Source organism: Loxodonta africana, chromosome 11 (assembly GCF_030014295.1).
Source record: "Loxodonta africana isolate mLoxAfr1 chromosome 11, mLoxAfr1.hap2, whole genome shotgun sequence".
NCBI classification, from domain to species: Eukaryota; Metazoa; Chordata; class Mammalia; order Proboscidea; family Elephantidae; genus Loxodonta; species Loxodonta africana.
In genome coordinates, this window is record NC_087352.1 from 52312849 (window position 1) to 52434744 (window position 121896).

Genomic DNA, 121896 nt, shown 5'->3' on the forward strand with positions numbered 1-121896 from the left:
TAAAGAGCTGGAAACCCTGGTGGCGTAGTGGTTAAGAGCCATGGCTGCTAACCGAAAGGTCGGCGGTTCGAATCCACCGGGTGCTCCTTGGAAACCCTATGGGGCAGTTCTACTCTGTTGTATAGGGTCACTATGAGTCAGAATCAACATGATGGGAACGGGTTTGGTTTTTTTGTTTTTTGTTTTTTTTAAAGAGCTGATAGGCCACCTGTGACTCTCACTCACCATAACTCATATGTATGCACTTAACTTTTACTGCCAGAAAGTCTTCTTGAATATGCACTGTTCAAATATAGGTGAGGTCGTAAAACTGTTCAAAGAATTAGGTATTAAAACTTTTTAGGGAGAAAACTATGGTAAATAGATAGATATTTTTAATGTTTAAGGAGCCCTGGTAGCACAGTGGTTAAGTGCTCAGCTGCTAACTGAGAGATTGACGATTTGAACCCACCAGCAGCTCCAAGGGAGAAAGATGTGGCAGTCTGTTTCCATGAAGATTTATAGTCTTGGAAACCCTATGGGGCAGTTCTACTCTGTCCTATATGGTCCATATGACTTGGAATGGACTCGACAGCAATAAGTTTTTTCATATACAATGTTTTATAACTTTTTCTCTGATATAGACAAAGTTGATCATTTGAGAAAATGAGGAAAGTAAATAGAAAAAAAGAAAAATCATCAAAAAGACTATTTTTTTAAGTAACCACTAATATTTTGGGGTACTTCTTTCTAGTCTTTTTCATACAGATTAGTTTATAAATATGTATTTCATGAACAAATGTGTTACACCTGTTAAAAGCCTGGGATTACTAACATAATAAAATGAACATTTTCTCATGGTACTAAATACTTTTCACAAATTGAATCAATTTATGTGTAGATTAAATTAATGCCTAAAACAAAACCAATTTATATTTCTACTGAAAGTATTAAAGAACACTCATTACTTTTCAAACTACAGGCAGTAAATATTTCATTTCATTTCATTTTAAACAGATAAACTTGGTATCTCTTTAATTAAATAAAATTCTGTAATTATTAGAGCTTTAAAAATTTTTATGTGCATATTGGTCAATTACATAGTATTATCTTTTGTGAATGACCAGGTCCTGCCCTTTGTGCAGTTGCAGGGAGGTGTGGAAAGTGTTACCTTTTTTCTTAATAGTTTGTAAGACCTCTTTCTGTAAGAAGAATAAGAAACCTTTGTCACTTACTGCAAATATTTTTCTCGCTTTGGTGATTGGCTTTCTCATGGTCATTATTGCTCCCAGAATTTTACTTTTTTTATGTGTTCTAATCTCAGAGACATGAAAAGACCTACAAATGTAAATGCATAAGCGAATAAATGTTTCTAATCAGGAAATTCCCAAAATAGTTTGGGCCTGGGAGTGCATCTGTTTGTGTGTGCAGGTGGCTGCTGGGCTGCGGCTAACATACCTATGCTTTCCCTGGCCTCACTCCGGCCATGGCCCTCTAACCGAGGGCCCAGCATGAAAAATGCATTTGTTCCAATCACCTTCAGGTAAAGTATGAGGCCAGTTAGGCGCTCCTCTTGCTACTCAGACATGGATAACCTGGTACATGACCCAGTCAGGGGGTGAGCTGCTTAAAAGAAAATAGAGGAAGACTTTGAAGAGACGGAACACCTGTGATAAACTCTTTTTCTGTGTGAGCACCAACAGAGGTGCCTCTCTGGGTTGGCTGAGCAGCATTTCTATAAGCAGTCAAAAATTCATTTCATTTCATTATCGGAACTGTTCAAGCACCCCAGTTTGGATCAAGGAACAGCTTCTTAAACCTGCAGGAAGCTCATTTACCCCTGCTGAGGCTCTGCCTCCCTTTCTTTTGGGAAGGTAGAGAAGGCTCGCTTTGTAATTCCTGGCAGATACGGAGAGATATATAGACGGGATTTGTATGGGAGGGAACACGAACGTCTCCCAGGGTCCTCCATCTACCCCAGACTTAATATTATCTTCCTCTGTTTTATTTAGATCTGTTTCAAGGCTACTTTACCAATCTCTCATCCATTAAAGATCTTGCTCCCAGGGCTGAAGGAAAAGAGAGGTGCCTCCAGTGTGGCGCTCAGGGAACAAAGAACAGAGCACCAGTTCTCTCAACAGGCAACCAAGAGACACATTGGGGTATTTTTCAAACAACAAACACTAATTGAGAAAACTTTAAAGAATCCCGGGCTGCTGTCTTGGTCATCTAGTTTTGCCATAACAGAAATACCACAAGTGGGTGACTTTAACAAAGAGAAATGTATTCTCTCACAGCCTGGTAGATTACAAGTCCAAATTGAGGGTGTTCGCTCCAGAGGAAGGCCTTCCCTCTATGTTGGCTCTGGAGGAAAGTCCTTGTCCTCAATCTTCCCCTGGTTGAGGAGCTTCTCAGGCGCAGGGACCCTGGGTCCAAAGGATGTGCTCTGCTCCTGGTGCTGCTTTCTTGGTGGTATGAAGTCCCCAACTCTCTGCTTGCTTCCCTTTCCTTGTATCTCTTGAGAGATAAAAGGTGGTACAGGCTACACCCCAGGGAAACTTCTTTTACCTTGGATCAGGGAGGTGACCTGACTAAAGGTGGTGTTACAATCCCACCCTAACCCTCTCAATATAAAATTACAATCAAAATAGAGGACAACCACACAATACTGGGAATTGTGGCCTAACCAAGTTGACACATATTTGGGGAGGGGGGAAGGGGGACAGTTCAATCCATGACCATGGCAGTTGCAGATTCAGAACTCGATTAATGGAGAAAAAAATAATTCGTAACGTTTAAGTCTTTAAATGAAAGTCATAAGACTTTCCTTGACTGTGACACCCCTGAGCCCAAAAGCCGCAACTGCAACCACATTCCTGGATCCTTCATATCAGAGAAGAAGCCGAGAAGCGAGTAGGCATCTGGAAGAAACAGAGCAAGTGATGCTGGGACACAGGGAGCAGGCACACTATTTGTGGACGCGAGTGGTGACTGTAGAGTCAGGTAACTAGAGATGAAGCCATGTAGGGCAATGTGGTATCCAGAGAGGAGACTGGTAGGAGTGGGTGACAGCCTAGACAGCTGTGCTTACGAGATGTCCCAGAAATCCGGACCAGGGACTGGTTAGAAATCCAGGCAACTGGGCCCCTGGTCAGGGTGAGGGAGTTTAATAAGTAAGTAACCCCCGAGAGAGGGACTCAGAGCTTGCCACTATCCCAAGATCACTGTCAGGATTAAGGTGTGGCTCTTCTCTTGCAAGGAACTCGGGTCAGGTGACCATGCAGGGGCCCAGACCCAGGCAAACAAGTCAGGTTCTACCAGAGACAGCTCCCAGAAGAGCAGAAGCCCACACTGAGTCCTTGGCAGCTCTACAGAGAGGCCCTTGAGGCTGGGGCCTCTGCATCTCGTGAAGTCTGGCTCCTTATGTTTACCCCACTTATACAGGATTGGTCTAAGGCCCCCAGGGATGCTAAGTCTACAGAAAAGAGCCAGGGGCCCACCTGGGCAAAGAACAAATCCTTATAATCATGATGTGGTAGGGGCATTATAGTTGAATTCCACAGTGTTTAGGAAGTTAACATGGAAAATACCGAATTAATAAAATTTTATTAATTTTCAGTACCTATTTTTTTTTTTTTTTAGCAGAGTGTATATTTTTTAAACTGAACTTTCATACAAGCTTACTAAATGTTTGCAATGGAAAAGACCAAACTGGGAATTTATAGGCAGTGTGAAGGTAAGAAGTGGAGCGGTGGGAATCAGAAGCCCAATGGGTACTGGAAGAATTTTATCTTTAGATTTTAAGGTTTGAAAGGCTGTATTTTGCTGACTTTGCACCCCAGTCCATTCACTTCCTCCACAGGGTCTGCCCATCCTGGCATTGTGCACACAGTGGGAGCTGTATTAATGAACATTGCCTGGATTACAGACTTCTCAGGAAAACCAAAGGAACTGACGTTGTGGATTAACCATTAGAACTAGTGCTGATCAAGGGAGAAGCTAAGCTCTGCTTTGTGGGTTAAATGGCTGGGTCAGGGACAATGGAGTAGAACAGCAACAACAACAAAATGCAGCAGGTGGCACGTGGCGAGCTTTTACTACCGACCACTCATGCGAGGAGTCCTGGTGGTGCGATGGTTAAGTACTCAGCTGCTAACCAAAAGGCTGGTGGTTCAAACTCACCCAACAGCTTTGCTGGGGAAAGACCTGGTGGTCTGCTCCTGCAAAGATTACAGCTAAGAAGACCCTCTGGGGCAGTTCTACTCTGTCACATGGGATCACTATTAGTTGGAATTGACTGGATGACACCCAACAACAACAACACTCATTATGCAAAATGTTTCACATTTATTGTTTCACTACAGAAGCCCTAGTAGATGGAACTCCCTGGGTGATGCAAAGGTTAGTGCACCAGCTGCTAACCAAAAGGTTGGAAGTTCTAGTTCACCCAGACGTGCCTTGGAAGAAAGGTCCTGAGATCTACTTCTAAAAAAAATCAACCATTGAAAACCCTATAGAACGCAGTCTGCTCTGACACACAGAGGGTCACCATGAGTCAGAAGAGTCAATGGCAACAGTTGTTGTTGTTTGAGATGGGTACCATTACTATCAGACCCATGTGCAGATGAAGGCATTAAGCCTCAGTGTGAATAGGAAACACCTCCAAGGTCACAGAGATAAGTCATAGAGCTAGGACTTGCTCACAGATCTCACACTTCAAAGTATGTAGTACTATAGACTGTATATTGTCTTTTTTTAATCTGGTAATATTTGTTATATGTAATATCATGATCAAACTGATGAATTCACTGCTGTATTGAAAGCCTAGGATCACATATCTTGCCAACATAGTTAGGATATTTAGTTGAATTCTCGACCTTCAACTGCTTCATCCTTTGCCTGTGTGGAAATGAGAACGATGACTACATTAACATTTCTTTTAATGCTCTTTTTAAAGAGTACATTTTTAAGCACGGAAATAATGCATTTAAATGTGCTCTATAAACTATGCATTTGTTTATAATAGACCAAGAAAACTGCAAATGCAAAAGTACAAATTGTTTTAGACCCGAGCAATTTTTGTACTTATAGTACTTCTAACAGCCTACAATACACATTTTAGTGTATATATGCTACGAAATGTGTTTTAAATGTTGACTCGTAATGTAAACGTATCAAAAAAAATTCTCATTAATTGCAAATACATACTAGTTAGTACCTATTCCTTGAATTAGAATATCTACCTCATTTTAATGACTAATATAGAGCCATTCACACATACTTAATTTATGAGTAGGAAGCGAGATGGAAAATAAACGTAAAATGGTAAGTCTGTCACCTCAGAAGACAAACATCTCTATGTCGTGTATCTGAGCAACTGTATTTGTTTGATTTGAGCAGTAAGGACAGAGATGGGGAGAACGATAAAGGGAATGGTAAAATAACAGGAAGGAAACAGAATAGTAGGAGTTTGGGGGAGGGTAATTTTGGTTTATCCACGTAACAAATAAAACGGAATGATTTTTTGGCAGAAACATTTCATTAAGGTAGGAGTGTGTCTTTTTTTGCTGCTTTATATTGTGCTTAAATCCCAGAAAAATGTTATTATTTTGCCTACTCTCATTTATCAAAATCTTTAAAAATGTTTCCAGACCTCCATCTGTCATTATCAGGATATAAGCTAATTTTCCTCTTTCTTTTTTTTTTTTTTTTTCCAAATATGCTAAAAGAAATGAGATCAACTAATATAATGCAATGTATTATGTATTTTCACCACTATGTAAGAATACACATACTTACTAGAAAAACTTTGAAATGTAGAAAAATAGGAAAAGGAGAGAGAAAAAGATCTGTAGTCCCACCACCCCAAAGAACACAATTCTTAATGTTCTAGCAAATTTCCTTTTTTTGCCGTCTTTTTTTTTCCCCCGTAAGTATTTATGGACTTAAACCAGCATTTTTGAAAATGGTTAAGATGTTCAAAGTCCAAGAATTATCAGGTGGATCATTATTATTTCCCCCTGGATTGAAAAGTAGAAACAAAATGCTTCAGGAGTTCTTAGTTCATGTACCTTGCTCTGCATCCAATAGAAAATGCTGCTTTAGTTGAAACTGAGTTAATTTCAAGCTCGCACCCCTCACTGCTTTTGATGTACCCCACCATATGTGCAACAGAGCAGAGCTTCCATGCGCAGTTTCTGAGTCTCGCTCCCAAGTGCCGCGTAATGATGATGGAACCATGAAAGCAGCATCAATGAAGAAATTGTACAATTCAGAGTGTCAGAGCCGAATAAATCGAACGAACTTAATGTCTCAGTAGGTATCCATTGGTTCCGAAATTAGAACATAATAAATACGTGGTAAGAATTTTCTTCCCTGGAGACGAAAGGCAGTAATATGTCTGTTTTGATTCCACTGGCTTAAAGTGTAGGTTGCTCCCTGCCCTACTTAGTCTTTTACTAAAGATTACGGGAAAATCATCTACATAGTGGGAGGGAAAAGATTTATCGTTCTATGGGAAAGTCATGTTCTTTGGAAGCAGCCTTTACATCTCAATGTGCAACTCCATGCTTCCCTCCACAGAGTTTGGGCTCTGTGATTGACTGAATGAATACTGAGTGGATCTCCCAAGGGTCTCTTGCAGTCAAGTCATTCAACAACCTCACCCTTATACTATCTTCTCCATCTGAGACGTGAGAAGTTATTCCACATTTGAGAATAGAGATGTTGTACTGAGTATAACTGATGTGGTTTGCAGATTAAGTGCTATAGAATTACACAAAATACGCTTATTTAGATGTTTTGGAGTACCTAGGAGATGCAAACTGTTAATGCTCAACTGCTAACTAAAAGGTCCACCCACAGGCACCTTGGAAGAAAAGCCTGGTGAGCTACTTCCAAAAACTCAGCCACTAAAATCACTATGGAGCACAGTGGTACTCTGACACACGTGGGTCTCCATGAGCCGGAGTTGACTTGATGGGAACTCGTATTTAGAGGTTGGCTTTTGGTGCTTTCGTATATGGGAGGCCAATCCTACGCAGAAGAAAATGATGGCAGGTTTTGTAGCTTTGGCAACTTTACCCCACACGGAGTCAGCATTTTCTTCCTTAGGAAAGTAGTTCTGGCCTGATATTTTTTATGACTTTCTGTCTTGGGAAAGTGCTATTGCCTTGGTCTTCACACAAACTATGTAACCCAGCACAGAACATTATCCAATCGTTAGCTTTGGGTAGGCTGGATGTTCTGGTTTATCATCATATTATTTCCCAAGAGTTTGACATCTCCTTTTAACTAATCATACCCAGTAAACCCAGTATCATAGAACTAGATTTTGCCTGCTTCTCTAGGTTCTATTTTTTTCTGCCTTAGTCATCTTGTACGTAACGTCAATATTTTTGGTATGCAAACACATGCACACATTTTTAAGGACCGTTTACAATTCTTAATTGTTTACAATGCTTAATTCTTGCAAGTATCTTAGCATTGCCTTGGAACATAGACCTTTACAGCATGAAGATGGCATTCCTTGTATTCCTTAGTTGATAATATGAAACTTTATGTTTACTTGCTCTTCCTTATCTTTTCCTTTCAGTGGGATCCCTCCTTTTAGCCTCAAGTAAACCAACTACTATTTAATTGTTGATGGTGTTCTGCTTATGAAATCACTTGCTTCCACAGTGGTTACTACTACTGTTTTGCTTGCTCATTTGTACATCAGAGTTAATTTCTCATGCAACCTCTTCTTTTAGTATTTCTCTGAGTATTGTATTCCCCTTAGTTCTCAGATGTTCTTCCCTGGTTCCTTGTGTTCTATTTATGCTCTGCAGCAGAGTTGGCAAACTTCTTCTGTAGAGGGCCAGATAGATAATACTTTAGGTTTTGCAGGCCATATTCTGTCCCAGCTTCTTAACTCTGCCATTATAGTGCAAAAGCAGCCAAAAACATTGTATAAACAAATGGATGTGACTGTGTTGTAATAGCATTTTATTTAAAAAATAGGTCGTGGATGGACTTTGGCTTGTGGGCCGCAGTTCGCAGACCCCTATTCTGGACTATACGTCAAAAGATGCATCCCATTGGGCAAATCAGCTGCAAGAGATCTCTTTAAAGTATTAAAAGGCAAAGACGTCACCTTGAGGACTAAGGTGCACCTGACCCAAGCCATGGTGTTTTCAATCTCCTCATATGCTTGTGAAAGCTGGACAATGAATAAGGAAGAATGAAGATGAATTGGAGCCTTTGAATTGTGGTGTTGGTGAAGAATATTGGATATACCATGGACTGCCAAAAGAACAAACGAATCTATCTTGGAAGAAGTACAACCAGAATGCTTCTTAGAAGCAAGGACCACGACACTACATCTCATATGCTTTGGACATGTTATCAGGAGGGATCAGTCCCTGGAGAAGGACATCATGCTTGGTAGGGGGTCAGTGAAATAGAGAAAGACCCTCAATGAGATAGATTGACACAGTGACTGCAACGATGGGCTCAAGGGCAACAATTGTGAGTATGGCACAGGATGGGGCAGTGTTTCCTTGTGTTGTGCATGGGTCACTATGAGTTGGAATCAACTCAACAGCACCTAACAACAGCAACAACATTCTGGACTATTGGAGTCCCCAGGTGGTACAAATGGAAAACATCCTCAGTTGCTAACCAGAAGGTTGGAGTTCACCCAGAGGTATCTTGAAAGAAAGATCCGGAGATCTACTTATGAAAAATCAGCCATCAAAAACGCTGTGGAGCAAAGTTCTACTGTGACGCACATGGAGTCTCCTTGAGTTGGAATTGACTTGATGGCAACTGTTTGTTTGTTTTAATTATTATTCTGGACTATTGCCTTCCAGTTCAAACTTGCTGTCATCCCATAACATTTTTGGCACGGTAAGAATTCATAAATACTTACATGCTCAGTTATATTCATTATATCCATAAGTAAAAGCTAATAATAATAGATAACATTTCTTGAACACTTAATATAGTCCAGATATTGGGCTAAGCATGGTTTATGAATTATCTTGTTTAATCTCCTCAACTGCCTTTTAAGGTAGATTCTAAAATTAGTCTTATTTTACAGATGAGGAAACTGAAGCACAGAAAGTTTATTTTGCCCAAGATCAGCAATTAAAAGGAATTCAGGTGATCTACCTCCGGAGCCCACTCTATAACCACTGTTAGGTCCTGCCTCCTGAATACTGGAACATGTGACTTCAAGGGAGAGGACTATATTCCCAAAGGTGCCACAGTCAAAATGGCCATTGGAGTTTGTTCCGATTAGTTACAACCCAAGAAGTGAAAATGTTGCTGCTGGTGATTACCCGTTCCTCAATGATATTAAAATTTAAGTATTACTACCTCAGAAATCGCTACAAAAGCTTGTTAACCCAGTTGCTTCCTCTTCTTTTTCTTGCTGCTTTTTGATAATCCGCAGAGAGTTCAAGGGGAGATTTAGCCCTTAGTTGAGAACTAGCTGAAGTTTTTCTGTGGAGCACTGAACTAATTGCTTAGGTCTCTACCCTCATGATTAATCTAGGTAGTAAACTGGACAACTCTAGCTTTTTGAGCTGAAGTACCATGTGCTAAAGAGTTTCCTCTGATGCAGACCTGTCAATAGGTGTTCTTTGCATTGTGGAATGCAGATACAAGATGAGCGAGCAGGTGTCCATAGTAAATCTAGTGCCCCATCTGTTTCTGCGGTAAATGAGTGTATCTTTAAGAAATATCTCACTCTGAGCAAGAAAAATTTCTCTTAAGTGAAATGACTCATGAGGAGCCTGGTTATGGAAATTCCCTTAGAATGCATGAGAGAATGCTTTTATAAAAAAATGAATTAATGGACAAATGTTCTCTGAATGCCTATTATTCATATAAAAAACACTGAATTGTTAATTACTATGTAACCTAAAAACTATTTGCCATTGAGTCAATCTCAACTCATGGAGACCCACGTGTGTCAGGGTAGGACTATGCTCCAGAGGGTTTTCGAGGGCTGATTTTTTGGAATTAGGTTGCCAAGCCTTTCTTCCGGGGTACCTCTGAGTGGAGAGCACATTAACTGTTTATATCACTCAGTAACAGGCACTGTTAAATGGGAGATAAACAGGATGTCTATCATATAATTTTTTAAAAATCCAACAGTCTTCTAAAGACCTTGATTTAAAAAATATATATATGTTCATTGTAGAAAATCTGAAGAAGATAAAAAATTAAGGAAAAAAAAATCTTTAATCCACCATCCAAAGAACCATAGTTATCAATTTGTTGTATTTCATATTGATGTTTTCCCTATACATACACTATATGCAGAACATCATTGGGGCGATACAGGATATAGTTTTATATCCTGCCTTTGTCATTCAATATTATAGCGTGAGCATTTTACCATTTAATTGTAACATCATTTAAATTGTACATTAAATTCTAACTCCAGCCCGCCAGATATCAGAACTTCCTTCTCATCACTTGGAATCCTCCTCATAATGTTTTCTTTAAGAAATGAGGGAATTGAGACGCTGTCATTCAAATGGTTATCATACATAATTAGTGGGTTTTAATTTTGGTCCTCTGGAAAATTCACTTATGCAGAACTTAGACTGGTCAGCAAATGAGCTGTTAATAAGTACAGATCTTGTTTAGTTCAAAAACATCCATTTATATGACAGAGTGGAACCACTAGTCCCTTAGAGCAAACGAAGAGGTAGAAACTGTGGTGACAATAAGGCTACATTTTTTAATAAAATCCTGAAGGACAGAGGTACATAATCAAGGTCAAATACGTAAACTGATTACTTGGTGAAATAAAATAATCACCATAATTCAGATTTTCAAGAAATTTTATTTCAAATTAACATTCTTAATCTGCCACTCCTTCAAAATACCCACTCACACAATGCATACATCGCACACACACACACTCACCCACTCACTAACACTCACACACACAATCACATGCATGCGTGCACACACATACACACCACACACGCACTCGTGGACGTATCCCACACTCGTGGGGTTAGTGAATCAATTCTCTATTTTGCTACAGAGTCTAATCCTAAAATTTAGTGGCAGACACTTTTCATATCTAACTTCTAGAATCACATACATATGGTGTATTTTGGTTCAGAATCATGACCAGATTTCTTTTAAAGCACCAATCAAAACATTTTGATCTTTCATTTAATATAAGCAATAAAACCTCTCACTTTAACTTCTTTGGTAACTTTGTGAAACAAGTGATTTTGGGGAGGAGGGGGGCTTCACTGCATCAAACAACATTTTGACTCTCTCTGGTTTCTCGCCCCCCACCCCAAAGTTTCTTCAGCTTGAAATTCAGCTCAAATTCTAACTGAAATGTAATTTCATCATTAATCCCATAAGGGGTTACAATAGCTGCTACACATCTGGGTGGACTCAAAAATCTACAAATTTTTACTTTTAATAATGTTTTCCCTGTCTCTAATTTTCTGCATAAGAAAACATTCTCTTGGACAATTACCCCCGTAATGGGCTTGCCAGAATCAATTTCAACTTTAGCTGTCTCGGAGAATTCAGTAGCAGCCTGAGGTTTTTTCCCACAGTTTTCATTTTGCTGCAAAATGGAGACTTGTTAGGCAGTGTTTCTTTTTTTCATTGCTATCCCAAATGCTTTCCCATATTGTTAAATACACACAGGACACATGTATCAGCATTATGTATTAATATAATATTTAGACTGTCTCCAACTGACAAATGAGTTAAGTTCTGAAAATCCATTTATCGCTTAGTCTTTTGAAGCACGTCACACATTTGCCCAAGGAAATAGTAGTAACATTAAAAGGTAGATCCCAAGAAAAACAAAATAAAAAAGATAGGGCATCAATATAAAGCACTTTAAGCAATGTTCTAATGGCGCCTAGGCACTGGGTGGCACGAATGGTCAAGTGCTTGGCTACTGACTGAAATTTGGGAGGTTCAAACCCACCCAGAGGTGCCTTGGAAGAAAGGCTTGGCAATCTGATTCCAAAGGATCACAGCCTTGAAAGCTCTATGGAACAGTTCTATTCTGTACACATAGGGTTACTGTGAATTGAAATCGACTGGATGACAACTTCTTTGGATTTTTTTTAGCCTTCAGTGATATGGAGAAATTCATCCTGAATTCCAGTAACAGGCACTGGAAACACATTTAGTGGCTTCTCTGGAGGGGACATCAGGAATGGCATGTAAGCCTAGGGTGGGAGGGGTGGCAAAATAACCCCTACTGTCAGTATCTTTTTAATACTCTGCAGCTTCAAAAGGAAATGCCAATCACACCCCAGGGGTTCCAACCTGAGAAATAAATGATAATTTTATTCAGAAGAAATGGGAGCTCTAGTCTTCAATACATTCATAGGCCTAGTGTTTGTGTGAGGAGCTGCGGTGGTGCAGTGGTTAAGTGCCTGGCTGTTAACCAAAAATTTGGCAGTTCAAACCCACAGCTGCTCTGTGGAATAGAGGTGTGGCAGTCTGCTTCCGTAAAGTTTACAGCCTTGGAAATCCTATGGGGCCATTCTCCTCTGTCCTATAAGGTCACTAGGAGTTGAAAGTGACTTGACAGCAGTGGATTTGTTTTGGAGTGCTTCAGTATCAGTCTTTTTTTTTTGGTTTTGGTTTTTGTAAGCAACTTTTTAATAACTTACAGGAAATGTAATTAAATTCAACTTGTCCAACATTGGGGGCTCAGAAACTACTCTCATAAATCACTGCGGCATTTGTGAGGATTTCTTAAGCAGGAGGGACCAGCAAGCTGTCCGCAAGGAGAAGGCTGAGAACATCTCTTACTTTATTGAGTACATCACCACTGAGGGACAAAATGGCAACTTCTACACCAGCACCACAGGTGTGCCTCTGACTACTCCTGTGTGAGAGACTCACGAACAATAAGCTACAACAAGGTCCCTGGAACAAGCTGCATCTACTATCCTTTCCTCACCTCCCAAGGGGAGATGAAAACAATGAGAATTTTAAGGAGTCTTCTAAACACTCAGGGCCTGATTCCAGCTCAGGCATCAAGTGGCTGTATGAACTTGGGCAAGTCCCATCTCAGCAAGTCTCGATTTCCCCAGCAGTAGAAATGAAAAGATGATACAGCATGATCTCAAAGGTCCCATTCAATTCTCTGCAGATACATTCATTTCCAGGCCTTAGTGGGTTTTAAATCTGGTAGGCATATGGGATCAACCATCCTGAAAAAACATCATGGGTTACTAGACAAAATATAATTAAGCAACAGTTATGTGGTACAGATTCAGGGTACTCTCAGAATTGGTGTACAATCATTGCTGAGGTTGGGAGAAACAAGTCAAAGCTTCATGGGGGAAGCGCTGGCTTTCGCTGGGACTTCAGCTTGACTTAGCAACTTTGTAATTCCAAAATCCATTGGGGCAGTGGCTAATTTTCAGGACGTTAACTGTGTCTTCCTAATCGTAGCACTTTTTTATTCCAGAGCTCCTTGTCTACACCATTGGATTTAGCTCCAGATCCAGTCTATCTTGTCTAACCCAAGACTGTAGACTCGTGCGCATTAGTCCAACTACATTGCAAGTTCTTTGAGACGTTAAGACCTTAGCATTACCTTTCTGTATCCAAACTCGTCCTTCTCTGCTACAACACCAGGGTGTTATCATACTCTTTATGGCACAGCCCTTTCTAATCTCTTAATGGAATTGAAATAAACTTAATGTGTATAATAAGGGAAAGTTTCAAAGTATTAAAGAGAAACCTGGGGAGATTAGAGACAGGAAGAAGGTGAAGAGGTGCTCATCATAGCAGAAGCGGGGATATAGAGAGGTCGAGGGCCACCTGCCAGAATAGAAGCCTCGAGTTTGGCTTGGTTGCTGTTTTATTTTGTTTGTGTTCAGCCAAAGGCTCTACCATCTTCTACCTGCTGTTTTTGAAGAGCCTTCCTCAACTCTTTGTAATCTGAATATCCCACGCTCTGATCATTAGAACATGGTAGTGTCATGATAACTGTGTCTGCATCTTTCCCCCAGCCTCCAGCATGCATCTGTCACAGGGTGATGATTTAGAAAATACCTGTTTCTTCCTCTATTTATTGACCCCATAAAATTCTTTTTCCATAAGCAATTGGAATGCTGTTTATTTTATTAAATTATGATAATGTCAAGTTTCAGGGTATGGTTAGTTCTGATGTAGCAATTGGCTGGGGCTAGAACCCTCACTGGACCTATATACCTGAAGAGCGTCGAATTTTGGGACAAGCTTAAGGGTTTCTGGCTTGGAGCTTGAGCATGGATCACTGTTGAGGCCCATGCAGAGAATGGAGGAGGAAGGATGTGGCCATTTGTATTAATGGTCCCAATTCTTCATCCCTTCCAGAACGTGCATCCTTTGCCATGTGATTTTGCAGCTTCTCTCAGTAAATAATTGAGCTCTGTCTCCCTTTCCCTTGAATCTAGTTGGACCTTATGACTTGCTTTGACCAACTGAATCCTGCAGAAGTAACTGTGTGCCCGTCCCAGGCCTCGGCCTCGCTAGGCCTGCATGATTCCACTGCTCTGCACTTGCTCTGCTGCCATGGCCCTGAGAACATGCCCGATGAGCCTGCTAGGAGCTGAGACAGAGGAACCGAACTGATTTACCCCAACCAAGGCCAAAAGAAACATTGGCTTCCAAATGTGTGGGTACCCAGCTAAGAACAGCTGGACTCAGCCCACATCACCTGAACTCTGCAAACATGTGAGCCAAAGAAATGCTTATTGTTGTACGCCACTAAAGCTCTGAGGTTGTTTGCTGTACTGCGTTATTGTAGTGACAGAAACTGATATAGAGGGCTTCACTGTAGCCATGGAAAGTGGCTGACTCCTGAGACCAGCATTCAGCTGCAGCTTTCGTGGCCGCCTCTGACACACTAATGCTGGGTGAATTGACAAACTTCCTGTTCCTCAGACTTGGTGATCCTCTCCACCTGATACTCTCAGCTATATAAAGAGCTGGCCTCTTTTATGTGAGGGGCACAAAAGTCCTCAAAATGGAGAATATTGCACTTTTTTTCCTGCTAAAAACGGGAGGGTGCTTGTTAGGACTCAAAAAATAAAAGAGGTATGGGCATGTTTTGTAAGTAGACCATGCCAGTTACACTGTATTTTTAGGTAACTGGGTGGAGACAGAAAACCTTGAATGGCGTAATGGTTAAGAGCTATAGCTGCTAACGGAAAGGTCGGCAGTTCAAATCCACCAAGCAGTCCCTGGAAACCATATAGGGCAGTTTGGCTCTATAAGGTCGCTATGAGTTGGAATTGATTTGATGGCAAGGGGTTTGTTTTTTTTTTCTGGTTTTGGGTGGAGATGAAATAAATACAAAACAATACAATTCCTATTTGAGCAATAGTGATATTTGAATCTGTTCAAATTTCCTGATTAGCTGGGCCAATCCATTCCTTCATGCAAAAAAAAAAAAAAAAAACGTATCGAGCAGATATTACATGCCAGACACTATTCTAGGTATTGGAAATACATCAGTGAACAAAACAGATAAAACTTTCCTCTCCTGTTCTAGTGGGTGGAGAGAGATAATATCCAATAAACATAAGAGATAAATCATATAATATGTTGAAAGGTTCTAGACACTATGGAAAGAGAATAAATAGAGGAAGGTAAGGGGGATTGGGAGTGCCCCAGGGGAGGGTTGGGAGTGGTTACAATGTAAATGATGTGGGAAGGATGACTCTTTGGTAAAGACTTTGATGTGAGAAGATGAGGTTTGTGGAGATTGGAGGAAGATGGGTGTGGAGAGGCAGCTGCTAGAGCAAAGTTTCCGAGGTGGGATCTTGCCTCATGTTTAAAGAACAGCAAAGAGGCCCGTGTGGCTGAAGATCGAGCTGGGGAGCAGGGGAGCGATAAGAAAAGAAGTCACAGAGGTGAACAAAGAAACCAACCCACTGCGGCAGAGTCGATTCTGATTCATAATGACCCCTATAGGACAGAGTAGAACTGCCCAATAAGGCTTCCAAGGCTGTAAATCTTTACAGAAGCAGACTGCCATATCTTCCTCCTGTGGAGGGGGCTGGTGGGTTCGAAACACTGACATTTTGGTTAGCAGTGGAGCACTTAACCACTGCGCTACCAGGGCTCCTGTCAGAGATATAACAGGGGGCACATTGTGCAAAGCCTTGGCAGCCATTATGAGAACTTTATACTTTCAGAGAAAATGGTATTGCTTGGAGGGTTTTGAGCAACAGAGTTGTGTTAGCTGCCTGCTGCGTAAGAACAGACTGCTGTGGGGTAAGGGTGGAAATGGGGAGACCAGTTAGGAGGTTCCTGCAGTAATCTGGTAACAAGGGGTGGCTTGGGATGTAGAGCCAAAAGGAGTCATCAACGCATACGATGTGGGACACAAGAGAAAGAGAGGAGTTGGGACAGCCTGAGAAACGACAAGAATGGAGTTGCCTTTAACTGAGATGGGGAAAACTGTGAGGTTTAAAGGGAAGACTAGCAGTTCAGTTTCGGGCATGTTAAAGTTGAGATGCTTGTTAGATATTCAATTACAGTTATCGTATAGTAAGTCATACCAGAATCTAGCATTCTGAATTCAGTGAGAAAACTAGATTCTCCTTTTGTAATCATACAAGCATAACCAGAAATCTACAAATTTCTGATTTTTAGAAGGGTGGTGACTATTAATGTCTCTTTGCTTTAGTTTGCCTTTTAAATTACATCTCCATTTTATTGGTACATTCTTTTTTTTTTTTTTTTTTGCATACACACCACCAAACCCCCAAAAACACCACCAGGATAGACCCAAGTATTTATTTCCAAATTATGAATTTTATTTGGGGCTGTAAATTACCAATCAATACCACAAAGTCTCTCAGTGTATTCCCTACATCATGTCACCCGTTGCCATCAAGTCGATTCCAACTCATAGAGACCCTACAGGACAGAGTAGAACTGCCCAGTAGGGTTTCCAAGGAACGGCTACTGGATTTGAACCGCTAACCTTTTGGTTAGCAGCCAAACGCTTAACCACTATGCCGCCAGGGCTACTACATCATCTCAAGTGCAATAGAGTTGGGGAGACAGAAACACCAGTAAATTATATGTTTAGGGTTTTAATTTTAGACATACCTATTTTTATTTTGAGTCCCCAGGTGGTGCAATGGCTAAGGTGCTCAGCTGGTAGCCTAAAGATTGGAGATTTGAGTCTACTCAGAGGAACCCCAAGAAAGGCCTGTTGATCTACCCCTGAAAAATCAGCCATTGGAAACCTTAGGGAGCACAGTTCTACCCTGACACATATGGGGTTTCCATGACTCGGAATCAACTCGATGGCAACCTTTTAAAAAATATTATTTATTTTATTCATTGAATATATTTCATGAGCTTGACATACTGGGAAATCAGATTTTTTTGTTGTTGTTCTTTTTTGCATTTTTTGGAAGCCTGTGTGGCAGCAGTGGTGGAGTGATGGGAGGTAAGTAGTCACCAAGAGCCTGAAATAGTCATGATAACACAACCTAGTGCTGTAAATAAAGGTTAGAACAAATTGCTGGGGAGCTCCGGAGGGACGCACTACCTCTCTTTCCTTAGTTCCACGTGCAAATTTCATCTTCAAGTTCACAGACACTTTCCCTGATTCACTAGTTCTTAGATTCAACCCTCCCCCTCTGCTACCCTAGCCATCAGCGGGTCCTGCTCAGAAACAACAGGTGGGAATGAGTTAATTAGTTAAAATTATCATAGCTTCCGTGTCACCCTCCCAGGTTGAATTAGAGCAATGAGGGGGTGGTTGATCAGGCGGGGGTGGGGCGGGACTGAGCCTCTCAGACGCCCCGCCAGAGTAGCTAACCTTCATTCCAACGCAGGGACATGCTGGTTTGGTCCTCTTGCTTTCCTTCTTGGAAGCCTAGAACCTCTTCCAAGTATCATACATTCACTAAAGAGTCACCTCGACAAATTCCATGTTTTTAAAAATGAGGTGCAGTCCACAATCTTTTGCACATGATAAACCGAGAGTGTTAAACGTCTGTTCTGCTGAGGACATGGGCTCTGACGGCAGCGGCCTGCTTGCCAACCTCAGCCCCAGAGCTCGGGGGTGAGTGATGGAGTTGTCCTATACCTTGGTTTCTTAATCTGTGAAGCGAGGGTTACTATTAGACTTATAGTGTTGCTGTGAGGATCATATGAGATAATCCGGGTAGAGCAGTTAATCCACTGCTTGACAAAGAGTGCTCAATAAACGTTAGGAATTTCCATCTTCTGACTTTGATCCTTGATTTTACAATTCAAATTTTGATAATTTTAGCCTAGCCTATGGACTCGACGGCACTGGGTTTGTTTTGTTTTTTTTGGTTAGGCTACTCTGTGTGAAAAAGAGAGCAGAACAGGACAGTTTCTCAGAATCCTCCAAAGTTCCATGTTATGATTTTAAACTTACATGGAATTGCACCAGGAAACTCATGTCTAGCCATTTTGCGAAGTGTCCACTAGGTGGCGACCTGTTGTCATATTTACTGGAGTCGCTGTCTAAATTTGTTAACCTCTCCTGATACCGAAGAATCCTTTTATCACAAACAAAAATGGGCTGGCTACAGTCATTACTTGAAAAAAAAAAAAAGAGAAAGCTCCAATTCGTGGCTTCTTGGTTAAACAATACCATATGTCATACTTACATGTTTGAATTCTCCTTGTATCTTAGGAGCAATGCAATATTAAATACTACACTCCAGGCTTTGTCTACTTCCTATTCCTAAACTCTTCTTTATTTGATTTTTAAATGTTTAATTTTAACTTTTGGAAAAACACGGTATGTGTCGGTTACTCGAAAGAGGATGAAGAACCTAGGAGATGTTCATTCCCACAATTCACAAACTTGTGCACTGTTTATTGCGCACTCACTTTTTGCATGCCCTTCTGTTCCTTGGCAAGATATCAGCCACCTGGGGGCAAAGGATAAGGAAAGGTTTTCTTCTTATGGGCATTAAGTTCTTAGATCAAAGTATTGATGCAGTCCCCCCAAAAATCAACAATAGCATATAGGATTGTGTGATAAAACAAGGGTGGGATTTCTCACCAACATCGAAGAAATCTGCCTAGAGTGAACACCTATTTTACTTCTCTTGCCATTCCTTTATGGTGCGTTTGTTTTGAAAGGCATAGAAAAAAAACGAGGGTGGAATAAGTTGAGGAATCAGATGTAAAAGGAAGCTTTGGGGCATGGCATCGATGAGAGAGAGGGGAGAGAACAAAAATAAGAGTTCGTGGGTTAGGGAGAGGGGCGGACAGAAAATGCTGCCAGTGGTGTGAATTAGCATTTAAGAACTCCATCCTGCAGCAGGGTTTACATTTATATGTGAAACACTATCATACAATAAATCCATTACGAAGAGATGATTTGGGAAATATTCACATGGTGGAATTTTAAGCTGCTTTATTGGGTTTTTTTTTTGTTTTTATATTTGAGTAATTATTGAGAGCGCTTTGTGAGTACTATGACACGTTGTATCATTGTTCATTTATTCTTACTGAAAGCGCAAAGTGGAGGGAGATAGAGCTGATTTCCAGAGCAGGTGCTGTCTATGGGTAGATACTGCTTCTGAAACCCCACTGCCTATGACAAAACAAAACTATATTCCAGATGAATATACATGTTAGTTCTTTACATTAAAAAAAAAAAAAAAAACAAGCATTAATGATCCGCTATTGCCTGGAGCAAATCCCTGGGCAGTGCAAACGGTTAAGAGCTTGGCTGCTAATCATATGGCAGTACTAGTCTACCTCAGAAGAAAGTCCTGGCAATCTACTTCCCAAAAATCAGCCATTGAAAACTCCACGGAACACAGTTCTACTCTGACGCACACGTAGGCACCATGTGTTGAAGTTGACTTGGCAGCAACTGGTACTGGTTATTGCCTGGAAAGTAGCCCCCAAACTCATTTAAAAAAAGAATTATTGTACTTTAGGTGGAAGTTTACAGCACAAATTAATGTCTCATTCAAAAATTTACACGCAAATTGTTTTGTGACATTGACCATGTTTTTGTGACATTAGTTGCAATCCCCACAATGTGTCAGGACTCTCCCCCTTTCCCTTCACACCTCTGGTTCCCCGTGTCCGTTCCTTCAGCTTTCCTGTCTTCCCGCTTTTGCCTTTGGATAGGTGTTGCCCATTTGGTCTCTAGTACTTGATTGAACCAAGAAGCATGTTCCTCACGTGGGTTATTGTTTGTTTTATAGGCCTGTCTAATCTTTGGCTGAAAGGTAGACTTTAAGAGTAGCTTCAGTTCTGTGTTAGCAGGGTATCTGGGGGCCATAGTCTTGGGGGTTCCTCCAGTGTCTGTCAGACCAGTAAGTCTTGTTTTTTTGTGAATTTGAATTTTGTACTACATTTTTCTCCTGTTTTGTCTGCGACCCTCTATTGTGATCCCTGTCAGAGCTGTTGGTAGTGGTAGCTGAACACCCTCTAGTTCTTCTGGGCTCAAGCTGGTGGAGGCTTAGGTTCATGTGGTCCGTTAGTCCTTTGCACTAATATTTTCCTTATGTCTTTGATTTTCTTCATTCTCCTTTGCTCCAGACAGGATGGGACCAATAGACGTATCTTAGATGCCCACTCACAAGCTTTTAAGACCCCAGACACTACTCACCAAAGTAGGATGTAGAACTTTTTCTTTATGAACTATGTTATGCCAATTGACCAAGATGCTCCCCAAGACCATGGTTCCCAGCCCCAGTAACTCATTCCTTCAAGGTGTTTGGATGTGTCTAGGAAGCTTCTATCGCTTTGCCTTGGTCAAGTTGCTTTGACTTTCCCTGTATTGTGTGTTGTCTTCCCCTTTCACCAAAGTTAACACTTACCTACTATCTAGTCCAAATTCATATTTTTAAGAACTGTTTTAAAATTGTTTTGTTATTACTGTGGGGGGTAGGCATCGTGGAAAAGAAAGTGTACTGATTACAATACATATTATTGAAGAAGAGTCATCCAAAATATAAATCTCCGATTATTACACCCTGGGGTAATACATAAATATTTGCAAATGTTGTGTGGTGAAGTTTTATTCATTTGTTTTTTTTGCAAAACACAAGACTACGGCCCTCGGACACCCGTCTAACTCAGAACTGAAGCCACTCCTGAAGCCCACCTTTCAGCCAAAGATTGGACAGACCTATAAAACAAACAATAACACGGCGGGGCGGGGGGGGACATGCTTCTTGAGCAATCAAGCATACAGCACCAAATGGGCAACACTTGCCCAGAAGTGAAGACAGAAAGCAGGAAGGGAGAGGAAAACTGGAAGAATGTTAGTGGAAAATCTGGTGTAGAAAGGGAGAGAGTGTGACCAATGCTACAAAACAATCCGTGTATGAATTTTGGATGAGCAACTACTTTGCTCTGTAAACTTTCACCTAAAGCATAATAAAATAAAAATAAATAACAATGAAAAAAAATATTAACTGGTCTCTAGCCAGCAGCATTAGCACCGCCTGGGAATTTGTTGGAAATGCAAATTCTCAGCAGGGGTTTGAACCAGAACTAATAGCTTGGAAGCCCAACCCTCCCCGCCCTGCCTCCCCGCCCCCTCCCCCCCAAAAAACACTGTCAGTATATGGATGGTTTAGAAGTGTTTAAAGTTGTAGTTGGTGAGAGCTAGAAACTTGACCTCAGCAAGGACAAACAAATATTTATTGACTTCCTGATATGGTGATCCAAATAGACAGAACGAAAAAAACAAAAAACAAAAACCAAACCCATTGCCATTGAGTCCATTCTGACTCATAGCAACCCCACAGGACATGGTAGAACTGCCCCATCGGGTTTCCAAGGAGATATAGTTCATGCCCTCACAATTGGAAAACAGAAAATAAGTCAACAATTATAATACATGTAGTAATGATGGAAAAGCAGGCTAGCAAAAATCTGAAAATAAAAGGAGAAAGTTTATCCCAAGCTAAGGATTGGAATTTAAGTTTACTCAACAAATGACTGAAACATGTAAAACAAACAAAAACCCTATGTTGTTTACCCTATTTAATGATTTTTTTTAAATAATTTTTATTGTGCTTTAAGTGAAAGTTTACAAATCAAGTCAGTCTTTCACACAAAAACCCATATACACCTAGCTACACACTCCCAATTACTCTCCCCCTAATAAGACAGCCTGCTCTCTCCCTCCACTCTCTCTTTTCGTGTCCATTGTTCCAGCTTCTAACCCCCTCCATCCTCTCATCTCCCCTCCAGGCAGGAGATGCCAACATAGTCTCAAGTGTCCACCTGATCCAAGAAGCTCACTCCTCACCAGCATCCCTCTTCAACCCATTGTCTAGTCCAATCCCTGTCTGAAGAGTTGGCTTCGGGAATGGTTCCTGTCCTGGGGCAACAGAAGGTCTGGGGTCCATGACCACCAGGGTCTTCTAGTCTCAGTCAGACCATTAAGTCTTGTCTTACGAGAATTTGGGGTCTGCATCCCGCTGCTCTCCTGCTCCCTCAGGGGTTCCCTGTTCTGTTCCCTGTCAGGGCAGTCATTAAAGTTTTTTTTAGTGATCAGTTAAGTATATATTACACTACCAATTTGTTTGGCCCTCTGTGTTCCTTTGAGTCTCTGAGCTCCCCCAGATCCTTCCAATTAACTTGATGCAGTTTTTGGAGCCTGCCACCTGAGAGCACCGATGGATTCTATGGCTTAAAGGACTTTCCTGGCCTCCAATCCGGGACTTTTCTGTTCCAAGCATTCAGTGGTTCCCCATGACCTGTCAAATTAAGCGCACATTCTTCACCATGGAGTTTTAGGGAGAGCTTCGAACCCCTGCTGAGAATTTCCTTTTCTAACAAGTTCCCAGGTGATGCTAATGCTGCTGGTGGGGGATCAATCCTGAGAACTAAAGGTAGAGCAGTGGTTCTCAAATTTATTGTACATAAGAATCACCTGAGGGTCTTGTTAAACTGTAGCTTCTGATTCAGTGTATCTGAGGTGGAAATGCAAATTCTCAACAGGGGTTTGAACCAATTTTGTATATATTGGGTTAAATAAGGAGTCTTTGTGCACAGCAGTTAAGGGCTACTGCTGCTAACCAGAAGGTCAGCAGTTCGACTCCACCAGCCACTCCTTGGAAACCCTATGGGGTAGTTCTACTCTGTCCTGTAGGGTCACTGTGGGTTGGAATCGACTCAATGGCAAAGGGACTAAATTTTTAAAAATAATATACTTGGCTTGCAATATAGGGTCCGTATGAGTCGGAATCGACTCGATGGCACTGGGTTTTGGGTTTGCAGTAAGTTTCAGTGAAACAGACCTAGTTTAGAGCTATATTCTTTTTTTTTTTTTTTAATATGTTATTGGGCTTAGGTGAAAGTTCACAGAGTAAATAAACTTGCCAATCAACAGTTCATACAGAGGTCTTTCATCACATCGGTTGCAAACCCCTGGATGTGTCAGCACTTTCACCCTGCCCCCCGGGTTCCGTGTCCCTTTGCCTGGAACGTCCTTCTGAACTTTGCTTTTGAGCAAAAGCTGCCCTTTACGTTTCATGTAGTTGATTGTTCTAAAAGGTACCTTCCTCACTGATGTTAGTGTTCATTTTCCAGGCCTGTCTATTGTATGGCTGTAATGTGATCTCCAGGAGAGATTTAGAGTCATACTCTTAGGCAGAGGTAAGCCAAGCTTCTAACTACTTCTAGAAGGGGACATCCCCTTCTAGAACTAGTGAGAAGACACTGAAGCTCATTATGTGTAATGAAGGCCCGAGCTTCTTACCCACACACCTGATCCTTAAATAATTCTCATCTCCATTATAAACTTTTTTTCATGATTCAATACTGCTGATGAAGATAGCCGTGGGATCCACTTAGAAGTTTTTTCTTCCTAATCACTAATTTGTATAAGTGTAAGGCATTCATTCAGACAAATCTAACGATGGACCAATTTAATTAGATCCAATTCTGGATCTAATTCTCAAGTGTGGGCCCCAGATCAACAGCATCACCTGGGAAACTTGATAGAAATGTAAATTTATGTAGCTCACTTCAGACCCACTGAATCAAGAAACTCTGAAGATGCGGCCTAGGACTCTGTGTTGCTAAATCCATCCAAGTAATTGTGATGCACATTGGGGTTTGAAAATCTCTGCTTTAGACCAAACATTAAAGAAGGCTGCCAGATAAAATCTAGGATGCCGGGTTACCTCTGGATTTCAGATAAGTAACAAATAAAATTGTTTGTAGTATAAGTATGTCCGAAATATTGCATGGGGCATACATATACTAAAAAGTTACTTGCTGCTTGTATAAAGTTAGAATTTAACTGATGGCTTGTATTTTTATTTGCTAAATCTGGCAACCCAACGTTAGAATGGTGGCTCTCAGCCAGGGCTTTGAACCGGCTCGTTCCGGTTCGAAACCCTGTCTAAAATGTCATTTTAATTTGTAAGCATTAAAACAATTATTAGTGAGATAGTTTATATTCTTTTTTCATACCAAGTCTTTGAAATCTGGTGTATATTTTATACTTGAGTCTCATCTCAACCTGGGCCAGCCACATTCCAAGGGTTTGATAGCCACAGGTGGCTCCTGGCTGCTGGTTTAAACCATTCCCTGACCTTCAATTCCAGGATTTTAGGGCATCACTGACCATGGGCTGGCTCAGCTGGTACAAGCCCTTTGCTCTTTGACCACAGGCTTGGGCTAGTTCCCAGGCCCACTGCACCCCTGTGCTGAATTCCTAGCCTTGCCCTCACCCTCCTCACTCCTTGTCCCTGCTTCACGGGAAACTACATGAATGGAAAGCTCAGTGCCAGCAATAACTAACCAGCTTAAAGGGACTTTGTTACCAATTCAATGTAATGTGTGTGGCTGGAATGTTGCGTGAGTCCATTGAATGTTTACCTTGACAGGTTTTTCTATCACGCAAGGAGGCTTAACCAGAAACTCCACCCAAGAAGCCCCTTGGAGGCATTTGTTTTATCTAGATTTAAGATCATAAGTGCCAGAGAGACTAACATCTCCCTGGGACACCTTTCTGGAACCCTATAGCTTTCATTTTCAAGGAAATTGGCTCTATATAAGTAACAGGAGTTAAAGAGAAGAAAAACCACCAAAAGGTAAGAGGCCTGAGATCTTAAGTTCCTGAGTAAAAAATAAACACGGTGCTATAACTGAAACCATCTTTTATATTTTATTACAGTTCAGTGGCATATTGATTGATCCCAACTTCAAAACTCTTAGTTATGATGATGTCAAATAGCTTAGTAATTTTACAGTTAAAAGTAGACAATAAATGCTTTATCAAATATTACCATATGAGACAGAAGAGAAATACAAATAGACTTTCTGTGTATTAGCTCAATTTTCCTAGAATATGTTCCTTAGAAGTAAGGATGACAAGACCAGTTCATTCAATTCATTTACTTTGGGCATGTCATCAGGAAAGACCAATTGCTAGAAGAGGACATCACGTTTGGTAGAGGGTCGGTGAAGACGAGGGAAGCCCTTAAAAAGATGAATTAACACAATAGCCACAACAATGGACTTAAACATACCAATGATCATGAAGATGGCCCAGAACCAGGCAACATTTCGTTCTGTTATACATAAGGTCACCATGAGTTGGCACCAACTGGATGGCAACTAACAATATAAATAGCAACAAGGAAGTTTCGGGAAAGTTTTAGCTGTGGGGCCGAGACTCAGAGGCCTGGTCCTGGCTATTTTAATGGAATAGCAAAGAAACACAATATTCCAAAACTAAGATCACTCTTGTGACCTGGAATTATGTTCGAGGTCCTGAGACATGGGTTAAATTTAACTTAGATCATTAACTAAATGAATTTTATCTAGGATTTCAGCTGTAAACAATCTGACAGAGTGATTGGCAGCCTCTCATTATAGAGGCGTAGTGATTAATTAACACAGAGCTTAATTAATTTGTAAGGCAAGGAACACTATTTCTTTGCAGTGAAAATCAATATTTGAATACTTGGAGCCCCTTCTCCTAGTTAATTTCACTCAGATATTTAGCTCACTTTAAATTTGCAGTTCTTAATAAATGTTATATGCTTCTATTAAGGTAATTGAGAATATTTATGACATTCTACCTCCAGTTATTTTTGGAAGAAAGTGAAGTCTAAATAAATACATTATTTTATTCTTGTTTAAATTTCTAAAGTATGTTATATTATTGTACTATCCAGGATGTTAAAGCTACATTAAGGCAAAGGTGTATATAAAAAAATCAAACCAAATATTGCTGTTGAGTTGATTCCAACATAGAAGCTGTGAAAAATATTTACCCCCCTGCTTTTGGTAGGAATAGCTCAATATTGTGCTCAGTGCATGTTTAAAGCCAAGAGGACCGTTTCCTTAAATATTGGAGCAAGTCTTACAGACTCTGGAGAAATAAGGTCATCCCCTTGGTATATGACTTTGTGATCTCTATGCTGCAAATAAACCAAGAACGGGAGATTTTCTTCAGACTGGAAAGTAACTCAGAGTTTGGGAAAGGGAAGGGCTGGGATTTTTCTCCCTGTAGGTGGGAAAGTCAAGATGAAAACCAGGCTCCACAACGGTCACGTGGACCACCTAGGATCTGACCTCAGAACAACAAATGAAGATGCCCCCTCCTCTGGGGAAGACCTGCTGCACAGAGAGATGGGGCAGGTGGGAAGGGGGTCTCATGAGAACAGATAGATACTGGAGAACCTTTCTGGAGAGCGGCCAGGGACTTATACAGGACCAGAAGTCCAGGGAGGCACAGGGGCATCTTCTTTTCCCTTCTGGTGAACCAAGAGCTAGAGTCAAGCCTGAGGGGCCCTTGAAAGAGAGAGAGAGCAGAAAGGAAATGGCTGGCCCTCTGGGAAGACCAGAGAGGACTGTGGGAAGCAATGATTAGGAGACAGGACTCAGTGAGCATCCAGCACACCTAAAATTCATGACATTCTCAGTTTACCCAAGTTGTTGTTAGCTGTTGAGTTGGCCCCTGACACATGGCGACTCATGTGTTACAGACTAGAACTGCTCCATAGAGCTTTTTTGACTGTAATTTTTACAGAAGCAGTTCACAAGGTCTTTCTTCTGTGGAACTACTGGGTGGGTTCAAACTGTCAACCTTTGTGTTAGCAGCCGATCACAAACTGCTTGCACTACTCAGGCTCCTTTACCAGTGTTAGAACCAGTACATCTTTAGTTTAGCTTTCAGAAAAATTCTCTCCAAAGTATTTAGTAGCTGTTTATATATGTGTAAGCTAAGTCTTAAAGTAAATATCACTTCCTTAGAGTCTCGTTAAGGCTGTAGAGAGAGGAGTCATGTCTCCTTAGGAATTGAGTGTGGGGAGTCAGGGAACCTAAAGTCCAGGGAGAAACAGTGATGAATAGGAGGGTAAGGTACCCAAGGAGAACTGTAGGGTCAGCTTTGAACACTTGAAGTCCAATGCCTGCTCCTGTTACCAAAGGCAGCTGAATTGCTACTCCCCAGGCACCTGCGACAATTTGATACCATACGTACCAGGTTTTCCAACCCGTTCATTCAGGTTTGAATGCTGGCTGAGAATTCACATTTCTAACAAGTTCCCAGGGAGTTAGACATAAGAATCACCTGTGGATCTTGTTAAAATATAGATTCTGATTTAGTATATCTGGAGTGAAAATACAAATTCTCAGTAGGGAACTTGTTAGAAATGAACAAATCAGTTTGAAGCCCTGGTACGTATATATCCTGTGCTCACAAAAGGGACATTTACTTGTTAGTAAAGATAAGCTCTGACCTTTGATCAATATCTGTTTTTAGGAACAGAGTGTAAATTAGATTTCTTTCCAGATTTCAAACTGATTCACCTCTTTGAACTATAGTAAATATCTTCATTGTTTGTTTTTAACAAATTATTATTCAGACATCATCATGAAGAGCACACATTTGTAAGCTTTAAATATGCCTGCTTCAGCAGCACATATCCTATAAGCTTTAAATGGTGTCCTGGATTGAATTGTGTCCCCCAAAAATATCTGATCAATTTGGCTAGGCCATAATTCCCAGTATTGTGTGATTGTCCAGCATTTTGTCATCTGATGTGGTTTTTCCTATGAGTTGTAAATCCCGCCTCTATGATGTTAATGTGAAGGGATAGGCTGTAGTTGTGTTAGTGAGGCAGGACTCAATCTACAAGATTGGATTGTGTCTTTAGCCAATCTCTTTTGAGATATAAAAGAGAGAACTGGGCAGAGAGACAGGGAGACCTCATACCACCAAGAAAGCAGTCCTGGGAGCAGAGTGCATCCTTTGGACCTGGGGTTCCTCTGCAGAGAAGCTCCTAGTCCAGGGGAAGATTGATGAGAAGGACCTTCCTCCAGAGCCAACAGAGAGAGAAAGCATTCCCCTGGAGCTGACACCCTGAATTTGGACTTCTAGCTACCTTACTGTGAGGAAATAAATTTCTCTTTGTTAGAGCCATCCACTTGCAGTATTTCTGTTATGGCAGAACTAGATAACTAAGACAAATGGATACACAATAGTCTTACTTATTAATTGGTTAATTGGACTTCTAATTGAATCTTCAATTTCCATCGTGTCATGAAATTTACAAAGAAAGATTTTAGAACCTATTATACTGCCACAGTAGCCAAAATAGCCTCGTATTGGTGCAAACAACAGACACATAGACCAGTGGAACAGAATTGAGAGCCCAGATGTAAATCCATCCACCTATTAGCAGCTGATATTTGACAAAGGCCCAATGTCCATTAAATAGGGAAAAGACAGTCTCTTTAACAAATGGTGCTGGCATAACTGGATATCCATCTGTAAAAAAAGAAACAGGACCCATACCTAACACCATACATAAAAACTAACTCAAAAATAGATCAAAGACCTAAATATGAAATCTGAAATAATAAAGATCTTGGTAGAAAAAATAGGGACAGTGCTAGGTGCCCTAATACATGGCATAAATAGTATATAAACCATAACTAACAATGCACAAACACCAGAAGAAAAACTAGATAACTGGGGCTTCTAAAAATCAAAAACTTATGCTCATCAAAAGACTCATCAAAAAGAGAAACTACAGACTGGGAAAAAATTTTGGCTGTGACAAATCCAATAAAGGTCTAATGTATAAAATTTACAGGTTACTGCGACACCTCAACAACAAAAAGACAAATAATCCAATTAAAAAACGGGCAAAGACGCTTTACCAGAGAGGACGTTCAGGTGGCTAACAGACACATAATGAAATGCTCATGATCATTAACCTTTAGAGAAATGCAAATCAAAACTACAATGAGATACCATCTCACCCCAACTAGGCTGACACTAATCCAAAAAACGCAAAATAACAAATGTTAGAGAGGTTGTGGAGAGACTGGAACTCTTACACACTGCTGGTGGGAATGTAAAATGGTACAACCACTTTGGAAAATGATATGGTGACTTCCTCAAAAAGCTAGAAATAGAAATACCATACAATCCGGCAATTCCACTCCTAGGAATATGCCTGAAGATAAATAAAGCAGTCATACAAATAGACATAGGTATACCCATGTTCATTGAAGCACTATTCACAATAGCAAAAAGATGGAAACAATCTAAATGGTTACCAACAGAAGAATAGATAAATTACAGTGCATCCACACAACGGGATACTACCCAACAATAAAGAACAATGATGAATCGGCTAAACATCTCACAACATGGATGAGTCTGGAGGGCCTTATGCTGAATGAAATAAGTCAGTCACAAAAGGACAAATATTGTATGAGACCACTGTTACAAGAACTCAAGAAAAGTTTTAAACATAGAAGAAAACATTTTTTAATGGTTATGAGGGTGAGGAGGGACGGGGAGCGGAAATCACTAACTAGATAGTGGACAAGGATCAACTTTGGTGAAGGGAAGGACAACACACAAAACAGGGGAAGTCAGCACAACTGGACCAAACCAAAAGCAAAGAAGTTTCCTGGACACATCAGAACACTTTGAGGAACAGAGTAGCTGGGGCCAGGACCTGGGGATCATAGCTTTGGGGGACATCTAGGTAAATTGGCATGACGTAGTTTACTAAGAAAATGTTCTACATCCCACTTTGGTGAGTGGTGTCTGGGATATTAAAAGCTTTCAGGCAGCCATCTAAGATACATCAGTTGGTCCCATCCCACTTGGAGCAAAGGAGAAAGAAGAAGACTGAGGACACGAGGAAAATACTAGCCCAAAGGACGAAAGGACCAAATTGAACCACAGACTCCACCATCCTGAGACCAAAAGAAGCATATGGTGCCTGGCTATCACAAATGACCACCCTGACAGGGACACAACAGAGAGTCCCAGACAGAGCAGGAGGAAAACGTGGAACAGAACTCAAATTCACCCAATAAAGACCAGACTTCATGGTCTGACAGAGACTGGAGGAACCCCTGAATCTATGGCCCCCGGATGCACTGTTAACCCAGGACTGAAATCATTCCAGAAGCCCACTCTTCAGACAAAGCTTAGATAGGAATAAAAAAATACATGTGAGGAATGTGCTCCTAAGTTTAATCACATTAAAAAACCCCAAAAACCAAACCCAGTGCCGTTGAGTTGATTCCGACTCATAGCGACACATATATGAGACCAAATGGGCAGCTCCTGTCCAAAAGCAGGATGAGAAGGCAGAAATGGACAGGAACGGGTCAAATGAACACAGGGAATATGGGGTGGAAAGGGGGAGTGTGCTGTCACATTGTGGGGATTGCAAACTAATGTCACAAAACCACATGTGTATAAATTTTTGAATGAGAAATTAACTTGAGCTGTAAACTTTCATCTAAAGCACAGTAAAAAAATAAAGTGAACATTCAGTGGCATTTGGTTCATTCACAATGTTGTGCAACTACCACCAACTCGATCTAATTCCAAAACAGTGTCTTTACCCCAAAAGGAAACTCTGTACCCATTAGGCAGTTGCTCCGCATTTCCCCCAGGTACTTTTTGAAAGTGCTTTCCACAAATGAACTAATTTGAACCTCCAGCACTGAAGGAAATATTATTATGGCCATTTTACTGGGGAGGAAACTGAGGCAGAGAGAAGGTAAATCCTAATACATAGCTGGTAAATAGAAAAAGAAAAAAAAATTACAAAGAAACATGAGACTTTGAAAGTACATAAATCTAGTTTTCCTGAAAATTCATTAGTTGTTCTTTCTCAATCACCTTTGCTCCCTTATAATGGTGACAGGATTGTGTAGCTGGCGGAGAGGGGATCCATTGGAAACATCCTCCAAATGGCCTAAAAATCAACTCACCAATGTTGGTTCCATACCGTTGCCAAATTTAGCTCTGCTATTTTTTATTGTGGATACCAAAACAAACAAACAAACAAAAAAAACCCCCACTGCCCTTGAGTCGATCCCGACTCATAGCGACCCTGTAGGACAGAGTAGAACTGCCTGGTAGAGTTTCTAAGGAGCGCCTGGCAGATTTGAACTGCCAACCTTTTGGTTAGCAGCGGTAGCGCTTGATCGTGGGATATTTTTGCCAAACTCCATTTTTTAAATTTTGTTGTTGTTGTTGAGATTATACGTAGCAGAACACATACCAATCAACATTCTACATGTACAATTTAGTGACATTGATTACATTCTTTGAATTGTGCAACCATTCTCACCCTCCTTTTCTGAGTTGTTTGTCCTTCATTAAGATAAACCCACTGCCCCCTAAGGTTCCTATCTAATCTTTAAATTTGCAATTGTCACTTTGATCCCATATAGTTCTTAAAAAATCATAATACTCAAGGCAGACATATTTTACTAGCTGAGCTAAACTATTGTTTGGTTTTAAGACGACTTCAGGGAATAGTTTTGGTTTAAGGTTTAAAGATTATCTCAGGACAATAGTTTCAGGAGTTTTTCCATCTTCCTTGGCTCCAGAAAGTCTAGAGTTCATGAGAACTTAGAAATTCTGTTCTAGATTTCCCCCTTTTGATCAGGAGCCTTCTTTAGAATCTTTGATTAAAATATTCAGTGATGGTAGCTGGGCACCATCCCGCTCTTCTGGTCTCCCGGCAAAGAGGCAGTTGTTCATGGAGACCATTAGCCACACATTCCATGTCAAACTCCCCTGTTTTTGTATGGCTTTACTTGTAAAGCATCTGAGAGATTTTTCATTCATTGTTCATATTATAGAGATTCCTGTAGAGAGCAGGAAATCACTTTGTTTCTAAACCATTTCAAAGTCATATACTAGACTCAAATCATACCTACGATCAGTATGAACATTTGCTCTTTTATTGTTTTTCAGTTGGCGTGTCTGCGAAAGAACAATTGAATTGTTTGAACTTATTTAATTTCTGGGAGAAGCTAATATTATAAGGGCAAATTTATGTCTATGATAGCATAGCCAGCTTGGCAATCTTTGTAACTATGAACTAGCATCATCAAATGAAATTTAATCCAGGCTAATGAAAGAAAAGAAACCCTGGTGGTGCAGTGGTGAAGTGCTCAGTGGCTAACCAAAAGGTCGGTGGTTCGAATCCACCAGCTGCTCAGCAGGAGAAAGATGTGGTAGTCTGCTTCTGTAAAGATTACTGCCTTGGAAACCCCATGGGGCCATTCTACTCTGTTGCATAGGGTCACTATGAGTTGAAATCATCTCAGTAGCAATGGGTTTTTGTTTGTTTGTTGGTTTGTTTTATAGGAAGGAGTTTCCTTCAGAGTATGGATAGTCCTCACAAAGGAAAGCAATCATGGGCTTCTTTAGAGTGAAAGAAAGAGAGTGGCTGGGTTTAGGGTTTTACAGTAACAGATAGTGATGTGTGAGGGGAAAGAAACGATAATTTCACAGGAGGTCAAGCAACTAGCTATAAACGGCTGAGTGTTTTTAGTTAGTAGAGGAGCATGTACAGCAGAGGGAACTGTTAAGTGTAGTGGAAACCCTGGGAATAAACCAACTGAAGCTTTCACATGCTTTGCTATTACTGCTAAAGCTTTCAGATAAGGAGGCTATGCCTTGGTTGCTGCGTGTAATGAACAACTAAACGAAGCACAAGGCCTCTGATGATTCTGTGAGAGTGAGTCCGTACCCTGAGAGCTTATGGAGACTTTCCATGAACAAAAAGAGAAAAGGATTTGTGAATCTAGAATCCTAGAAGCAAACCTCTTATTAGACAGTTATTATAATAGTCTTTGTGCTTCATCTTGAGTTTTTTTTTAACTTGAAAAGTATATAATCATTGAAAGATATTTATATTAGCATATATGAATATTACCCTATAAAGATAAACTCATTTTGATTCCTTCCTTCTTCCCCTCTCCCCTTCCTTCTTTCCTTCCTTCCTTCCTTCAGTTATTTTAAATTATTGGAAGTTTGGTAAATAAAAAGACTTGCAAACCAGTTTTGAGTGAACTAAGATTTGGAGATTTTTAGTAAAACCTGATTATTCCTATTGTCCTTCCTTTTGTAAAACAAAGGAACAAATATTTACATCACTTAATGTCTATCTCAGGAAATCCAAAGATGGTTTAAGAATAAAAGGTACCTTAATAGTCTTCTTATTCTGAATTTGGCGCCTGAATTTGGGAGAAGCAAAATCAAGAATAGTTGCTAAAGAAGATATGTCACAAGTATGAAAAGACGTATTCACAGGCAACATTGTAAAAATACACAGCAATAAACAATGATTGTAATAAGGAACAGTTTTTCAAAAGCAAGGAATCTTTTAAAAAATTATTTTAGGCTATGTGAAAAAGCACTGAGAATTTTGGTGACATAGCAGAATTTCTACTAATCTGGGCATAAAATACCTTAGTCATTTCATGGGGAAAAAACACCCCAATTCCAATCGTATTGTTTTTATGCATTATTAATACAAGAACTGATTAGTATGCATTTATATATGTGTGTGAATTTTGGCATATACAGCTATATAAATGTCCAAACAAAGAAATTTAAAGCTTTTAACTAGAGGTGAGGAAGAGAAATGTTAACTCCTAAAATCCTCTTCCTTTCTTCTTTTCCTTCCTTCCTCCCTTTTTCTCCCCCTTCCTCTCTGCCTTCCTCCTTCCCTCCATTTTGTCTTTCTTTTTTCTAAATTATTTATTTTGTTGTTGTTGTTCTTGAGAATATACAGAGCAAAACATACACCAATTCAACAGTTTCCACATACACAGTTTAGTGACATTGATTACATGTTTTGAGTTGTGCAACCATTCTCATCCTCCTTTTCTGAGTTGCTCCTCCTCCACTAACATAAATTTACTGTCCCTTTTAAGGTTCCCATCTAATCTTTCCAGTTGCTGTTGTCAATTTGATCCCATATAGATAGTTCTTAAAAGAGCATAATGCTCAAGGCAGACTTTCTTTTTACTATTTAAGTTAAACTACTTTTTTACTGTTTGGTTTTAAGATGACTTCAGGGGATATTTTTATTTTAAGGTTTAAAGATTATCTCAGGGCAATAATTTTAGGAGTTCATCCAAAAAATCTAGAAAATGAGAATTTTAAATTCTGTTCTATATGTTCCCCCTTTTGATCAGGAATCGTCTATAGAATCTTTGGTCAAAATGTTCAATAATGGTAGCTGGGCACCATCCAGTTCTTCTGGTCTCATGGTAAAGGAAGCAGTGGTTAATGGAAGCGATTAGCCTTATATTCCATATCCTCCTCCTATTTCTGACTCTCCTTCTTCCTCTGTCACTCCAGGTGACTAGAGACCAAATGTTGTGTCTACAAGCTTTCAAGACCCCAGGCACTATGCAATGAACAGGGAGGTAGAACAGAAGCACTAAACACATTATTAGGCCAATTTACTGGGATGTCCCATGAAACCATGATCCTAAACCTCCAAACCAAGGAACCAAATCCCATGAGGTGTTTGGTTGTTCACAAGCAGCCTCATCAGCTACTGTTTTTTTTCTTTTGGATCGTTGTTGTAAATATATCTGTCACACAACTTTTGCCAATTCAGCTGTTTACAGGTGTAAGACTTATTGACAGCAATTGCAATAATTGGCTGTGCAACCCTACCCTTAATCAATGTGATTTTTCCATCACAGTTAACCTGTTTTTACTCCTCCTTCCCACCCCTAGTAACCACTAATAAACTTTGGTCTCTGTACATTTGCCTTTTCTTGTCTTTTTATATAAATGAGGTCATAGATATTTGTCCTTTTGTTATTGGCTGATTTCACTCTGCATAATGTCTTCGAGTTCCATCCACACTGTATTTTTCCTACTGGCTGAGTAGTATTCTATTGTATGTATGTACGTACCACATTTTGTTTATCCATTCATCTGTTGATGGGCATTTAGGTTTTTTCTACCTTTTGGTAATTGTGAAGAGTGCTGCAATGAACATTGGTGTACAAGTCTCTTTTTGAGTCCCTGCTTTCAATTCTTTTGGGTATACCAAGGAGTGGAATTGATGGGTAATACACAGTTCTAGTTTTAGGTTTTTGAGGAACTGCCATACTGTTTTCCACAATGGCTGTACCATTTTTCATTCCTACCACCAATGGATAAGGATCCCAATTTCCCCACATTCTTGCCAACATGTTATTTTCTAGCTTTTATTATTATTATTTTTTAATCTTAGCCATCCTAGTGTAAGTGAAATGGTATCTCATTGTGGTTTTGGTTTGCATCTCTCTGATAGTTAATAACACTGAGAATCTTTCCATCAGTTTGGTGGCCATTTGACTGTCCTCTTTGGTGAGATGTCTATGCATTTTATGATTGGGTTGTCTTTTTGTAGTTAAGTCATCCAAGTTTTATGTATATTTTGGTTATTAGATTATTATTAGATATACAGCTTTCAAAGATATTCTTCCAGTCAGTAGCTTGTCTTTTCACATTTTTGGTAAAGTCTTTTGATGAACAAAAACAAACAAACCCAAACCCGTTGTCATGGACTTGATTATGACTTACAGCAACCCTATGGGACAGAGTAGAACTGCCCCTCAGGGTTTCCAAGGAGCAGCTGGTGGATTTGAACAGCCGACCTTTTGGTTAGCAGCCTGAGCTATGCCATCAGGACTCCCTATGCTAGTATGTTTTAAAATTAGGAAGGGCGAGTCCTCCTACTTTGTACTTGTCTTTCAACATTGTTTTAGCTATTTGGGGCCTCTTGCCATTCCAGATAAAGTTGAGGATTGGTTTTTCTATTTCTGTAGAAAAGGCTGCTTTCCTTTCTTTTTGATGACCTTTTTCAAAAGCTCTGTCCAGTTCTGCCCCCCAGTTCTACTAGCTCATATCCTGACTTCAGTTCTTGTGTTTTTTTTTTTGTACTTGAAGCATCAAACATGATGCTAGTCAACCCTAGTTTCCATTCTAAAATCCTCTGTCCTGCCCACGGCCCATGTGAGGGGAGGAACTCTGAGCAGCCATGTTCTCTATCACGGAGCTTGGTTTATCCATTCAGAGCTAATGGATGTAAATCCATAGAATGGCTAGTGGCTTTTGAGGTGACCTGGTACAAATAACTCATCCAGAAAAGGAACAAAAAGGCTTCGTCACAGCCTCACTCTCAGGGATCAGAATTGAGAAGAACAAAAAGAATTTAGTAGCGAGCAGCTGAAGCTGAAAGGATTTATACATTAAGGCACATTTTACAGGAACTAAAGCCCAGACAGGTCAGGTAGTTTGCCTGAGTCCAATAGTTAACCTGAAATCTGCTTTATTCTATACCTCAAGGACACTGAAGATTTACTGAGCAAGGAGTATGGGAGCCTCCTGATGGCAGGAAGAAGAGTGAGAAGGTGTCCTCAGAGAAGCAGAAATAGGGAACACCCAGGTCACATTACTGCTGAGCAGAGCACAAAAGTGGGGCTCCTGGACTCCCACACTGAAATCCTAAATAGCCCTTGATGCAGATCTAGTGTCCAGGAGTTCCAGCCACTGCAGAGTCCGTGAGTTGGAATGAGCTCTCCATCGCTCTTATTGCCGTGTGAACCCTGACACTAATCCCACCTCACTGGAGCTAATTCTCAGGGATGCTTAACCAAGAAAGTTGTCTTACACAACCTTCCCACAGCCTTATTCTGGGCTCAATATCATTCCTCCAACTCTAGAAATATATGGATGAAGTATTTTAAAATAGACATCTCAACTCTCATGTCATGCCTCCCTCCACCTTTCTCCACGCTTACCGCATTTGGAGAGAAGGGCTCACGATGCAGAGAGGGAAGCAACATGTCATGAACTGAGCTCATCATGGAGTTAAACACTACAAACATCAGACCTTATTAAGTCTGAAGGAATATATCCAACCATCTACTCTGTCCTATAGGGTTGCTATGAGTAGGAATCAACTTGATGGCATACAATAGCCATATGTTTTGAACGGGCACTTTTGAAAGAACATCTTGTTTCACTAAGACTTTTAAAGAGTTTTAAATAGTGATACCCAGGGCTGACCTTCAGCCGGTTCGCACTGGTTTACTCTTACAGGTTGCTTACGGGTGGCAGCTTTGAAGAATTGATGGTGCCCTTGCTGAACCAGTAGTTACATATTGCAACTATCACCCTTGGTTATGTCATCGTTTCTGTATCTATTATGTGAAAGGAATCTTAGAAAAAGTTTTACATGTTTAGACAGATTTGTACCTACACGTAGACACTCATATATTGTTCATAAATATTTGCTAAGTATTTTACTAAGGAACTCATAACAACAACCAGGGTTTCAGTTCCTGTAATGATTTTCCCTTCCTTTGTTAACAGAGATGGACGAGAAAAATATATTTCGTGGACCTTTTGTCTGTTACACAAGATTTGCTCCCAGCTCTCTGCTTTATTCCCTCGAGTCTCCTGTGTTCAGCTAGTCTGGTCTAATTGGTAGTTCTCAAATTTGACTCACAACTGACTTGTGCTTGCGCCTTTGCCTCTGTCTGACCGATATTTACACGGTACTTATTCTTCAGGTGCAGCTCCAATCTTGCCTTCTCTTGAGGCCTTCTCTAGAACACCAACTAAAGTCAACACTCTTTCTCCATTTACTAGCACTTAATACCTACTCGGCCACGATTTATTGTTTGGGAATGTTTTAGTTCATTGTGTAATTGTTTTGTAGTTATTTTCCATGTGCATATGTATTACCTATGTATTTAGAGTGCAAAGACCCCAACTCTCACCATAACAACTTGCATTAATTGTTGTTAGTTGTGGTCAAGTTGACACCTGGCTCATGGCAATCCCATGTATGATGGAACAAAATGCTGCCTGGTCCTACACCATCCCCATGATGGGATGTGGATCCATAGAGTGGCTGATTTTCAGAAGTGGATCATAGATTACCAGGGCTTTCTTCTAGTGTTCTTAGTCTGGAAGCTCTGCTGAAACCTGTTCAGCATCATAGCAACATGCAAGCCTCTACTGACAGAAGGCTGGTGCTGCACATGAGGTACATTGGCTGGCCTTGGGTCTTCTGAATGGAAGGCAAGAATTCTAATACAGAACCACCAGTGCCTCAGCTTGCATAGAGTAGATGCTTATTAAGTATCTTTGAATGGGTTGTAGTCCTAAGCTGGCTAGAGACATGTAGATATACTGCATTTCCCTTAGCAACTCAGAATGTGGGCTCAGAGCTCACTCACTCAGCCAGACTCAGGGGATCCCAAGAGTAAAATCCTGTTAAGATCAAATGCCCCAATTTCCCTATTTGCATCCCCTTTTCTACCTCTGAAGTCCTAGAAAGCCCAGGAAGGCTGTAGGCATAGGAGAGGGAGAAGAACCTGGGAAATTTTCCAATATGAGGCACTCCTTAGGGTGGCATTATGAGATGAAGGAAAAGCAGTGAAAGGCAGGCAGAGGAGTCACCAAAAGGTGATGGGAGCATGTCCCACTTATGATCTTGCCAAGGGTTTATGATTTTGTGCCTTAAAAACAAAATGCCAAATAATAAAACCTAACCAATGTTTGAATTTGAAGACCTGGCTATCTACTCCCAAAAATTATCCAGTGAATACTCTATTTTTTTTTTTTTTTTACTCTATAGATAACAATGATCTGATCTGCTCCTGATCATGGGGATTTCACAGGACCAGTCAACATTTTGTTCCCTTGTGCATGGGGTTGCCATGAGTCGGGGGTGACTCACTGCAGCTAACAATACAACAACAATGTTTAAATTATGAAGTAATTTAGGAGCACAGCTGTAAATAATGTTGTTGCTGTTAGGTGTCCTTGAGTTGGTTGTGACTCATAGTGACCCTATATACCACAAAGCAAAATGTTGCTCAGTGTTGTGCCATCCTCACAATAGTAGTATATCTGATCCCATTGTTGCAGCCACTGTGTCATTCCATCTCACTGAGGGTCTTCCTCTTTTTCTCTGACCTTCTATTTTACCAAGCATGATGTCCTTCTCCAGAGACTGGTCCCTCCTGATAACATGTCCAAAGTAAGCAAGACAAAGTCTTCTTATCCTCGTCTTTTAAGGAGGATTCTCGTTGTACATCTTTCAAGACAAACTTGTTCTTCTGGCAGTCCATGGTATATTCAATACTCTTTGCCAACACCATAATTCAAATACAGCAATTCTCCTTCAGTCTTCCTTTTTCATTATCCAGCTTTTGCATGGACAATGAGGCAACTGAAAATACTACGGCTTGGGTCAGGCACACCTTAGTCCTCAAAGAGCCATCTTTGTTTCCTAACACTTTGAAGAGGTCTTTTGCAGCAGATTTGCCCAATGCAATACGTCATTTGATTTCTTGACTGCTACTTCCATGGACATTGATTGTTGATTCAAGTAAAATGAAATCCTTCACAACTTCAATCTTTTCTATATTTATCATGATGTTGCTTATTGGTCCAGTTGAGGCAGAGTAACACCCCCCCCAAAAAAAAAAAAAAAACATGTATATGACCTAGTCCCTGGAACCTGTGACTATGATACCTTACTCGGAAAAAGAGATTTGCAGATGTGATTAAGGATCTTGAGATGGGGAGATTACCCACAATTATCTGGGTGACCTTAAATAATCGCAAGCATCTTTATAAGTAAAAGAGAGAGAATCAGAATCAGATATTCGAAGAGGCTGTGATGGTGGCTTTGAAGATGGAGGAAGGAGCCATGAGCCAAGGAATGCATGCAGCCTCTAAAAGCTGGAAAAGGCAAGGAAACAGATTCTCCACTAAAGCCTCCAGAAAGGAATGCAGCCCAGCTGAATCTTCATTTTAGCCCTGTGAGACCCATGCCAGACTTCTAACTTACAGAACTGTAAGACAGGAAATAAATGTATGTTGTCTTAATTCACCAAGCTTGTGGTAATTTGTTACAGCAGCAACAGGAAACTAATACGATAGCAAATGTGATACATCAAGTATTTTTTGGGAATACCTAAGTGAGACACTCAGTGTAAACTGGGAATTTCAGGAAACGCTTCCCTATAAATTAAGATGGCATTTCCAGGGCAAAAAGGAGGAGAAGATGGCATTCTACTGTGTGGAGAAAAAAAAAAAAAAAAAAAACCAACAACAAAAAACAAGAGCAAAGATGAAGAAGATGAGAAACAATATAATGGGTGCAGCACACACAAGCCATCCCATGTTACCAGTGTATGAAACAACATGGCTAGAGATGATGCACAGGGTGGAGGGAATGAAGGGCGTTTTAAAGAATGGTGTGTGTGTGTGTGTGTGTGTGTGTGTGTGTATAATGGGTGGGAGATGATATGGTCTGTGTGATTACGTACGTGGGTGGATGCTGTAGTGGGGGAATAGGTGTGGTCTGCCTTAAGCTGTGTCCATGTGTGCGTGTTTGTGTGTGTGTGTGTATGTGTTGAGGGGTAGGGGACTGACATGGTAAGACAAAATTCTTTCATATATATACAATTTTTTTTCCTTTTAGCACATAAAGAAAACAGGAAGAAATGACAGCGATTTCAAATATAAGCCCCAAACTGAATGTCAGAGGAGCAGAGCTCGGAGTATGTGGATTCGATTTGCCATCAGACCCCCCTGGTAACAATCTGTGGAATGCTGCAGAGGGGAGACTGCTCCTGGCAGGTTCTTTTGCATCCTAAGTCCCTCCTCTTTTTAGGGCTCCCCTACTACACATACACACTCACTCTCTCTCTGTCCCTCTCTCTTTCTCTCACATACGCGCATGTGCCCGCGCGCACACACACGGTCAGTGATAGGAAAGATTTATTCAGCGAGGGTGCTGAAGAGGGAGGTTGGGAATGCTTATGACCCCACATAATCTGTACCAAACGCAACCCCAGCAGTTCCAAAAAACATGTAATAATAATTTTTCTTAATACGGATAATCTTGTGTAAAATGTGAATAAAATCAGCTTTAGAAAATTTGGCTATTTCAAATGATTTGAACATAGTCTATCATAAAAAAAATAGCAAATGCTATAGCTATAAGAAAAATTCATAAATCTTTATCCCCTACCCCCTACTCCAATTTCCAGCCTCCATGTCATAACACTGGACTTATTTAAGGACGGTTTATGGATTCTCCTGAGTATCACTATGCAGGTTGATCACATTTTATAACTGCACATTTTCATTAATCCCAAGTGGTTCTCTGCTCCCCTTCATACAAGGTTTATTAAAATTACTTAGGTAATAGTACATTTGGAAATCCTGGCGGTGCAGTGGTTAAGTGCTACGGCTGCTAACCAAAGGGTCCGCAGTTCAAGTCTGCCAGGCGCTTCTTGGAAACTCTATGGGGCAGTCTACTCTGTCCTATAGGGTCGCTATGAGTCAGAATCGACTCAACGGCACTGGGTTTGGTTTTGGGAATAGTACATTTGCATAATTATGAAATAAAATCAATATTTCATACTGATTAGAACTATTACTTTGAGTTAAAGTCTCCTGTCTCCTCCCACAAAAAGTACACAAAAATCTCTCCTTTACCTCCAATCTTGTCAATTTCTTCTAGGATATAAAAAATAGTGGGACTTAAATCCAAAATATCTTCCCTTAAGTATTACTGTTTTAATAACTTGGTCAAAAATACTTGAAAAACAGGTAATTGCTTAGCTCTGTGGTGCTGGAATGCGTACTCACGGGGCCATAATGTCCCGTGTTTACCTGGCAAATGGAGAAGTGGGTTTCCCTCTCCAAGAAGGATTAAGGCCAGAAAGATGTGGGAAGGTCTAGAAAGCAGGGCAGCATCAAATGCTGAGCCAGAGCCAAGCTCAGGAGGAGGAATTATGGTGTTTATGGGACCACGTGCAAACGCAAGCATGAGAAAACCCAAACAATATAACAAAGGATCCTCAACTGCTGGATTTCTTCAGTTTAAACCAGTAATAAACATCTACTGCTATATTGGGAACACGATTTGTGCATGTATACATATGCATGTCGTTTTTAGGTGCCACTGAGTTGTTCCCAACTCATAGCAACCCTATACACAAGAGAATGAAACACTGCCCAGTCCTGTGCCATCCTCACAATGCTTGCCATGTTTGAGTCCATTGTTGTAGCCACTGTGTCAATTCATCTCATTGAGAGTCTTCCTCTTTTTTGCTGACCATCTGGTCTACCAAGCATGATGTCCTTCTCCAGGGACTGGTCCCTCCTGATAATGCATCCAAAGTACATGAGACAAGGTCTTGCCATCCTCACTTTCAAGGAACAATCTTGTTGTATTTCTTCCAAGACAGATTTGTTCATTCTTCTGGCCAAACCTGTTGCCGTCGAGTTGATTCCTACTCATAGCGAACCTATAGGACAGAGTAGAACTGCCCCATGGAGTTTCCAAGGAGCGCCTGGTGGATTCGAACTGCCGACCTTTTGTTTAGCAGCTGTAGCCCTTAACCATTATGCCACTAGGGTTTCCATTCTTCTGGAAGTCAATGGTATATTCAATATTCTTTGCCAACACCATAATTCAAAGACATCAATTCTTCTTGAGTCTTCCTTATTCTTTGTCCAGCTTTTGCATGCATATGAGGCAACTGAAAATATCATGGCTTTGGTCAGGTGCACCTTAGTCCTCAAAGTGACATCTTTGCCTTTTAACACTTGAAAGAGGTCTTTGTAACAGATTTGCCCAATGCAATCCACCTTTTGATTTCCCGACTGCTGCTTCCATTGGCCTTGATTGTGGATCCAAGTAAAATGAAATATTTGACAATGTCAATATTTTCTCCATTTATCATGATGTTTCTTATTGGTCCAGTCACGAGGGTTTTTGTTTCCTTTATGTTGAGGTGTAATCCATACCGAAGGCTGTGGTCTTTGATCTTCATCGGTAAGTGCTTCAAGTCCTCTTCACTTTCAGCAAGCAAGGTTGTCATCTGCATAATGCAGGTTGTTAATGAGTCTTTCACCAATCCTCACGCCACATTCTTCTTCATATAGTCCAGCTTCTTGGATTATTTACTCAGTGTACAGATTTAATAACTATGGTGAAAGGATACAACCCTGATGAACACCTTTCTTGATTTTAAACATGCAGTATCCCCTTGTTCCTTGAACAACTGCCTCTCAGTCTATGTACAGGTTTCTTATCAGCACAATTAAGTGTTCAGGAATTCCCATTCTTCATGATGTTATCCATAATTTGTTATAATCCACACAGTTGAATGCCTTTGCATAGTCAATAAAACATAGGTAAACATCTTTTTGGTATTCTCTGCTTTCAGCCAAGATCCATCTGACATCAGCAATGATATTCCTTAGTCCAAGTCCTCTTCTAAATCCAGCTTCAATTTCTGGCAGTTCCTTGTCAATGTACCGCTGCAACTGCTTTTGAATGATCTTCACCAAAATCTTATGCTGGGAGCCAGGCTGCAAGGGCGGCCCCTCTGCACCCACTGCCCCCAGCATAAACATCAAAGAATTCCTGAAAAGTCAGGAAGAGCCAGGCTGCAAGGGCGGCCCCTCTGCACCCACTGCCCCTAGCATAGACATTGAAGAATTCCTGAAAAGTCAGGAATATCTCTGTCATCTGTGTTATGTTTCTGTTTCATTTTCAGCCTGTGTATAGCAGAATGTATAAGCATAAAATTCCATTATAGATTTAGGGACGTTTGGAAGGGGGGCTTCCTACTCATAATCCCCTAGTGAGATCCCGGGTAGGGACAGCCCGTGTATTACTTGGGGATCAACATGAAGTTGTCTTAGGGGAAAAACAAATAGCTCGACTATGGAAAACAAAAACAGGATGGTGGAATCCTGGTATTTACCGAGGCCCTTTTGTGATTAAACCACCACCCACACATGATCCCATAAATGTGGAAAAACAAAAGGCAGTGAGTTCTCTCAGCCAATTTCTCAGCCAATTACAGGTCAACCTTCTCGTCTACCCCGCTCACTGCTGCGCTTGACTGGTCTTTGGGTATAGAGATTGGGCTAATTATCCTTGGCATAATCGTGGACAATATGACGTAACCCAAAGTGGCTGGACTTCAAAAATTTGGCCACCCTGGACAAAATGGACAAAGCCTATGTGGCAATGGTTTTTGCAAAAAGATTAATTATTATAAAAACTGTGGAAGGAATTGCAAGATTAAGCATAAAGTGTAAAGCAGTATGAAGTCAATTGTTACTTTGTGTAAAAATATATCAACAAAATATTCTCTTCAATTAAACAAAAACTCATTGTACTTGTGTGTGTATGCGGAACTGTACTATGTGTCACTTGGAAAATTATGTTTCTGGGAAATGATGTTTATGATTATATCTTGTACTGCCCCTTTGTTGATCATGTGATGTTATGCTTTTGTAAGCTTATGATATAAAAGACCATGTAAAAAATAAAGAGAGAGCTTTCTTTTTCTGCAAAATGAAAATATAAGACACACTACCTCTCATTCTTTTTTCGCCGAACTCTACCCCTCCTCTGGTAACCCTGTTCATTGCTGAGGCTGGCCCCTGGCAATCTTACTTGTGTGTGATATTAATGTTATTGTTCGATAATTTCCATATTCTGTTGGATCACCTTTCTTTGGAATGAGCACAAATATGGATCTCTCCCAATCAGTTGGCCAGGTAGCTGTCTTCCAAATTTCTTGGCATAGATAAGTGAGCACCTCCAGCGCAGCATCCATCCCTTTGTTGAAACATCTCAATTGGTATTCTGTCAATTCCTGCAATCTTGTTTTTCGCGAATGCCTCCAGTGCAGCTTAGACTTCTCTCAATACTGTCGGCTCTTGATCATATGCTACCTCCTGAAATGGTTGGACATCGACCAATTCTCTTTGGTACAGTGAATCTGAGTATTTCTTCCACCTTCATTTTATGTTTCCTGCATCATTTAATGTTTTGGCTACATAATTCTTCAACGTTGCAACTTGAGGTTTGAGTTTTTTTCCTTTTTGTTTTCTAACTCCAGATCTTTGCACATTTCATTATAATACTTTACTTTGTCTATTTGAGCCGCCCTTTGAAATCTTTTCTTCAGCTCTTTTACTTCATCGTTTCTAAGAACAAGTTTCAGAGTCTCTTCTGACATCCATTTTGGTCTTTTCTTTCTTTTCCTGTCTTTTTAATGATCTTTTGCTTTCTTCATATATGATGTCCCTGATGTCATTCCACAAATCATTTGATCTTTGGTCATTCGTGTTAAGTGCGTCAACTCTATTCTTGAGATGGTCTCCAAATTCAGGTGGGATATAGTCAAGGCTGTATTTGGGCTCTGGTAGACTTGTTCTAATTTTCTTCAGCTTCAACTTGAATTTGCATACAAGTAATTGATGGTCTGTTCCACAGTCGGCCCCTAACCTTGTTCTGCCTGATAATATTGAGCTTCTCTGTCATCTCCACAGATACAGTCTATTTGATTTCTGCATTTTCCATTCGGTAAGGTCCACGTGTATAGTAGTCATTTATGTTGTTGAAAAAAGGTATTTGCAATGTGTAAGTCATTGGTCTTGCAAAATTCTGTCGTGTGATCTCCAGCATCGTTTCTATCGCCAAGGCCATATTTTCTAACTACTGATCCTTCTTCTTCATTTCCAACTTTCGCATTCCAATCATCAGTAATTATCAATGCATCTTGACTGTATGTTTGATCAATTTCAGAGTGCAAAATTTGGTAAAAATCTTAAATTTCCTCATCTGTGGCATTAGTGGTTGGTGCATAAATTTGAATAATCATTGTATTAACTGGTCTTCCTTGTACATGTACGCACATTATTCTGTCACTGACAGCGTTGTAGTTCAAGCTAGATCTTGGAATGTTCTTTTTGATGATGACTGCGACATCATTCCTCTTCAATTTATCATTCCCAAGGGAAAAAAAAAAAAAAAAACATAGCAGACCATATGATTGTTGGATTCAAAATGGCCAATACCAGTCCATTTCAGCTCACTAATGCCTAGGATATCGATGTTTGTGTGTTCCATTTCTGTTTTGAAGACTTCCAATTTTCCTAGATTCATGCTTCTTACATTCCACATTCCACATTCCTATTTTTTTTTTATTATTAATAGATCTTTGCACTGTTTCTTCTCATTTTGAGTTGTACCACATCAGCAAATGAAGGTCCTGAAAGCTTGACTCCATCCACATCTTTAAGCTCCTCTCTGCTTTGAGGATGCAGCTCTTTCCCAGTCATATTTTGAGTGCCTTCTAATCTGAGGGGCTTATTTTCCGGCACTATATCAGATAATGTTCTGCTATTTTCACTGTCCATTTTTTTCAGAAGTAGACTGCCAGGTCCTTCTTCCTAGTTTGTCTTAGTCTGGTAGCTCCACTGAAACCAGTCTGCAAGGGTGACCCTGTTGGTATTTCAAATACCAGTGGCAAAGGTTCCAGTATCACAGCAACACGCAAGCCACCACAGTATGACAAACTGACAGACGTGTGGTGGGTATGATGCATATATCTATGTAATAGAACCACAAGGATTAATTAACCTAAAACTGCATAAGAACCATCAACTTTCACTTTTCCTAATGAGTCCCAGTTCATAAGCTCATTTCTTGGGAGGGAAAAAAATATCTTTTTCCTCCCTTAGATTGGGCTGGGAATCAGTACTTGAAGATTCTTGTGAAAATTCAGATTAGCCCTCACATATTGCAGATTCATTTAATCTCTTCGGGCTACAGTTTTTCACACCCATTAAATGTGAGAGGTGTGGACCAGATGATGAGTCAGGTTTTATCCCACCCCTAAAAGTTTGTGAACTTTCAAAGGGTCACAGGTGTCAACCTGAAAGAGCTCCCAGTGGTCAAAGCTGGAACAATTCCAGCAACAAAATTAAGAATGTAATATTTGATTATAAACCCAAGTATAAAATAAATATGCATGAGTCTATACTGATATAAATAAACGATTGGATAGATAAATACATGGAAGAGAAGGAAAAAATCTTCTTTATACAGTAAAACCCATAAGAGCCAGAACTTGACAGGACTGCCTTATTTTTCTGGGTTTTCCAAGTTTTCTGCCTTTGACAGGGTGCAGTCACCACTTTTCTATTGCTCTCTATTTGGTGGAAAATATTTGAGTTTTTCTTCAATGATAGGCTTCTGCCTTACAGGGGTATCAGCTTTCGTAGGTTTTACTATAGAAGAATTCCAAATAATCCAAGTAAATACTTCCCTGTTCAGGAGGTGGAGGTCCCTAATAGGTAGCACAAATTGTCTGCGCTCAACCCACCCAGTGGTGACACAGAAGAAAGGCCTGGCAATCTGCTTCTATAAAGTTTACAGCTCTGTAACATGTGGTATCACCATGAGTCAGAAGCCATGAGTCAGAATCCAAACCCATTGCCCGAAGTGGATTCCGACTCATAGCAACCCTGTATGGCAGAGTAGAACTGCCCATAGTGTCCAAGGAGTGGCTGATAGAGTCCAACTGCTGACCTTTTTGGTTAACAGCTGAACTCTTAAGCACTGTGCCACCAGGACTCTGAGTCAGAATCCACACTACCCAAAATGTTTTGTTTGTTTGTTTGAGGAAGTGGAGTTTAACCACCCCTCTCACCTCTTCAGTATGGGCTGAATCCAAACTAGAGAGCATGGAAGAGAAAAACAGTAAGTTTACAGTGGAGAAACCAGGCAAGCACTGTCTTGAGTATCAAGGTTAACATCGTTAGTGATGTCATACTGATATCATGCATCTCCCTGATAGGATGGGCTGAGAAGGGCACTTCGCCTCTCTGGTATTCTTTCACAAAATCCATAAGCAGTCTAATGATGAGAAAAACATCAGACAAAACCACATGAGAAGTATCTACAAAATACCTTACTAGAATTCTTCAATACTGTCAAGGTCACAAAAAAAAAAAAAAAAAAAACAACAAGGAAAGACTGAGAAACTGTCCCATATCAGAGGAGTTAAGGAGACAGGACTAAATGCAACGTGGTATATATACTGGATGGGATCCTGGAACAGGTAAAGACATTACTGGAAAAACAAGTGAAATTTAAATAAAGTCAGGCGTTTAGGTAATGGTAATGTCCCAATGTTAATTTCTTAGTTTTGTCAAATGCACCATGGGAATGTAAGATGCTGCATTAGGGGACAGTGGGTGGAGGACAGGCAAGTGCTCTGCATAATCTTTGCAACTTCTCTGTAAATCTAAAAGTATTCCAAAATACAAAAAAAAAAAAAAAAGGTCATTAAAAACAATCAAAAGTTCGTGAACTTCAGTGCCAAGAAGGCCTTCTTTAAAACCAGCAGCAAATATCCCTTTGTGTAACTCTACTGAGAGGCGCGCAGAGCCAGGTGTTTGGTGCAGGGGTGCTGAGAGCGCAGGCAGCGAGCCCAGGGCGGTGGGACAGGAACTCCGCGCCGAGGCTGTGAGAGCTCAGGCTCCTCCCCGAGCCTTCCGGGCGCCGGCCTCTGCCCCGGGCGCGCCCTGAGGGCGGAGCCCAATCTGCGGGCTTCGGCGGCTACGGATGTGGCCAGCGGACTGGACCCTGGCCGGAAGGCCCAGGCGCCGCGGGTAAGGGGCATCGCCGGGACTCCCAAGGTAAGGTTCTAAGGGCACCCCCAAGGTAAGCGAGCCTGGTCACCAACGGGCCCAGCCCCCGTAGCGCGCGCCAGATCACCGCCGCCAGGTGGGTGCGTCTCCAGGTGCCCTTAGAACCGGAACCCCCCGCGACGCTGTATGCGCCAAGGACGTTTCCAGTAAACGCGCTCTTCGAGAACAGGGTATGCCCCCTGTAAACTTCTGTTCTGGTTTTGGTTCTTTGGGCAAGAAGTTTCTCCTCCGAGAAGACAAGCGTCACTTTTCCCCGGGGAAATGGTAACCCGTCCTTAACCCGACGCAACCTAATTGTTTATTTACGTGGCTGTTATGTAATCCCTCTACTGGGGTCCCTGCGACTTCTGCCCGCTGATTTCAGGGGCCTTGGAGAAAAGCCCTCCGAAAAACTTGCTGCCACCTGTTAACCAGAGTTTTTAAGGGCAGAAATGAATGAGGAGGTTCATTCATTCATGCTAGTTTCCGGAGTCGCCAAGTGTAGCAAAAGCAAACAGCCTATTGTCAGTTCTCTGCTGTTTCTGTTGGGTGGACATCATGGGATTTCATAGTTGGAAGTTACAGCACTTTACGCAGCTTTTTTGCTTTTTTTTTTTGGCAAAGCAGCAGCATTATCTTACTGAAAGAATACGAACAGGTCAGTCAGTGCAAGTGTAGTTTTTAGGTTTGATGATGAATATTCAGCTTCTTTAAAAGGAAAGGGGCCCTGGAGATGCAGTGGTTAAGAGCTATGGCTGCTAACCAAAAGGCCAGCAGTTCGAGTCCACCAGCCGCTCCTTGGAAACTCTATGGGGCAGTTCTACTCTGTTCTGTAGGGTCGGTATGACTTGGAATCCATTCGATGGCAACGGGTTTTTGTTGTTGTTTTATTTTGAAAGGAAAAAAAAAAATGAGGTTGAATATAGGGTCAGAAGAAGCAACTAGCCCCAAACACCACCAACGCTGTGGTGCTCACTATTATATTGTAGTTGTTGATGCTTTGCATTTTAGGAATTAAAACCTCTTTTACTCCTTTCTTGGTATATGTATATATATATATATAGACCAGATAAAGTGTCAAAATACAAAAAGGGAATTTTTCTGCATTTGCAATAGAGAAAAGATGATCTATCCTTTTGATTTTACCTAATGCTGTTAAATATTCAGCCTTGCAAAGTCTGGTGTTCCAGAAATTTGAGCTGGGCTGGAGTCTCAGGTACCCTGGCAGGCACAATGGGTGCTGTTGTTACATGGTTGCTGGGCTGCCTCCCTCCCCCATCTCCACACACCCCACAGTTTGAGAGTGAAGGCTCCAGATAAAGAAGGATTTGCCCCTAAAGCAGAGAATACCCAGCATGGCTTCTCAGCCTCAGGAAAACAGGTTATAGTTCCTGGGACCCAGGGAAACGTCCTAAGGACCTTCCTTTGTTATTTACAGAAGTCCATCCCCTGTGCTAACTAAAAAGGCACTTGTGAAATAAATAAAGAAGCTATTTCAGGCATATTATTTACTTTTATGATTTTATGAATTAATAAGAGGCATGTGTATTTTTAAGTTTTTTTTTTTTTATTTACAATTCGTTCAGCTTTGGACTTGAGTTGTAATCTAAATTTTTGCGGTAGCTGAAAAATGACATGTATCTGTTTGGAATAATGACTGGAAAAGGAAAGAATTGAAGATTTTGAAGGGAGTATAGAAGTCTTTTCCGCAGTGGCTTCAAATCTTTTGAACTAAGATATTTACATCAAAATTTTGTGGCAATTTATATAATTCTTTTACTGCAAATGGAAAAAAATCACAATGGTGAAAAGTTACTGTGGACTTAGTAACACATTTAAAGGAATTTATATTTTATTAAGTATGAAAACAGCATCTACATGGGTTTGGAAAACAAAAGTGTGTGTGTGTGTGTGTGTGTGTGTGTGTACACTCAGTTTTAGAAAATGTTTAGAGAATATTTGGTGCACCTGTGATTTGCAAGCCTGTCCACACATTCATTGAGCCAGGATTTTTTGAGTGCCTGTGGTGTAGGGCACTTTGTTCTGTGTTAGAGATGTAGAGGGGGATACCAAACCAAAACCAAATCTGTTGTCTTTGAGTCAATTATGACTCATAGTGACCCTATAGGACAGAGTGGAACTGCTCCATAGGGTTTCCAAGGCTGTATTCCTTATGGAAACTGCCACACCTTTCTCCTGTGGAGTGGCTGGTGGGTTCGAACTGATGACCTTTCCATTAGCAGTCGAACGCTTAACCACCGCATAACCAGGGCTCCTTGTAGGAGGGATACAGCCCAGTGTAAATCAGACACATTTTACACATTCTTGTCCTCATGGAATTTATACGTTGGAGCCCTCCAGGGCACTGGAAACCACAGGTTAGCAGGCAGGTCAATGACCATCTGTCAGCTTTGACGATGGCTGAAGCAATATGACTTTCAAATCACATACTTCCTTTCAAATGTGTGTCTTTTGATATACTGTGCATGATTTTCAGGTAAACTGCAAAGTCACCTGAGAATTAGCCAGCTGACACTGGATGTCACCATTGTGCTGTGTAACGTAGCTGCAGAACAGGTGTGCTGTGTGTGGGCGGGGGGGGGAGGAGGATAACCAAATAAGTAAGGTAAGCACGGGCTTACTTGTACTTACCTACTAATCCGTAGTGAACAATTTCACATGGGTTTCACCACATCATTGTTTCATCACAAATTGTTCACTATATATTAGTAAGTATGCACAAGGAAACCTGTATTTACCTGGCTTACTGGGTCATCCGCCCCTGTCAGGGATTGTAAATTTGAAAAGAGGCTTTGATTCTGTAGGAAGGTGCCGTAGGCTTGGGAAAGAGACAAATGCCAGCCATGCCTAGAAGCCGAATCTTTAATACTGTGAAAAAAATTTTTATTTGTTCACTACAGATGACCTGGTAAGCAAGGTAAGCACTGTGCTTACCTAGTCTGTTGGATAATCCGTCCCTGGTATGCTATCTAATATTCAGGACATAGTCTGTTCAAGGGTTTGGAGATACGTTTCTTTCTTTCCCCCATATACCTTATTCTCATGCCACTCTGGTTGTAACTTTCATTTCAGTTTCTAATACCTAAACCCTGTATGATAGGGACCAAAACAAACAACACTATTAGCTCAGAATCGAGAAACTAAAATCTGAAAACTCAAACTGTACTGAAACCCATCAGGGTAAACCCAAGTAATTGACTTTGGTTGACTTAAGCAGAAAAGGAATTTACTGGAAGAACATGGAGCAGCTCCCGGAATTGATGGGAAAGTTGGAAACCTGGGGTTAGGAAATGGGCGGGATCCAGTGCGCTGGTAGCACAGCAAAGGTCAGGCTGCAGGGAAAGCTGGCATTGCCACTGGTCACTGGATACAACCAGTGGTGTCCCTGCCGCTGGTCGTGAAGCCACTGCTTCCCTTCTCTAAAGAACAACTGGTGTTCGCTGCCTCCAGCTTCAATCAGCCAGATGGCCAGTCTCCGAGTTGTACTTCCAGGAGGGAGCGCTCAGCTGGCTGAGTTTTGGTCTTGTTCCGGTGCTCCGGTTCTAAGGAGGAAGAACAAGTAAGGAACCTTTCCTGCAAGACTCAGACAGGTGGTGATTCCACATATCTGAGATGTGGGGTCAAGTGCTGGACACGCAAACCACGTTTAATGGTTCCTTCCCTTCAGCTTACACAGGAAGTGAGTTGAGAATACTTCCGTGCTATCACCCAGGCTTTATTGCCCCTTATCAGGGCTGACCTGGGTCAATTATGGATGCCTCCCAACATCTGACAACTCCGTAGATTTTGTTGTGTCCTGCCTTCTCTTCAACCCTCGGAGTGTCACAGCAGCCAGGGCTAGACCTGTTTTAATGTGGCTAAAGAGGCAACTCCTTAGGCAAATTGGATGTCCCAACAAGTTGCAATCTATGTAAAAATAAAAAAGCCAGGCTACATTAAAATAAAAAATTCAAAACCTCGTAGTAAACTTGAAATTATTGAAAGAAAACTACAACTAAAAAAGTAAATTAGCTCTTGAAACAGAAAAACATACAAATAATAATAATAACTCAATACCACTTTCTGGTTTTAACATTTGAATATATTTCCTAGCAGTTAAACAAAATATTTGAAGTGTGAAATATTTAGGATATTTAACATTTATATTTAATGTTGTTATTGTATACAGCAGTCAGAAGTCCTTGGAGAGTTATTAGAATTTACTATCATATGTTTCTGTTCACATGTCTTTAAGTTTATATTGTCTTAAAAAAATACATCATGTACATAAACATACATTTCTGTCTGTCTACCTATCTATATTGCTTTCTTTCTTTCTTTTTTTTTTTTTTTTGTTATCTGGCCAAGTTTAAGCTGAAGATATTCGTTGGCAATCAGGAATTGAAAAAATGTTGAGTTTTATATAAATGAGGGTGCTTTATCTTGCAAAAAGAGCAAAATGAACTAAAAAAGGATTAGAAAATGTAACATGATGATGAAAATTCTTGTGCTTACAGCTATTTCCAGTGAGAAACTTAATGGGGCACAAAGGTTTTCACATTTCAAATTGTTTTTATTCTACCCCATTTGCTCATGGAATCTGTAGGTAAAAATTAAGATTGAAAAGTTAATATCATGGTTTTCTACCGTATACTAAGAGCTTGGTATGTACCATACACTATGCCATATAAACTTTGATTTGATCCTTGCGAAAGTCCTTTGACAGTAGTTATTTCTGTCCCTGTTTTAGAGCAGAAGTCACACAGATGCAGAGAGCTGTGCTTAAGTTTCACTTAAGTGAGTGGCAGAGCTGGGCTTCAGAGGAGGTCGCCTGACTCTACCCTCTGCTCTTATCCACTAGAGCACATGATTTGGCCTCCCATATGTAGAAAAAATTTGGCAAAAAACCATGTGTGAATAATATTTTCAACTGGATCTACCTCCTGAAATCAAATTATTTGTCACTCCCTCCACCCTACCCTTTGAATCCAAGCCGCCATCTTCCCTGCCTGAATGACCGCAGTACCTACTGACTTGTCTCCTGTATCTGCTCCTGCAGCTTATTCTCCACACAGAAGCCAGAGTGCACCTTTGACAAGCCTCCAGTGCCTTCACATCCACCTTTTGAAAAAAATTCGAAGTTTCCGGATGGCCTACAAGCCTCCACCTGAACTGGCCTGGGCCTGATTCTCTGATCTTGTCTTCCCCACTGACCCTCTCAGTCTCTACTCATTGCCTGCTCTGTTGTCCCTAGAACATTCTAAGCTAATTCCAGCCTCTGCTCTTGCTTCCCCTTTTGTGTGGAACACTCTTCTCCAGATGACGGCATGGCTGTCCCTCCCCTCATTCAGGTCTTTTGCTCAAATGTTACTTCCTTTGATGACTCTTCCTTTACCACTTATCCAAACCAGGACCTACGTTTGCCCCATTACCCTGCTCTGCTTTTGTTCATAGCCTTATCACCACCTCACATTATGTTTCCTAGATGCTCATTTATTTGTTTCATGTCTGTCTCCCCTCTGTACTGAGAGCCCCATGAGAGTAGGTGTCTGGCTCACCTCTGTATGTATAGATCCTAGCACAATGTCATTCTATAAGTATTTACTCTGTGAATAAATGAATTGAGGTTAAGTAAAGAAAGGAAGCGCCTTTGTCATAGTCTGTAGTATGTTGTTGTTGTTAGATGCCATCGAGTCGGTTCCAACTCCTAGTGACTCCACATAAAACAGAATGAAACACTGCTTGGTCCTGCACCATCCTCACAATTGTTATGCTTGAGCCCATTGTTGCAGCCACTGTGCCAATCCATCTTGTTGAGGGTCTTCTTCTTTTTTGCTGACCCTCTACTTTACCAAGCATGATGTCCTTCTCCAGGGACTGATCCCTCTTGATAACATGTCCAAAGTATGTGAGATGCAGTGTCACCATCCTTGCTTCCAAGGAGCATTCTGGTTGAACTTCTTCAAAGACAGATTTGTTCATTATTTTGACAGTCATGGTATATTCAGTATTCTTCTCCAACACCATAATTCAAAGGTGTCAATTCTTCTTTTGTCGTCCTTATTCCTCTTTCAGCTTTCGCATGCATATGAGGCTATTGAAAACACCATGACTTGGGTCAGGTGCACCTTAGTCTTCAAGGTGACATCTTTGCTTTTCAACACTTTAGAGGTCTTTTGTTGCAGATTTACCCAATGTACTGTGTCTTTTGGTTTCTTGACTGCTGCTTCCATGGGCATTGATTGTGGATCCAAGTAAAATGAAATCCTTGACAACCCCAGTCTTTTCTCTGTTTATCATGATGTTGTTTGCTGGTCCAGTTGTGAGAATTTTTGTTTTCTTTATGTTGAGGTGTAATCCATACTGAAGCCTGTGGTCTTTGATCTTCATCAGTAAGTGCTTCAAGTCCTCTTCACTTTCAGCAAGCACGGTTGTGTCATCTGGATATCACTGGTTGTTAATGAGTCTTCCTCGAATCCCGATGCCCCATTCTTCATATAGTCTAGCTTCTCAGATTATTTGTTCAGCATACAGATTGAATAAGTATGGTAAAATGATACAACCCTGACGCACACCTTTCCTGACTTTAAACCATGCACAGTGGCCTTCAATAAATATTTACTCTGTGAATAAACTGGTTGTTTTTTTTTTTTTTGTCTGTGAGTAAATGAATCAAGGATTAAGTAAAGAAAGGAAGCACCTTTGTTATAGTATCCGGTATAGAAACAAAACCTCTCATTTCCCACGTTGGTTTCCTGGGTTCATTTCCTGGCCAATGCATCTCATGCGTAACCACCGCCTGTCTGTCAGTGGGGGCTCACTTATTACGATGAACAGGTGTCAGTGGAGCTTCTAGACTAAGTCTAGGAAGAAAGGCCTGGCAATCTATTTCTGAAAATCAGCTTAGGGATACCCAAGGGACACAATAGTCTGATCCTCAGCTGATCGTGGTGATGGTGCAGGACAGCACCGTTTTGTTCTGTTGTGCATGGGATCACCATGAGTTGAGGGCTAACTTGATAGTAACTGACAACAGCCATATAAGTATTTATTGTGTAATAGTTTTCTTAAGCCATTCTATGTCATAAGACAGTGAAGTAGATTAATTTACATTTCCCTGGGTGTCCAGTGATATGTTGGTTTATCACTGAACATGATTCATAATAACGTGCGTGAATTGCTTTGAAAGTTACAAACTGTCAGATATTAGTGTCATCAGGTGGGGATGTTGACCAGTTACTGATGGATTAGCAACAAAGAATCAGTACCAGGGATTTGCTAAAATCACTCAAAGCAGATTTCCCGTTATAGCCTAGCTCAGTCGCAGACTGTGTGGACTATAATCTGGTTCTTCCCTACAGAAGAAAACCACCCAGTCTGTGTATCAGCCTTGGTAGTGGATATGATCTCATATTTTATTTATTTGACAAACACATACAAATCACTTACCATGTGCTAGGTATTGTTATAAGTGTTTGACAAATAATAGTTCATGTGATCCTGAAACAACCTGTGAAGTAGACATCATTAGTATCCACATTTAACTTGTAAGGAAACTGAGGTGCTCCGAAGTTAAAGAACAGGTCCAAGATCACACAGATACTAAGTAGCAGAGCCAGGCCATAAAACTAGGCAATGTGCTGCCATACATTTTAGCTGTAGACCCCCCCTCTATTTGCAGAAGATCTCATGCAGAAATTCCACGTTTGGAGCAGAGCAAAGCAGAGCTGCTGGAATTGAAAGCCAGCTGGCCGAGCTGTCTGCTTAGCACCCCTCCTTCCCTTTTTGGAGCCCTGTTTGTAAAGTCCTGATCCAGGAAATAACTCCTCTTGGCAAAAGGCCACTTGTAAGCTGTCTTCAATCCATTCTGGCCCAAAACAAATAAATTCTTTTCTCACTTTAATTACCTGATTTTGCTTTATTTTGAAAATGTTATCTGCCTAATCTACTTCTGGATGAAATAAAATGCTAAGGTGGATTTTCCCCAGGATAGTAATGCGATATGGCAGTGTGGGCTTCGCTGGCTTCAGCTCACCAGGGCTTTTTTATACAAATCCAGGACTGTGGGCACAAAAGTTTTCTGGACCAAAGAGAGAAATGGAATTTAATGTCATCTAGAGAAAGAGTTGGTATTAAGACTTTGTAACCAGAACATCACCAAGCTACTTCCACTGTTATGGGACACTTGTCTTCTGTGGTTGAGATAAAGTAACAGCAGCAACAGTAGTGACAGCTACTTCCCACTGAGTGCCTTTTACAACTAGATACTTTTTAGAAACCTGAAAGATTGGCTAGTCGAACCCACCAGCTGCTCCATGGGAGAAAGATGTGGCAGTCTGCTTCTGTAAAGATTAAAAAAAAAAAAAATCCGTTGACTTTGAGTCGATTCCAACTCATAGTGACCCTATAGGACAGAGCAGAACTACTGCATAGGGTTTCCACAGAGCGGACGGTGGATTTGAACTGCCAAACTCTTAACCACTGCGCCAGCCTTGAAATCCCTGTGGGGTAGTTTTACTCTGTCCTGTAGGGTTGCTATGAGTCAAAATCAACTCCAGAGCAAGGGTTTTTTGTTTTTGTTTTCATTTTCACAACTTTAGTGTTATTACCCCTATTTTTTTTTTAAAAAAAAAACTTGCTGTCGAGTCGATTCTGACTCATAGTGACCCTATAGGACAGAGTAGACATGCCCCCATAGACTTTCCAAGGAACACCTGGTGGGTTCAAACTGTGGACCTTTTGGTTAACAGCCATAGCTCTTAACCACTATGCCACCAGGGTTTCCACGCCTATTTTACAGGTATGTAAATTGAGGCTAAAATTTTACATAACTTGTTTAAGATGGCCCAACCAAATGGCACACCAAGGAAAAACAATCCCTGGTATGTGTTTTAAAGTCATCTGAGATACTTATGTGGTGATGGAGGTGAGAAGTATGTTTTGAGAAAAATCAGTGATTAAGGAGCAAAATCTCTTAATATTAAGAATAAAAGGTTTTTAAGAGTGTGTATTTTGGGATATGTAACAAGGCCCAGTGGGATTCTCAAGTTATATAAGACTGAGAATTCAATGAGATTTGCTCTAAAGAGTGATTAATTTCTGTGATATAATGCCTCTTATTTATTAATGTGGACAATGCACGAAATATTAAAAAGAAAATAAAACATAAATTAATTAAATGGGACTGTAAGTCAAGTGGGACTGAACAGGACAAAAAGGCAACTCAGGCCAGACTGCTATTTTCCCACTGACCCCCCACTCCCACCCCCTGCTACTTCATAGGCCAGGGGTCTGCAAACCTTTTGTGTGAAGGGCCTGATAGTAAATATTTTAGGGTTTGCTTACTACATACTTTTCTTTCTTCCAGCTACTCAGCTCACCTGTTGTAGCTCAAAAGCAGCCGTAGACGATATGTAAACAAATGGACATGGTTATGTTAGAATCAAACTTCATTTATGAAGACTGAAATTTGAACTTCATGTTATTTTCATGTGTCACGGAATGTTACTCTTCTTTGATTATTTTTTCAGCCATTCAAAAGATGTAAAAACCATTCTTAGTTCACAGGCTGTACAAACAGGCAACAGGCCAGATTTGGCTCACAGGCCAAGTTTTGCAACCAAAAGGTAGGCAGTTCAAATCCATCGGCCACTCCTTGGAAACCCTGTGGGGCATTTCTACTCTGTCCGATAGGGTCGCTATGAGTCAGAATCGACTCGACAGGAATGGATTTGGTTTGGTTTTTGGTACCCTAGCTTAGTCACTGTTAAGTTGGAATTGACTCTACGGTAATGGATTTGGTTGATCCTAGCCTGGAAGGAGCCCTGGTGGTGCAATGGTAAAGTGCTCAGCTGCTAACTGAAAGGTTGGCAGTTCGAACCTTCCAGCAGCTCCCTCAGGAGAAAAGACCTGGTGATCTGCTCCTGTGAAGATTACATCCTGGGAAACACTGTGGGGCAGTACTACTCTGTCACATCGGGTCACTATGAGTAGAAATCGACTCAACAGCACGCAACAACATCAACCCTAGCATGACTGTGCTCCTCTGGTTTCCAGACAGTTTGCTTATTGCCTCTGTGGGTGTTTATTTTACTTCAAGCATTTATATGTTGTTGTGGACCAGGAGCAGAATCTAAGAGGAGACTTCAGAGAACTGAGTAGCAGAATTCCTTTCACTCGTATTTTGCAGAAATGTGACTTGCAGAATTGCTGCTGCCATAGCGGCTGTCTAAGAGGATTTATAACAAAATGGAAAATTCTTGGCATGCTCTGTCATTTTTATTCAAGATTAAAGGATAAATACAGGGCTTTGTAGTATCCCCAGAAGCTATCTTTTTTCAAAGTGGTGCCAACAAATACAGAAGTTCTTTGTGTGTTTGAACAGTATAGGTCATTGCTAGAATTTGTATGTTTTTGTTGTTGCTCTTTCTCTCTAGGGAAGCGAGCCTTGATGTAATGGAAACAACCCTTTAGTTGGTGTCAAAAAGACCAAGTTTTGAGTTCCATCTCGGTTAGTTTTATTGTGATCTTGGGTAAGTTAACATCAACGATGAGAGTTTTGATTTCCTTATCAATAAAATGGGGTTAATAATCCTACCTTACAGGAACATTTATTCATTTATTTATTTATAGTTCTTTACTATTTATTATGGAAAGTTTCAAATGAAAAGAGAGTAATGAACCCATGTGCCCATCACCCTGCTTCAGCAATTATCCATATTTTGCCAAATTCTTTCATCTTTATCCCCTCCCCATTTTTCCCTCCCTACTAAAGTATTTTAAAGTAAATCCAAGTGTAATATAATTTCACCTGCAAATATCTCAGTATGTATCCCTAACAGGTAAGGTCTTTATAAAACAGTGCCATAATTCCATTATCACATGTAGAACTGCACCATACGGTTTCCAAGGATGGGCTGGTGGATTCAAACTGCTGACCTTTTGGTTAGCAGCCAAGCTCTTAACCACTACACCACCAGGGCTCCAGCAAAATTACAGTAATTCTTTAAGAACATCTAATATCTAGTCAGTGTTCGGATTTCCCCAGTTGTCCCCAAAATGCCTTTATGTAGTTGGTTTGTTTGAATCAGGAACCAGTCAAGATTTAGGTATTACATTTGGTCTTGTGTCTCTCAAATCTCTTACCAAACAAAAAAACCAAACTCATTGCTATCGAGTCTATTCAGACTCATAGTGAGCCTAAAGGGCAGTAGAACTGCCACATGGGGTTTCCTAGGCTATAATATATTTTGAGGGGGAAGGGGGGTTTCTTTTTATTATTATTATTTTATTGTGCTTTAAATGGTTTACAGAGCAAACTAGGTTTTTTTTTTAAATTTATTTATTGTGCTTTAGGTGAAAGTTTACAGATCAAGTCAGTCTTTCATACAAAAAAACCATACAGACCCCGCCGTGCACTCGCAGCTGCTCTCCCCTTAATGAGACAGCACACTCTTCCTCTCCACCCTGTATTCCCCGTGTCCATTCAACCAGCTCCAGTCCCCCTCTTCCTTCTCATCTCACCACCAGACAGGAATCCCCCACATAGTCTCATATGTCTACTTGAGCCACGAAGTTCACTCCTCACCAACATCTCTGTTGTGTTCCCTGTCAGGGCAGCACTCGGTGGTAGCCAGGCACCATCTAGTTCTCCTGGTCTCAGGCTCATGTAGTCTCTGGTTTATATAGCCATTTCTGTCTCTTGGGCTCATAATTACCTTGTGTCTTTGGTGTTCTTCATTCTCCTTTGCCGCATGTGGGTTGAGACCAATTGATGCATCTTAGATGGCCACTTGCTAGTGTTTAAGACTCCAGACACCTCTCACCAAAGTAGAATACAGAAATTTTCTTAATACGTTTTGTTACGCCTGTTGACCTGGATGTCCCCCGAAACCGTGGTCCCCAGACCGCTGTCTCTGGTACTCTGACCTTTGAAGCTTTTGGTTGTATTCAGGAAACTTATTTGCTTTTGGTTTAGTCCAGTGGTACTGACTATCCCTGTGTTGTGTGTTGCGCTTCCCTTCACCTAAAAAACCATCAAGGAATATTTTCTTCTGTGTTTAAACTTTATCTAGAGTTCTTATAATAGTGCTCTCATACAATATTTGCCCTTTTGCAGTTGACTAATTTCACTCAGCATAATGCCTTCCAAATTCCTCCATGTTATGAAATGTTTCACAGATTCATCATTATTCTTAATCGGTGCGTAATATTCCATTGTGTGAATATACCATAATTTATCCATTCATCCATCGATGGGCATGTTGGTTGCTTCCATCTTTTTTCTATCGTGAACAGTCCTGCAATGAACATGGGTGTGCATATATCTGTTCGTGTGAAGGCTCTTATTTCTTTAGGGTATATTCCAAGGAGTGGAATTGCTGGGTCATATGGTAGTTCTACTTCTAGCTTTTTAAGGAAGTGCCAAATTGATATCCAAAGTGGCTGTACCATTTTACATTCCCACCAGCAGTGTATAAGTGTTCCAGTCTCTCCACAACCTCTCCAACATTTATTATTTTGTGTTTTTTGGATTGATGCCAGCCTTGTTGGGGTGAGATAGAATCTCATGGTAGATTTGATTTGCATCCTCTAATAGCTAATGATCATGAGCATTTCCTCATATATCTGTTAGCTACCTGAATGTCATCTTTAGCGAAGTGCCCGTTCATATCCTTTGCCCATTTTTTAATTGGGTTATCTGTGTTTTAGTTGTTGAGTTTTTGCAGTATCATGTAGATTTTAGAGATGATATGCTGACTGGAAATGTCATAGCTAAAAACTTTTTCCCAATCTGTAGGTAATGTTTTTACTCTTTTGGCAAAGTCTTTGGATGAACATAGGTGTTTGACTTTTAGGAGCGCCCAGTTATCTAATTTCTTTTCTGGTGTTTGTACATTGTTAGTAATGTTTTGTATACTGTTTATGCCATGTATTAGGGCTCCTAGCATTGTCCCTATTTTTTTTTCCATAATCTGTATCATTTTAGATTTCATATTTAGCTCTTTGATCCATTTTGAGTTGGTTTTTGTGCATGGTGTGAGGTATGGGTCTTGTTTCATTTTTTTTGCAGGTGGATATCCAGTTATGCCAGCACCATTTGTTAAATAGACTATCTTTTCCCCATTTAACTGACTTTGGGCCTTTGTCAAACATCAGTAGCTCATATGTGGATGGATTTATGTCTGGATTCTCAATTCTGTTCCATTGGTCTATGTATCTGTTGTACCAGTACCAGGCTGTTTTGACTACTATGGTGGTATAATAGGTTCTAAAATCAGGTAGTGTGAGGCCTCCCACTTTGTTTTTCTTTTTCAGTAATGCTTGACTTATCTGGGGCTTCTTTCCCTTCCATATGAGGTTGGTGATTTGTTTCTCCATCTCATTAAAGAGTGTCACTGGTATTTGGATCGGGATTGCATTGTATCTATAGATCGCTTTGGGTAGAATAGACATTTTTACAATGTTGAATCTTCCTATCCACGAGCAAGGTGTGTTTTTCTGCTTATGTAGGTCTCTTTTGGTTTCTTGCAGTAGTGTCTTATAGTTTTCTTTGTATAGGTCTTTAATGTCTCTGATTAGATTTATTCCTAAGTGTTTTATCTTCTCAGGGGCTATTGTAAATGGTATTGATTTGGTGATTTTCTCTTTGGCGTTCTCTTTGTAGGTGTAGAGAAATCCAACTGATTTATGTATGTTTATCTTGTATTCTGATACTCTGCTGAACTCTTCTGTTAGTTTCAGTAGTTTTCTTAAGGATTCCTTAGGGTTTTCTGTGTATAAGATCATGTCATCTGCAAACACAGATACCTTTACTTCTTTGCCAATTTGGATGCCCTTTATTTCTTTATCTAGCCTAATACCTCGTGGATAGGACGTCTAGCACAATACTGAATAAGAGCGGTGATAAAGGGCATCCTTGCCTGGTTCCTGTCCTCAAGGGGAATGCCTCCAGTCTCTCCCCATTTAGGATGATGTTGGCTGTTGGCTTTGTATAAATGCCCTGTATAATGCTGAGGAATTTTCCTCCTATTCCTATTTTGCTGAGAGTTTTTAATCATGAGTGGGTGTTGGACTTCATCAAATGCCTTTGCTGCATAAATTGATAAGATCATGTGTGGTTCTTTTGTTTTATGTGATGGATTATATTGATTGTTTTTCTAATGTTGAACCATCCTTGCATACCTGGTATGAATCCCACTTGGTGAATTATTTTTTTGATATGTTGTTGAATTCTATTGGCTAGATTTTTTTTTGAGGATTTTTGCATCTGTGTTCGTGAGGGATATTGGTCTGTAATTTTCTTTTTTTGTGGTGTCTTTACCTGGTTTTGGTATCAGGGATCTGCTGGCTTCATAGAATGAGTTCGGGAGTATTCCAGCCTTTTCTATCTTCTGAAATACCTTCAGTGGTAGTGGTGTTAACTCTTCTCTGAAAGTTTGTTTGAATTCTCCACTGAAGCTGTCGGGGCCAGGGCTTTTCTTTTTTGGGGGTTTTTAAATTACTTTATCAATCTCTTCTTTTGTTATGGGTTTATTTAGTTGCTGTGTCTCTGTTTGTGTTAGTTTAGGTAGGTAATGTCTTTCTAGAAATTTGTCTATTTCCTCTAGGTTTTCAGATTTGTTAGAGAAGGATTTTTCCCATAGTACTCTGTTATGATTCTTTTAATTTTAGTTGGGTCTCATTTCTTATATGGGTTACTTGCTTCATTGCCTGTTTTTCTTTTGTCAGTCTGGACAATGGTTTATCGATTTTGTTAATCTTTTCAAAGAACCAGCTCTTCATCTTGTTAACTCTTTCAATTGTTTTTCTGTTCTCCATTTCATTTAATTCTGCTCTGATTTTTTATTATTTGCTTTCTTCTGGTGCCTGAGGGTTTCCCTTGTTGTTCTCTATTTGTTCAAGTTGTCGTGATAATTCCTGGATTTTGGCCCTTTCTTCTTTATGTGTGTATTTATTGATATAAAATTGACCTCTGAGCACTGCTTTAGCTGTGTCCCAAAGGTTCTGATAGGAAGTGTTTTCATTCTCATTGGTTTCTATGAATTTCTTTATTACATCCTTTATTTCTTCTATAATGCAGCCATTTTTGAGTAAAGTGTTGTTCATTCTCCATGTGTTTGATTTCTTTTCCCTAATTTTTCTGTTATTGACTTCTAGTTTTATGGCTTTATGGTCAGAGAAGATGCTTTGTAATATTTCAGTGTTTTCAATTCCGTTAAGGCTTGTTTTATGACCTAATATGTGGTCTATTCTAGAGAATGTTCCATGTATATTGGAAAAGAAAGTATACTCGGATGCTGTTGGGTGGAGTGTTTTATGTATGTCTGTGAGGTCAAGTTGGTTGATTGTGGCGTTTAGTTCTTCCGTGTTGTTATTGAGCTTCTTTCTGGATGTTCTGTCCTTCACTGAAAGTGGTGTGTTGAAGTCTCCTACTATTATTGTAGAGATGTCTATCTCACTTTTCAATGCCATTAGAGTTCGTTTTATGTATCTTAAAGCCCTGTCATTGGGTGCGTAAATATTTACTATGGTAATATCCTTCTGGTATATTGTCCCTTTAATCATTATATAGTGTCCTTCCTTATCTTTTGTGGTAGATTTAAGTTTGAAGTCTCTTTTGTCAGAAATTAGTATAGCCATTCCTGCTCTTTTTTGATTGTTGTTTGCTTGATGTATTTTTTTCTATCCTTTGAGTATTAGTTTGTTTGTGTTTTAAGGTGTGTCTCTTGTAGGCAGCATATAGATGGATCATGTTTTTTTTATCCATTCTACAACTCTTTGTCTCTTTATTGGTGCATTTAGTTCATTTACTTTCAGCGTGATTATAGGTGGGTAATTTTTTTTATGAGTTTAGTGCTGTCATTTGGATGTCTTTTTTTGTGTGTTGTTGACAGTTTCATTTTTCCATTTATTTTTTGTGCTGAGTAGTTTTTCTTTGTAAGTTGTGTGTTCCTCTTCTTCATTGTTGTTGATTTTGGTTTTGCTGAATCTTTATGTTTTTCTTGTATTTTATTTTGATGTGTAGGATCGTTAGTCTTCTTTGTGGTTACCTTAATATTTACCCCTATTTTTCTAAGTTTAAACCTAACTTGTATCTCCCTACATCACCTTGATTTCCTCTCCATATGGAAGATCTATGCCTACTTTATTTAGTCCCTCTTTATTGATTTAATGTTGTCATCTTTTACGTAATGACATTCCTGATTCCCTGTTTTGACCACTTTTTAAGTCTTGATTTATTTTTGTGATTTTTCCTGTCTGGGTTGATACCTGGTTGCTCTGTCCTGAGTTCTAGTGTTGGATTGATATATGATATTATTGATTTTCTAACCAGCAAATTCCCTTTAGTATTTCTTGTAGTTTTGGTTTGGTTTTTGCAAATTCCCTGAGCTTCTGTTTATCTGTAAATGTCCTAATTTCGCCTTCATATTTGGGAGACAGTTTTGCTGGATATATGATTCTTGGCTGGCAATTTTTCTCCTTCAGTGCTTTATGTATGTCAACCCATTGTCTTCTTGCCTGCATGGTTTCTGCTCAGTAGTCTGAGTTTATTCTTATTGGTTCCCCTTTGTAGGTGACTTTTCGCTTACCCTGGCTGCTCTTAAAATTTTCTCTTTGTGTTTGGTTTTGGCGAGTTTGATTGTAATATGTCTTGGTGACTTTCTTTTGGGATCTACATTGTATGGGGTTTGATGAGCATCTTGGATAGATATTCTTTCATCTTTCTCGATGTTAGGGAATTTTTCTGCCAACAAATCTTCAACAATTCTCTCTGTATTTTCTGTTATCCATCCCTGTTCTGGTACTCCAGTCACTCATAGGTTATTCTTCTTGATAGAGTCCCACATGATTCTTAGAGTTTCTTCATTTTTTATAATTCTTTTACCTGATTTTTCTTTGAATATATTGTTGCCAAGCATTTTATCTTCAATGTCACTAATTCTGTCTTCCATATCCTCAATTCTGCTTCTCTGACTTTCTACTGAGTTGTCTAATTCTGAAATTTTATTGTTAATCTTCTGAATTTCTGATTGCTGTCTCTCTTTGGATTCTTTCAGCCTATTAAATTTTTCGTTATGTTCTTAAATGATCTTCTTAATTTCCTCAACTGGTTTATCTATGTGCTTCTTGGCTTGTTCTGCGTTTTGCCCAATCTCCTTCCTTATATCTTGAAGGGTACTGTATATTAATCTTTTGTATTCTACATCTGGTAATTCCAGGAATATACCTTCATCCGGAAGAGTCCTTGATTCTTTGTATTGGGAGTTTGTTGAAGCAATCATGGTCTGCTTCTTTATGGGATTTGATATCGACTCCTGTCTCTGAGGCATCTATAAGTTATTGTATTAATTTATTTTGTTTGTTCACTATGTCCTAGCTTCTTGCTTTGTTTTGTTTTGATATACCCAAATAGGCTATTAGAGTGAGCTATCTTGATTATTGGAGTCTTTGAAGTACTAATGTCCTGTTACCAGATGACTAGAGCTGTTACAAGGTATATGAGCCTAGGAGTGCATTCAGTATTCTTGTATAGATTCAGCTGAGGTGTCCCGGTATTCAGTCACCTAGGGTGTGGTGCAGGCTCTCACCTACGATCTTAGAGGAACAGTGGTGATTGGTGTATGCATAGGTTTCTGGTGGCAGCAGGGGGTCACACTCAGAGGAAGGCAGGGGGCTGACAACTTTCCCCCAAATGTCTGTGAGGAAGGTATGTCCCTGTTCTCTAGAGTGCTCTGGTGGGTGGGCTCTGCAGCCATACCATATGCATCCACTGTGTTTAACTGTAAGGACTGGTAGGCACCATTTGTCCTTGGACCCCTGTGGCAGGTGACTAAATGGTGTGGGTGGAGCCTCTAGTCCTCAGGCCCCTGCTGTGGGTCAGTGAGGGCCCTGTTCAATAGGCAGAGCTGTAGCAGATGTCACAAACCTGCCTCTCTGCTGCATAGCTGAAACAGTTACAATCAGACCTCAAACAGATTTGCCCTTGCTCTATAACAGCCAGGTCCTATCTGCTGTAACAGAGCCACCTGGACCTATGTAGGGGTGAAAGACAAAGTCTGTGGAACACTTGTGCCTGGACTGGAGCCGCTTCTGTTCTGAGTTTCTAGATTAAGGGTCAGCAGAGTATTTTTCCCTATTTGTTAATTTGTTCCTTCTCCAAGGCCAGGAGAATGGCCGAGGCAGTGCAGCAGGACCTATCTCAGGCCGAGGGAGATCAACTGTTAATGAAGCCAGCTGGGGCAGAGGGAGGAGGGATCAGATAGATAGGCAAGAATTCTTTCAAAAGGAGGCGCTATTAGATCTGTGTGGTAAATTAAACAAAATCACTTATACTGTGCTGAGAGCACTGTTTTATCTCAGATACTGCAGGCATGTATAGATGTGTCCGCTGGCTCGGTCCCTGCTGCAATTGCGCCAGGGGGTCAGGGCTGCAGCCCTTCACTCTCCTTCTTTTGCTGAAGCAGTTGCATCCTAAATGCCACCGCCAGCCCCACCGCAGTCACACCAGGGGGTCAGGGGTGCGCCACTTCACTTGCCTTCTTTTGCTGCATCCCAGAACACCTGCCAGCCCTGCTGTAGGGAAATGGGGCTGAGGTACTGCCACTGACTCGGCAACTCCTCACTGCTTCTGCACCATCTCTCCTTCCCCCTGTCGTTCAGTACGATTTCTTAACTTTACCTTTGATGCTCAGGGTTCCTAGCTTGTCATATGTATAATCAATTCACTTGTTTTTTCAGGTCTTTGTTTTAAGAGGGACCACTGGAAGCATCTGACGACTCCTCCATCTTGGCCCTGCCCCCAAGAAACTGCCCAGGCTATAATATTTACGGAAGCAGACTGCCACATTTTTTTCCTGTGGAGCAGCTGGTAGGTTCAAATCCTCGACCTTTTGGTTACTAGCTGAGTGCTTGACCACGGCACCAACAGGGCTCCTTTTTAACTCTATTAATGTATAGCAATTCCCCCTCTCTTCTCTTCATCTTTCTTCATACAGTTAATTTGTAGAAGAAACTAGGTGTTTGTCCTGTAGAATTTTGCATATTCTGGATTTGGCTTATTGCAGTCTTTACCCTTGCGGAGTCATTGAACATTTTCTTTTCTTTCTCATATTTGCTATAATTAAGTATAGAGGCTTGATTAGATTCAGGTTCACTTTTTTTGGAAGCATATTTCATAGGTGGTGCTTTATATTTCTGATTGTAGTACATTTAAAGGACATAATGTCTGGTTGTCTCTTAATTTGTTTATGTTAAGATCAATTAGAGGGATCTCTCAGGTTAATGAGTCCTCACTAAACTTTCACCTGGTGTTTTTATCATTAGTTGATAGTTCTTGGTTAGATATATTATCTCATAACCCAGTAACCCAGTGCCGTCGAATTGACTCTGACTCATAGTGACCCTATAGGACAGAGTAGAACTGCCCCATAGAGTTTCCAAGGAGCAACTGGCGGATTTGAACTGCCAACCTTTCGGTTAGCAGCCGTAGCACTTAACCACTACACCACCAGGGTTTTCCATATTACCTCATAAGGGGTTGCAAAATGTATGCTTTCTAATTCTATCAATTCTTTTGAATTTATTAATTGGAATTTTATGGAAAACTTTCCCTCATCAACAATTTGGTTGCCATAAAATACATATCATACAATAAAGGCATGATAAGTACTTGTTTGTTCCCTTTATTTGCCAGTTTTGCTATCAATTCTTTTAAATGTATTAATTGAAATTCTATAGGAAACTTTCCCTCATGAACAATTTGGTTGCCATAAAATACATATTATGTAATAAAAGCATGATAAGTACTTGTTTGTTCCCTTTATTTACCAATTTTGGGATAATGATGACTTCCCTCCATGAGCTGGTGCCTAATCAACTTCTAAAGATGAACAATGAGGGTTGTTGGTGGTGGTGCTGATGGTGGTGTTTCTCCTGCATCACAAATTTCAAGGATTTAAATTTTTTTCGTATGTGTCAATTCATCACATTCTTCTTTTGGTTGACTTCTGTGTCTTATTGCAGTAGGATTTGATCACTTCTTGCTTTTTGATATGACAGGATATCATAGGCATGCCCTATACATTTCTTGCCCCAGACCTGAATCAGCCAATTTTCCCAGAAGTCCCAGTTTCTTTTAAGTGGGAAATGGTATATAGAGACCACAGTCTGGATGCCAGGAGTTCAAATTACTACTGGCTTGTTATTATTTCTAGGTTTCTAGTGGATAGAGATAGAATATACATTTTTTTAAAGGGAAAAAAATCATTATTTTATGCTGATGATACCAGTGTAGATATAGAATTTTTACCTAGCATCTTTGGTTCTATAGTTGTATATTTTTTCCTTTAAACTGAATGTCTTTTTTCCTAATGATGTTAGCATAATTACTTTAACCTAGCACACACACATGTGCACACAGTAGTTTCAAAATAGCAATACCAATATTTCCACTAATGTAGTTTGACATTTTTTTTTCCAGCTCTTTTTATTCTTAGGATATCACACATCAGGGATAAACAGTCCCTAGTATGAGTTTTAAAGTCATTTGAGATAATTTATGTGGTTATGGCAACAACTTCACATATAGTTACGTTCATTTGTTTTTTTTTTTTTTTTTAATTTTAGAAGATTGTGTTTTTTTCTAATTGTTTTATAATTAGGTAAAATATTTACACGGCCCCAGTTAAAACTATAAAACACAAAATTTCCCCTTCCTTTCATATTTCCCTCCCTTTTTAAAGAAAATATGATACTCTGTATTATTTTTGGCACCCTGCTTTTCACTTGGTAACGTATCCTGCCATGACTCCCCAGAAGTAGAGGGTTTATTCAATCAGTCTTCTTTTTGTGGGCGTTTACATTTTCTTTCCAGCCTTTCCTACTACAGATAGTTCCTTAATAAATAGCCCTTATAGGCTATTTGAGAATTAAAGAAAACGAAGCGTGTTAAAGGGCTGTGTAAAGTATAAAGCAATATAGGCTATTTGAGAATTAAAGAAAAGGAAGTGTGTTAAAGGGCTGTGTAAAGTATAAAGCAATATGTATGTACGTATGTGTGTGTATAACTTTGTTACATTGTTTTCTTCCACAGCCATTTATGAAGCACTTCAGCGTCCCAAGAACTAGAGATACAAAGATGATTAAGACTTGGGCCCTGCCCATGAGGTTTTATAGTCTAATATGACAGGAAATAAAAAAGAGAAATCTCACATTTTCCTTCTCAGTTTATTTCATTTAAAAAATTTTGATCAATGGTTCAGATGATATTACTTTTATGTTAACTTCTGGATTTATATATAGATACAGATGTCATTTATAATCTTTCTACTATATTGATCACAGTGGGAATACAGAACTTCTTTCAGTTTATGAATCATATAATCACGTAATCAAAGAAGTCAGTGTTGCTTAACTGATTTATGTTTTCCTAAAGCCAGAATTCAACTACTCCACAATGACAACAATAACAGTAACCACAGAAGTTTCTCCAAGGAGCAAGAAAGAAGATCATTCTGCCTTGTATGAGTCCACGTCGGCTCACATCATTGAAGAAACAGAATACGTGAAAAAGGTACGTGGACGCTAGAAATCATGTAGCATGAGACTGGTGGACTTTGTTTCCCTCTTTAATAGCACATGTGAAAAAGAACAGACCTCCTTTGACAAAGGGTAGTCTTTACAGCTGAAATTGGGATACACATTTAGTAAATACTCTTGGGATACATGTTTAGTAAATTCTCTTGGGATACATGTTTAGTAAATTCTCCTGGGATACACGGTTAGTAATTTCTCTTGAGGTTTTCCGTTCCTACACCTGGAGTGAAATGATGCTCTTCACTCAGTAAAATTGAATACGGGGGCCGGGAGGGTTCAGAACACCTATCAGCACTTCATTTGTCCCATACTATTCACCACTGGGTTTCCTGCTGTTTTATGTCCTTACTCAGTTGTTTCATGAGCATTGATAGTGTGTTCCCAAGTAGATACTTATGTTTCCTGCTGCGTTTGTGTCTCTTGCTACATCGTTCCTTTTCACAGTTCACAGTAGGTCTTGCCAATGAATACATGTGGCAGGTTACTTGATTAAAAAATGTGAAATCTTATGAGAATCCAAGATGATAATATCTAATAACAGTAGATATTCTTTGAACTGTTTCTTAGAAGAAATGAAAAAATTCTGATGTGGGTAGTTGGTAACTTGTTCAGATGAATTAATTAATTCATCTCTGAGTGTCTTGCAATTCCATAGGTCACTGAGACATGAAGCCTGTATTTTATACATGAATTTGTATTATCTCCTAATTATTCTGTAGAAATTACTAAATAGGAATTTTTTTACTAATTACTAAATAGTAATTATTCTGTAGTAATTAGTAGATAGTAATTATTTTGTAATTACTAGATAGTAATTGTTTTATACTAATTACTAAATAAGTTCTAAATTACTATATAGACAAAAATAGAATAAATAGTATTAAATACTAATTACTAAGCAATAATTATTTTATAGTATAATATCATCATATTTTAGGTTTGACTGAGAAAGAGTTATAAAGACCAAATGCTTATTGTTTTTGCAATCTAAACAATATTAGCCTGAACGGAGGTTAGGTTGATGGCAGTTACCAGATAAATCAGGTAGTAGTTAGTATACGGAAAAAAGCTTTTGACACTACATTCCTTTGAAAAAAATTTTTTTTTTCTTTCAGATTCGAACAACTCTGGAAAAGATCCGACATCAAATGTTTAAAGATGAAGTAGGTCATAGCAATACACATAACACACTGGACGCAAAGGTAATGAATTCATCAAGCTTTACTGCTTTTATTCCTTCAGAAAGAAACATAAAACCATATAGACTTTATTTAACTTTTTTTTTGTTAACTATCAAGTTATCCTTTGAAACTTTAGATGATGATGGCCAGGTGTGTGAAATGTTTAACTACAGATCTCATCAGTAGGATCAGATTGGAATGACTAGACCACACTTGAGTATTTTAAATAGGGTTTATTTACCTAAGGAGTCCCTGGATTGTGCAAATGGTTAACGTGAATGGCTGCTAACCATAAGGGTGGAGGTTCAAGTCCACTGAGCGGCACCTTGGAAAAAAGGAAAAAAAAAAGAAAAACAACCTGGTTATCTATTTTCAAAAAATCAGCCATTGAAAACTCCATGGAGCACAGTTCTACTCTGACACACGTGGGGTCATCATGAGTTGGAGGCAACTTGACAGTAACTAGTTCACTTATGTAAAGGGTATGGGAAGATGTTGGCCCAGCCAGGATGCATGGCATCAACATCTTCCAATGACAAACAGATACAGCCTTTTAGGCTCAGCTGGGCCACTCTATTGGGTACACAGTCGAAGCCGTTAGATCTTTGTGAGTGTTTTAGTCATCTAGTGCTGCCATAACAGAAATACCACAAGTGGATGGCTTTAGCAAAGAGAAATTTATTTCCTCACAGTAAAGTAGGCTAAAAGTCCAAGTTCAAGGCGTCAGCTCCAGGGCAAGGCTTTTTCTCTCTGTCACTCTGGAAGAAGGTCCTTGTCCTCAGTCTTCCCCTGGTCAAGAAGCTTCTCAGGCGCAGGGACCCTGGGTCCAGAGGACGCGGTTGGCTCCTGGTACTGCCTTCTTGGTGGTATGAGGTCCCCAACTATTTGTTCCCTTACCTTTTATCTCTGGACAGATAAAAAGGTGGTACAGGCCACACCACAGAGAAACTCCCTTTACTTTGGATCAGGGAGGTGACCTGAGTAAGGGTGGGATTATAATCCTTTTTAGCATAAAATTACAATCACGAAGTGGAGGACAACCACGCAATACTGGGAATCAATGGCCTAACCAAGTGGACACATATTTTGGGGGGACACAATTCAATCCATACCAGTGAGTGAGGACCTTGTCAGACAATCAATAAGCTTAAATGTACCACCCTCCACCCCTACCCCAATGCCAGCCTTTATGCTTATGGCCAAGCAGTGCACACTTGGCCTTGTCTGGATTATGCCAGGCTAAACCTTCTCTGAGCCAAGAGCAGCATTATCCATACTACAGCATGGATACAGAGTACACTAGACCATGGGATGCGACAGAGAAACAACACTCCTTTATCACCCTCAGCCTCCCAAGGTAATACAGGAACTCCAGTTATTTTCTTAAATTAAGAGTTCTGAAACTAGAAAAAAAGTTAAATATAGAAATGGTGGGGAAGATAAAAAATTCAGTTTGGGCTATGTTGAGACACCAGTTAGCACTCCAGGTGGAGGTTGCTGATGGGCAGCTAGATACATGGTTCTGGAGTTAAGGGGAGGGTTCCGGTCTAGAAGGTCCAGGCTACAGGGTAGAAATTTTGGGAGGTACAGATGGAGTTTAAAGTTCTGAAACAGGAGGAGATCACTAAGCAAGTAAGTGTGGATAGAAATGAGAGGAGATTCCCTCTAAGTATTGAGTGCTGGTGTTTCCAGCATTTAGATTTTTGGAAGAACCAGCACAGGAGGCTGAGCAGAGCGGCCAGGGTGGTAGGAGGAAGAGCAAGAGAGTGGAGACTCGGCAGGCAAGCGAGGAAGGGATTTCAGAAAGGTGGGAGGGACCACTCTGTCAAAAGCTATAAATGGGCCAAGTAAATTGAGGACTGAAAATTGATCATTGGGTGGAACAAAGTGGAGGATGTTGGTGACCAAGATGGTAGTAGCTTCTTAGTAGTAGAGGTGGTTTGTGTTGCCAGTGTATCTGCCTCAGCCATCTCCAGCCATGGAAGGTCAACAGATCAATGGAGCATCAAAATACCCTTCTTCCTCAGTGCCATGGCACTGTCTCTGTAGGGATTTAACCATAACCATCTAGGGTCTTGCCACTCAAAGTGTGGTCCGCAGCCCCAGCAGCATCCATATCACCTGGACCTTGTTATAAATGCAGCCTTTGGGGCCCCACCCCACATCTACTGATTCAGAATCTGCATTTTAACAGGATCTATCACCAGTTGATTCATATGTATATTAAAGTTTGGGAAACACTAACTTGTGATCTTTGAAACCACCCACTCTTCCAGTAATCTTCCTTCTTCAAGAGTCTTTCCATCAGTGAATAAATGAAAAAAAGAGATAACAGTTCCATTTATGACGAGGGGGAGAGTATATACTAGGGGCTGGACTATAAAAGGCAAAAATCTGGTAGAAGTTATGTTGAGTATATTTATATGCCTTATATTCTTTTTTTAACTTCTATAAATGTAGTCAGCATATGGTAGTGGAAAGAACACAGACCTTGTTGTTAAAACAACCCTGGATTTCTAATTCTAGTTCTGGCAGTTATTTTCAGTATAACTTTGGTCCAGTTAATTAAACTCTCTGGTATCAGTTTCCTCATGTGTGTAATGGGCGTATTGCCTTATAATGGTTTGCTTATTCAGAGAAAGGAGTGTATAGAAAACATCTAAAAGATGACCTGGCACATAATAGGTGCTCAACAAATACAAGTTGTTATTATAATCGTAGGGTATGCATAATTGTAGAATAATCCTTAAGTCTGCCTTGAGGTACAGAAACACAGAAAGCGCACAGGATAGGTGAGCAAGGGACAATGTCAGAAGCTCTGCCACTCACTTTTTGTGTAAACTTGGACTCCGGTGCTCAGTTTCCGTATCTGTAAAATTGATGGGGTTAAGCTAGACAGTTTCTAATTTCTTTTCATCCTTAAAAGTTCATGATTCCAGATGAAATTTATTTTATGCTACCAGTGTATTTTCAATGAACAAGAGTTTACACAAGCTGAAGTTGCATTGGTGGTAACACTCAGTTCTGACATCTCTGATTGGAAATTTAATATGAGATGATTGCAATGAAACATCACTCAACATTCAATATTATATACTATAACTATTAGGTTTGATTATATTATTCTGTAATGCAGTGTAACCAAAATATATTTATGTCTGCAACTTAGGTACAAAAAATTCTGGCCTTGTGGATATTATTTATCTCTTAAGATGGGCTTGGAGCCCCGGTGGCACAGTGGTTAAGAGCTTGGCGGCTAACCAAAAGATCAACAGTTTGAATCCACCAGCTGCTCCTTAGAAACCCTATGGGGCAGTTCTGCTTTGTCCTGTAGGGTGGCTGTGAGTTGGAATTGACTTGATGGTGATGTGTTTTGTGTGTCAGAAAGGCTTACTGGTATATTTGAAATTATAGGGAATATTGTTTTGTACTGTCGAGTCCATTCATAAGGAATATAGAAGATAGAAAAGATACAGCTCTACCTCTTTTTAACGTAAGAATCTGTTCACATTTGAGCAAATATAGAGGCCAGCTGCTTCAGCTCCTCATTGATTAGATTAAGATTCAAAAGTTTTATTTTTTTTGTGCTGCCCTGCATCCTCCTCAATATATGTAATACAGGGTAATAACTGTTGTCAAAGTTTGTAGAAGAAAGTTATAGTCCGGTCTATTATTTTTGTGTTTGTTCATTTCAGTGCTGTCAAGATGTGCAAAATGGCACTGAATCTGAAATGGACCCCTCTTGTTGCCATTTGGATCAGCTCATGGAAGGGATGAGAGGAAAAGATTTACAGCTCTTAGAGATGAACAAAGAGAATGAAGTATTGAAAATCAAGGTATGATCATCACGAGAAATTTCTCATAATGCATACTGAACCTGTGAGCCAATAGATTGTTAGCATTCGTGGATCTGAAAAGTAGAGGGACGTCCACACACACACACAGATCCACACAAATGCACTCATACATAGAGAAGCATTTTTCATTTCACTGTTTTATTTTGGAGACTACTTTTATGTTTAAAAACACCTTACAAAAGCTGTTTCCCTATTTAATGGATATGGACCACAGCATTCATAGTCAAATGTCTCATTGTTTATCTCCTATGGCTGAATAATTTCTATTTTCCTTTTTTGTGTATTTTACATGCAGTGCTGCAAGGAATACCTTGGCAGGTAAATCCTGGCAGTCGTCCTTGATTATTTTCTTAGGTTAAATCCTTGGAAGATTCATGACACTTTAGTTTTGCTGTCCTTTACACTCCAACCTTGTCCCACTTTTCTTTCAGGAAAATTCACCTTTTAGTACTGTTGTGAACATCAGTGATAAATTGTTTGCCAGTAAGTGCGATAAGCTGGCAGGGCGTTGTGGCATTCTCTGGAGGGTGTTGTCTGTACCTGGTGAACGTCGATACCTGTGAACTCTAGCTTGGCCTGGCCAGTGCAGATCTGGCTGCCTTGCCAGTCCCACTAAATAGGGATTTCTGGCTTTATGTTTCCTCAAACCAGATAAGTGCCCTTTCTTTATGATGGTGCAGATGATACAGTTGCAACCTCGGTGTTTTTAATTGCCCATCAAACTGTTCTACCTGTAATTCATTTTATTGTAAATGTCAAAACACACACAGTGACCTTTTTTCCTAGTTGGAAGCCTCCAGAGAAGCTGGAGCAGCAGCTCTGAGAAATGTGGCACAGAGATTGTTTGAAAACTATCAACGACAATCTGAAGAAGCTAGAAAAAAGCACGAGGACAGTGCACACTCACTCCAGGTACTGGGCTAGCAGGTTTTCTGTTGGCGAACTAAAGCCCCTATTTATCCAAGTCCCTCTTTGCAGAGGAATTAAATGTGAGACAAGCAATGGACAAGTCACTTGGCAAGCTCTAGAGAGGGGAGGGTATATGTCTGTCATCCCCCAGCCTTACTTAGCCTGGTGTCCAAACCTGTTGCCTTTAAGTCAATTTTGACTCATATTGAGCATATAGGATAGAGTCAAACTGCCCCATAGGGTTTCCAAGGCCGTAATCTTTATGGAAGCAGACTGCCACATCTTTCTTCTGTGGAGCAGCTGGTGGGTTCAAATCACTGACCCCTTGGTTAGCAGCCAAGTGCTTAACCACTGTGCAACAGGCCTCCTTAGCCCAGTGTTCAGATGGAGCTAAACTAATGGGTTGCTACTCTGCTCAGAAACCCCTGCAGAGCACACAGGTGGGAGGGAGGCAGTGCTGCCCTGCCTAGAAGTCGGCTGCCCTCAGTGAAACTGGCAAGTGACTTTTCTTCTGGTGCTGCCTCTGACAAATGAAATGACCCAGGTTGTCATTCTACCTCCCTGGACATGGGTTTTCTTGTTTCTAAAGTGAAAGAGAATTGGTTTAGGCAAATGGTTTTCATTCTTTAGATTTAAAAAAAAGATGTATGTATGTGTGTGTATATATATATGTATTTAAAATGTCTATTAAATAAAAGGAGCCCTGGTGGCACAGTGGTTAAGAGCTATGACTGCTAACCAAAAGGTCAGCAGTTCAAATCCACCAGCCACTCCTTGGAAACTCTATGAGACAGTTCAACTCTGTCTTATAGGGTTTCTATGAATTGGAATTGACTTGATGGCAATGAGTATGGTGTTTTTTGTGTGTGTGTGTGTGTGTGTTAAATAAGTTAAAGTTTATATTTAAATATATATGCAAGCACACATATGCACGTATATGTTTCGTTTGTTTTTAATCTGAAGAATATATTCTAGGACTGGAGGGAAAATGTGTGTGTTTTTGTTGAAACTCAAAATATAGAAGAGTTAGAAGGGAAGCTAATTCTTGCTGAGTGGGCAGCTGGAGCTCTGCCAGCTCTGGCTCTAGGAAGGTCCCCAGGAGAGCACAGTAGGAAATCCACTGGGTAGGTGACACCCCCTCATGCTTCTGACCATGGAGCTGATGGCTGCACACTTACATGTGTGCAGGATGCAGATAAAGAACTTGAGTGAGTGAAGTGAGCTGGCGTTTGAGGACTGGAAGTACACTGTGTGAGTGGTGGGGCTCAAGGGCATGGGAGTCCTTTCGAAGGAGGCTCTGCCCCAGCCAGAATTGCCTGGAAGGAATGCTTACTTGGTGTTGTCAAGGGAAGCAAGACAATTTTTTTAACTGTGATATTGAGAGTTCTGTTCAATACACACACTTGTGTGTGCGCACGTGTACACTCTATAGAGTGGAAAGACTCCCTGATATGATCGGGGCTGCCAGAGGGAGGCTTCTCTTCTGCCATCTATCAGCTCAAGTCTTGCTCTGTGCTTAGAAACAGGGCTTCGAACAGGTTCATTTCAGTTTGACGCCATGCTGAGAATTTACATTTCCACTCCAGAAGTACTGAATCAATCTACATTTTAGCAAGATTCCCCAGGTGATTTTTATATGCTTGTTAAAAGATAGATTCTGATTCAGTGTATCTGAGGTGGAAAGGCAAATTCTCAGCAGGGGGTCAAACCGAATGAACTGGTTCAAAGCCCTGCTTTGAAATAACCCATGACACTGTGGTGAGAATTATTCTGACTTTATGACACTTCCTGGTCAAAAACGTGCCATTTTTTTTAGTGGAACAAAGATTTTATTTTTGTTCTAGATAAGTTATATTGCAGGAGAGTGAAAAATTTTGCTTTTCTTAAATTAATATTTCTCTTCCTTATTCCAGTTCAGGTAGTTTGCATTGTGGTTACAAATGTAAGCATTCCAGGACTAATATCTATATATTATTAATTTATCTATTGATCTAGCATTCGTATATTCCATAGGATTTATTTTGAAGAAAACACTGAATTCCAAAGAGTAATCCTAAACAAATTTTTTGGTTAATCCAAAAATTACAGAAGGAGATAACACTTGTATAGTTTATTAAAAACAAGAACCATGACAACTGTTTTTCTGACCAAAGGCTAACAAGCTTGAAAAAGAACAAAAATTGAAACAACATGTTGAAAATTTGAATCAGGTTGCTGAAAAGCTTGAAGAAAAACACAACCGAATCACAGAATTGGAGAACCTCATACAGCAAATGGAGAAGGTAAGCTGCTAGAGAATTAAATGGGTTCCTTCCTGACAGAGTTGGTGTGAGAATGAAAGAAAATGAACATTAAAATGAATAGGACATTAAATGAAAGAAAGGAAAAAAAAAAACAAAACATTAAGTGAAAGTACCCTTCACAATACTTGGTTTTAGGGATTACTCAGTAATGTTAATTTCTTCACCCAACCATTTAATAGGATTCATGCTATGGTTATGGATTTACCTCTCACCAAATACTGCACTCATTTCTTTGTCTGTCGAGTCCTCTTTTTAGTAAATGTCTGTCTTAGAAAGAGAACCCAGGGAGACTGTGAATGGAAGCCATGGAAGAGATTACCAGGTCCACCTACTCCTAACAGTGGAGTGGATCCCTGATAATCAAAGTATTTTTATGTATTAGGATTAGCAAAGTATTCAGGTCCTCTTTAGGTTTGTAAAATTTATACCTGTCCTGGGAAAGATGTAGTTTGCATTAAGAAATCCACACCTTCTGGAGCTAGTGAGGCTGAATAGCCAAAATTGTTGCCCTGAGGTAATTTTTAAACCTCAAACCAAAACTTTTCCCAGAAGTCCACTTTGAATCAAACAACAGTTTAGCTTAATTAGTAAAGTATGTCTGCCTTGAGCATTGTGCTCTTTCAAAGATGTATCTATGTGGGATCGAATTTACAGAGCATCTCAAAAGGTTAGATGGGGAGCTTAGGGGGCAGTGACAGGGTGGTGATGGTGGAATCATTTGGAAAGGGATAGCAAGAATGGGTACACAACTTGAAGAATGTAAACAATGTACAAGTAGTATTTGTTGAAATGATACATTCTTTGTTGTGTATACTTTCACAAAATAAAGAAAGAAAAGCCATTATATGGAAATTGGAACTTTAAAAAGAGATAATTTAAGGAAGAGTAATAATACAACAAAAATTCTTACAAGAAGTTTCATGCAGTGTTCCTTTAAGTAGCTAGCACACTAAATGTATACAAAAGGTAACCACATGAATTTAGTTATGCACATCTTAGAATTTGGAATTCAGACAAATCAACAAACACTGCTTTTTAATAACAAACCAAACAAATAGAATATAGGCTTTGACTTCTAGTCAATATTGCCAAATCTACTTTTGTTTTTATTGTATTGATTCCCTGACTTGCCTCTGTTCTTCTCAGCCTTAATTTGTTTTATGAGTCTGCCTTGGTTAATTCCATTTTGGAAATGTCACTTCAAAAATACCAGATTTCAGTATTCAGATTTCTTACCTGTAAAAATGGCATTGAGGGTACATCTGACCTCCTCTAACTTCTCAAGGGGAAAGGAGGATTAAGATCAACAGCCCACGGTGATTCCTATGAGGCAGAGGTCAGACATGACTCCTCTCTCCACCATCTTTGCCAATTCTGACACCGACTGTCTCTCCCATGGCACTGTCTACTTCTTTGCTGGGTTTGGTAATTCACTGCAACGGCCCTACAAAACTTAGCATAACTCACGACTATGGAGTTTATTAGGGAAGTAACAGTTACAATTCAGGCTCAGGAACACTCAGGATATAGCTCTTCCATGAAGACAACCTCCTCACAGCCGCGTCTCTCCCTGGCCCTCAGCCTCTGCCCAAAGGCACTCAGCGCTCTCTCTCTCTGTGGGCTGGGAAGCCTACTGCATGGTCTTCTGCCACTGCTTCTCTGCCACCCCTTCTTGCAGTCTCTGCTGTCGAGTCTCTGCTGCCACTTCGCACTGTCTTCAGTGTTAAAGCTTTCTCTCTCTGTCTCCTTGTTCCAGGAGCTTCTCAGCACAGGGATCCTGGGTCCAAAGGATGTGCTGCTCCTGGCTGTTATTCCTTGGTGGTGGTGAGATCTTCTCTCTTCCACCTCTGGGATGCCTCATTTCAAGCCCAGCAGGATGGCAAAACTGGCCAATCCCCTTGGTGTGCCACAATTATCTTTTTTGCATAGACCCACCCGATCATTTGGGTGGGAGTTACAAGACTATGGCTAGAAAGGCCACACAAAAGCTATCAATCACACCACAGTACCAAAAGAACTTTAGTTTCAAAACATTTCCCAAGAATTTAAAGTTTTACAACTCTGAATTGGGCTAAATTTATCTTAATGAAGGTTCTATAAGGAAGTCACAAAAAATTAAGTAAGCCAGATCTTAACTGGGTATAACAATAATAATGAACAGTATGCTGCCTCTGTGTCTCGTTAGGTGAGTCACTGTGTGTTGGACTTTAGCACAGTATAACTGGGCTAGAGTGTCCCAAGGAGTTGTTTTATCTAGGCATGACATTAAAATTATGTGTTTTTGGACAAACTGTTACATTGAGATGAATACTTTGTAGTGTTAGAATATTTCATAGGGTAACAGAGTTTAATAAGGTAATAAAATAGCACTAAGAGTGTCTGCATTTAGGAAACACAAGTCTGGACTGCAGGCAGGGCTGTATAACCAAACAACCTGGTGAACAAGCTTGAAATTTAAGTTTCAACCAGATTCTGCCAAGTGTTTAGTTAGAGGCTAGCTGTCAGTCCTTGAAAATTAACAAAAGAACAACAAAAACTGGTTGCCGTTATGTCAATTCCCATTCATGGTGACCCCATGTGTTGCAAAGTAGAACTACGCTCCATAGGATTTTCATGACTGACTTTCAGCAGCAGGTCGCCAGGCCTTTTTTGGAAGGGCCTCTGAGTGGGTTCGAACCGCCAATCTTCAGTTAGTAGCCAAGCGCTTAACCATTTGTGCCACCCATGGAACAAACCAAACCAAAGAACAGAACAGTGGAAAATAATTTCTGTTTCTTAGCAACTGCAGGAAATCTGTGCTAGGTGTAAGCTCATCTCAGAGTTCTGGGATATAGTCATTCAACTGTTTATTCAAAAACTGTTCGAGTACCTACCATGTGCCAGGCATAGCTAGGGGTGGGTATACATTTGTGAATGAACTAGGCATAGTCTCTCTTTTTGTGAAGATTACAATGTAGTATATCTGGATAGTTTGGGGCTCAAGGAACCTTCTAGGTTTCCCTTCTTTCATTCTCCTAGGTGCCCTTTAACCAAAAACCCATTGCCATCATAGAAACTCTTAGGACAGAGTAGAACTGCCCCATCGGGTTTCCAAGTAGCACCCGGTAGACTCGAACTGCAGACCTTTTGGTTAGCAGCTGAATGCCTAACCACTGTACCATCAGGGCTCCAGGGGGGCCCTTTAGGGAAGCTAAAAAACCCTGTTGAAGGTAAGGGAGTATACCCCAGATTGAGGGCAAGTGGCTAAGATACTGGTAGTACATTTTTGGAGAAGTCCTGCTTTGATATTGACCCATAAGTGTGGTCTGTCTGTAGGAGCTCTGTGAGCTTAGAGAGTAGATGGAGAGAATGCCCGTAGCTCAGCAAGGACATGTGACAACCTTCCATAACACTCTAGTTCAAGCAACTTTCTGAGGGGGTGCTATTGGAATCTCTGGGAGGTAGGTGGAGATGGGGTGCCAGGGCAATGTACAGGAATTAAAAAATATATTTGGCTTAAAGACATTTTATATTTGTAAAGCAAACAAGCAATTAATTAAAACTATTAAAAAAAAAGGTTGGCAACATTTTCTTAGTATAGGGAGGCAATGAGAAGACAGGCTCTGAGGAAGGGCTTCTGAGATGGGGAGTGTGTCTGAGAATGAGGGGAGGGAGTACTGAGAATTTTTTGTGTTCATCCTCAGAAGACATGAGTTCAAAAAGGAAATGAAAATTAAAAATGAACAAACATAACAAAGGTTGATAAATCTGCCTTGGTTGTGGGGTCCCCCTGGAGAAGGATTCATTTTCTACTCGTTTGAACAAACCACTGCTCTAGTAAGTAGCCATTAGTGGTATGAGGTCTGATGATGAAGACATTACTTAAACCCTTCACCATCTGTCCCACTTTAATCAGAAATGCAGTGAGAATGAATTCCATAAACACAGTGATAAGCCAGCGAAAACGCCCAATAAGGATATTTTAATATGGCATATGTTCCTTTTGCTAGCAGGAAAAGGCATTTGCTTGCATGGTATTATTTGGTTTGGTGTCATTGATTTAGACTAGAATTTTAGAGTTCAAAGGAGCTTTCAGGACCACCTAGTTCCTCATCAGCATTGTATAGATGAGGACTGTGTGAAGAAGAAGCTGTTTCACAGTCCTCCAGTTACTAGTCCACAACCCTTTCCACTATGCCTGATCTCCTTAGATGCAGGATAAAAAAATGATATCCTTGGTTCCTAAACCATTTAATTGCTAATATTTGCTAATGATTTAAATTGGTACCCACTTTGATCAATAACTCATTGCCATCGAGTCGATTCCTATTCATAGAGACCCTATAAGACAGAGTAGAACTGCCCCATAGGGTTTCCAAGGAGTGGCTGGTGGATCTGAACTGCTGACCTTTCAGTTAGCAGCTGAGCTCTTAACCACTGTACCACCAGGGCTCCAATACTGGGATCAGTAGGGCAGGGCAGTCTGAGTGGGAATAATGGACTGGCCACTGGGTGGTGCTGTGAACTCCTTTATCCTTTGCAGAAGGTACTGTCTCTAAGAAATACTAGTTGGTTTTCTGTAGTGTCAAAGGGAAAAAAAAAAAAAAATTTTTTTTTTTTTTTTTTTGTCAAAGGGAAGGCATTAAAACCCAAACTAGATCCTTGAGACCTGACCAAGGTAGAAATTTACCTGTCCAGGTGTCTGGGCTCCTTGAACCTGGCTATGCAGATTCATTAATGCAGAGTGAGTCCATGAGGAAGAATGTCTGTTAAACACCATTTTCCCCCTACAAATTCAAAATACATTATTTGCATCGTGTTCCTTTGATGATCCAAGATTATAATAACCTAGCAAGGCCTACCTTTTGATCCCTTGGAAATAATTTGAAGACAACTAATGCTCTACAGGGGCAATTTCTATGTATGGTAAGAATGCTACAGGGGGAATTCAAAAGTTAGTCTAATTTAAAAAAAAAAAAAAGCATGTAAAATATGAAGTATTTTTTATCTTCAAATTATTCTACACTGAGGGTCTTCTATGTGCCAAGGAAGCTAGCAGGCCTTTCACGTGTATTAACTGCAATCATCCCAACTTTTCAATATAGACAGTATTTTCCCCATTTTAAGGAGCCCTGATGGCACAATGGTTAAGGGCTGAGCTGCTAACTGGAGGGTTGGTGGTTTGAATCCACCAGTGGCTCGGTAGAAGAAAGGACCTGGCAATCTGCTCCCATAAAGATTACAGCCTGGGAAACCCTATGGAGAAGTTCTGTTCTGTCCTCTAGGATTGCTATGAGTTGGAATTGACGTGACAGCACACAACAACAACAATCCTCATTTTAGGGATGTTCAAAAAGTTAAAAAGATGACTTGTACAAATACAGAATGAATACATGTTCAGTGTTTTATTCAGCCCACTCATTAATGAGGGACAGAGTAAGATGGCACGACTAATTTAAATAAAACATTTGGAAAAACTGGCTATAGGCATTTGGAATAAAGGAGTATAGGCTAGATACGAAACTGGTTAATGTCCTCTAAAAAAAAGGTTTCTCTTTTCTACCAGACAGAAATCCACAAATCAACATGCAGCATCACAGAGTTGGGGCTCTAACCAAATAAAAAATAATAAAGTGAAACACAGAGACATTCTCTGAGAGAATTAAATAATACTTGGTTGGGATTGTTAAACAAGGTCCAATATGACATTCAAACCACATACTTTATACTTTCTAGATTTCCAAGTCTTGGTTAATTTTTCTTAACAATGATAGGCCCAGAGAGGTTAAAACCATGGCCGAAGTCACAAAGCCATGAAGCTTCAAAATCAAGTCACTCCATGTCCAAAGTCTTTCTGATTTTTCTGCAACACACCACTGCCTTGTATCGTATCCATACAAATAATGCGACAGGTAGTTTTTCTTTTTTTTTCTTTTTTAACTGTGTTTTAAGTGAAAGTTTATAGCTCGAGTTAATTTCTCATATAAAAATTCATACACATATTGTTTTGTGACATTAGTTGCAGTCCCTACAATGTGACAACACACTCCTTTCCACCCCAGGTTCCCTGTGTCTGTACAACCAGTTCCTGTCCCTTCCTGCCTTCTCATCCTGCCTCCTGATAGGAGCCGCCCGTTTGGTCTCGCAAATCTGATTGAACTAAGAAGCACACTCCTCACATGTATTATTTTTTGTTTTATAGGCCTGTCTAATTTTTGTCTAAAGAGTGGGAAGTTGTTTTAAACAGCATTGTAAATGGTTTTAAAAATCTCTTCCTGTTTATTCCATCCGTGTAGCCAACACCAGTTCTGCCTTTTCTCAGTCTCCTCTCCTTATTCCTCCAACTTAAACCAGCAGGCCAGCACTCCAAACTCTTTTCGTTCAGCATGTAACCGTCAAACATAAGAAAGGATGCAGGCATCCCAGCCTGGTTTTTCATAGACTTGTCTGTTTCCCTCTTAGTTGGAAAGAGTTTGGTTTAATAATGGTTTAAGGCATTTCTTCAGACATTATTTCTCAGTGTTATAATTTCTCCTGCATCCTAATTAAGAAGCAGTTTTACCATTTGTGTCCTTAATTCTTCATTAAAAATACATTTACAACTTTGCTGTTTCCTGACAGACACCCTGGGAGCAGCTAGGGGTATCAAGATAAGGGCAGTAGTGCCCTTAGATATTAACAACTCCATCCAGTGTGGGAGAAGCAGGTGTAATGACAGGAGAGGCGATGCCCGGAGAGGGACGAGCGGGCGGTTTGCGTCTGGGCGGATGGAGAGAAGAAGGAGAAGTTACACTGTGCAGGCTGTATTTCAGCAGCGGGCTAGAGATGAGCAAAAGCTCTGCTGGCAAGTGAGGGGACTGAAGACAACCTGTCTTGACCTGTCACTGAGCTACCTGTAAACCACGCCAGGAGATACCCCCATCCAGGCTTTGTTGGGGATGGGGTGTAACAGCTCCTTTGAAATTAATTCTTCAGCTCAAGCTGTTTCTGATATTACAAAAAGCATCTTTGGTGAACAGCTTGGAAGAATGCCTTACCAAACACACACACATAGACCCCAAATAAGTAAAAACTATCTTATTTTCTCCTAGGAAAAGAGAACACTGCTAGAAAGAAAAATGTCTTTGGAAAACAAGCTGCTGCAATGCAAGTCCAGTGCTACATACGCTAAAAGGTTTGCAAATCAACCCCCTAAGTAAAAGCAGTCCCTGATACCTTTCCTCTCCACTGGTACACTGGCCAGGGATAAAGATTTTTCCAACCCCAAAGGAATAGGACAACTGAAAATGCAGGAGGGAGGGAGAACCCCTAGGACTAGTAACCATGTACCTCCCTTCCCTACCCCTTGAATAATCAGGTTGCAGAGTTCACTGGGAGTATTGGGGAGCAAGGGTCTATGAGCCGCCCTGTTTTCTTTTAGTGCTAACGAGGATATGTTGTAGAGATCTCCATTTCCTAGGATGCTTTTTTTCTCCCCTTGTTATTGTTAACTGGTCTCTGCTAAAGCTGACTGGACCACCCACGCATCGAAAGTTTGTAGCTTTGTAGCACTCCCCAACTCTGCAGATGATGAAGGACACCCTGTGGGAAACATCTTCAGTTCTTTGGACTTACAAATGGTCGTAAATTAATTCCAAGCAGCACAGAGTCTGTAGTATGCGTGCGGTGGAGGTGGATTTGTGGTTATCACCACAACTGGCTCACTGCTCAGCCACGTTCAGAGCAAGCCTGTGGAATGTCACGTCACGTCGTTTGAAGTTTTCTGAGGGTTTTCTTTTTTTAATTCCAAGCCCGTCATGGTCATTATATGTTCTGATGTAAAGATACAGTGTTCACAGACCTTAGCTTGTCCATCTACAGCTATTGCTCCCTAGGATGTCAGGTACTATTATGACCCTCAGAATATGCAATTTGCTGTTCTCATTCATTCAGTAACATTTGCTCAAACATCCTCTCTCTCATTGGTTTTATTTTTTTCTCCCTGTTTCTCTGCCCTGTTTTCTTCCTTTTCTCACCTCTGCTTATATTCTGTCCTTTCTGTCAGGCTCATTTTCATGGGTTTTAGGTCATATTCTGCCAAAGTCACAGAAATGGGCTGACCCAGGCAATAGCACACATATATTTGGCAATACTGAGATACAACTAAGTTATTAATTTCTCCTTCTTCCTTCCTGAGGATAGACTTCTAAGATAAGTTTGTAGCACTGCACGACCCTGTAGAGAATGGAGGAAATACTGTGGAAAACATCCTTAGGTCTTTGGAATTACTTGCAGATACTCGTTACTTAATTAAATCTTTGGCTTAACTTATTTTTCTTTCCTTAAAAGAGAGAGTTTTCCATGCCACAGAGCTACTGCCTTAGCATTGAGCTTTGCACTAAGCAGCCAGGCAGTCTGAGTTTGATTTTTTTTTCTTTCCTTTAAAAAATGATTTTTTTTTTTCGGTGTTGATAACAGGGTTTTTGTCAGTCTTTGAGCCAACAGTGTGTTTTAAAAGCCAAAATGATTTTTTTTTTTCAGTTCTATTATGTATAAGCAGTTGTTAAAAGGAATTCTCAAAAAGCTCTCAAGGAGGCTATAGAAATGTCTTGAGGTAAATGGATGTTTTGTGTTTCCAGAAAGGTATTTGAACATCCAGGCTCATACAGTTTTCCTAGATTGTAGGTATCACAAGTATCTATCTTAATACTTTTTCTGAGCAATGTGTGGAGATGTTCACTCTTCAAAGTGACAAGAAGATAAAATTACTTGTATGGAGACTTCTGGTTGAAGCAATAGAGGGTTGGTTAAGCTGCCATAAGTAAAGGGGATTTTTGTTAAGATTGGATAGATGTAGCCATAAAGAAGATGAAGCTAATGGGAAGACAGAAGGGCCATCCTGTAGCATCTTATTTTTGAAACCAAGCTATTTTGTTGCTCCCATTCAGTCGTGGGCATCTGTGTGATTTAACTCTTCTCTGGGCCTTTGTTTTGCCTATGTGATTCATTAACTTTTTATCCCGTGTCACCAACTGCCTTATGTTCTCTTTATTTTCCTTTCAAATTCCAGAGGAAAGACTCTGATTGGCTTAGTACCACTTCCTGTACTGGGGAGACTGATGATGGTAGCCAGCCCCTCACTGTCAGCCAACCAGTGGCCTTTGGCTGGTAACCACTCCTGGTTTTATTGGTGGCCTCCCCTTACTCCAGAAATAGCCTAGGACAGCTTCCCTGAGCAGGCCTGTGGATGATTTAATTTCATTTAGGCATAAATGGTGAGTATGACAGGCATCATGTCCCCCCCCGCCCCCGCCTTTTTTTAAATTGCAGTGGGCTTTTTTTCCTTCTGCAATTTGATAAGAAGAGTCAATATATTTTAATAAGACATTTCTAATATTAAAAAGCATCTCTGAGGATAAGCATTTTAAGCCTTTATGGCTCAGAAAAAGTGACAAAATCTTTGCTTACATATGGAAACAAACTCCTTATAACATATTAAGTTAAACGTCATAATTACTTTTAGCAAGAGTTAAAAGGTTCAGCTGAAGCATCTTTTTTTAAAAAAACAAGGTTGACTCCATACTTCTGCTACCATTACTTCTTTTGTGATTAAAAAAAAAAAAAATTTTTTTTTTTTTTTTTTTTGTGATTAGCAATGTCTGTATCACTAAAACCAACAAGTTCTTTGCTAGTTAATTTTTTTTCTAATATATCACCAAGACCAGAAAGATGGTTTTCCAGGATATGCTTATAATGGGGTCCCTGAATAATATTTTCAACTACATCCTTATTGGAAACACAGAGACTGTGCCTCATGGCATCTTTTTAAAAAAGATAGCATGATAGCAATGAGCAATTCAATCAGCCAGGTGCAGAGGGCAGTGTGGCAAGGTCCAGTAACTCTGATGGTATGAGTGAATCTAGGGATAGATTTTAGAGCATCCTGAGTCTGGATGGGGACATGGTTTCCTTTGACCACACCACTGACGGACATTGCCAGCAGAGAGATTGAGGATGTGCCTCTTGTCAAGAAGTTAATTGGAGAGGAGAAATCACTGACTAGATAGTAGATAAATGTTAACTTTGATGAATGGAAAGACAGTACACAGTATAGGGGAAGTCAGTACATTTTGACCAAGGCAGAGTTCATAAAATTTCATAGACACATCCAGACACCTGAGAGACTGAGTTACTGGATTGAGGGCTGGAGACCATGGTCTTGGGGGTCATCTAGGTCAGTTGGCATAACATAGTTCATAAAGAAAATGTTCTACATCCAACTTTGTGAATAGCATCTGGTATCTTAAAAGCTTGTGAGCGGCCATCTAAGATGCATCTACTGGTCTTATCCTGTCTGGAACAAAGGAGAATGAAGAAAAGCAAAGACACAAAGGAAATATTAGTCCAAAGGATTAATGGACCACAAGTACCACAGACTCCACCAACCTGAGCCCAGAACAACTACATTGTGCCTGGCTACTACCACTGGCCATTCTGACCCTCTCACAGTAGAGAGTCCCCGACAAAGCAGGAAAGAATGTAAAACAAAATTCAAATTCATACACACACGCACACAGAAAAAGACCAGATTAACTGGTCTGATAGAGACTAGCAGAATCCCCAAGACCATAGCTCCAGGACACCCTTTTAACTCAGAACCGAAGCCACTCCTGAAGTTCACCCTTCAGCGAAAGATTAGACAGGTCTATAAAACAAACAATGACACACGAGAGGAAGGTGCTTCTTAGTTCAGTCATGTGTACGAGACCAAATGGGCAACACCTGCCTAAAAGCAAAGATGAAAAGGCAGGAAGGCACAGGAAAAATGGACGGATAGAAGCGGGAACCTGAGGTGGGGAAGGGAAGAGTGTTGATACATTGTGGGGATTGCAACCAATGTCACAAAACAATTTTTTTTAATGAATTGTTGAATAAGAAACTAATTTGCTCTGTAACCTTCTACCTAAAGCACAATAAGAAAAAAAAAATTAGTCTCTATCATCCTGTGTTGCTAACGCAAAGCCATTTGTTTACTTGTTTTTGAAAGTTAAGGATAGGATTGATATCCTTTCTTGAATGCTAAGGAATCTAACTAAAATATTGAGTTGCAGATTCTTTTACCCTCCTTCAGTTGTGAATGGAGGGAGGATCTATGGTGTAGGGTAGAAATTCTCCTCTCTTTTTTGGAGGCTTTTCTTGTCTACTCCCATTGGCATTTCCGGGTTGCCAGCTTCTTCAGCTCCAAGTCTGGGACAAATGAGGCAAAAAGAAAATGCAGGAACTCAAAGTTGTATGTTCATTCCTTTGATCCTAAGGTTCTTAGCCTGTCTGCCTTCTCTCCCTGCATTTGTCTTGTTATGTTTGCTTATATAAAACGTCCAGGGTTTTTGGTTGTATTCACCTGTTGCCGTCAAGTTGATGCCAACTCATAGCAACCCTGTATAGGACATAGTAGAACTGCCACATAGAGTTTCTAAGCAGTGCCTGGTGAATTCGAACTGCTGACCTTTTGGTTAGCAGCGGTAGCTCTCAACCTCTACACCACCAGGTTGTACTTATTTGGAAGAACAGGAAAAAAAGTACATCTACTCCATCTTCCTAGAAACAGAAGTCCTTCAATTCTATTTTAATTTCAATATTTTCTTTCTATTGCATGTGTAGAGAAAACATTGATCAAAAAGTATATTGAGGCACTGGGAGGCAGAGTATGAATCCTAGAGGAAAACGCAGACATTTCTTAGAAAGGCAGTTGATTTCTTTTTCTATACTTGGCTTTTTTTTTTATGCTTTCTTCCTCTTGTTTTGCTTTATACTTATGTTTTGCTTCCTCTTTGTTAAGACCAATTTTTTTAACTAAATATAAATAATAAAGCTTAAAGGAAGCTCGAAAGGTAGCTTATGTAGATATATTCTCAAGTTTAAAGACATTAATGGATTACTAGATTTCATATTTATTGAAGAATCCTGATAGAAATATTCTGCAACTTCCTATAGTCCTTAAATATACTTTAGTTCTGGTGTATTAACACACCTAAGCCGCAAAGCTCTGTGTTTTCAGGAGTGATTCTAGAAGTATTTTTCTTCCATCTTGAAACATATTTCAAATTTGTATCTATCTACATGTTTGTGGTAATACATTAAAGGAATACGTGGGGAAATTATCTGAGCTTAGTAACTAACATACATACCCCATCCCACCTCACCCTTTCTAAAGCTACCCTTTTTTCTCTGTGGTCTTGGGTTTGGTTCATCCTGGGACATAATAAGGACCATTCTGAATACTCGCCTTTAACAGTGCACAATATTTTCATATTTTATGGATATTTGAAGCTGGTCTGCCTCTGCAAAGCATCCTGAGTTCTTTTTCCTTATTTTCCAGGAAAGTCCTGGGTTGAACCACTAAGTAGGTTATTTCTGTCTTCCCTCCTTTTTCCTTCCTCGATGGAGCAATTTTGAATTTTAGAACCAGCTGTTGGGCAGATTTTTGCTTGCCCTCTGTGCTGTTTTGATCCTTGTTGGCCTCAAATTGTCTTTTCCCACTGCCTGCATGACTTTCCTTCTGAGCCTCCCCAGCTTCCTCCATCCTCTGCATATTTTCAGCTCCTCTGTCCTCTGAGGATACTGAGCACCCTCCCCGCCCAGATTCTCAGTCTTCCCCTTGGATGGTCCTAACCTCCCCCTGAGTTCTGAGAATCTTCCTCTGAAGATTCCCATTGTGGGCTATGAGCTCCTCTCCTTCATGGATTGGAGTGTTTGCAAGCCTCCAACGTCTGGTCCCTTTTGGAGGGCTCTGAGTTCCACTTACCTCGTTTAGATCCTGAGCCTTGCCCACTTGGGGTCCTGAGATCCCCTTGAGCGCCTGAGAACTTGACAAGAAAGCCTCTGAGCCACTGGCCCAGCAGTAACTAAAATCTAATGTCACACCAGGCTGGTGCTGAAGCAGCTATTCCCCAATCATCAGTTTTAAAAATGTGAGCAGGCCTATGTTGCTGCTGTTGTTATTCTAATTATATAGGCACAAGACATTTTCATCCTGTAAAGTAGTAGAAGTTGTTGCTGTTGTTGCATGCCATTAAGTCAATTCTGACACATATTGACCCCATGTGATGGAATAGAACTGCCTCATAGAGTTTTGTAGGCTGTAATCTTTATGGAAGAAGATTGCTAGATCTTTCTCCCGCATAGCTGCTGGGTGGGTTCGAACTGCCAACCTTTCGGTTAGCAGCCAAGTGCTGAACCAGAATTATGGTTTCTGCTATATTGAAGCTTAGAAAAATTGAGTGACTTACCCACAGTCAAAAGGTTTCCAAGCATGGTAGTCTTACCACAGTGCATGTTGCTCATAATTCCAATAATATGGCCAAGAAGAAAACAGTCAAAAACTGTATAATTAGTTGTAATGACCTAAATCCAGCACATAGCAACTCATAGCAACCCTATAGGACAGAGTAGAACTTCCTCATAGAGTTTTCAAAGAGTGCCTGATGGAGTCGAACTAAGACCTTTTGGTTAGCAGTCGTAGCTCTTAACCACTATGCAAACAGCACTGAAAACAGAAATTGACAGTTCCACAGTAATAGTAGGAGACTTCAACATACCACTCTCAGTAAAGAACAGAACATCTGGGAAGAAACAAAGATATAAAAGAGCTAAAGAGCACAATCAACCAACTTGATCTTATAGACATATATAGAACACTCCACCCAGTAACTGCAAAGTATACATTCTTTTCCAGCCCACATGGAATGTTCTCCAGAATAGACCACATCTTAGGCCACAGAGCAATCCTTGACAAAATCCAAAGCACTGAGATAATACAAACTATCTTTTCTGACCACAATGCCATCAAAGTAGAAATTAACAACAGGAAGAGTAAGAGAAAAAAATCAATTCCATGGAAACTGAATAACACCCTGCTTAAAAACCACTGGGTAATAGAAGAAATCAAAGATGGAATCAGAAAGTTCCTAAAATCAAACAAGAATGAAAAGACGTCATACCAAAACCTTTGGGACACAGCAAAGGCAGGCCTCCGAGGTCAATTTATAGCGCTAGATGCACACATCAAAAAAGAAGGAAGGGACAAAATCAAAACATTAGTTACACAACTTGAACAAATAGAGAACAGCGGAAGAAGCCCACAGCCACCAGAAGAAGAAATAATAAAGATCGGAGCAGAAATAAATGAAATAGAGAATAGAAAAACAGTAGAAAGAATCAACAAAACCAAAAGTTGGTTCTGTGAAGGGATCAACAAAATCGACAAACCACTGGCCAAATTGACAAAATAAAAACAGGAGAGAATGCAAATAACCCAAATAAGGAATGAAATGGAGGACATCACAACAGACCCAAATGAAATAAAAAGAGTCATAATAGAGTATTACAAAAAACTATACTCCAACAAATTTGAAAACCTAGAAGAAATGGACAAATTTCTAGAGACACACGACCTACCCAAACTAACACAAAATGATGTTGAAAATCTAAACAGACCTGTAACAAGAGAAGAGATTGACAAGGTAATAAAAAAAACTCTCCCCTCCCCCCCAAAAAAAAGCTCTGGCCAAGATGGCTTTACTGGAGAATTCTACCAAAGATTCAGAGAAGAGCTTACACCAGTACTACTCAAACTATTTCAGAACATAGAAAAGGAAGCAATACTTCTGAATTCATTCTATGAAGCCAGCATAACCCTGATACCAAAACCAGGCAAAGCCACCACAAAAAAAGAAAATTACAGACCAATATCTCTCATGAATTTAGATGCAAAAATCCTCAACAAAATTCTAGCCAATAGAATTCAGTATCATATCAAGAAAATAATATACCACGACCAAATAGGATTCATACCAGGTATGCAAGGATGGCTCAACGTTAGAAAATCAATCTACCACATAAATAAAAGGAAAGAAAAGAATCACATGACCATCTCAATCGATGCAGAAAAGGCATTCAACAAAGTCCAACACCCATTCCTGATTAAAAAAAAAAAAAAAAACTCCCAATAAAATAGGTATAGAAGGGAAATTTCTGAACATAGTAAAGGGCATCTATACAAAACCAATGGCCAACATCATTCTCAATGGAGAGAGGCTGAAAACATTCCCCTTGAGAATAGGAACAAGACAAGGATGCCCTTTATTACCGCTCCTAGTTAGCGTTGTTTTGGAAGTCTTAGCTACAGCAATAAGGCAAGAAACAGAAATAAAGGGCATCCAAATTGGTGACGAAGAAGTTAAACTGTCCCAATTTGCAGATAATATGATACTAAGAAAATCCAAAAGACTCCACAAGAAAACTACTGGAACTAATAGAAAGATTCAGCAGAGGAGCAGGATATAAGACAAACATACAAAAATCAGTTGGATTCCTCTACACCAATAAATGGAACGATGAAAAGGAAATCAGGAAAATAATACCATTTATAATAGCCCCTAAAAAAAAAATACTTAGGAATAAATCTATCCAGGGATGTAAAAGACCTAAACAAAGAAAACTACAAAACACTACAGCAAGAAACCAAAAGAGATCTATATAAATGGAAAAACATACCATGCTCATGGATAGGTAGACTGAACATTGTGAAAATGACAGTTCTACCCAAAGCAATTTACAAATATAATGGAATACCGATCCAAATACCAACCACGTTCTTTAAAGAGACGGAAAAACTTATAATTAACTTTATATGGAAAGGGAAGAAGCCATAGATAAGTAAAGCACTATTGAAAAAGAATAAAGTAGGAGGTCTCGCACTACCTGACCTCGGAACCTACTATACAGCTACGGTAGTCAAAACAGCCTGGTACTAGTACAATCACAGATACATTGACCAATGGAACAGAGTTGAGAACCCGGATGTAAATCCATCCACCTATGGTTACCTGATCTTTGACAAGGGCCAAACATCCATCAAATGTGGAAAAGACAGTCTTTTTAACAAATGGTGCCAGCAAAACTGGATGTGCATCTGCAAAAAAATGAAATAGGACCCATACCTCATAAAAAAAAAAAAAAAAAATACAAATTAACCACTATGCCACCAGCCTTTCCACTGTAAGGTTGCTAAGAGTTGGAATTGACTCAGAGTCAATGGGTTTGGTTTTGGGGTTTAAATTGATCTCTGGGAAAATGGAAATAATATAAATTCAAAGTTGACCCATCTTTTTTCATGATGGTCAGTGTAGGCTCAGTGTTAATGGGAATTTAATTTTTTTTTCTTGCCCCACTTGTAAGTATTGGGATTACCAAAAGTAGTAATCCACAACACATACTAAACCTGTATCCTTGGAAATGGATTTCTGATTATATGTAAAGTCCCCACTCCTGCTCCCATGCTGTGATGTGGTGTGTGTACTGCTCTCTAAATGTCGTTGTCTGTGTGTTTTGGTGGTTGCCAGATCTGTGGGTACACATAGGTGAGACAAGTTAGACATGTAAGTGCTTCATTCATCTCAGCACAACTTGACTCAGCTACCTACTGGATGGAGTCACAGGTGGCCAGAAAGGAGCTTTTGACATGAGTTGATTTTCTCATTCCAATTCATATCCCAGCACATCAGAGACTGCTTTGTGGCTGTTCATCTTTGGGCCGTCTTGTGTGGCCTGTGGGATACTGGGCCCCTCGTCACGCCCTGCAGCAGTGTAGTATGTGGGGAGAGCCTGGCCGCACACACAGGAAGAAGGAGCTGGATAACTCGTTATTAAATCTTTTTTTCTCCCTCCACATTTCCAGTTGCCAGGATCTTCAAATGGAGATTTCCACTCTCCAGGAGCAGATCTCTCATCTGCAATTTGTGATTCACTCCCAACATCAGAACCTGCGCAGTGTCATCCAGGAGGTCAGAATAATCAAGTGTATTTCTCTCATAGATGGGATGTTTACACTATGAAGACCAAGTACAAGTGGCTTGTCTGGACTTTAGAAGTAATGAGATTGTCCTCCCTACTGACATATCCTTTTTGTTTTGTGTGCAACATGGCTCTGTTTTCAATGCCCTCTCTTGTCTAAATGCCAGCACCTGGAAGATTCTCAGTGGAGCTAGTTTAGGAAATTGTGTTGAACTGCTCTTTAGATGTTTGGGTGATTTTTTAAGTGTTCTGAGCCAGATAATGTACACTGTTTTTTAGCAGATCTTGTAGACCAGGGCGTCTGGCTCTTTCATGAGGGAGAGATGGTTTTCATAACCTCATAACCAGTATATTTAGAAAGTGGTTTAAGGCAAGGGGTGTAGCCTAGCCATCCTCTGGAGACCTCCTAGTAGGTGATAAAGAAGAGGGAATTGTGGTAGCAGCGAGCTGGATGGTAGACTATATTAATAAGATCTAGTTCAAGATATATATTGATCTGCCTTTGGGGGTCTCCTTTAGATATAAAATCAAATCTCCAATTTTTTACTACCTAGTATTTGTTTCTAAAAGGAGTCCTCCAAAATGACTCTAATACCTTCCTGACATAAATGTAGCATCAGTGCTTGCTTGGCTATGATCTCATCAAAGGGCCAAAGAACAGAGCCATGGAATTTGCGAAACAGAAAGGACCTTGGTGCCATCCCACTTTCCCATTTTACAGATCAGAGAACAGAGGCCCAGAGTGTTTAAATGACAGAGTTGGTTGGTGGCAGAGCCGGCCTTAGAATCCATGTGTCCCCACTCTGATCCTCATCATCCTGACCCACCTCCCAACTCGACCTTGTCTCTCGGCAGATGCTTTTCTTCCAGACAAAGCAGGCTGTCATTGTTATGCCTCGTGTGGGCGCAATGGCTTCGGGAAGCCTCTCCACGCCAGGCAGTAGCTTTATAGCATATTCATCAGCAGCTGCATTTGCAGGACGAAAAGCTTAACATTGCTGAGAAACAGAAGGATTACAAGTGCAACTGTCCATAGGGCGCACGCTTCCTGAACTTGGTCTCTCAGACTCTCCAAAGATTGAAATGTATCACAGCATTGTGGGAATGCTTCCCTTCCCAGGTGTCCATTTGGCCTGCTGTTTCCTGCAGTCTGTTGAGTGCGCTAAGATTTTGGGATTTCATTTTTCTATTTTATGGAAATCATTTTATCATAGAAACATGTACAATTTCAGACTTAAATTAACTATTCCCTGTTGTCTGACAAGATTTTTCCAATTGTGTCTCCTAATTCTTAGATGGAAGGGTTAAAAAATAATGTAAAAGAACAAGATAAAAGAATTGAAAATCTGAAGGAAAAAATTAACATACTTGAAGCCCAGGTAAGGAGGGAATCTGTTGTGCATATCAGTGTGAGCGCATGTGTGTCTGCATGGGTAAGTGTGTGTGTTTGCGAGTGTGTATATGAATGTGTTGAATGTGTCTGTGTGTGTGTACGTCTTTGTGTATTGTGAATGCATTAATGCGCCTGTGTGTGTGTGTATGTGTGGATATGTCTTTGCGAGTATGAATGTGTGTGAATGTGTGGCTGTGTTTGTGAGTGTGAATATGTCTGTGTGTGAGTGTGTGGATGTGTCTATGTGTGAGTGGATGTATCTATATGTGAGTGTGTGTGTGAATGTGTGTATACGTTAATGAACAGACTGTCCCTGACCTCGTCTAGCTTATACTTTAATTGACAATTCAGACAGTAAACAAGCAAATCTACAACTTCATTAGGGAATGGTAAGTGCTCTGATGAAGAAGAGAACAGTGTGAGGAGTTAACAGGGTCATGCAGTCAGGGAGGGCGTATCTGAGCAGGTGATATTTGACCAGGTGCTTGAACGTAGTGAGATCTTGAGCCATGGTGATGCTATTTCTAGTCTATTCCTAGTGAATGCTTCATTATGAAGTTCTTAAGCTGGGAGGACATCTGCAGGGTTGTAATATCTGGCAGTGCAAATTTAAGACCACTACCAATTTTTGAATTCATTAAATAATGGGGTAGAATGATTCCATTTATAAAAATAGTCACCATAGCTTGAACAGCCATTTTAAATAGATCAGCTTTCTAAACCATACAAACAGTATACATTTGTCATCCATACTAAAAGCATTACTTTCTTATTAGGTGTGCTACATACTTCATTTTGCCTAATCCTCACATCTAATCTGAGAGAACGTTATTATTTACTCCATTTTATAATTGATAAAACCAAGATTCAGAGAAGAAACGTGTTCAAAATCACTCAGCTAGCAGGTAGCAGAACCTGCATGTGAGTCAGCTTAACTTTGCAACACATTTGTCCCCCACAATATCTACTTCTCTGGAGGTAGCGCAAACAGTTTGCACTTGACTAGTAACCTTGAATCCGCCTGGCAGCACCGTGGAAGAAAGTCCTGGCAATCTGCTTCCATAAAGATTATAGCCCAGAAAACCCAGTGGAGCAGTTCTACTCTGTAACACATGGGGTTGCCATAGATCAGAATCAACTCAGTGGCAGTGGATATAGTTGTGAATTTTTGGGGGTGATGTATGTATGTGTGTATGAAATACATATATATATTGTGATGTACATATATGTATTTAGAAATGAATAGTTAATGGCATTAAATTTGCATGATCATTTACGTTTATTTTAGCCATTGTACAGTTACCATATTAAAGGCTTTCCATTTTGTTTCTAGAAGTTTTTTGAGTCATGGAAACAAATATTCATTTTTCCATGATGTTCTTTCCATCCTAAGAGTTTTTTCCTCCTCCATGTGGGAGATAAAATTGGTTCATATAACTCCATCTTTTTTTTTTCCTTAACCTTTAAATTTTTTAGACATCTTTGAAATATCATCAGAAAATTTCTGCCTGACTCTACAAAAAGTTTTATGTTTCTTTCTACTTTTTCATATCTTTCATCATCTTAACTTACAGCTTCTGATGTTTATCTCCTATTTCGTGCATTTGTATCTTCTGCATTAATGATCTGCTCGTATGGAAATGCATCTTCAGAAATAACTCCATTTTCTAAACTTTGAAGATTATCCGACTTTATATAATCACTGTCATCCTTAGAATTAATTTAATTCCAAAAGTGTGTTGATAGAAGAGTAAGCATGCAAAAATTAGGCTCTTTTGGTTAACTGTGTCAATAAACTGCACTTGGATGGAGTCATAATGGCAAACATATTCTGGCCAGTGATTTGTAATTTTGTAAACTAATAAAACTCATGCATATTAAATTATTACAATAACTCTAATACCTTCCTGACGTAAATGTGGCATTTGTGCTTGCTTTAACTAGGTTTTTTAGTTAAAGGAAAAATTACAAAAGCCCACGAACCAAGAATGTTGTTCTTATGTTCGGTCAAATCATAGTGACCTCATGTGACAGGGTAGAAGTGATCCATAGGGTTTCCTAGGCTATAATCTTTATGGGAGCAGATCACCAGGTCTTTTCTCCTTGGAGTGGCTGATGGCTTCGAACCACCGATCTTTTGGTTAGCAGCTCAGGGCTGAGCCATAGAACTACCAGGGCTCTTTGAACCAAGAGTAAATACCCAAATTTGGCCAAGGGACTAAAGTTAGCATGAAGTTCAAATAAATGAAAATAAAGCCAGCCTAACCTGATAATTCGTATGCTTTTGTATCATTTGGTATTTGATAACTCAAGGAACTAGGGTTTATTTTGGGAAAAATCCAAACACCTTCTAGGTAACTGTCCAGTCACAGAATATTTTCATTCTAGTGTTAGTTGGCATTATGACATTGTCTTTCAAATTGCTTTATAACCTGTAACGTGCTGTAGAGATTGTTTTCCTCAGCTACATACTTGACCTATTTTATGTTGCCTGCAATTTGTTTAGAGTGTTTACTAGAATTATCTTTAATATACAAGGGACATCTTTATTATCAATTTACCAAATCTGAGAGACATTTCCTGGTCAGACTTGGCTGCTTAAATTAACTCTGGAAATGTTGCAGTGAAATAGTTAATGTGTCAGGAGATGCTGGCTCCGTCTTTTAGTTATTATTCAATATAAATGTATTCAAAGTTGCTGAGGGCTAAGACACAACACAGTCCACTTCTTGGCTCTGCTCTCCTTACTGCAGTGGTTCTTCATACTGAGAGCACATTAGGATCACCTGTGGAGTTTTGAAAGCTCATGATGCCCAGACTACAACCAACTGAAACAATCTCTGGGGAAAGACACAGGATCAGGAAATTTTAAAGCTCCCAGGTAATAGCAGTGTACAGCCAAGACTGAAAACCACTATACCTTAGTCCAGTGGTTCTCAGACCTGAGCAGGCATCAGAATGACCTGGTGAGCTTGTTAAGATACAGTGCAGAACATGGCACTATAGACAGAAGCACCACGCCATCCCTCTACAGCAAATACCTGAAAAACTAAGTAAAACATGTAAAAACATCAATCCTGCAACCGTAAGCATCAAATGAAAAGATAAAGAACTCAGCCAAGCACTGAATGGAATAAGAAACTGACAGAGAATAGAGAGATGCTAACACAGCATGGATTCTCCATCTTGGACTTCTGTTGGAGATCAGCAAACAGGGAGTACGGGAAAGCAGCAGAGACAGAGCACCCAGTAACTGGCAATATACGCTTTCCCACCCCACACCCTTCATTCCCTTGCTGCTTGGCCTCTGTTGCTTCCTAGCTGGCTGCGGTCACTCTGCTGCTTGGGAAGAGCAGGGTCCGTGCCACTTGGATTCACACTGGCCAGCTCCATCAGTGCTGTTTGTTACTGGTGTTGCTTTTTTTGGCTTCTTTTGGTTTCCGCCCTGCTTCTCACCACCCATACCCTCCTTTCTCTCGAACACCTGGCTCCATGTGCCAGCTTTGCTTCTTCTGAAAGGCTATGAAGCACTGCTCAGCTGGGAAGTTTATTCCCCAGACTGCATCACCATGCAGGTGGGATCCCTGGGGGCATTTAGTTTTTTTGTTTTCTTTTGTTTGTTTGTTTTCCTTTTCGTGGCTTGGGAGCCCCTTCTAGCCAGGCTGTACCGCGAGGCTTGGGAAGCCACTTCCCCGGTATCGCAGCCACACAGATGGGATCCCTAGGGATTTGTTTTTTTCTTTTTTCCTAATTTTTTATTTATTTTATTATTTTTTCTTTTTTTCCTTTTTTTCTCCATTTCTCAGTTTCTTATCTCTCCACTCCAACAGCAAGCTCCCTTAGCACTTTTTTTTTTTTTGATTGTTTTTGGCTCCTGTTTTTCTCTCCTCTGTCTCTTCTTTCACATACCCATATTAGTTCCACACATCACAACCTGCCCCCTCCTTCCTGCCTACCTGCACTGTGCACTGAACATCACACCCCTGAGCAGCACAGAAACAGCCTGCCGGAACCTGCCCTCCCCTGATTCCAGGCTGCCCTGTTGGCCCTAATACATGCCACAAACAACCCATCCCAGCTCCTCCCCTTCAGCTGGACCTGCCCTGCTGTACCATAGCTTCACATTAGACAAGGAGATGAGAAGTATTGTGCCCACAGACAAGCAGACAACAAAGAGCGCACAGCCTGCCTGCTTAGACATAACCAAATAAAACAGAAAACCAGGACGAAACAAACAAATCTACAGTCAATAAACGAAGAAAATAACTACTGAATGTCCCAAAGACAACAGACAATATCAAAACACGTAAAACAAACAGGACAGGATGGTTCCAGTAGGCATCCAAAATAAAACAACAGATGACTTTCCAGTAGGAGAAAAGGCACTAGAACTACCTGATAGGGATTCAAATCTCTAGTAGTCAGAGCTATCCAAGAATTGAAGCAAAAAGCAGGCAAAAATGAGGAAAAATAGGCAAATTCGTGGAAAAGGCAGACAAATTCATGGAAAATACAGACAAAAAAATGGAAGAATTCAGGAAAATAATACAGGAACGAAATGCCAAAATAAATTCACAACTATAAATCATACAAAAACAACAATTTCAGGAATGGACAGTGTCATAGAAGGGCTGAAGAGCAGGCTTGAAACAATGGAAGACAGGATCAGTGAAACTGAAAACAAACACTTGTATACAACTTTGAGGAAAAATCAGAAAAATGAACAAAGAAAAATGAAGAAACCCTGAGAATTTTTTGGGATACAATCAAAAACAAAAATTTGCAAGTGATCAGAGTTCCAGAACAGGGAGAAAACAAAACACAGAGAGGATCATTGAAGAATTGCTGACAGAAAACTTCCCTAATATCATGAAAGATGAAAAGCTGATGATTCAGGAAGCTCAACAAACCCCATATAGGATAGACCCCAAAAGAAAATCACCAAGGCATCTCATAATCACTCTTGCTAAAACCAAAGACAAAGAACCCTGAGAGCAGCTCGGGAAAAATCACACACAGAGGGGAAACAATAAGAGTAAGCTCTGAGTATTCAGCAAAAACTGCGCAGGTGAGAAGGCAATGGAATGACATATATAAAACTTTGAAAGAAAAAAAAATTGCCAGCCAAAAATAATATATTATGCAAAACTTTCATTCAAATATGATGGTGAAAATAGGACATTTCCAGATAAATGGAAATTAAGGGAATATGTAAAAACCAACCCAAACTTACAGGAATTATGAAAGGGAGTCCTACAGTTTCAGAACAAACAACATTAGACGATAGCCTGAATCTAGGACACAAGACCATACCAGCCAGATATCAACCTAGGAAATGAATTCTCAAGGACTATCCAAAACCAAAAGAATTACAACATGGAAACAGAGAGATTAATCTGTAAATGACGACAACAACATCAGAACAGTAGAAGAGGGAATAAATGGTATAGGTACAGAACTTTCTAATGGAGAGGAAGGCAAGGTAACACTAAGTAATAATGGACTGGTTCAAACCTAGAAAGATAAGGGTAAATATTGAGGTAACCACAAAGTTAACAAATCTACCCATCAAAAAATACAGAAGAAAAACAAAATCTCTGTAAAAACAAAATGTATAGAAAGCAAAGAAATTAAAAAAAAAACTCCATGAACAAAAGAAATTCATCACAGGAGAGTAAGAGGAACAAAGAAAAAGTCAGCACCACAAAAAATAAAAGCACTACAAAATGACAGCAATAAACTCACATCTATCAATAATTACACTGATTGTAAATGGCCTAAATGCATGCGTAAAGAGACAGAGTGACAGAATGGATAAGAAAAACCGGATCCATCAATATGTTGCCTGCAAGAGACATACCTTAGAAACAAAGATGTAAATTTATTAAAAATCAAAGGATAGGAAAAATATATCAACAAAAGCAAATAGCTACCAAAAAAGAGCAGGAGTGGCAATACTAATCTCAGATATAATAGACTTTAAAACAAAATCCACCACAAAAGACAAAGAAGGGCACTATGTTATGATTAACGATCCTTCACGAAGACATAACTATAGTAAAAATCTAAGCACCCAATGACAGGGCTCGAAAATACATAAAACAAACTCTAATAGCACTGAAAACAGAAATTGACAGTTCCACAACAACAGTAGGAGACTTCAACACACAATTGACTCTCTGTAAAGGACCAAGCATCAAGGAAGAAACTCAACAAAGATACAGAAGAGCTAAAGAGCACAATCAGCCAACTTGACTTCATACCCAACAGCTGTAAAGTACACATTCTTTTCCAACACACGTGGAATGTTCTCCAGAATAGGCCACATCTTAGGCCACAGAGCAACCTTCAACAAAATCCAAAACATTGAGATAATACAAAGTATCTTCTCTGACCACAACACTGTCACAGTAGAATTTAACAACAGGAAGAGTAAGGAAAAAAAAAAAAATCAACTACATGGAAACTGAATCACACCCTGCTTAAGAACCACTGGGTAATAGAAGAAACCAGAGATGGAATAAAAAAATTCCTCAAATCAAATGAGAATGAAAACACATCTTACTAAAAACTTTGGGACACAGCAAAGGCAGTCCTCAGTCAATTTATAGCAATAGATGCACACATTAAAAAAAGAAGAAAGGGATAAATTCAAAGCACTAGCTACACAACTCAAACAAATAGAAAGAGAACAGCAAAAAAAGCCCACAGCCACCAGAAGATAGGCAATAATAAAGATCAGAGTAGAAATAAATGAAATAGAGAACAGAACAACAATAGAAAGAATCAACAAAACCAAAAGTTGTTTCTTTGAAAGGATCAACAAAATCAACAAACCACTGGACAAATTGACAGAAAAACAGGAGAGGACACAAATAACCCAAATAAGAAATGAAATGGGGGACATTACAACAGACCCAACTGAAATAAAAGGGATCATAACGGAGTATTATGAAAGATTATACTCCAACAAATTTGAAAACCTAAAGGAAATGGACAAATTTCTAGGAACACACTGCCTACCCAAACTAAGACAGAATGATGTTGAAAATCTGCACAGACCCATAAGAATAGAAGAGATTGAAAAGGTAATTAAAAACAAAACTCCCAACAACAACAAAAAAGCCCTGGCCCAGATGGCTTCACTAGAGAATTCTACCAAACATTCAGAGAAAAACTTACACCAATACTACTCAAACTATTTCAGAACATAGAAAAGGAAGTGATACTTCCAAATTCCTTCTGTGAAGCCAGCATAACTCTGATACTAAAACCAGGCAAAGACAGCACAAAAAAAGAAAATTACAGACCAATATCTCTCATGAATATAGATGCAAAAATTCTCAACAAAATTCTAGCCAGTAGAATTCAGCATCATATCATAAAAATAATACACCATGACCAAGTAGGAATCATACCAGGTGTGCAAGGATGGTTCAACACTAGAAAATCAATCAACATAATCCACCACATAAATGGAAGAATCACATGATGATCTCAATCAATGCAGAAAAGGCATTCGACAAAGTCCAACACCCATTCCTGATTTAAAAACTCCCAATAAAATAGGTATAGAAGGAAAATTTCTGAACATAATAAAGGGCATCTATACAAAACCAACAGCCAATATCATTCTTAATGTAGAGAGTCTGAAAACATTCCCCTTGAGGACAGGAACAAGGCAAGGATGCCTTTTATCACCACTCCTATTTAATGTCACTGTGAGTCGGAATCGACTTGACGGCAATGGGTTTTTGGTATTTAATGTAGTGCTGGAAGTACTAGCTAGAGCAGTAAGGCAAGAAAAAGAAATAAATGGCATCCAAATTGGTTATGAAGAAGTTAAACTGTCCCTATTTGTGGGTGATATGATACTATACATAGGAAACCCAAAAGATTCCATGAGAAAACTACTGGAACTAATAGATTCAGCAGAGTAGCAGGATACAAGATAAACGTGCAAAAATCAGTTGGATTCCTATACACTAATAAAGAGAACGATGAAAAGGAAATCAAGAAAACAATACCATTTATAATAACCCCTAAAAAGATAAAACACTTAGGAATAAATGTCAAAGACCTATACAAAGAAAACTTGAAAACAATACTGCAAGAAACCAAAAGAAACCTACATAAATGGAAAAACACACTATGCTCCTGGATAGGTAGACTCAACATTGTGAAAATGACAGTTCTACCTAAAGCAGTTTACAAATGCAGTGCAGTCCCGATCCAGATACCAACAACATTCTTTAAAGAGATGGAAAAACTAATCATTAACTTACATGGAAAGAGAAGAAGCCCCGGACAAGTAAAGCATTATTGAAGAAGAAGAAGAAAGGAGGAGGACTCATACTACCTGACCTCAGAACCTACTATACAGCTACGGTAGTCAAAACAGCCCGGTACTGGTACAATGATAGATACATTGACCAATGGAACAGAATTGAGAACCCAGATGTAAATCCATCCACCTATGGTCACCTGATCTTTGACAAGGGCCCAGTGTCCATCAAATGGGGAAAAGACTTTTTTACAAGTGATACTGGCAAAACTGGGTGTCCATCTGCAAAAAAATGAAACAGGACCCATACCTCACACTGTATGCACAAACTAATTGAAAATGGTTCAGGGACCTAAATATAAAGCCAAAAACTGTAAAGTTCTTAGAAAAAAAATAGGGTCAACACTAGAGGCCCTAATACATGGCATTAACGGGATACAAACCATAACTGACCACATACAAACTGCAGAAGATAAGCTAGATAAATGGATCTCCTAAAAATTAAACACTTCTGCTCATCAAGAGATTCCACCAAAAGAGTAAAAAGAGAACCTACAGACTGGGAAAAAATTTTGGCTATTATGAATCAGACAAAGGTCTAATCTCTAAAATCTACAGGAAAATCCAAAACCTCTACAACAAAAAGGCAAACAATTAAAAAATGGTCAAAGGAAATGAATAGACACTTGCCAAAGATGACATTCAAGCAGCCAACAGACACATGGGGAAATGCTTGGGCTCACTAGCCATTGGAGAAATGCAAATCAAAACCACAGTGAGATACCATTTGCCCCGGCATTACTGGCAAGAATAATAATAATAAAACAAACAGTAAATAACAAATGTTGGAGAGGCTTCTGGAAGGTCAGAACTCTTATGTAGTTCTGGTGGGAATGCAAAGTGGTACAACCATTTTGGAAAACAATATGGTGCTTCCTTAAAAGCTAGAAGTAGAAATACCATATGGTCCAGCATTCTCACTCCTAGCAATATATCCTAGAGAAATAAGTGCTGTCACATGAATAGACATATGCACACCTATGTTCATTGCAGCATTGTTCACAATAGCAAAAAGGTGGAAATAACCTAGATGCCCATCAACAGATGAATGGAGAAGCAAATTATGGTACATACACACAATGAAGTATTACACAACAATGAAGAACAATGATGAATCTGCAAAGCATCTGATAACATGGATGAATCTGGAGGGCATTATGCTGAGTGAAAGAAGTCAGTCACAAAAGGACAAATATTGTATGAGACCACTACTGTGAAAACTCGGTTTACACACAAAAAGAAACAATCTTTGGTGGTTACGCAGGAGGGGAGGAGTGGGGATGGAAAAACACTGAATAGGCACTTGTTAAGTGGTAACTTTGGTGAATACTGAAGAAGCCAGCGCAACTTGTACAGGGCAAGGTCCTGGAAGCTCCAAAGACATATCCAAACTCCCTGAGGGACCGAACTGCTGGACTGAGGGCTGTGGGGACCATGGTTTCGGGGGCCATCAAGCTCAATTGGCGTAACATAGTTTATAAAGAAAATGTTCTACTTTCTACTTTGGTGAATAGCATTTGGGGTCTTAAAAGCCTGTGAGCGGCCGACTAAGATACTCTACTGTCTCACCCCTTCGAGAGCAAGGAAGAGTGAAGAAAACTAAACATACAAGGGCAAGATTAGTCCAAAGGACTAATGGACCACACCTACCACGGCCTCCACCAGACTGAGTCCAGTACAACTAGATGGCGCCCAGCTGCTACCACTGACTGTTCAGACAGTGATCACAGTAGAGGGTCCTGAACAGAGCTGGAGAGAAATGTAGAACAAAATTCTGACTACCAAAAAAGGACCAGACTTAATGGCCTGATAGAGACTAGAGAAACCCCAAGAGCATGGCCCGTAACACCCTTTTAGCTCAGTAATGAGGTCATTCCCGAGGTTCACCCTTCAGCCAAAGATTAGACAAGCCCAGAAAGCAAAACAAGACTGAAAGGGCACAACAGCCCAGGAGTGGGGACTAGAAGGCAGGAGGGGACAGGAAAGCTGGTAGTAAGGAACCCAAGGTCTAAAAGGGAGAGTGTTGACATGTTGTGGGTTTGTTAACCAATGTCATAAAACAATATGTGTACTAATTATTTAATGGGAAACTAATTTGTTCTGTAAACCTTCATCTAAAATACACTAAAAATAAATAAATAAACAGTGCGCAGGGCCTCTCTGGGTTTCTGACTCGGTAGGTCTGGGTTTGGGACTGAGGATTTGCATTTCGAACAAGCCCCAGGTGGTGCTGACGCGCTGGTCCTGGAATCACGTTTTAACCATTGCCTAGGCCTTTGTTTTCCTTATTTTCCACCTAGCCCATTTTGCTTTGTCTTCAAGCCCCAAATCTTCAAGGTCCAGCTTAAATGTGCTTCTCTATGAAAAGGTCCTATACACAGATTTCTGTTTATACCATTTATGTAGTGATGGATTACCCACTGCCTTAGGCATCTCTTGAATTGCTTATATTTTATTTGTAATGTTTGCATGTTTGTTTTCTTATCTTTACCATGTTGTGCATCCTGTATTCTGAAAGGGAAGATACCAAGCTTTCTTGTCCATCTTCACATTCCCTCTGCCCCAGCTCTGTGAGTTCAACAATTGGACGCATGTGTGTGGGAATAGATGGTTAGGTAGATTGGTGATTAGGTTCCTGACAGTTGCCTTTCTTCTGTTTCCTGTCTATCATACTTGGGATACCTTCAGAAGTCACTGAGTCTCTGTATCTCTGAGGGGTTCACCATTTTCTTTCCTTGTGCTTTAAGTGAAAGTTTACAGTTCAAGTTAGTTTCTCGTATAAAAATTTATACAAACATTGTTATGTGACCCTAACTGCTCTCTCTGTAATGTGACAGCACACTCCTCCTTTCCACCCCGGATTTCTTGTGTCCATTCAGCCAGCTCCTGTCCCTTTGTGCCTTCTCATCTCACCTCCAGACTGTAACTGCACATTTAGTCTCATGTGTCAACTTGAGCTAAGACGCACAGTCCTCCTGAGTATCGCTTAGGTCTTACAGTCCAGTCTAATCTTTGTCTGAAGAGTTGGCTTCAGGAATGGCTTTAGTTCTGGGTTAGCAGAGAGTCTGGGGGCCATGTCTTCTGGGGTTCCTCCAGTCTCAGATCATTAAGCCTGGTCTTTTTACTAGAATTTGAGTTCTGCACCTCACTCTTCTCTTGCTCCATCAGGGACTCTCATGTTCCCTGTCAGGGCAGTCATTGGTGGTATTCACTATTTTCTTATGTTGTTGTTAGGTGCTGTGAAGCTGATTTTAACTCATAGTGACTTCGTGTCACAGAGTAGAACTGCTCATAGGGTTTTTTAATACTGTACTCTTTACAGGAGCAGGTCTCCATGTCTTTCCCCAAGAAGCCACTGGGTGGGTTCAAGCTGCCAGCCTTTCAGTTAGCAGCCAATCACTTAACGATTGCACCACCAAGGCTTCTTGTAACATGAGGAGGCTGGACTAATTTCTCTCGTCATGTAGAAAAGGGACATCTTGCAGAGAAAAGAAGGTGGATTTGGGAGCCAGAAAGGCCCCCATAAAGCCTGCATGCTGCTTATACTACCTTAGGATTATCAGAGGCTGGTTACCTAGTCACTTAGAGTTTTGCCTGCCCTTTTTCTTTCATGTGCATAGTAATAGAACTTAACGCAATTGCTGACCTCCCATCAGAGGAGAGAATGTACGTAAAGCACCTGGCACTCCAAAATATTAACTCCCTCGTGTTCTGTCAAAATTCCAATGCCTGTTTCCAAAATCCATCCAGTTTTGGTGTTCACTTATTCCAAACCATCAGGCAGAGTCTTAGAAAATACCTTTAAAATTTAATTACGTGATTCCCTAAGTCCTTATTTTCCGAAAAGAAAACAGAGCTAGTGCATTGCTGCTCTTCTAGAGCCAGAGCCTCACCTGTCGTCCTCCCTCCTCCTACCTCTCAGTCCCCTCCTTCTGCACAGGCGTATCATTTAAAGATCTCTGGCCTGGGTTGCAGCTGAGCAGCCAACTGCCAACTCAACCTCGGGCTTGATCCTTCACTGTTTTAGCCTCACTTTCCAGGTATGGAAAATGAAATCGCTTGGATTGGGTGTGTTATATTCACTCTGGACTCAGAAGACCTGACTGTAATACTCTTATCGCTGCTATGAACAAGATATTGAACATTTAACTTCTTTGGACCTTTATACCATTTTGGGTATAAAATGGTATTTACACAAGAAAATCATAACCAACTGCCTTTAAGTCTTAAAACCTGTGCCCAGCACTAAGCTGGGTGCTTTATGTATTTGTATGTCATTTCAGAACCTGTGAAGTAGGCACTGTAATTACATCTATTATACAGATGAGAAAATTTAGGCACAGAAAGGTTAAGTAACCTAAACGAGGTCACGCAGCTAGTAAGTGGTTATGTCGGGATTTATACCTAATAACTCATACTCTAATGTTTCGTGTTATTAGCCATTACATAATGTTCCAGAATTTTAAGATTGCTTCCAGATCTATGGTATTATGATTTTATTTGTTCCTTCCAACAACGTACGTAAGATTGGCAGGGTAGATTATTTATACCAAATATAGGGATGAAAATAAGGAGCCCTGGTGGTACAAGCGGTTAAGTACTCAGCTGCTAACTGAAAGGTTAGAGGTTCAAACCCACCCAGTAGCTTTGTGGAGAAAGAACTGCTTCTGTAAAGATTACAGATTAGGAAACCCTATAGAGCAGTTTTACTCTGTCGCATGGGGTTGTTATGAACTGGAATTGACTCTGTGGTACCCAGCCGCAACGGCAACAACACAGGGCTGAAGAACCTAAGGCTTTGATGGGAAAGTTCAGGCTAAAGGTGAACTGTGTAGTAAAGAAGAGGTGGTGCCTATACTGATAGGGCTTATAACCATGAGACTGAGCAAGAAAGACAAATGTGTAATCCATACCGTGGCTGTCGTTAATAAAGTGCTTTGCATCTGTCAATATGAAACCAAAAACCAAACCCATTGCTGTCGAGTTGATCCTGACTCATAAGTGACCCTTCAGGACAGAGTAGAACTGCCCCATAGGATTTTCAAGGAGTGTCTGGTAGGTTTGAACTGCCAACATTTTGGTTAGCAGCTGAGATCTTAACCACTAGGCCACCAGGGCTCCGTCAATATAAAAGAAACTGTAAAACCAAACACAGTTTAGCTGTTGAATTTCAGAGGCTAAATCAGAATGCTGAACTTTAATCCCTTAAATACGATCCCTGACAGTTATGCATTTTTCAGAATATCTGAAAAATTGTCTTCACACATAATATTTAGTGACTGTCAACAGGCTATTTTCTGTGTTCCGATAGAGGATCTGCAACCACAAACTTATCACCAGGGAGTGATGCAGGTGATAGGTTGCATAGAACAATCGAGCTTGTGGCTAAATAGACGCACTATCTAATCTCTAACAAAAAAAAAAAAATTTTTTTTTTTTTAAATTTTTAGAATAAAGAACTAAAAACCAAGGTGGCACTCTGGTCTGAAACTCCTAGGACAAAGGTGTCTAAGGCAGTCTCTACAAGGTAAGGCCTTTCTGCCTCCCCCAGCCCCATCTGCCTTCACCACCTCTGTTGTTTATGTTGGACGCTCATTCCATGTGAGAAAGAGTCCAGTCTGTTAATATTCGTATCATACAAGTATAGTGACTAGCCCTAATTTACTTGTAAGAGGCTTGAACTTAATTCTGTTTTCATTTTATTGGAAGAGTTCCATTTTCTGTGGGCAATGGGTGGCAAGTATGTGACAATGATGGGTTTAGCTGAAAATGTTCATTTTGTCCCCTCGCCTGGAAAATAAATGAGTTGGACTACAGATTTGTCCCTATTCTCATATTCTATATTCTGTGGCTAACCTCACACACATGGTGTTAATGAAATGGACCTTTACCAGTGATCGGTAGCGTTCACATTGTTCTTCACTTTGACAGAGAGGGATTTTTCATTGTCTGTTTTTAGCCAGTCTCAAGCTAAATTTATGTACTTGGGTACAAACAAATGATTTAACTGATATCTCATGCCTGAACACCAATTAATACTTCCCATTTCAAAGTTTTAAAATAAAGTTTCATGGGAGGCATAGCTTCTTCCCCTCAGAACTAACTTTTCATTTTTGTTCCGGGTATCATCAGCTCACCAAAAACCCAAAACCAAACCCACTGCTGTCGAATCAATTGTGACTCATAGCGACCCTACAGGACAGAAGAAAACTGCCCTATAGGATTTCCAAGGCTGTAAATCTTTACAGAAGCAAACAGCCACATCTTCTGTGGAGAGGCTGGTGGGTTCAAACCTCCAACCTTTTGGTTAGCAGCTGAGCACATTAACCACTGTGCCACCATCGGCTCACAAACCAAAAAGTACAAACTCTTCACTGTCGTCAAGTCAATTCCGACCCATAGTGACCCTACAGAACAGAGTAGAGCTGCCTCATAGGGTTTCCAAGGCTATATATAATCTTTACGGAAGCAGACTGCCACATCTTTCTCCAGCAGAGCAGTTGGTGGTGGGTTGGAATCGCCAGCCTTTCGGTTAACAGCTGGGCACTTTAACCACTGTCACCGGGGCTCACAACAGTCATTTATTCAGTAGCTATAAAGAAAAAGAAAAAAAAAAATTTTTTTTTTCTTTCTTTATTCAGTGAGTGCCCCCTATAGGCTTGTGCCGTAGTCGTTGCTGTGGATGTAATAGTAACATACTTGAATGCATAGGGCCAAAAACAATCAAACAAACAAAACTGTTGCTGTTCAGCCGATTCCAACTCATAGCAACCCTATAAGACAGAGTAGAACTGCCCCAGAGGACTTCCAAGGAGTGGTTAATGGATTCAAAGTGCTGACGTTTTGGTTAGCAGCCGAGCTCTTTGGGATTCTCAGACCTCAGTGAGCATGAGAATCTTGGGGTGTGTTTGTTAAAAAGTGAAGATTCCTAGCCCCCCTGCACCTAGAGATTCTTATTCAGTAGGGCCATGGCAGGGTGCAAGAATCTGCATTTTAACAACTGCCCTAAGTGATTCCTAGGTGGTGTCTGGTTGCTCTTTGAAAGCCCCTGGCTTCGAGTCGAAGGAGGACTGAGGTGCATCACCATGTACTAAATGATAAAGGGTGGCAAGCACAGTGCAAAATACCTTGAGCAAACAACAAGGAGGTGAGATTTGAGCTCTGCGAAGCCTACAAATCTGAGAAGAAAATCTAATCGTGTCATTGTTTGAGATTCTTCAAATGGTTTCCCAGGTACAAAACCCTGGAAGATCTAGCCCCTCCCCACCTCTCTAGTATCATCTCTTGACCATTTTCCTTTTGTTTACCTCCCTCTACCCTAGTGGCATAGTGGTTAAGTGCTACAACTGCTAACCAAGAGGTCCCCAAGACGTCGGCAGTCGGAATCCACCCTGCACTCCTTGGAAACTCTATGGGGCAGTTCTACTCTGTCCTATAGCGTCGCTATGAGTTGGAATCTACTCGACGGCAGTGGGTTTGGGTTTGGTTATCTATGCTTGCTTTTTGTGCTGGGAATGTTCTCTTTGTCCTCTCGCATCTACTGTGCTGTTCTTCCTGCTATCTGCCCCATCTACATACAGGTTCTTGTACTTTTCGGCTTTCAGTGGGTTTGGCCACCGGGAAGTCCAGGCAGGAGATTTTAGAAAAGGGAGAGAGTGGGATTGGGACATTCTTCCCCTGGTCCCCTCTTTGTGGGGTCATCATTGGCTGTCTGCATCCCTTAATAGTTGTCATAGCTCCTTTCAAGCACATTTTCTCTACAGGACTCTCTTTGGGGTTCTAGAAACAGCTCCCTCCCCTCTCCGCACATCTTTAAGCCTGGGGATGCTGCGCTGTTCCTGTGGTTTTTCTACTCTGTGTCCACATCTTTGTAAATCACCCCTTTGACAAACCCTCTTAGAACCGTCCTAATTGGAATGTTCCCTCTGTTTCCTTCTGAGACCTCCTTTTTCTGTTGCTTGATTGCACCAGGCTTCCCGGGAATGCATGCCTGTACTTTTCCTTATCCCTACCTACCCCAGCCTGGCTCTTAAGTTTCTTGTCCTCAGAGGAGCCTTCCCTGCCCCTGGGTGTGCTTCTCTGTCCTCACTTAATCACTCTTAAAGTCTCTAATCTTCTTTGTAACACTTACCATAATTGTAATTAAATAATTACTCATATAGCTATTTGTTTACTGCCTGTCTCCTGCAAAAGGGAAGAAACTCTTTGAGGATAGGAAATGCTTTAGTCATGCTCACCACGGAATCTTCAAAGTCTGGCCTATAAATATTTACTAATTAAATGAGTGAATACGTTTAGATATCTTTTTTTCCCTCTTCTTTGCCCTAATACAGGTCGAATCTCAACTTTCACACTTTCTGTAAACCTGGCAGATCATCTTATCTATTGTCCTTATGCTTCAGTTGCTCATGTTTTCATTTCCATTGATGGGCATTTTAATCACGAATTGTTTATAATTACCTAAATTTCCATGTCTCTATCTCTCAAATCAAGGAGCCCTGGTGGCACAACAGTTATGCACAAGGCTGCGAACCGGAAGGTTGGCTGTTTGAACCCACCAGTGGCTCTGTGGGAGAAAGACGTGGAGATCTGCTTCCATAAAGATACAGCCTAGAAAACCCTTTGGGGCATTTCTCCTCTGTCGCATGCAGTCACTAGGACTCAGTTGACTCAACGGCACCTGATAACAACCCAACATCTCTCAAATAAAATAGATTATAAATACCGTGAGGGCAGGAATAGTACCTTGGATTTTTCTCTTTATTTTCTGCATTGCTAAGTGTCTTTAAAAATTACCTAAAAAGGAATGAATTCAAGTAATGGCAGTGACCTATCAAAGCAGTCGAAACAATGGTTGAAACAATCTAAGTCCTTTAAAAATTTGGACAGAATCTGAAGTGGCAAAATATAAAAAAGACTTCTGGGCTCAAATCTCATTTCCATAATACCCTGTGAAATTGTTACTTAAAATAAAACAGTTGTAATTACATGTATCATTTTTTAAAATGATTAAAAACTTCCCAGTTCTCACAGCTTTTGAGTTCCCAGTCTGGTCCCTCTAGGGAAGAATCCCATTTTCTCAATCTCTCTGGCATAGTGCCTGCAGTGGAAGCCCAGTCCCACTATGATTAGCATCTGTCTAGGAATTCAGACCAATTCATCTCCCTCCTTAGGACTTCCTGCCAGAGCGCCTGACTTTGCTAATGATATAGGTAATTAGAAACTAGGGAAGAAGCCATTAAGAATCAAGTCCTCTAAAATCTCTGGGCCCCCAGAAGCTAAGTTATCATCATTTTGGTCACTAGCCTGGCAACTTCTACAAAAGAAAAGAAATGAAGCTGCAGAGATATCTTATTAGGAGGTAAAATGCCTACATTACAGAAGCAAGGAGAGAAGTAGTCACTTCAGTGGGGGAAGAAGTGAAGGGTTTGAAATAGAGAACAAGAGTGACTTCCCAAGGGAAAGTGGGATGCTAAGTATTTTTGCTCCCTTCCATCCAGAGAAGGAGCCCTGGTGGCGCAGTGGTTAAAGCACTCAGCTGCTAACTGAGAGGTCAGTGGTTTGAACCTACCAGTGACTCCGTGGGAAAAGGATGGGGCAGTCTGCTTCCTTAAAGATTATAGCCTTGGAAACTCTATGGGGCTGTTCTGCTCTGTCCTATAGGGTCACTGTCAGTTGGAATAGACTCAACAGCAGTGGGTTGGGTCCATCCAAACACGGTCCTCTTCTGGTATGATGAGACATCATGGCCGGCCTCAGCTGCTTTGACCCTGGAGGGGATGGGGCCACAGTAAGGTAGTCAAGGGGACTTCTGATTTTCTCTACATTCTAACTACTCTAGTATTGAACCCTGAGACTCTGGTTGGTTCAGAGGATGTGTTGGAGAGAATGACGTCTGTGGATGATTCTTCAGCTGCAACTAATTAATAGTTAAACGTCTACTGAGTCTAGAGACTTTTCTTCACCCTATGACTTGAGAAAGGTCAAGGGAGAAATTTCCTAATTGAAATTTGGAAACTGGAGGGAATAAATATCCCCCTTTTTATTATTTTTTAGTAGAAACTCTAGTGTTAATGATATCAAGGCAGTTCTCACACTCTAATATGAAATATGGCCAACTGGCTGCTTTGAGAATGTAAGTGGTAGTATGGTTTGGTGACTCTGGATTCAGCAATGCACAATGGAATTATAATACTAGTGAAGGGTTAGAATAGCTGCTAAGGCAAAAACAAATTCCATACCCTTAAAAATTAAACTTGAAATCTTTCTTCAGTCACTCAAAATATAGTTTTCCCTGAGTAAGTATAAACAGCTAGATTTTTTTTTTTTCTGTGCATTGGAACACAGGTGTTTCTTCAACACCAGAACAAGTGGTTTGCCTGAGATAGAGGCACGTTGGTAAAACACGCACACACGTTGTTGTTGTTAGGTGCCATCAAATCAGTTCCAACTCATAGCAACCCTACGTACAACAGAATGAAACACTGTCTGGTCCTGCGCCATTCTCACAATTATTATTCTTGAGCCCATTGTTGCAGCTACTGTGTCATTCCATCTCATTGAGGATCTTCCTCTTTTTCGCTGACCCTCTACCAAGCATGATGTCCTTTTCCAGGGACTGGTCCCTCCTGATAACATGTCCAAAGTGCGTGAGATGACGTCTCGCCATCCTGGCTTCTAAGGAATATTCTGGCTGTACTTCTTCCGAGACAGATTTGTTTGTTCTTCTGGCAGTTCATGGCATATTCAATACACATATGTAGTTTTAAATAGTAGAGTCACACTCAGCGAGGAGAGCAGCTCAGGATCTGAGAAACCCACAGAACTGAAGCATCCTGAGGAACAGACAGCGGATTTGTGTTTTCCATCTCCAGCTCACTCTGGTGCTGCCTTCACAGAGTGTAATGAGACCCATGCTCTCATTCTTTCTTGTCTCTGTTCTTCGCTCTTGACCTATTACAACTAGTTGAATATGCGCAAGTTAAATGCCTCTGTGATGTGAGGGAAGGAGTCCTGGTTGTGCAACAGTTAAGCACTGAGGTACTACCTGAAAAATTGCCAGTTCAAACCTACCCAGTGGCTCTTCAGGAGAAAGACCTGGCAATCTGCTCTTGTAAAGATTGCAGCCTAGGAAACCATATAGGGCAGTTCTTCTCTGTCTTACAGGGATGTGATATGTTGGAATTGATTTGACAGCACACAACAACAACTACAACTACAGGGATGTGGTGCTACTGTACCTCATGGGGAATTGGTCAGAATCAATTAATCGTAATCACTTAGACCAAACCAATTAGTTGCAACTTGGTAGGATGGTGGTTGTGGAAATGGTAGAACAGCAATTATATCGCTAAAGTTTAATGTGCTGTTGCTCAGTTTTGATCATTGTGTGGTCTTTTCTGCAGTGAATTGATGACTGAAGTCACCTCCCCATATTTAATGTTGATCAGACTACGGAAATGAACCTGCTAGAAAAGATCTCATTGAAGAAGATCATTATGTAGTTCTTATTTATTTCTTGAAATACAGTCCAAACTTGTGTGGTAAAATGGCATAGTGCCAGTATTTAAATGAGACTTCCTACAATGAGCTTTTCAGGAACACAACATTCCAGAAAATCCAACAACTGTGTTTGACGGAAGGAACTCTTTCTTCAGAACTTACTAAATGGGTGAAGAAACCAGGAGCTTTCCCATGATGGAAGATGGATTCTGCTTTAAAACTTTTTTTTTTTATAACCTGAATCTTGTTTTCAAATATTTGCTGAAGGGACTGGTTTAAGGTTGTCAGTGTTGACCTTTCGATAGTGGTTTATGAGTCTAACTATAAAGAAGAGCGTATATATGTATGAATAAACAGTGTTATGTTAAAGCTGACCTTTGGATAATAAATATCTTACTATGACATAAGATCATTTCTTGGCCCATTTGTAGTGAGTTATTCTCTACTAAGTTATGGGCAGGAGAGGGAAAAGATTCTTTATAGCACATTCCCCACCACACACCACACTCCAAAGCTGAGAATCATGGCTAGCTCACCACACATCAGGGAAGTGACTCTTTGTTGTTGCTGGGTGCCATCAGTTCCATCTCATAGTACAACAGAACAAAACACTGCCCAGTCCAGCACCATCCTTTCAATCATTGCTATGTTTGAGCCCATTGTTACAGCCACTATGTCAAATCCATCTGGCTGAGGGTCTTCCTCTTTTTTGCTGACCTCCTACTTTACCAAGCATGGCTGATCTTAATTGTGCTGAAATTAAGAATTAGTTCAGAATGATAGCTCTAGGCTACCCACAGACATAAGCTCGCAAGGATGCACCCAGTGTACTCTGCCTTAGTGACAGATTTTCTGCTTAATGTTCATTAATTAACTAAATAAAATGTTTGAGGGGAAGAATGGCACATAGTGGTGTTAGCCCATGCCTCCACAAAAACGTATATATCCTGGGTTCAAGCCTGGAAGAATCTGAATTTACGTGTTTAGTGCTTTTGTGAAAGTATGCTTAAATTCTGATGCAAGCCGTAATTACAGGTGGGGTTTGTGATTGTTATGAGTAAAAACAAACTCTAACTTGTAGAAGTGCAAACATACTGACCTCAGGAAAGCAGAACTTACTTCAATTAAATGAATGAGGCCTTGGTCATGCTCTCTGATGTATAACTCTACACATTTCCTCAGGAAGATGCTGCAGTCCTTTCAGTGTAGAATATGAAGTATCAGTGTTGTTATCTATAAAATATGTAAAGGTGTATACCATTGAGATACAGTAATGTATTTATAAATTCATCCAAGTACTGTAATCCTTAAAGTTCTTGCATAACTATAAGTATGAGTTTCATGTTTCAAAGTTGTCTTTGTTTTTATTGTCTGCTGATTTTTAAGGTATATATTCCTAATAATAACATTTCGAGCATACTTGCCCCATATCAGGAGCAATTCTAATATGTTTTCTGTAGTAAGTCCTTTAGTTTTCCAACAATGCTCAGAAGCAGGTCATATTATTTTCTCCATTGTGAAAAGGAAAATAACCTGAGTGGTCCAGTAACTTGCCTAACTGCTAATTATGGAGCAAGCTTTGAACCTTTTGACCTGTTGATATCTCTTCTGCCTGCTCACTTGGTCTGAAGCGTTTCTGAATTATAGAAATGCCTCCCTTTTGGGGGGACCCTGTTACGGCTTAATCATCATGCAAGGTTTTAGTAATTATGAGATTTTAGAATGAATTCACCCAGCTGACCTAACAATCTGATGATTTCTATTAGAGGAAAAAAAAAGTTTTGAAAGTCAAAATTGGGAAAACATTGTTGGATTTGATTTTGATTTCACTATACTCATTTTTGAACATGGAAGTCCAGTTGGGTCTAGTACAGAAAGGACCTGCTCATGAGGGCTCTGGGTTCACGATGGAATGGTTTATGGAACACCAGGGAATAAGAGTAAGTAGACTCAGAAGCCTAAAAAGATGTGAACTTTTCAAATACAAAAATATCTTATATAGTAGCATCCACTACAAATTTGTGTGTCGTGTAGGGATCATTTCCCGTGTTCTTATTGTTTCAGCTTTTATATTTTAAGATTTTTTTCTAAAGAAAAATTTCTAATGAAAAAACAAGATTATAACTGGTAATGAAATTTATTAGTCTAAACATAATTCTCTACACTTAACGGCACTGGGTTTTTGGTTTAACATAGGAAAAGAAACACTAGTGCAGTTAGAGTTTAAATAATTGTACCTAAAATTATACTGAACAGTATATCAGATAGGGCAGTCTGAGATGGGCCTTGGAGTTAATGCATGAAGGTCGGAAAATGAGAAGAAGCTGAGTTTTACTTTGATTAAGCATACTGTTACAAATTATTATTAAATGCTTAGACTACACAACTGCTAAATCTTTTGAATATTTGTAATATGCCTTACAATAAAGAAAATTGATTTATTGTGTGAACTTTGTTTTGATTTCTTTTTACATTAAAATCGTTATTTATAAATACGTTAAGTAGTTTTTATTTGATTGCCAGAAATATACCAAATATTTCTAAATAATTATTGGATCTAAAATGAAATCACAAGGAAAATTAGAAAATATTTTGGACTAAATGAGAATGAAAACACACCATATCAAAATTTGTGACATATAGCTAAAGAAACATTTAGTGGGAAACTTATAGCTTTAAATGTTTGTATTATGAATATAAAAAGCCTAGAAATCAAAGTCCCATCATGTAAAGCTAGGAGGGAAAGAAAAAGAAACTAGAAGGAAGGGATAAAGAGCAGAAACTAACAAAATAGAAGGTGGACAGTAGCCAAAGCGCACTACCATCGAGTCATTTCCAAGTCATAGCAACCCTCGAAGACAGAGTAGAAACGCCCCTTGGAGTTTCTAAGGCTATGATCTTTACAGAGGCAGCCTGCCGTAGAAACTCTGACCTTCTGGTAAGCAGCCGAGTCCTTTAACCACTGTACTACCAGGGCTCCTCAAAACAGACAATAGAGAAAACTAATAAAGCTAAAAGATGGTGGCTTAGCGGTTAAGTACTATGGCTGCTAACCAAAGGGTTGACTGTTCGAATCCTCCAGGCGCTCCTTGGAAACTCTATGGAGCAGCTCTACTCTGTCCTGTAGGGTCGCTATGAGTCGGAATCGACTCGACAGCACTAGGTTTAGGTTTTTAAAAGATGGTACTTAAAAAAAAAAAAAATCAACAAAATTTATAAATGTCTAGCTATATTGGTGAAGAAAAGAGAAAATACAAATCACCATACTAAAAGCAAAAAAGGTTACCACTAGAAACCCTACAGACATTAAAAGGATAATATGAACAACTCTGTGCCAAGAAATAATAGGATAGAAAGGATAAATTTCCTGAAAAATACAATTTAGCAAAACCAGCACAAGAAGAAACAGAAAATCTGAATAGCGCCCCATGTTTATTTAAGGTATTTTTTATAAAAAAATCTTCCCACCAGGAAAACTCCAGCCCTAGAATTCACTGGTGAATACTAAACTTTCCAAAAAGAAATAACAAATGTCTTACACTTTTTTTCAGAAATTAAAAAGGGACAATGCTTATTTTATGTGGCCAGCATAACCCTAATAACAAAACTCGTCAGACATTACAAAAAAAAAAAAAAAAATACACACTAATATCCCTCATAAGCATAGGTACAAATTTCCTTAAAATATTAGCAAACTGAATACAACAGTATATTTAAAGGCTATATTGGGACATCATAACAAAATGGGACTTATCCAGGTATGCAAGATTGGTTTGTCATGTGAAAAATCAATATATTAATCATATACACAGAAAAAATGAGAAAAATTACATGATCATTTTATAAATGAAAAATTCAACACCCATTCATGATAAAAACTCAGCAAACTAGAAATAGTTGGAAAACTCATCATTCTGATAAAGAGCACGTATGAAAAGCCTTAAGTTAGTCACTTCACAAGTAGTAACTGACTACGGCTCCCTACTACCCAAGATTGTGAGCATGGCCAGAATGCCTACTTTAACCACTTTTTTTTTTTTTTTTTTAATGTATCACAGATTCTAGCCATTGGAATATAGCAAGAAAAAAAAGGCGTGTAGTTTGGAAAGGTAAAATTAATATTGCCTGTTCCAGTTCATATGTTTGATAAGGTAGAAAATGCCAATGAATCTACAAAACAACTAGAACTAATAAGTAAATTTAACAAGGTCACAGATTAAAAGGTTAAAATGCAAAATATATCAGCAGTTTGATATTGGTGAAAGGATAGACAAATATATCAATGGACAGAAAAGAGAACTCATAAATAAACCCATTAATATGTAGTTAATTGATTTTTTGACAAAGATGCCAAGGGAATCCAATGGAGCAAGGAAAATGTTCTCAATAGTGCTGGAAATACTGAATATCTATAAAATGAATGTTGATTTATCTTCTGAAATATGTAACAACCCCAAATGGAAAATATACCTAAATATAAAGCTAAAACTGTAAAATTTATAGGAAAAAAAGTAGATTTTCACAACATTAGGGTAGGCAAAGAATCTTAAATAGTACATGAAAAATGCAAACCTTAAAAACAATAGGCTGGACTTCATTATAATTTAAAACCTTTGCTCTTCAAACTCTCTCAAAAGACACCCTTAAAAAAAAAATGAAAATGCAAGCCACAGAATGGGAGAAAATATTCACAGCACGTACAGGATTTGTATTCAGAAAATGAAGCTGCCCTGATGGCATAGTGGTTTAAGAGCTCAGCTGCTTAGCAAAAAGTTGGTGGTCAGATACACAAGCCGTTCCATGGGAGAAAGATGTGGCAGCCTGTCTCCATAAAGATTATAGCCTTGGAAACCCTATGGGGCAGTTCTGGTCTGTCCTGTAGGTTTGCTGTGAGTCAAAATCTACTTGACAGCAATGGGTTTGGTTTGGATCCAGAATACATAAAGAACTCTTAAAACATAATAATAAGACAAACAACCCATTTTAAAATGAGTAAAAGTGATTGGACAGTCACTTCACAAAAGATATACAAATGACAATATATGAAAACATGCTTCATAACACTAGTTATCAGGGAAAAGCAAATTAAAGCCACTGAGACTTACCATCTATTAGAATGGCTAAAGTTAAAAAGAACTGACCATACCAAGTGTTCAATATGAGGATGTAGAGCAGTGAACTTCTCGTACATTCGTTACTGGG

At 40.0% G+C, this 121896-nt stretch overlaps 1 protein-coding gene across 6 annotated transcripts; it reads left to right on the forward strand.

Annotated features, from left to right (window-relative positions):
- The first annotated feature begins 48721 nt into the window (after positions 1-48721).
- Positions 48722-119189, forward strand: CCDC68 (coiled-coil domain containing 68). 6 transcript variants are annotated; one of them, XM_064294484.1, is made up of 12 exons: positions 48722-48805; positions 67538-67667; positions 70233-70370; positions 71509-71595; positions 75270-75410; positions 76218-76343; positions 78494-78622; positions 85714-85796; positions 95340-95445; positions 96751-96834; positions 110643-110719; positions 116598-119189. In XM_064294484.1, the coding sequence occupies exons 3-12, from the start codon at positions 70254-70256 to the stop codon at positions 116653-116655; spliced, it is 1008 nt and encodes a 335-aa protein (XP_064150554.1). In that variant the 5' UTR covers positions 48722-48805; positions 67538-67667; positions 70233-70253; the 3' UTR covers positions 116656-119189. The 6 variants fall into 6 exon arrangements, with proteins under 6 accessions (XP_064150554.1, XP_064150558.1, XP_064150559.1 ...); XM_064294488.1 differs by having other exon boundaries at positions 70237-70370; XM_064294487.1 differs by having other exon boundaries at positions 48749-48778.
- The last annotated feature ends 2707 nt before the right edge of the window (positions 119190-121896 follow it).

Excerpts from the sequence above, each read along its gene's own strand:
- CCDC68 (XM_064294484.1), top strand. The coding sequence starts at position 70,254 with ATGACAACAATAACAGTAACCACAGAAGTTTCTCCAAGGAGCAAGAAA. Across the intron at positions 75,411-76,217 it reads ATGAAGTATTGAAAATCAAG|TTGGAAGCCTCCAGAGAAGC; the intron begins GTATGATCATCA and ends CTTTTTTCCTAG. Across the intron at positions 96,835-110,642 it reads TTAACATACTTGAAGCCCAG|AATAAAGAACTAAAAACCAA; the intron begins GTAAGGAGGGAA and ends TTAAATTTTTAG.